Here is a 144,179-nt window from a genome sequence, read left to right as displayed (position 1 = left end):
AATCTGCCAACCAGACACTCAATCAGAATATTACATTATTTGAAATACTTTTTTTCATCATATATTTAACTCTTCAAATTTTTGCTGAGAGAACTTGAGCTCACACCTAAATGATGTTGCTTTCCTTTGTCAGACACACAAGTAAATTCATCTTTGATTAAGAGGAGGAAGAGAGAGAAAGAGGTGATGGCATATGGATTGGTAGTTTATATTGTAATAAACTGAAATGGAATTCAAAATGTTGGTTATATTCAGCATTTTGGGAGGCCAAGGCGGGTGGATCACTTGAGGTCAGGAGTTTGAGACCAGCCTGGCCAGCATGGTGAAGCCTCATCTCTAATAAAAATACCAAAAAATTAGCCAGGCATGGTGGTGCCCACCTGTAATCCCAGCTACTCTGGTGGCTGAGGCACAAGAATCGCTTGAACCCAGGAGGCAGAGGTTGCAATGAGTCAAGATCACGCCACTGCACTCCAGCCTGGGCAACAGAGTGAGGCCTGTCTCAAAAAAAAAAAAAAGTTTGGTTATAAAACCAAAATTAAATGTAAAAAAATTATGTTGTATATATTACCACAATGAAAAGAGAAAGAAATGTTAATCTTTTAAATTGACTTAAAAATGTAAAAATCTATAATGCAAATAAAATTATACAACCACCCTTCACAAAAATTATAATAAAATATAATGTAAAAATTTACCAACTATTTGGATCTAAAACTCAGTAACATAAAAATAGAAATGAGGAGAGGAATGAAATTATGCCAAATCTCTTGCTTAATAAAACAGACTTTGACTTTGTATTTTCTTCTGTCTCTGAAGAGTATAGAAATAACGGTTAAATACTATTTGTGGAAACTTAAAGGTAATCATTAGCAGAATTTAAAACAGGATATATCCCTTTTCGATCACTGAAGATGAATGCAAAACACATAGTACACACACAGAGAACTATCTACAAAAGGCAAAGGAAAAAAGATAAAAACCAGGAAACACAAAACAAAATGACAGAAGCAAGATAAGACATACCAGTTATAATAATTATTATCAATTATAATAATAATTAAAATACATTAAAAGACAAATTCTTTGATTCAGTAACAATAATGTAATATCACAAATGTTAAGGTCAGGCCAGTGTCTATCAGACAGATTCAAAGAATAAAAAAGCAGGGGTACAATACTAATATCAAACAGATTAGAATTTAGGGCAAAATATTAAATGGGCAAAGAATATCGGAGCAAATAAAAGAATACAATTCAAAATGAATTAGCTTCATGAACTTGTAATTTCTAAATAGAAATGCATCAAAACATACAAAAGTTATATATTTGTATCTTGCACTTGCAATAATAAATTTACCAGTTTTCATATGAGCAGGGCAGCAGGAGGTAGAATAGAAGCAAGGAAAGAATCTTTTCTGATTCTCCCTCTATCTCTGACAGATCAAATAAACAAAAAGTAACTATCATAGGTCAGGTTCTCCAGAAACAGACTCTGAGACCGAGATTGTGTTGCATTCAAGAGTACTCTCAGGAATAACACCTGTAATGGAATGGTGGAAACAGGATTGGCACAAGAGGAACTTCAACAAAGGCCTCAGCAGATCCTCCAGGGAGCTCTGGAGCCAATGTGGTGCTTCAAAAAAAATGTCCCGCCCTTTTTTTTTTTTTTTTTTTTTTGAGATGGCGTCTCACTCTATCACCCAGGCTGGAGTGCAGTGATGCGATCTCAGCTCACTGCAACCTCCGCCTCCTGGGTTCAAGCGATTCTCCTGCCTCCGCCTCCGGAGTAGCTGCGATTACAGGCACGTGCCACCACGCCCAGCTAATTTTTGTATTTTTAGTAGAGACGGGGTTTCACCACGTTGGTCAAGCTGGTCTCGAACTCCTGACCTCGTGATCCACCCACCTCGGCCGCCCAAAGTGCTGGGATTACAGGCATGAGCTACCGTGCCCAGCTCAGATTTTTTTTAAGTCCATTGTTATGTCTTTATTTTTATTTTTTGCTTAACATTTTTTTAAAATATACTTTAAGTTCTGGGGTACATGTGCAGAACGTGCAGGCTTGTTACATAGGTATACACATGCCATGGTGGTTTGCTGCACCCATCAACCTGTCATCTACATTAGGTATTTATCCTAATGCTATCCCTCCCCTACTCCCCCACCCCTCCCCCAACAGGCCCCAGTGTATGACGTTCCCCTCCCTGTGTCCATGTGTTCTCATGGTTCAACTCCCACTTATGAGTGAGAACATGCGGTGTTTGGTTTTCTGTTCTTGTGATAGTTTGCTGAGAATGATGGTTCCCAGCTTCATCCATGTCCCTGCAAAGGACATGAACTCATCGTTTTTTATGGCTGCATAGTATTCCATGGTGTAAAAGGGGTTAAATCATCTGTAATAATAAGGAGGAAACCAAGAATGTCTCTGTTTTAAGAGTACCCCATTGCCCAATTTATAAAACTTAGCAATACTGCAGGACTTCCCCCCAAAAAATGCCATAAGAAGAGTATAAACAAACAAACAAAAATGTCCCCATTGAGGCAAGGAGGGCAGACTTTTGTATTCCTGTATCTATCAACCAGTCATTGGATGTAGACTGCCCCCAGGGATGAGGCTTAACACTTCTGATGACAATTTCTGGGGAGAGATTCACCTCTGAGCTGAGTAAGAAGGACTATAATACTACTGTTCTCAACAAGAGAAGCAGGAGGCAGAATAAATGAGGCCCATTGGATCAGAATAAAACATATGGAAGAGAGGTGAACTGAGCATAAATTTCTGATTATTCTGATATGCTTTTTCCAATCCAAGTCAGAAGCATTGAAATCTATCTGAATAATATAAAGGTTGGTTTAAATGATGAGCATCAAGCATTTTACTTTAAAAACAGAACTTACCATCTTATCCAGCATCAGGAAACATTTATAAAATTTGATCAAGTATTTAGGTTATAGAAAATACTTAAGTACCTTAAAGGCATAGTCTCTACAATGTTGTAGTGGAAGCAATAATCATAAAAGTTATAAGAGAATAACTAATCATTAAAAAACTCAAAGTAGACTCCAAAATAATAAAGCTAGAGTCAAAATGACAAATAGAAATGAAGTTACTATTCCTAACAAACAAAAGTTGCTTATAAATTAAACAGGAAATGAATTAACACCTTAATAGAAACAAAAAAACATTAACAGACAATTCAGAAAAATAAAGACTACTCATGATTACTTAATATGTGAAATATGTTTCGCTTCACTTAAAATTTTTTTAATGAAAATAAAACAATATCAAGATACACTTTTCACTTATCAGTTTGGCAAAGGTTAAAATGATTGACAAGCCCATTGCTGCCCAATCCGTCTCCTGCAAGGATGGGGAAAGACGATCTAAATTGGACCATCTTCCTGGAAAGCAGTTTGACATTTGAATAAAAATATCTTACCATTTTACTCAGCAATTCTACTTTAATTTATCCTTTTGTAGCAGCTTTTTTAAAGTTGAAGTATAATTTACGTATAGTAGTGAAAGTTGCCCTTTTTAGGGTACTAGTTTTGACAAATGTACAGTCATGTAACCACCACAATACAAAACAGTTGATTATCCTTCCTTCCAAATTCCTTCATTTTACTGCTTTCTAGTCAAACCATTCCCCCAGTCTTACCACTGCTCTGTTCTCTGTCACTAGACTGTCACCTCTTCCAGATCTGTTCTCTGTCACTAGACTGTCACCTTTTCCAGAATGTCATATAATGGAATCATATAAGATGTAGCCTTTTGAGGCTAGCTTCTTTCACTTAGTATACTACATCTGAAATCCATCCATGTGGTTGTATGTATTCCACCATACAGATGTACCAAAATTTGTTTATACATTACCCAACTGAAGAATATTTCGGTTGTTTCCAGTTTTGACAATTCAATAGCTTTTTTCTTTTATGGATTGTCATATCTAAAAAATCTTTGCCTAACCAAAGATCACAACAATTTCTTCTGTTTTCTCTGAAGAGTTTTACAGTTTCAGGTTTTATATCTATTTAGGTCTACAATCTATTTTGTGTTCTTTCTTTTTTTTTTTTTTTTGGAGATGGAGTCTTGCTCTGTTGCCCAGGCTGGAGTGCAGTGGTGCGATCTCGGCTCACTGCAACCTCCGCCTCCCGGGTTCAAGCGCTTTTCCTGCTTCAGCCTCCTGAGTAGCTGAGACAACAGGCGCAAACCACCATGCCTGGCTAAGTTTTGTATTTTTAGTAGAGACAGGGTTTCACCATGTTGGTCAGGCTGGTCTTGAACTCCTGACCTCGGGATCCACCCGCCTCAGCCTCCCAAAGTGCTGGGATTACAGGCATGAGCCACCATGCCCGGCTCATTTTTTATTTCTTTCATTAGAGTTTTGCAGTTGCAAGCATACAGATCCTACACATAGTTTGTTAGATTTATATTTGAAAATCTCATTTTTGGTTCTATTTCATTTTTTGGTGCTATTTTGATTTCAGTTTCTAATTACTCATTCCTAGTTACAGAAATATAATTATATTTGCATGTTGACCTTATATCCTGTTACCTTGCTAAACTCACTCATTAGTTCTAGTACCTTTTCTGAAGATTTCTTGAAATTTTCTACAAAGTCAATTATGTCATCTGCAAATAAACACAGTTTTATTTCTTCCTTCCCACGCCATAAGTTTTTTATTTCTTGTTCTTGCCTTTTTGCATTAGCCAAGACATCCAGTATGTTAAATATGAGTGGTGAGTGGACTTCCTTGCTGTGTTCCCAACATTAGAGGAAAAGCACTCTGTTTGTTTTTTGTTTTTTTTTCTTTTTTTCTTTTTTGAGATGGAGTCTTGCTTTGTCGGCCCAGGCTGGAGTTCAGTGGTGTGATCTTGGCTCACTGCAACCTCCACCTTCTGGGTTCAAGCAGTTCTGCCTCAGCCTCCAGAGTAGCTGGGATTACGGGCATGCACCACCACACCCGGCTAACTTTTTTGTATTTTTAGTAGAGACGGGGTTTTACCATGTTGGTAAGGCGGGTCTCGAACTCCTGACCTCATGATCCGCCCACCTCAGCCTCCCAAAGTCCTGGGATTACAGGTGTGAGCCATTGTGCCTGGCCAGAAAAACACTCTTTTTCTCTTTTATCATCAAATGTGATGTTACTGACAGGTTTTTTGTAGAGATGCTTTGTCAGGTTGAGGAAGTTCCCTTCTAGTCCTAGTTTTCTGAGAGTTTTTATCATGAATGGCAGTCGAATTTTGTCACATTCTCTTTCCGCATCTATTGGGATGATCATATACTTCTTTCATCTGTTGACAAGGTAAGTTAATTACGTTGATCAATTTTTGAATATTGAACTAGCCTCATTCCTATTCATAGTTTTGTTATTGAAAAGGAAGAATTAAAATTTTCCTTATTCACAGACAATATGATTGTATGGAAAGTTCAAACAAATCTACAAATAAATTATTAGTAAGCGAATTTAGCAAATTTTCTGGATTTGAAGTATTTATATACTATATATATAACAGTGACCATTAGAAAATGAAAATTTAAATATATAACTTATACAATAACTTTTAAAAATTATATTCCTATAAATAAATCAAACAAAAGATTTATAAGAAGACCCTTATAAGGTAAACTATAAAACACTGAGAGACTAAACAAAAGAAGAAACACACCATGTTTATGGATTTGAAAACTCAACATCATAAATAAGGTGATTATTCCAAATTGATCTACAGAATCAATTCAGTCCCAAATAAAATTTCAAAAACTTTTTTAAGGAACTAACAAAGTGATTCTAAAATTTACATGGAAATGTATAGAACCAAGACTAGCCAAGATAATCTTGAAGAAGAACAAAGTAGGAAAACTTAGTCAGGTATCCAAACTTATTGTAAAGTTACAGTAAATAAGACAGTGTGGTACTGGTTCACGGAAAGACAAATAGATTAATGGAATAGAATAGAATTCAGAAAGAGACCCAAGCCTATACAGACATTTGATTTGTGACAAAGTAGGCAAGACAAAGAAAAGAAAGGATGGTATTTCCATGGTTAATTTTTACAAATTTGTGTTCTAGTACTTGTCATGTTGTACTATATACTGGAACAATCTATTTAGGGGAAGAAACTGGATTTTATTCATATTGCATAACACTAGCTGCTAAAACAAGCTCTGGTATATACTAGGTGCTTAATAAGTGTTGATAACCAGCCAGGCGCGGTGGCTGATGTCTGTAATCCCAGCACTTTGGGAGGCCAAGGCGGGTGGATCAACTGAGGTCAGGAGTTCGAGACCAGCCTGGCCAACATGGTGAAACCCCATCTCTACTAAAAATACAAAAATTAGCTGGCTGTGGTGGCATGCACCTGTAATCCTAGCTACTCGGGAGGCTGAGGCATGAGAATTGCTTGAACCCAGGAGGTGGAGGTTGCAGTGAGCAGAGATGGTGCCACTGCACTCCAGCCTGGGCGATAGAGCAAGACTTTGTCTCAAAAAAAAAAAATTGTTGATAGCAAATGGCCAAAGCACTAAGGAAAGATCATGTGAAGTTACATGTTTTAGGAGTCCTATGCTGTTCCACTAATTGGCAACTAGGCAGTGATCAATGGAAATGACAGCAGGAGGATACTGCATCGGTCGGTGCTCTCTGAATCTATTTGACCTGTAACACTACTGCCACTGCCACCGCCACCATCAGAGAGAATACAACTGACTCTTCTCACTTCCACACACAAACTTCAGACCACATAAATGTTCTGTGACTACTTCCACCTTCTAGATTAACCTGATTTTACCTTGTAAGTGAGAAAAGAGGGCATAAGGAATATAATTTTCCCTTCATCTCAGCCCTAGCACAACAGGAACATTCATTTTATAACTTGTCTAGAGACATGTGAAACAGGCTGTTCAAATGCATGGGGAAGTCCCACAATGGAGCCATCTATCTTTTCAGGCAGGAAATTAATACCATAATTCTTCTCTCCATGGTTTATCACCACACACAAAAGCCATCTTTCAACATCAGTATGAGGATTGTGCCTAAGGGGTCTCAAAATGCAGAAAGAGTTGTTCAGGACAAAGCAGAATTAAAAATAACAAATTTCTAAAATAGTATTCAGATATCCTTTATATAAAAAATAAGACTGGGTACAGTAGCTCACATCTATAATCCCAACACTTTGGAGGCCAAGGCAGGAGGATCACTGGAGGCCAGGAGTTCAAGACTAACCTGGGCAACATAGTTAGCTTTCATCTCTACAAAAATAATTTTGTTTTAATGAGCCAGGTGTAGTGGCATGCACCTGTATTCCCAGCTATTCAGGAGGCTGAGACAGGAGGAGTGCTTGAACCCAGGAGTTTGAGACTGTAGGAAGCTATGACTGCACCACTTCACTCCAATAAAGGGCAATAAAGTGAGAACCTGTCTCACAAAAAAAAAAAGAAAAAGAAAGATAAAAATAAAAGAAAAGAAAAGAAAAGAAAGGCAGGCAGGCTGAGCAGAGTTTAAAGGAAACTTTTGAGAAGGTAATGTCACATAATGGGGTTGGGGTGTTTTATATTTTAAAATATAGCATCTTGGCTTGTGATGGTTTGATTTACTTTTTTCTTTTTCTTTTTTTTTTGAGATGGAGTCTTGCTCGTTGCCCAGACTGGAGTGCAGTGGCGCAATCTCAGCTCACTGCAGCCTCGGCCTCCCAGGTTCAAGCGATCCTCTCCTGTCTCAGCCTCCCAAGTAGCTGGGATTACACGTGTGCGCCACCACACCTGGCTAATTTTTGTATTTTTAGTAGAGAAAGGGTTTTGCCATGTTGCCCAGACTGGTTTGGAACTCCTGACCTCAGGTGATCCACCCGCCTCAGCCACCCAAAGTGCTGGGATTACAGGTGTGAGCCACCTCACCTGGCCAACTTACATTATTCAAAACTATTCTGATGGGTTTATCAGGGTATTAAATGCATTTTACACTTATGATGTTTTCAACTAATGGTGAGTTTATTGGGACATAACCCCATCATAAGTCAAGGAGCATTTGTATTAATTTTTTAATTACCAGTTAGTCAGGGTTCTCCAGAGAAACAGAATCAAAAGGGTATATATATATATATATATATATATATATATATATATGAATTGACTCATGTGATTGTGGAGCTGGAAAGTCTCAAATCTGCAGACCAGGCTGGAGACAGAACTCCTTCCTCTGGGGACCTCGCTCTTTTCTCATAATGTCTGTAACTGATTGGACGAGGCCCACGTACATTATGGAGAGTAATATGCTTAGCTCAAAGCCTACTGATTTAAGCGTTAATCAGTTTAAACAATACCTTCACAGCAACACCTAGACTGGTATTAGACTAAACAACTGGGCACCATGGCTTGGTAAAGTTGATACATAAAATTAGCTATTATATCTTTATATCTTTAGTACAGATTCTACGTATTAGAAACATGAAAACATCATGCCACTCCTAATTCCAGCCTTTTCAAATGCTTTAAGATGCCATGCAATCACATGCTAAAATCTGATTCACTGACCAAGAGAAATAAATAACTACTTACTAATACAGCAGCCCTTGAACATGGTTCCATGATTTATTCAGACCTCTTGAAGGATGACAGAAACATTCTAATGGTAAATGAGAACAATATTTGACATTGCCATATTTTCTTATGAACATAAGCATAAACTACAACATTAAATAGTAACATCGGAGGATCATCAGATTGTATTAAAGTTTAACATTTTATAAGACTGACATGCTGCCAACTGTGCCAACAGGATGATTAAAGTTTAACATTTTAGATACCTGTTTTGGGGAAATTATGTCTGAACATCATGATTTTACTTTTATAGCATTATTTCATCATCATATTAGTATTGTGTTTATTTTCATAAGGAACAAGATATAGTTCTCTTTCAATAATCAACATGTAGGTACTTTGACAGATTATAATGATTACATTGGTCATGTTATAGTATAGGTTCTGTCAGGATTGTACAGTAATTGCTTAAATTTTTCTGAGTTCAGAGCTTACTGATATAATTCCATTTGACTTAATAAACAAATCTAATTCATGTAAATGCTGACATTATGATTTATTTGCATTTTACTACTGAATTTTTAGTTTTAATTACAAGAAGCCAATATCACTCATGACTTGAAAATTATTGCCCCTGTTTTAAGTAAAATTTTGTCCAACATTTTTCAGAAAAGCTGGATCAAGGATTGTTACTTTCCCATTTTTAATTTTTGAGAGGTTTCTATATTAACAACTTTTATTTCTGCCAAATATGTCTAGCAAAGAAATCTCTCAACCTCATGAACTTGATCTAAGTGTGAAATTCCTGTTGCTCTCTCAGAAATTTCTGGTTTGGAATTCTGACAAGCAGAGAAATGGAATAAAAAGGATTTCTGCAGTGAAAGACACTTGAATAATGCCTTGAAAATGAAAGCAAACTATCTAACACATAACAAAAACCTATGTAGGAAACATGTATCAAAGGATTTAAAAAGGCATAGTAGTATAGAAACAAAAGAATAGAATACTAATCTTTTAAAAACAAATAACTACAAATGGAATTTATGACACTAGAGCCTGGTATATGACAAGCTTTACAGAATGCAAAAATTAATCACATAGCATAGCATTAAGTGGTGAAAAATGAGTAATATTTGATTCTTCAGTTTTGCCAACCCAATCATTCAGGCCTTGAAAATTAGTATTGAACATGGAGTCCAATTTATCTTAAACTAAAAATGGTCACAAAGATATATGTAGTTAATCTAAGTCAAAGAACCCACTGAACGAAATGGCCATTTACACACTCAACAAAAGCAGGCATATCCAAGAAATAAATTCTATACTACGTTAGTTTGTACTGATCAAAGTGGTTACCAAGAAAGACAGAAAATCTGAAAAGCAAGCAGTCAAGAGCAGTAACTACTGCCTAAAGAGGGAGAATAAGATTACTGACAATGATGGAATGGTTTCAGGAGGAAATGAGAAAATCACATATCAACGAATGGAATTTTCACAAAGGAAAATAGCCACAGTTTACCCAAGCTTTGACACTCAGTAGGCTAGAAATAAATGCATTGCTGACATATGATTCATAGGACATTAGTAACTAAATCACCAAGTAATGACAAAACTCAGAGGACAGGCATTATTGTTAGAGGAGTATAAGGTGGTTGTATGTCCACATGGTTGAGTCATTTAAAATCTGTCTCAACATAAAAGTCAGGGCCATCCAGCTGCCTCAGGGTAGATGTGGTCAACACCCACATCATGATCATTTGAAGTTCCTGACACAAATGTTTTTATTTTTAATAATGGTTGGTTGGTTGTCTCTTGCCATTAGCAACTACATAAACACGGACGTAAACTAGCACTTTGGGGAGCGAACTCTCTGATATACCAGTGCTCCCACCCTTCAGCACTTGAAGGAGCCTAAGGATATGTCAATGTAACTGCTCAGTGACTGGCGATTATAAGGAGTCTAACTCTGGTTTTAGACATTTGACTGCTATCTGCTTTTGAGCCTCACCCTCCCTCTGCCACTCTGCCCCATAACTGGGTAAGCTGATAGGAAAGTCTGGGGGCTCCCTCCTTTGGCACTGGGGGAAGATTCCAACCATGCAAACCACTGCCTGCATAAAGGAATCCTCTCTCCAGCCCCAGCCACAACCCCAATAAAAGCCCTAGCCAGGCTTCTCCTTTCCTGCCCTCTCAAGCCATTTGAGACTCACTTGGGATGCCTACTCTGCTCTCTCCGGAGACCACAATTATGTACATAATTAACCTTTTCACACTCTTGGTGTGTGTGTGTGCATGTGTGTGTGTGTGTGTGTCATCATCAGTCTCAACATCTGAAACAAATTTTGAAAGGGTGTCCATTGTGTTTCTCAGAGTGGCTACAATAGTAATTAACATATTGCTTAGCCAGGACTCTTTCCCTTTATACAGAAAAATCTAGCCCGACTTGTTAGTGGCTTACAGATTATAAAGTTGGTATAGATTTGACTAAGGCTGGAAATAAAAGGTTTGCTCAACTTAATAACAATAACAAGAGAATCACAGGTTCTACCTCTCATTTACTAATGAAACACTTGAGGAAATTGTGTAAACCTCTGTGTAGACACACCAATGTCATCAAACTGGGCTCTAGGTTCTACCTAGTTTCTGCGATGTTCATAAGATTCCAGACCTGCCAAAAGGTGACTTCAGATTACCCTTCTACCATTCACATGGGAAGTCATTCTACCATTATCATCCTCATAACAAGACAGATCTTCCACATGTAAAAGATTTTTTTAAATCATTGGAACAATAAAGACATTTAAATATTTTTATAATATTTGATCAGGAAAAGAATGAAAAACCAAAAGCCACAAAGGAAACTACAACAGATTTAGTTGCATAAAAATTTTAAGGTCCATGTATTAAAAGACATTGAATCAAAATTAAAAAACAAACACCAAACTGGGGGAAATATCTGTAATGTATACACAAAACAAAGAGTTAATATTTTTACCGTATAAAAACTCTTACAAAGCAACACAGAAAAGATGAACACCACAGCAGAAAAAAGATACGAACAGACAATTCACAGAAAAAATCCAAATGACTATTAAGTATATTAAATGATGCTCAGTCCCATGAATGATTACAGAAATGCAAACTGAAACAATAAAATACCATGTTTCCACTGGTATGGGTATGGTCTTAGATGAAAAAGAAGGCTAAAGTTCATTGCTAGCAAGTGTGTGGGGGAAAAGGTGACCCTTATATACAGCTGGTGAGAGCATAAATGGTGCTACTTTTCTTTTCTTTTGAGATGAAGTCTCGCTCTGTTGCCCAGGCTGGAGTGCAGTGGTGCCATCTCGGCTCACTGCAAGCTCCGCGTCCCGGGTTCACGCCATTCTCCTGCCTCAGCCTCCTGAGTAGCTGGGACTACAGGCTCCCGCCACCACGCCCAGCTTATTTTTTGTATCTTTTTTAGTAGAGACGGGGTTTCACCGTATTAGACAGGATGGTCTCGATCTCCTGACCTCATGATCCGCCCGCCTCAGCCTCCCAAAGTGCTGGGATTACAGGTGTGAGCCACCGCACCCAGCCAAATGGTGCTACTTTTCTAAAGGGTAGTGTGTATCAAAATGAAAGTTCTATCAATTCCACTTCTAAGAAAATCATTGTTCAGGTGTACAAAGCTGTATATACACTGACGTCCATGGGACCGTTGTTCACAACATCTGAAAATTGTAGCAACAGGAACAACAGTCAATAAGGACCTGGTGAAGTAAACCATGCTAGAATTATACGATGGAATTTCATGCAGCTGAGAACATGAAAAATGCCATCAATATAGGAGTACATAAACAGAGAAGACTACAGTATGTAGTATCACCCCATGTATGTAAAAAAGGGAAATGTATGAAGGAGTCTAAAAGACTACATACCACATTTTTAAATGGCTGCCTCCGGCAGTTGTGTCTTGGGAAACAGGGCAAGGGCAGGAATGACTAAATGCCCTGGAATCACTTGCACAGGTGTCCCCCTATAAGACTCTGATCTGGAAAGCCAGACGGAGTGATGGAGACTGCAGGTGAAAGCGGCCTCTCCTCTGACCCCAGCTGGCTTCTGCTTGAAGGGAAAGGAAGAGAACTAAGGGGAGAGATGTTATCCAATTACAGGAGTCCCTATAAATAAGGTACCATAAGCACAATGAGGGTGGGTGGCTTAATGGGAGGCTTAGAATACATTTCATTTAGCGCCACTCAGCTAGTTATTCCTGGTGGTAATGCCCTCAAGAAAAGGGAGCTAAGAGGGTCTGTTATAACACTGGGGTAGAGTGGGGAGGAGGGAGTGTTGCAAAGTGCTGAGGAACTCTGTAAACCCCCAAGCCTGGCATAATGAGTTGTGCTCTGACATCGGCAAAGGGGTGATAAGGAGGACTACTCACTTTATCAGGGAGAGAGGGAAATGACATCAAGAAAAGAGCAATAACTTGCCTTTTGTGAGTCATCCAAGAGTGTTGGGACAGAGTACCTTCAGAGTCACACTCCACGAGCAGTCAATTGGAAGACAGGCCCAGGGCTTTAGCAAACAGGAAACACCACAGTGTAGTGAAGGCAACCTGGTGCAACCCTCAGCAGGTGCAGAAATGTTCCTATCTGTAAGCCCAGCTCCAGCTTTTTGGAATCTGGTGCTGAGCCATGTGCATGGTACAAAGTGGGAAGGAGCTTCAGTCTGTGAAGAGTGCCAGGGCAGAGATGAAAGTTTCCAAAGCCGAAGAAAGCCGCCGAATGGTACTTTGAGAATGACAGCTACTGGTGAATAGAACAGATGAGATCAGGGTTCTCAGGATGGATCAAGGTGAAAAACTTCCCCTCTCATTCCTCTCCCCCCAACAGCCATGGCTATGCCCAGGAGTGACTAATTCAGAATTCCAGATCCTGGAGGTAAAGGGAGGAGCACAGTTTTTAGTGGTTGGTGCTCTATCTCTACTCCCGACACCACCACTGCCAATAGAGACAAAATCTACCTACAACTAAGTATGGACTTGGAAAGAAAGAGTATCTTAGATTTAAATCATCTGGTGGACTACAGCTCTTGTCAAAGGAACCAAGGAAGTCTTGCTTTGGATGTAGGCAAGGAAAAAGTCAGGGTACCCCCAATCTTGATGCGCAATTCAAACTCAGGGCAGGCAAGATGAAGTTAGACAAAAACAAAGACACTTTTACTAGGAGGTCAGAGAAAGAACCATCTCTGCTTTCTCAGTAATGTTTTATTCTTGAATATTTTAAATATTCAAACGGATTTTCTGGAAGCCAGAAAGTAATTATAGGACCAGAGACAACCCATGACAAGGATGGCATAAATGGTTTCATTGTGACATCTGAAATATTTTCACATGACAGGCTTAAACATGTTAACATTTTCATTTCATTATACTGGCAACATAATTAGTTTCAGGATATAAGTACTGAAGGTGTTGATCCAAATGTAATCTCTGTATTTTAGCTCTGAGATATAAATGTCAATGAGTTACAGTTGACTGAGGCATTTAAAAAAGTCAAAAATATAGGGAGAAATAGCTTTGCTTTGTACTTTTTTGGCATGTCACAGCTCAAGTAAGTGGTGAAATAGTGATGACAGTAAGTGTGAGGTCTTAACCACACTAATCAATTTAAAACTTGTGAGGTTTATAGATATACCCATCAATGAAATAAAAGAGAGAGTTCAGAAATTTTTGGTGTACACATATGTCAACTGATTTTCAGCAAAGACAGAAAGGCAGTTCAACAAATGGCGCCCAAATAATTGGACATTCATTTGCAAAAGAAGGAAGGAGAGAAAGAAAAGAAACTAGGTCAACACTTCTTCACACTTTTCACAAAAATCAACTCAAAATGGGTCACAGACCTAAGAATAAAATCTAAAACTTTAAAACACTTAGAAAAAGAGTGAATTTGAGGGGTTAATGAAAATATTCTTTATTTTGACTATGGTGGTGGTTACATGACCCTATGCAGTTCAACATTTATTGAACTGAATATTTTTCAAAGGTGAATTTTAATGTATACAAATTATATATTAATTTAAAATTTTTCAATGGCCAGGTACAATGGCTCACACCTGTAATCCCAACACTTTGGGAGGCCAAGGTGGGTGGATCACTTGAGGTTAGGAGCTCGAGACCAGCCTGGCCAACATGGTGAAACTCCATCTCTACTAAAAATACAAAAATTAGATGGGTGTGGTGGCACACGCCTGTAATCCCAGCTACTTGGGAGGCAGGAGAATTGCTTGAACCTAGGAGGCAGAAGTTGCAGCAAGCCGAGATCATGCCACTGCACTACAGCCTAGGCAACAGAGTGAGACTCCATCTCAAAAATAAAAAAAATAAAATAAAATATTTCAAAATTGTAACTGTTAAAAAAAGGGATCCATTTATATAAAACCAATCAACTCTGCCACTAGCCATCAAATGTGACCTGGGCAAAACTTAAGTTTCAGGGCTCAGTTCTTTAATTAATATACTGAAGTTAATATAAGTAGTATCTGGAACATAGAAATATATTCACAAATGTATCTTGGATTGATTAGAATAAGGAAAACACTGAATTATACACAATTTAGAAAATATGAATTACATAAAATTCAGAAATATTATTACCTCAAAATGCTATTTCTTAGCCCTTGAAAACAACTTTTAAAAGAGTTGGTGGCCGGGTGCAGTGGCTCACGCCTGTAATCCCAGCACTTTGGGAGGCTGAGGCAGGCGGCTCACTTGAGGTCAGGAGTTCAAGACCAGCCTGGCCAACATGGTGAAACCCGTCTCTACTAAAAATACAAAAATTAGCCAGTGTGGTGATGGGCACCTGTAATCCCAGCTACTCAGGAGGCTGAGGCAGGAGAATCGCTTGAACCCAGGGGACAGAGGTTGCAGTGAGACAAGATCGTGCCACTGCACTCCAGCCTGGCCAATAAGAGCAAAACTCCATCTCAAAAAAAAAAAAAAAAAAAAAAAAAAAAGAGTTGGTGTTTTTTTTTTTAACCTTTGGGAACATAAATATTTCTTCAAAATAAAACAGTAAGATGTAAAACAACCAATCAAGGTTTTTCCCTCTTTCATCATTAACAATAAAGCTTCTAGTGCAAAAAGCAATACAAAGTTGCCATACCATGCCCAAGCTCTCTATTTTCAAAAAGCTTGCTACACACAGCAGTTTCCCAGCAATGTAGATAAATTCTAGGACACCTTAGGCCTATCTCTTCCCTGCACGAAACCTCCTGCAGAAGGAGAAAGTTGGCTTCTTGGGAAGCTGTGTACAGGCGTATTCTCTCTCCTTGCCTGATAGGCACACCTGTGAGCAATGTCCCTCTAGCCCTGCTACGCAGAAATGTATGCTTGGTGGCTGAGGTCTCTGAGGTCTTGTTGGGAGCGTAGCTATGGGCTAGGCTGGTCGCATGTGTATAATCTGCTGTGGAGAAGCTCCAAGCCTAACCTCACCTGCAAACCTGAAATGCAGCTCAGGACACCACATCAGCTTCCTCAAAGGCCATCACCATTATAAATGGGTAAGTGGATTTAAACTATATTTAGACAAAAATTTGGACGAGAAGTAGCCTTTTTCTCCTTTGGGAAATTTAAAAGACACCTTGCAATCTGAAGAGACAGATGAATCCAGAGAGTTACAGCCATCACCTGCTGATATGGAACAGAAGTGCTAGAGTCTTAATCTGAAAGGAACACTTAATTGGTGAGTGATGAATTGCTGGAGGTTAAAGGTGGACTAGTGTGACAGTGAGAAACTCTTGGAGAATGCAGCCTCGCCAAGGGAGTGTGGCGGGGGCGTGACATACTTTCATGGGTTTTACCTCCAGGAACCCCACCAGGTTCTTGCAGTAAAAAGTCAGGAAAGAGCCCCTCTAAGGCTCTGTCAGGGGAATGGAAAAGTGACCATTGTGAAATACACCCAGAGCATTCCCCTACAAATGCCCACTCTCAAGGGAGAAGCACTTTACCAGAGACTTGCCCCATCTGGGGGAAGAACAATTCTCCAACTCCAATCCCAGCTAGACTTCCCGACTCGCCAAAGGGTGCAGGAGGCAAGAAACACTTATGAAGATCACAGCCAGGAACACAGACCCATGAAAAGACTGAGATTTCATCATTAGAATGAGAATTCCATATTCATAAACATGACTTATAAGCAAGATCATTTAATTCTATAATCATAAAATTAGAGAACTTTTAATCTTAACCATAAATTTAAGATTTCTATATTGTCATAAGATTACAGAACTCCCCCACATGTTACCACTAGACCAACAGGGCACCAGTATGATGGCAGTCCAGTGGATTATAACTGAAAGAGCTGTACGATTCAGACTACATTTAAGAAAGGAGATCCAAAACAACAGGCAAGCACACTACAGAAATCTGAAGCCTCTGGCACCTACAGCTATAGAAAACATGAAATACAGCCCAACTCCTAGCTAGATTAACATAAAAACCTCCCTTTAAGGCCTATTTACCTCAGTTCCTATTACTAGATACATAGTATTTGTCTTTCAACAAGAAAATTACAAAGCATGTTAAAGACAAGAAAAGGCTGGGTGCGGTGGCTCACACCTATAATCTCGGCACTTTGGGAGGCCAAGATGGGTGGATCACCTGAGGTCAGGAGTTTGAGACCAGCCTCTCCAATATGGTGAAACCCTGTCTCTACTAAAAAATACAAAAAATTAGCCGGGCGTGGTGGCAGGCATCTGTAATCTCAGCTACTCGGGAGGCTGAGGCAGGAGAGTCACTTGAACCCGGGAGGTGGAGGTTGCAGTGAGCCGAAATTGTGCCATCGCACTCCAGCCTGGACAACAAGAGTGAAACTCCATCTCAAAAAAAAAAAAAAAAAAAAAAAAAAGGCAAGAAAAAGTCTAGTCTGAAGAGGCAAAGCAAATATAAGAACAAGATTTAGATATGGCACAGATTTGGGGACTATCAGACAGGGAATTTTAAATAATTATGATTACATTAAGGGCTTTAATGGGAAACAACAGACAACATACAAAACATATGGGTAATGAAAGCGGAAAGTTGGAAACTAAGAAAGAATCAAAAGAAAATGCTATAAATCAAAACCACTCAGTGGGTTTGAAGAGATATTAATAGAAACTTCCCAAACTGAAATACAAGGAGAAAAAATAATGAAAAAACAAACAAACAAAAGAAAAACACAGAGCATCCAAGAACTGTGGGACAAATTCAAAAGGCATAATATACACCAAGGGAACGTTAGCGGGAGAGAACCAAGCAGAAGGTAATAATGACCATTTCAAAATTAATGATAGGCCAGGCACAGTGGCTCATGCCTGTAATCCCAGCACTATGGAAAGCTGAAGCAGGCAGATCACCTGAGGTCAGGAGTTCGAGACCAGCCTGGACAACATGGTGAAACCCTGTCTCTAGAAAAATAAAAAAATTAGCCAGGCATGGTGGTGGGCACCTGTAATCCCAGCTACTCAGGAGGCTGAGGCAGGAGAATCGCTTTAACCCAGGAGGCAGTGGTTGCAGTGAACTGAGATCATGCCACTGCACTCCAGCCTGGGCAATAGAATGAGACTTTGTCTAAAAAAAAAAAAAAATTAACGATAGACACCAAACTAAAGATTCAGTAAGCTCAGAGAACACCAGCAGGATAAATATTTAAAAATGACACGTAGGCATATCATATTCAAACTGCAGAAAACCAAAGACAGAGAAAATCTTAAAAGAAACAGTGGGGAGGCGAGACACCTCACTATAGAGGAACAAGTACAAAAATTATAGTGAACTGTTTATCAGAAACCATGAAAACAAGAAGAGATTAGAGTCAAATAGTTAAATGATCAACACCGTGGTAAGTGCTATGAGGAAGAGATAACATTATCTATAGCCAAAGAGTTAACTAACTGGGAAAAGGAGGTTAACATGTAAAAAATAGATAATTTAACAATCACAGCCATGTTTAAAAAGTGAAAATGCCTCCCTTTAATCCCATCTATTCCTATTCCCTAGGGGTAGCTCCTTGTAACTGTTTGGTGTAATTCCTTCCAAATAATTTTCTAAGATGATAAAATTATAAAAGTATATATTTAAGATATACAATGCTTTCTTCCCTCCTCCTCCAAAATGGGATCACATTGCATAATTTTACAACTTACCTTTTTTTTGTCAACAAAATATCAGAGATATTTTTATGGCTGTGGATGCACCTGAATCCAGCCTGCCCTCACTGTTTTCAGTGACTACATAGCTTTTTCCTATTGATGAAAATTTAAATTATTGATAATACTACAAATTACCTACTACTACAAATTAACTACTATCTGGACAGTTTTTATGTATATCTTTGTCCAAGTATTTTTTCAGGATACTTTCCTAGAAATGGATTTGATAGATCAAAGGGAAGTATATTTAATATTTTTAGACCAAAAAAGCTATATCACTTTAGGCTCTTAACAACCTTGTGACCTTGTGATCCTATATTCTCCAACTCTGAATATAATGTACATCTTTCTGGAGAAAAAGAATGGCTTCTCATGGCTATTTTATGTGCCAGTACCTAATTCCACTAGGGAACAAGCATCTTTTCAGGTGGTTATTAGCCATTTGTGTTATTATTATTTTTTGTAAATTGTCCATTCTCTATTGGCTTGAAGACACTTTTTTAAAAATGTTAAGAGATGGAGGTCTCACTATGTTGCCCAGGCTGGTCTTGAACCCCGTGGCTAAAGCAGTCCCCTCACCTCAGCCTCCTGACTAGCTGTGACTATAGGCATGTGCCATTACATCCAGTTTTTGAATTCACTTTTATAGTAGAAATATTAATCCTTCGTATATATGTTGCACACATTTTCCCCAGTCATGTATCTTTTAATCTTGCTTATGACATATTTTGCTTCACAGAAATTTTGAATTTCTATAAAATCAAATCTGTAATGTTTTCCAGTAACAAGCCCATACCCTTCATTCTACATGTGTGGAAACTGTCAAGTCTCATGCCCAATCATATATTCCAAGCTAGTACTAGAGCTGGCATCAGGATCCAGGTCTTTCCACATAATGTCTTCCAACAATGATGAAACAACAACAAAAAAGATAAATGAAATCATTTAATAGGAACTCTTAAGTTGGAGTAGGACATCAGTGGAGAGGGAGAGCAGAAGGGCTGGCCTAGCTGGGAGAGTCTTTATGGAAGAGAGAAAAATTTAAACTGAACCTTGATATATGGATAGTATGTGGATTGTTGGGAAGAGGACATGAAAAAGGCAGAGAGGCAGAGTGTGCTGGCATATCTATGGGGTAAAGAGAAGAACAGCCTGACTAGATCACAAGATGTAACCTGGAAGTAGGATGACTAGGAAATAGGTATCCACAGACAGAGATTACTAGAACCATAAGAATACTGAATTTTCTGCATATAAAGCAGGGGAATGAAATCCCTCCGTAAAATATTGGCTATTCACTTCCCTTAACCCATGAGATTGCTATGATGGTAAAGTCTCCAGAATGTCGAAGAGAAGTGGCAAAGCCAATCGCACTCATCCTCTCCCTGCTGGATATTCAGAAAAAGTAGAGAGAGGGAAGGATAGTAGCAGCAACCAGTCTGAAATTTACCAATCAAAAGCTTGAGATCTATTGCTAATCAGGATATGAAGGGCTCAGTTTTGAAATCAGTCATTATAAGGAGCAAAAATAGGAAGCGGAATCAATATAGGAATCAAAGAATGAGCATGAAGCAGGCCCAGATACTAAAGAAGTTTTCCAGAAAGCAAAGATGATCCTCAAAGGAATAAATCTTTCTACAGGTCCAGATCCACTGATAAACTGTTACTTCTCAGCTATCTCCTTTGACATATTGGTAGCCAACCCTGGAGCCCACTGCTACCAGCACTGGTGACCCCACCCATCCCAGCGGTGAGGCTGCCTCATGTCTGTGTGCAATCCACAGGGGCCCAAGAACTGGCCCACCTGGGGCCTGCCACCTGGGACCAGCCTTCCTGGGACCCACTGATTCCACATCAGCAAATCTGCCCCCTCTAGCAGAGGGGATGCTGCCCACCCACATGTGCCCCTCAGGGGCCCAAAACCCAGCCTATTTAATGTCCTTGTCCTCAGCAAACAAACAATCACAGCTTCCACAAACAATCACAGCCTAAGCCACTGAGAAACTTGTGGATATTGCTGACGTTGATTACAGCTGAAGAAATCATATGGAGACTACACTACTGCACTCAACCAGAACCAAAGCCAGAGTATCATATCCAACCAACACTATAGCTACATCTACAGAAAAAGGTCTTTCCCTGTGAAAGCTACTCCATAAAATTGGAAGAAGTGACTGCACATACATCAACACAGGGACAAAAGAAACATGATAAAGCAAAACACGACATTACCAAAGGAACACAATAATTTTCCAAAACACACCCCAAAGAAAAGGAAATATATGAAATACCTTTTAAAAATTCAAAATAATGCCTGGCCAAGATGGTGAAACCCCATCTGTACTAAAAATACAAAAATTAGCTGGGCATAGTGGCAGGCTCCTGTAATCCCAGCTACTCGGGAGGCTGAGGCAGGAGAATCACTTGAACCCAGACGGCAGAGGTTACAGTGAGCCAAGATCATGCCACTGTACTCCAGCCTGGGCAATAGAGCGAGACTCTATCTCAAAAAAAAAATTCAAAATAATAATCTTAAGGAAACTCAGGAAGATAGAAGAGAACACAGACAATACAAGGAAAGCAGGAAGATGATTCATGATCTAAGCGAGAAATTCAGCAGAGATAGAAATCATTAAACAAAAAAACAAATCTTAGAACTGAAAAATTCAATGAATGAAATAAAAGTACAATTGAGAGCTTCAACAACAGACTAGATCAAACAGAAGAAAGAAAAACAACCAAAAACAAAACAGAAGAGAATGAGGAGGACGTGAGGGTGATCTGGCAGTGACATCTGTCACCCCACTAATCGCCAGGGCTGATTTGGCTAATCTGTCTGGCTAAGCAGGTGTCCTCTTCCTCCATCACAACTCCATGTGTGTCCCTCCCTTCGTGCTTGGTTGAAGAGGATGAACTTCCCCAACAGAGGAGGACCATTCTTTAGCCAAGGGTATACAAGTAGCTGCGCTCCCCTACTAGAACCTCCAAACAAGCTCTCAAGGATGAAGAAAGCCTATGTAACACATGGGACACCATTAAGTAAACAAATAATCCAGAAAAAGAAGAGATAGGAAAGAGCATAGAAAACCTATTTAATGAAAGAGGCCAGGTGCAGTGGCTCACACCTGTAATCTTAGCAATTTGGGAGGCTGAGGCAGGAGGATCGCATGAGCCCAGGAGTTCAAGACAAGCCTGAGCAACATAAGGAGACCACATGATATGGTTTGGCTCTGTGTCCACACCCAAATCTCATGTTGAATTGTGATCCCAAGTGTTGGAGATGGAGCCTGTTGGGATGTGATTGGATCATGGGGGATGGATTTCCCCCTTGCTGTTCTTATGATAGTGAGTTCTCACAAGATCTGGTTGCTTAAAAGTGTGTAGCACTTCCCCCTTCACTCTCTCTCTCTTCTGCTCCACCATGTGAAGATTATGCCTGCTTCCCCTTCACCTTGCAACAAGATTGTAAGTTTCCTGAGGCCTCCCCAGCCATGCCTCCTCTACAGCCTGTGGAACTGTGAGTCAATTAAACCTTTCTTCTCCATAAATTACCCAGCCTCAGATATGTCTTTATAGCAGTGTGAGAATGAATTAATACAGAAAATTGGTACCAGAGAAGTGGGGCATTGCTATAAAGATACTTGAAAATGTGGAAGCAACTTTGGAACTGGATTATGAGCAGAGATTGGAACAGTTTGGTGGGATCAGAAGAAGAAAGGAAGATGGGGGAAGGTCTGGAACTTCCTAGAGACTTGTTGAATGGCTGTGACCAATATGCCGATAGTGATATGGACAGTGAAGTCCAGGCTGAGGTGGTCTCAGATGGAGATGAGGAACTTATTGGGAACTGGAGTAAAGGTCACTTTTGCTATGCTTTAGCAAACAGACTGGTGGCATTGTGCCCCTGCTCTAGAGATCTGTGGAACTTTGAACTTGAGAGAGATTATTTAGGGTATCTGGCAGAAGAAATTTCTAAGCAACAAAGCATTCAAGATGTGGCCTGGCTGCTTCTAAAAGCCTGCACTCATTTGCATAAACAAAGAAATAACCTGAAACTAGAAGTTATATTTAAAAAGGAAGCACAGCATAGAAGTTTGGAAAATTTGCAGTCTCACCATGCAGTAGAAATGAAAAAACCATTTTCTGGGGAGGAATTCAAGGCTGCAGAAATTTGCCTAAATAAAGAAGAGCCAAGGCAATGGGAAAAATGCCTCCAGGGCATTTCAAAGACCTTCACAGCAGCCCCTCCCATCACAGGCCTGGAGGTCTAGAAGGGAAAAATAGTTTTGTGGGCCAGGCCCAGGGCCCTGCTGCTCTGTGCAGCCTTAAGACATGGCACCCTGTGTCCCAGCCACTGTAGCTCCAGCCATGGCTAAAAGGGACCACAGTACAGCTCAGGCCATGCCTTCAGAGGGTGCACACCCCAAGCCTTGGTGGCTTCCACGTGGTGTTGGGCCTGCAGCTGAGCAGAAGACAAGAGCTGAGGTATGGGAGACTATGCCCAGATTTCAGAGGATGTATGGAAATGCCTGGATGTCCAGGCAGAAATCAGCTGCAGAGGTGGACCCCTCAAGGAGAACCTCTACTAGAGGAATGCAGAGGGGAAATGTGGGGTTGGAGCCTCCATACAGAGTCCCCACTGGGACACTCCCTAGTGGAGCTGTGAGAAGAGGTTCACCATCTTCCAAAGCCCAGAATGGCAGATCCACTGACAGCTTGCACCATGTGCATGGAAAAGCCACATGCACTCAGCACCAGCCTGTGAAAGCAGCTGTGGGGGCTATACCCTGCAGAGCAATAGGGGCAGAGGTGCCTAAGGCCTTAGGAACCTAACCCTTGCATCAGTGTGCCCTAGATGTGAGACATGGAGTCAAAGGAGATTATTTTGGAGCTTTAGGATTTAATGACTACTCTGCTGGGTTTCAGACTTGGATGGGGCCTGTAACCCTTTCGTTTTGGCCAATTTCTCCCTTTTGGAATGGAAGAATTTACCCAATACCTGTACCCCCACTGTATCTTGGAACTAACTAATTTGTTTTTTATTTTATAGGCTCATAGGCAGATGGGACTTGCTTTGTCTCAGGTAAGACTTTGGACTTGGACTTTTGAGTTAATGCTAAAATGAGCTGAGACTTTGGGGGACCGTTGGAAAGGCACAATTGTGTTTTGAAATGTGAGAAGGACATTTGAGGTTTGGGAGGAGCCAGGGGGAAATGAGAGGTTTGGGAGGGGCCAGGGGCAGAATGATAGGGTTTGGCTCCGTGTTCCCACCCAAATCTCATGTTGAATTGCTTTGGAAGTGGGGTCAAGCATTGGAGGTGGGGCCTGGTGGGAGGTGACTGGATCATGGGGATGAATTTCCCCCTTGCTGTTCTCATGATAGTGAGTGAGTTCTCATAGATCTGGTTTATTTAAAAGTGTGTAGCACTTCCCCCTTCACTCTCTGTCACTCCTGCTCTGCCATGTAAAGATTGTGCCTGCCTCCCCTTCACCTTCTGCCATGATTGTAAGTTTCCTGAGGCCTCCTCAAACATGCTGTCTGTACAACCTGTGGAACTGTGAGTCAATTAAACCTCTTTTCTTCATAAATTATCCGGTCTCAGGTATGTTTTTATACCAGTGTGAGAATGGACTAATATACCCCTACTCCATTAAAAATATTTTAAAAATTAGCCAGGCATGGTGGCCTACATCTGTAGTCCCAGCTACTCCGAAGGTTGAAGCAGGAGGATCACTTGAGCCTGGGAGCTCAAGGCTTTAGTGAGTTGTAAACACACACTGTACTTCAGCAACAGAGAGGGAGAGAGAGAAGAAAAGAGAAAGGGAAAGGAAAAGAAGGGAAAGGGATAGGAGAAGAGTGGAAGGAAGGGGAGAGGAAAGGAAGAAAGAGTAGGGGAAGGGGAGGAGAGGGGAAGGGAAGGGGAGGTGAGGGAAGGGGAGGGGAGAGAGGGGGAGGGGAGAGAGGGGGAGGGGGAGGGGGAAGGGGAAAGGAATGGGGAGGGGGAGGAAAGAAAAGGAAAGAGAAAAGAAAACCTATTTAATAAAAGAATACCTAAAAACTTCCCAAATATTAGAAGCGATATAGACATCCAGATACAAAAAACTAAAATATCTCCAAATAGGGTCAGCCCCCAAAAATCCTCTTTGAAGCACATTATAATTAAAACTGTCAAAAGTCTAAGTTGGGGTTCAGGTGTAGTGACTCATGTCTGTGATCCCAGTGCTTTGGGAGACTGAGGCAGGAGGATCACTTGAGGCCAGGAGTTCAAGGATAGCCTAGACAACATAGTGACATCCTGTCTCTACAAAAAATAAAAATAAAAATTAGGCCAGATGTGGTGGCTAATGCCTCTAATCCCAGCACTTTGGGAGGCCAAGGGATTACTTGAGGCCAGGTTTGAAACCAGCCTGCCGAACATAGTGAAACCCCGTCTCTACTAAAAAAATACAAAAAAGTAGCTGAGAGTGGTGGTGCATGCCTGTAATCCCAGCTACTTGGGAGGTTGAGGAACGAGAATTGCTTGAACCCAGAAGGCAGAGGTTGCAGTGCACTGACATCATGCCACTGCACTCCAGCCTGAGCAACAGAGTGAGAGACTTTGTCGAGGAAGGAAGGGAGGGAGGGAGGGAGGGAGGGAAGAAAATTAACCAGGGTGTGTTGGCATGTGCCTATAGTCCTCACTACTCAAGAGGCTGAGGTGGAATGGTCCCTTGAGCCCAGGAGTTCAAAGCTGCAGTGAGCTATGATTATGCCACTGCACTCTAGTCTGTGAGACAGAATGAGACCCTGTCTCTAAAAAGTAAAAAATGAAAGTCAAGACAAAGAAAGAGAATTCTAAAAACAGTAAGAGAAAAGCACCAAGTCACATATAAGGGAATCTCCATCAGACCAACAGCAGATTTCTCAGCAGAAATCTCACAGGCCAGGAGAGAATGAGATAATCTATTCAATGTGCTGAAAGAAAAAAACCTGCTAGTCAAGAATACTACATCCAGCAAAGATATCCTTCATAAATGAAGGAAAAATAAAGTATTTTCCAGACAAGCAAAAACAGGGAATTCATCATCACTATACTGGCCCTACAAGAACTAATTAAGTGGGTCTTACATCTAGAAGTGAAAGGAAGATATCTACCGTCATGAAAACACACAAAAGTATAACAGTCACTGGTAGTACAGATACACAAATGAGAAAGAGAAAGGAATCAAATGTTATCACTACAGAAAGCCACCAAACTGCAAAGATAAACTGCAAAGGTAAACAATAAGATGGCTCATGTCTGTAAACTCAGCACTTTGGGAGGCCAGTGCAGGAGAATCACTTGAGCCCAGGAGTTGGAGATCAGCCTTGGTAACATAGTGAGACCTCATTTCCACACATACACATACACACGCACACACACACACACACACACAAATTAGCTGGGTGTGGTGGCATGTGTCTATGGTCCTAGCTACTCAGGAGGCTGTGGTAGGAGGATTGTTTGAGCCCAGGAGGTTGAGGCTGCAATGAGCCATGACTGTGTCACCGCACTCCAGCCTGGGCAATAGAGCAAGGCCCTGTCTCCAAAACAGTAATAATAATAAATAGCAATCAGAGAAGAAGAAAGGAACAAAGGATATTCAAAATGACAAGAGTAAGTCCTCATCTATCAATAACAACCATTTAAATCCCCCAATTAAAAGATACAGACTGACTGAAAGAATAAAAAATAAGACCCAACTATATGCTGCCTACAAGTAACTCACTTGACCTGTAAAAACGCAGAAAGACAAAGTGAAAGAAATAAAAAAGATATTCCATGCAAATAGAAACCAAAAGCATGCAGGAATAGCTTTATTTATATAAGACAAAATAGATTCTAAGTCAAACGTAAAAAGAGGCAAGACAATTATATAATGATAAAGAGATGAATTCAGCAAGAGGATATAACAATTTTAATATGTATGCACCCAATACCAGAGCACCCAGATATATAAAGCAAATATTATTGAGTTAAAGTGAGAGGCCCAAAAACAATGAAGTTAGGGGACTTCAGTGTCCCACTTTAAGCACTGGACAAATAATCTAGACAGAAAATCAACAAAGAAACACTGGATTTAAACTACCCTATGGAGTCAATGGACCTAACAAGCATTTACCAAAAATTTCATCTAGTAGCTGCAGAATATATATTCTTTTTTTTTGTAATTTTTTTATTATACTTTGAGTGCTGGGATACATGTGCAGAACATGCAGTTTTGTTACATAGGTATACATGTGCCATGGTAGTTTTCTGCGCCCATCAACCCGTCATCTACATTAGATATTTCTCTGAATCATATCCCTTCTCTTACTGCCACCCCCCAACAGTCCCTGGTGTGTGATGTTCCCCTCCCTGTGTCCATGTGTTCTCATTGTTCAACTCCCACTTATGAGTGAGAATATGCAGTGTTTTGTTTTCTGTTCCTGTGTTAGTTTGTTGAGAATGATGGTTTCCAGCTTCATCCATGTCCCTGCAAAGCACATGAACTCATTCTTTTTTATGGCTGCATAGTATTCCACGGTGTATATGTGCCACATTTTCTTTTTTGTTCCCATCCAATTTTTTTTTATTGTGGTAAAATATACATAACATAAAATTGACATTTAATCATTTTAAGTATACAGTTCTGTGGCATTAACTACATTCACATTGCTGGGTAACCATCACCACCATCCATCTCCAGAACTTTTTCATCTTTTTATTTCATTTTTTATTATTATACTTTAAGTTCTAGGGTACATGTGCACAACGTGCAGGTTTGTTACATATGTATACATGTGCCATGTTGGTTTGCTGCACCCATTAGCTCGTCATTTACATTAGGTATTTCTCCTAATTGCTATCCCTCCCCCACCCTCCCACCCCACGACAGGTCCTGGTGTGTGATGTTCCCCGTCCTGTGTCCAAGTGTTCTCATTGTTCAATTCCCACCTATGAGTGAGAACATGTGGTGTTTGGTTTTCTGTCCTTGCGATAGTTTGCTCAGAATGATGGTTTCCAGCTTCATCCATGTCCCTACAAAGGACATGAACTCATCGTTTTTTATGGCTGCACAGTATTCCATGGTGTATATGTGCCACATTTTCTTAATCCAGTCTATCATTGATGGACATTTGGGTTGGTAGATGTGTGGTGTTATTTCTAAGGCCTCTGTTCTGTTCCATTGGTCTATATATCTGTTTTGGTACCAGTACCATGCTGCTTTGGTTACTGTATCCTTGTAGTAGAGTTTGAAGTCAGGTATCATGATGCCTCCAGCTTTGTTCTTTTTGCTTAGGATTGCCTTGGCTATATGGGTTCTTTTCTGGTTCCATATGAAATTTAAAGTAGTTTTTTCTAATTCTGCAAAGAAAGTCAATTGCAGCTTAATGGCAATAGCATTAAATCTAAAAATTACTTTGGGTAGTATGGTCATTTTCACGATATTGATTCTTCCTATCCATGAGCATGGAATGTTTTTCCATTTGTTTGTGTCCTCTCTTATTTCCTTGAGCAGTGGTTTGTAGTTCTCCTTGAAGAGGTCCTTCACATCCCTTGTAAGTTGCATTCCTAGGTATTTTATTCTCTTTGTAGCAATTGTGAATGGGAGTTCACTCATGATTTGGCTATTACTGCTGTATAAGAATGCTTGTGATTTTTGCACATTGATTTTGTATCCTGTGACTTTGCTGAAGTTGCTTATCAGCTTTAGGAGTTTTGGGGCTGAGATGATGGGGTTTTCTAAATATACAGTCATGTCATCTGCAAACAGAGACAATTTGACTTCCTCTTTTCCTATCTGAATACCCTTTATTTCTTTCTCTTGCCTGACTGCCTTGGCCGGAACTTCCAATACTATGTTGAATAGGAGTGGTGAGAAAGGGCATCCTTGTCTTGTGTGGGTTTTCAAAGGGAATGTATCCAAGTTTTTCCCATTCAGTACGATATTGGCTGTGGGTTTGTCATAAATAGCTCTTATTATTTTGAGATACGTCCCATCAATACCTAGTTTATTGAGTATTTTTAGCATGAAGGGGTGTTGAATTTTATCAAAGGGCTTTTCTGCATCTATTGAGATAATCATGTGGTTTTTGTCATTGGTTTTGTTTATGTGATGGATTACGTTTATTGATTTGCATATGTTGAACCAGCCTTGCATCCCAGGGATGAAGCTGACTTGATCGTGGTGGATAAGCTTTTTGATGTGCTGCTGGATTTGGTTTGCCAGTATTTTATTGAGGATTTTTGCATCAGTGTTCATCATGGGATATTGGCCTGAAATTTTCTTTTTTTGTTGTGTCTCTGCCAGGTTTTGGTATCAGGATAATGCTGGCCTCATAAAATGAGTTAGGGAGGAGTCCTTTTGTTTTTCTATTGTTTGGAATAGTTTCAGAAGGAATGGTACCAGCTTCTCCTTGTACCTCTGGTAGAATTCGGCTGTTAATCTCTCTAGCCCTGGGCTTTTTTGGGTTGGTATGCTATTAATTACTGCCTCAATTTCAGAACTTGTTATTGGTCTATTCAGGGATTTGACTTTTTCCTGGTTTAGTCTTGGGAGAGTATATATGTCCAGGAACTTATTTCTTCTAGATTTTCTAATTTATTTGTGTAGAGGTGTTTATAGTATTCTCCGATGGTAGTTTGTATTTCTGTGGGATCAGTGGTGATATCCCTTTATCATTTCTTATTGTGTCTATTTGATTCTTCTTTCTTTTCTTCTTTATTAGTCTGGCTAGCAGTCTATTTTGTGAATCTTTTCAAAAAACCAGCTCCTGGATTGATTTTTCTAAGGGTTTTTTGTGTCTTTATCTCCTTCAGTTCTGCTCTGAACTTAGTTATTTCTTGTCTTCTGCTAGCTTTTGAATTTGTTTCCTCTTGCTTCTCTAGTTCTTTTAATTGTGATGTTAGGGTGTCAATTTTAGATCTTCCCCACTTTCTCCTGTGGGCATTTAGTGCTATAAATTTCCCCCTAAACACTGCTTTAGCTGTGTCCCAGAGATTCTGGTACATTGTGTCTTTGTTCTCATTGGTTTCAAAGAACTTATTTATTTCTGCCTTAATTTTGTTATTTACCCAGTAGTTATTCAGGAGCAGGTTGTTCAGTTTCCGTGTAGCTGTGTGGTATTGAGTGAGTTTCTTAATCCTGAGTTCTGATTTGATTGCAGTGTGGTCTGAGAGACTGTTTGTTATGATTTCTGTTCTTTTGCATATGCTGTGGAGTGTTTTACTTCCAATTATGTGGTCAATTTTAGAATAAGTGCTATGTGGTGCTGAGAATAATGTATATTCTGTTGATTCGGTGTGGAGAGTTCTGTAGATGTCTATTAGGTCCACTTGGTCCACAGCTGAGTTCAAGTCCTGAATAACCTTGTTAATTTTCTGTCTCATTGATCTGTCTAATATTGACAGTTGGGTGTAAAGTCTCCCACTATTATTGTGTGGGAGTTTAAGTCTCTTTGCAGGTCTCTAAGAACTTGCTTTATGAATCTGGGTGCTTCTGTATTGGGTGTATATATTTTTAGGATAGTCAGCTCTTCTTGTTGCATTGGTCCTTTTACCATTATGTAATGCCCTTCTTTGTCTTTTTTGATCTTTGTTGGTTTAAAGCCTGTTTTATCAGAGACTAGGATTGCAACCCTGCCTTTTTTTTTTTTTTTTTTTTTTTGCTTTCCATTTGTTTGGTAAATATTCCTCCATCCCTTTATTTTGAGCCTATGTGTGTCTTTGCATGTGAGATGGATCTCCTGAATACAGCACACCGATGGGTCTTAACTCTATCCAATTTGCCAGTCTGTGTCTTTTAACTGGGGCATTTAGTCCATTTACATTTAAGGTTAATATTGTTGTTTGTGAATTTGATCCTGTCATTATGATGCTAGCTGGTTATTTTGCACATTCATTGATGCAGTTTCTTCAAAGTGTCGATGGTCTTTACATTTTGGTATGCCTTTGCAGTGGCTGGTACCAGTTTTTCCTTTCCACATTTAGTGCTTCCTTCAGGAGTTCTTGTAAGGCAGGTCTGGTGGTGACAAAATCCCTCAGCATTTGCTTGTCTGTAAAGGATTTTATTCCTCCTTTGCTTACAAAGCTTAGTTTGGCTGGATATGAAATTGCGGGTGGAAAATTCTTTTCTTTAAGAATGTTGAATACTGGTCCTCACTCTCTTCTGGCTTGTAGGGTTTCTGTTAGCCTGATGGGTTTCCCTTTGTGTGTAACCTGACCTTTCTCTCCGGCAGCCCTTACCATCTTTTCCTTCATTTCAACCTTGGTGAATCTGATGATTATGTATCTTGGGGTTGCTCTTCTTGAGGAGTATCTTTGTGGTGTTCTCTGTATTTCCTGAATTTGAATGTTGGCCTGTCTTGCTAGGTTAGGGAAGTTCTCCTGGGTAATATCCTGAAGTGTGTTTTCCAACTTGGTTCCATTCTCCCTGTCACTTTCAGGTACACCAATTCAACGTAGGTTTGGTCTTTTCACATAGTCCCATATTTCTTGGAGGTTTTGTTCATTCCTCTTCATTCTTTTTTCTCTAATCTTGTCTTCACACTTGATTTCATTAAGTTGATCTTCAATCTCTGATATCCTTTCTTCCACTTGATCAATTTGGCTATTGATACTTGCGTATACTTCATGAAGTTCTCTTGCTGTGTTTTTCAGCTCCATCAGGTCATTTATGTTCTTCTCTAAACTGGCTATTATAGTTAGCAGTTCCTGTAACCTTTTATCAAGGTTCTTAGCTTCCTTGCATTGGGTTAGAACATGCTCCTTTAGCTCAGAGGAGTTTATTACCCATCTTCTGATGCCTACTTCTGTCAATTTGTCAAACTTATTCTCTGTCCAGTTTTGTTCCCTTGCTGGCAAGGAGTTGTGAACCTTTGGAGGAGAAGCAGCATTCTGGTTTTTGGAATCTTCAGCATTTTTGCACTAGTTTTTCCTCATCTTCATGGATTTACCTACCTTTGATCTTTGATGTTGGTGACCTTCCGATGGGGTTTTTTCGTGGGCATCCTTTTTGTTGTTGTTGATGTTACTGCTTTCTGTTTGTTAGTTTTCCTTCTAACAGTCAGGCCCCTCTTCTGCAGGTCTGCTGGAGTTTGCTGGAGGTCCACTCCAGACCCTGTTTGCCTCTGTATCACCAGCGGAGGCTGCAGAACAGCAAAGATTGCTGACAGCTCCTTCCTCTGGAAGCTTCGTCCCAGAAGGGTGCCCGCCAGATGCCAGCCGAAGCTCTCCTGTATGAGGTGTCTGTCGACCCCTGCTGGGAGGTGTCTTCCAGTCAGGAGGCATGGGGATCAGGGACCCACTTAAGGAGGCAGTCTGTCCCTTAGCAGAGCTTGAGCGCTGTGCTGGGAGATGCTGCTCTCTTCAGAGCCAGCAGGCAGGAACGTTTAAGTCTGCTGAAGCTGCACACATAGCCACCCCTTCCCCCAGGTGCTCTGTCCCAGGGAGAGGGGGGTTTTATCTATATGCCCCTGACTGGGGCTGCTGTCTTTCTTTCAGAGATGCCCTGCCCAGACAGGAGGAATCTAGAGAGGCAGTCTGGCTACAGCAGCTTTGCTGGGCTGTGGTGGGTTCCACCCAGTTCAAACTTCCTGATGGCTTTGTTTACACTGTGAAGGGAAAACCACCACTCAAGCCTCAGTAGTGGCAGACGCCCTTCCCCCCACCAAGCTTGAGTGTCCCAGGAAGACTTCAGACTGCTGTGCTGGCAGCGAGAATTTCAAGCCAGTGGATCTTAGCTTGCTGGGCTCTGTGTGGGTGGGATCCACTGAGCAAGACCACTTGGCTCCCTAGCTTCAGCCCCCTTTCCAGGGGAGTAAATGGTTCTGTCTCACTAGCATTCCAGGTGCCACTGTAAATGAAAAAAAAAAAAAAACCTGCAGCTAGCTTGGTGTCTGCCCAAATGGTGCCCAGTTTTGTGCTTGAAACCCAGGGCCCTGGTGGTGTAGGAACCTGAGGGAATCTTCTGGTCTGCGGGTTGTGAAGACACCAGGGGAAAAGTGTAGTATCTGGGCTGGATGGCACTGTCCCTCATAGCACAGTCCCTCACAGCTTCCCTTGGCTAGGGGAGGGAGTTCCCTGACCCCTTGTGCTTCCTAGGTGAGGTGACACCCCACCCTGCTTCCGCTCGCCCTCTGTGGGCTGCACCCACTGTCTAACCAGTCCCAATGAGATGAGCAGCTACCTCCATTGGAAATGCAGAAATCACCTGCCTTCTGCATTGGTCTTGCTGGGAGCTGCAGACGGGAGCTTTTCCTATTTGGCCATCTTGCCAGCCACAGAATACACATTCTTCCTATCAGCACATGGAACATCCTCCAGGATAGACCACATATTAGGCCACAAAAAAACAAGTCTCAACAAACTTTCAAAAACTGAAATCATCTCAAATATCTTCTCAGACCACAATGGAATAAAACTAGAAATCAATAGCAAGGAGAACTTTAGAAACTTTACACAGAAATTAATATTCTCTTGAATGGCCAATGAGTCTGTGACGAAACTAAGAAGGAAATCAAAAAATTTCTTGAAGCAAATGAAAACAGAAACACAACATACCAAAACCTATGGGATACAGCAAAAGCAGTGCTAAGAGAAAAGTTTATAGCAATAAACATCTACATCAAAAAAGTAGAAATATTCCAAATAAACAACCTAATGATGTACCTTAAGAAGGTAGAAAAGCAAGGGAAAACCAAAGCCAAAATTAATGAAAACAAAAACGTAATAAAGATCAAGCAGCAGCCTGGGCAACATAGTAAGAACTCATCTCTACAAAATTTCAAAATAAGAATAAATTAACCAGGCATAGTGGCACATATCTGTGGTCCTATGATCCCAAGCTACTCAGGAGGCTAAGGTGGCAGGATCACTTGCGTCTAGGAGGTCAAGTCTACACTGAGCCATGATTGTGCCACTGCATTGCAGCCCAGGTGACAGAACAAGACCCTGCCTAAAAAAAAAGGAGGGAGGACAAAAAAGATCAATGAAACAAAAGATAAAATCTATAAACCATTAGCTAGACCATGAAAAAAAGAGACACAACCCAAATAAAGAAAATCAGAAGCAAAAAAAAGATACATTACAACTGATACCACAGAAACAGAAAGATCATTAAAGACTATTAATAAACAACTATACTCCAAAAACTGTAAAACCTAGAGGGAACAGATAAATTCATGTATACATATAACCTACCAAGAAATAGAAAGCCTAAACAGACTAACAAAGACAAACCCACCGCCAGACGGCTTTACTGTTGAATTCTGCCAAATGTGCAAAGAAGAACTAAAACCAATTGTCTGAAACTATTCCAAAAAATGAAGAGCAGGGAATTCTTCCTAATTCATTTTATAATGCCAGCATTACCCTGATACCAAAGTGAGACAAGGATACAACCAAAAAAGAAAACTACAGGCCAATATCCCTAATGAACATAGTTGTAAAAGTACTCAACAAAATACTAGCAAACCAAATCCAAAAGCACATCAAAAAGATAGTACACCATAGTCAAGTAGGATTTATCTCAGGGATGGAAGGATGGCTCAATATATGCAAATCAATAAATGTGATACCTCTCACCAATAGAGTGGAAGACAAAACCTTATGATCAATAGATGCACAAAAAATATTTGGTAAATTTTAACATCCCTTCATGATAAAAGAAAACTCTCAACAAATTATGTGTAGAAGGAACATACCTACACAATAAAAATCATATATGACAAACCCACAGCTAACATCAGACTGAACATGGAAAAGCTGAAAACTCTTCCTGTAAGAACTGGAACAATACAAGGATGCCCACTTTCATCACTCTTATTCAATGCAGTACTGAACATCCTAGCCAAAGCAATTAGGCAAGAGAAAGATACAAAGGGCATCCAAATTGGAAAAGAGGAAGTCAAATTGGCCCTTTGCAGAGAACATGACCTTATAGATAGAAAAACCTAAAGACTCCACAGAAAAACTCTTAGAACTAGTAAATGAATTCAGTAAAGTTGCAAGATACAAAATCAACATATAAAAATCAGTAGATTTTCTACACACCAATAATGAATTATCTGAAAAAAAATCAAGAAAGCAATCCCATTTACAATTGCTACCAAAAAATACTTGAGAAGAAATTTAATCAAAGAGGTGAAAGATGTCCAAGATGAAAACTACAAAATACTAATGGAAGAATTTAAGGAGGACACAAAACATGGAAAGACCTCCCATGCCCACAGACTGGAAAAATTAATATTGTTAAAATGATCATACTACCCCAAGCAATCTACAGATTCAACACAATCTCTATCAAAATATCAATGATATTCTTCACAGAAATTTTTTAATCCTAAAATATGTGTGAAACCACAAAAGACAAGTAGCCAAATCACTTTTGAGCAAAAAGTACAAAGCTAGAGGCATTACACTACCTAACTTTAAAATACATTACAAAGCTATAGTAACCAAAACAGCATGGTATTGGTATAAAAACAAACATATAGACCAATGGGACGTAAAAGAGAAACCAGAAATAAATCCATATGTTTACAGTCAACTGATTTTCAACAAAGGCATCAAGAATATAAATTGAGGAAAGGACACCCTCTTCACTAAATGGTGCTGGGAAAACTGGATATCCATATGCAGAGGAATAAAACTGGACTTTTATCTCTTACCATATACAAAAATCAACCTAAAATGAATTAAAAACTTAAATGTAAGACCCAAGTATAAAACTGCTAGAAGAAAACATAGGGAAAATCCTCAGGATACTGGTCTAGGCAAAGATTTTATGGGTAAGCACAGGCAACAAAAAACAGAAACAGGCAAATGGTACTACCTCAAACTAAAAAGCTTCTGCACAGCAAAGGAAACAACAAAGTGAGGAGACAATCTGTAGAATGGGAGAAAACATTTGCAAACTATACATATGAAACAGGACTAATATCCAGAATATATAAGGAACTCAATAGCAAAAAAACTAATAATCCAAATGAAAAGTTGGAAAAACAGATAAATACCACAGGTCCTCACTCATATAGGAGCTAAAAAGTTGTGCTCATAAAAGTAGAGAGAATTGTTGTTATTAGAGGCTAAGAAAGGCAGGGGTAGGAAGATAATGGTTAACAGATACAAAATTACAGCTAGATAGGAGGAATAAGTCCTAGTGCTCTGTAGCAATGTAGGATGAATACGGTCAACAATAATTTATGGTACATTGAAAAAGGTAGAAGATTTTGAATGCTCTCAACACAAAGAAATGATAATTTTTGAAGTGACAAATATGTTAATTATCCTGATTTGGTCATTGTACATTGTATTTGATCATTGCATGTGTATTGAAATATCACTTTATCTCATAAATAGGTCCAATTATGAGGTGTTAACTAAAAAGGAAAAGAAAAAAAGATATACTTTTGGGACATACTAAAGAAGAAAGGAATAAAATAAATAATAAAGCAAATATTTTCTAAAATTGCTACAATGGGTGACTTCATCTATTACTTAAACCTATTTAATCTAACTTCACATTTTTACAGATGAGAAAACTTAGATTCAGAAAGGTTAAGTAAAATTTGCCACCAAATTTTACAGTTTGGTAGAATGTGATTCAACTGAAGTCCATCTATTTCTTTTTTTTTTTTTTTTTTTTGAGATAGAGTCTCACTCTGTCACCCAGGCTGGAGTGCAACCTCTGCCTCCCAGGTTCAAGTGATTCTCCTGCCTCAGCCTCCCAAGTAGCTGGGACTACAGGCAAGTGCCACCACACCCCGGTTAATTTTTGCATTTTTAGTAGAGATGGGCTTTCACCATGTTGGCCAGGCTGGTCTCGAACTCCCGGCCTTAGGTGATCTGCTCACCTCGGCCTCCCCAAGTGCTGGAATCAAAGCCATGAGCCACCATGCCCAGCCTGAAGTCCATCTAATACTAAAGCATAATTGCTTTTTACTAAACCATGATCCTCTCAAGGAAAAGTAACAAGGTTGAAAGTAAAAATATGTTAAGAGTGTAGGCTAAAATTTTCAGCTGGAATACTTCTATAATAGTGGCATTTCTGGGTGTTATTTTCAGGGGACTTTCCCCTTACAGTTGATATATTTCTTGGTTAATTTTCTTTTCTTTTTGTTTAAATGAGCAATAGTATTTTTTTGTAAGTAGAAGAGTATTAAAGAAATATTAAAGTACTTAGTAAAACTGAATTTAGACTGGTTAAAAACCTTTTAAATTATTATCTAGTGTTGGTGAGAGATGTAGGGAGAAAAGTCATAACACTGTTAACGTAAACTAATGTGTAAACTAATAGTCTTTTTGGAAGGCACTTTGGCAACCTCTACCCTAATGTGTAATAAATTTATCCTCTGACTGGCTGGACGAAGTGGCTCACACCTGTAATCCCAGCACTTTGGGAAGCTGAGGTGGGAGGATGGCTTGAGATCAGGAGCTCAAGACCAGCCTGGTCAACAAAGCAAGACCCCCATCTCTACAAAAACTAAAAATATTAGCAGAGCATGGTGGCATGCACCTGTAGTATTGGCTACTCTGGAGGCTGAGTGGGGAAGATTCCTGGATCCCAAGGGTCCAAGGTTACAGTGAGCTATGATTGAGCCACTGCCTTCCAACCTGGGCAACAGAGCAAGACCCTGTCTCTAAATAAACACACAAAAAAACTTACCTTCTGATCCAATTTTAGTTCTAGAAATCTGTCCTGAAGAAATTTCTGTACCAGTACACAAAGATCTGTATGTTCACTGCAACACTGTTTATAATAGGAAGAAAAGAACTAAAGAACAAAAGAATGAAGAGAGAAAGAAAAAGAAAGAACAAACCTCAACTCCTTAATGGGGAACTGGTTAAATAACTTACAGTAAAACCATATTATGGAATATAAATAATCATTAGAAAGAATGTTGAAGATCAGCTGGGCACAGTGGCTCACACTTGCAATCCCAGCACTTTGGGAGGCTGAGGTGGGAGGATCACTTGAGTCCAGGAGTTCGAGACTACCCTGGGCAACATAGGGAGACACTGTCTCTACAACAACAAAAATTTCTGTATTAGCCAGGTATGGTGGTGCACACCCACGTAGTCCCAGCTACTTGGGAAGCTAAGGTGGGAGGATCACTTGAGCCCAGGAGGTGGAGGCTGCTGAGTTGAGATCACATCAATGCACTCAGAGTGAGTAGACCTGGGCAACAGAACAAGAGACACTATCTCACAAAAAAACAAAGAATTATGAAGATGTGCACTGCTGTGAAAACATGTATTTGTACTGACGAGAAACATATGTATAGGTACTGATGTGGAAACTGATACAAAATATAGTTAAAGAAAGGAAATCACAGAATATATATGTAATAACATATTAAAAAGTGTAAATATGTTATAGATACATAAATAAAACTAGCCATAGGATATATGTGGGTGTGTATACACACAGATATACAGACATATATAGAAAGATCTAGAAAAACAAAAAAATACCCTAATAGTGATTGCTTCTAGAAACAGGTGTGGGATTGGATATATGCATAAGTAACTTTCTCTTTTACTCTTGCAGAGGTTGACCCACATTTTCTGTAAAGGGCCAGCAGTTAAATATTTTAGGCTTGTGGGCTATACAGTCTCTTGCAATTACTCAACTATGCTGCCGTAGCAAGAAAGCAGTCATAGACAAAGGAGTGCAAGTGTGTTCAATAAAACTTTATTTATGAACACTGATATTTGAATTTCATAGGATTTTCACACATCATGAAATATTATTAATCATCTAATTTTTTTCAACCATTAAAAAATGTAAAGACCACTCTTAACTCCTGGGCTGTACAAAAACAGGTGCTGGACCAGATTTGGCCTACAGGTCATAGTTTCCTGATCCCTGCTCTAGAACAATGCTGCTCAATACAATAGCCATGAGCAGCACACTGCTACTGAGCACTTGAATTGTGACTAGTCCAAATTGAGATGTGCAGTAGGTGTAAAATTACAAAGGCTTAGTACAAGAAAAACCTCCTTAATGATTTTACATTGAGTATATAGCATATAAAAATAATAGCCTTTTGGAAATACTGGGTTAAATACAATTTTTATTTTTATTTTTAAATTAGAGATGGGGGGTCTCACTATGTTGACCAGGCTGTTCTCAAACTCCTGGCCTCAAACAATCCTCCCATATCAGCCTCCCAAAGAGCTGGGATTACAGGCATGAGCCACTGCGCCCAGCCTAAATATATTTCTATTTAATACCACCTATTTCTCTTCATTATGTGTAACATAGCTACCAGAAAATTTTAAACTATACTTGTGGCTCACATTGTATTTCTACTGGATAGCATTGCTCTATATACTTCCACATATTATTTGATTTGTTTTACAACAAGCTTTTATCACCTCAGTAATTTTAATAATATTGAGTTAATAATAATCAATGCCAGTGTTCTACAAATATTTGTCACTATACCTGAGAAACTATATTATTCAATTATCTAAGAAAATTATTTCAAGCCAGGCATGGTGGCTTATGCCTATAATCCCAACACTTTGGGAGGCCAAGGTGATGAACTGCTTGAGCTCAGGAGTATGACCAGCCTGGGCAACATGGCAAAACTCCGTCTCTACGAAATATACAAAAATTAGCAGGGCGTGGTGGTGCCTGCCTGTAGTCTCAGATACTCAGAAGCTGAGGTGGGAGGATTGCTTGAGCCTGGGAGGCACAGGTTGCAGAAAGCCATGATCATGCCGCTGCATTCCAGCCTGGACAACACAGCGAGACCTTGTCTCAAAGAAAAGAAAAAAGCAAAAATGAAAATTACTTCATTACTGTAGTACCTAGAGGAAAGAAACACCTTCTATTACTGCTCCATTAACTCTACTCTAACCACTTGAAACTTCCAAACCTTCTGCTGCCCTTATAAAGAAAATGTATACAAAACAAATATCCAATTAAAATAGTCATCAAAATCATCTGGCAATGTAAGAATAGTCTCATTAACAACGGCTACTCAAAAATACCACAAATCAGGCCGGGCACTGTGGCTCATGCCTGTAATCCCAGCACTCTGGGAGGCTGAGGTGGGCGGATCACTTGCGGTCAGGAGTTTAGACTGGCCTGGCCAACATGGTGAAACCCCATCTCTATTAAAAATAAAAAGATTAGCAGGACGTGCTGGCGGGTCCCTGTAATCCCAGCTACCTGGGAGGCTGAGGCAGGAGAATCGTTTGAACCCAGGAGGTGAGGGTTGCAAGTGAGCCAAGATCACACCACTGCACTCCAGCCTGGACAACACAGCAAGACTCCGTCTAAAAAAAAATTGCATAAATCATCATCTATTAACCTTGTAGAGATGCAGGAGAGCAGCCATAAATAACTTTAAGATTTCTTTTTCACCCCTATTTAGAAGATCTTTACGTTTGAACTGTCAATGTTGATGACACTTAAGTTCTCTTCTATTGTACCTATTAAATGAGATAAACACATAAAGCTCATGAAAGTAACTAGTATGTTAGTAAGACAAATAAATATTAGTAATGTTTACAATTTTTGCCTTATCCCCACCTTACAAATGGGATGTGTTCTGAAAAGTTCATTAGTAAGTCAGCTATTTAGAATTTGACATGCATTTTCTTTTAGACATATATATATATACACACACATATATATACACACATATATATATACACATATATATATACAGGATATATTCACATGGATATAAACATATAATTTCAAATAGTACATAAAAGTACATAAAGTAATACATATTATGTATACATGTCTTAGTCCACTTGCTATATAGGAATACCTTAGTCTGTTGCTATAAAGGAATACCTGAGGCTGGGCAACTTATAAAGAAAAGAGGTTTATTTAGCTCACAGTTCTGTAGACTGTACCAGAAGCATCTGCTTCTGGTGAGGGCTTCAGAGTGCCTCAATTTACGACGGAAGGTGAAGGAGGGCAGGCATCACATGGCAAGAGGAAGCAAGAGAGAGAGGAGGGTGGTGCCAGATTCTTTTAAACAATCAGATCTTGCAAGAACTAAAGGAAGCAGTCACTCACTACCAGAAGGAAGGCACCACGCCCTTCATGAGGGATGCCTCCCCATGATCCAAGTATCTCCCACCAGGCCCCACTCCAACACTGGGGATCAAATTTCTGCATGAGATTTGGAGGGGTCAAGCATCCAAACTACATCAATATATAATTTTAAAATACTGCTCAACGTCAGGATATAAATGCCAGGAATAAGTTTATTCTAATATCAGAGGGGCTCCTTCCCCAATTTTCTAAAGCACTAAGACAATCTTAAGCATATAGTAATCACTAAATAAATTCTTAGTTAATATTAATTGTATGTGTTCATTCTAGATCTTTTTGCTCTGGAGGATTTTTTTAGTATGAAAAGGAGAAAACATAGGTAGAATATAATATAATATTCTCTTATATTTAGAGTGCTTTGTGGGAAAGAACTAGAGTTACAGTTCAGCATCAAAGAACTGATCTAGGACTGTTACCTGCAAATTATGGTGACCTATTTAGCCTCAGTATCAGAACTTTCTAATAACTAGGATATCAAACGATGTTGTGGTTTCAATGAAGTTTTTTTTTTTTGTTTTTGTTTTTGTTTTGTTTTTGAAACGGAGTATCACTCAGTTGCCCAGGCTGGAGTGCAGTGGCGCGATCTCGGCTCACTGCAAGCTCCGCCTCCCGGGTTCACGCCATTCTCCTGCCTCAGCCTCCCAAGTAGCTGGGACTACAGGCGCCCGCCACCACACCTGGCTAATTTTTTGTATTTTTAGTAGAGACGGGATTTCACCGTGTTAGCCAGGATGGTCTCGATCTCCTGACCTCGTGATCCACCCGCCTCGGCCTCCCAAAGTGCTGGGATTATAGGCATGATCTATGAAGTCATTTTTTTAAAGTATGAAGCATTCCTGAATCAGAAGGCTACAAACCTGAACCATATTTTGTTCCTAAGCCTTAGAGTCCTTAATTGAGATGATTCGATGTTGAGGTCTCAGACTCTTTAGGAATGGCCACTACAACAAGCCAATATTTAAAAATAATTCCATCTGCTATAGAACTATTAAGATGTTTATATTCAGTGCTCCCTCCATGAAGCCCCGTGACAAATTTTTTTTTAGAGCTGAGTATTAGGAAATGCCTCTTTCCTTGAGAAATGTTGTGTGTATGTCTGTGTGTATTGGGAGGGTGTTCTTCCTAAATGCAAGGAAAATATAACTGACTTTTTCAATTGACCACGAGGAAGCTTAGAGCCAAATGTGAGGCTCAACTATAGGAATTCAGTAGGCTTTATAGCCTGTTTAGTTGATGTTTTTTCAACTTATATCTTAATTTCCTACTCTTTTATAAGATCCTTATTTATGAGGTCTTGAGTTTTACTAAATGTTTAAAGCGCACAAATATATTTATTCATAAACTGCCTCGGATTTTTTATGAATCAAGGCAGAGGAAGAATAAATGTTTATGTTTTTCTTTTTTGCCTTACATATGTCCTCTTGAGTCTCTAAGTAAAAATATCTATGTGAGAGAGATACATCTTGCTTGAACATATGGAAACGGGACAATCCATATACAGGAAGCTAAGGACAATTCGTGATTAGACTTTCTTGGGCATGAAACGTGTTTGATCTTCATAAGTGTGTTTACCTGTATCATTTATTACCTATAAAGTTAAATACAATCACATGTGCATATTAAATATACAGAACATTCTCCATTTTTCCTTTAACATGGGTACAGAAGCCCTGATTTGTTCATACAATATCCATGACCAAATAATCTTTCTGCCACATAAATTTTTTTTCATGAGCAGCGCACTTAAACAACAATTGTACCTACTAAACCTGGGTTTTATGTAAAGATTATTTCAGAGGGCACTGGAAACCCCAGGTTTCTCTTCGATCCTCCAGTTCTTTAGAAAGCAATTTCTAACCCACCAGTTCTACCACCCTTTTAATCTCCATAAATTGTTGGTAAGAGCTGCATCAAGGCATTCTGCCATCAATTATGTTCACAACAGTAGCTCAATCATATATGCACTATCACTGATTATCCTAAAGAAATACTGCACTTAAGAGAACCAACTCTAAATCATCATACATCTCATTCCAGCAGATGTAGCTAAGAAATAAAAACAAAAAATAATTATATATATGCCTCAATATTTATAGAAAAATAAAATTTCATATAATACTTTCCATTCAGATCTTTCAGAGTATTCTGTTTATATGTTTGTAATGGTAAACATATAAAGAATGTATTGAAACAATGGCCTTGCAAATTATTCTATTATCCAAATCCTAGAACAATAACTTATGCAAAACATTTAACCTTAATATATCCTTTACAGTTCAAGATTTAGTCCTTCATTAAAAAGTGAACTTTAAAAAATATAAATTTGATTTAAATTTTTTTGAATATGTTATTTTAAAAAATCTTTCACTCATTGAAGTTTGCCATTTTTTAGGGTTGAGTTAGTTTTTTAAAAATTTATCTTGGATACATAGTATATGCTTTTTGTTTTTGAAGAGGTAATCTACTCCAAATATTCTATTTTCCTTCTGTTAGATAATTATACATTTTAAAAGACATACTACATGCCAATGATAAGCTGCTTTCATTTAAGCTGGTTCCGATTTTCTCAAGCAATTCTCATTTATCTGGCTTGGTATTTCAGGCCAAATTCCAATGGCTGTGGTTTGTGACATTTTTGTGTAATTTCCATGATTTCTAAAAGTACAAACACCAGTTTGAATCACCTTTTCAGTATTACACCTACGTAATTCCCTACACAGTGACAAGATCAAATTGCCTTTTACATTTAGTACTTCACTTTTAAAAACTTTATAATAAACCCTAGATTTACTAGAGTCAGATCCCACAATTTATTTCACAAACTGGATATTCTGGGGCAATAATCAGTAATTTTCAAGTCCATCTGACACGTCTGTTGTGGTTTGAGACTCTCATTTTATTAGGTTTTTTGGGTTTTGGTTTTCTTGAGAAAATCTTATAAGGCAACTTTATTAGTCAGGTTTTCCTTGTGGCACTTACTGTCTGAATAAAGTAGATTAATGAAATTGTTTCATATTAAGCTTTTTAATGCAAATTATTAAGCAATAAATTGCTTAAAATCTACCAAAATTTGCATTGATTTATGAGGTAAACATTAGCCTATTGCTTCCTTTTAAGAACAATTCTCAACCTACAATTCAGACAGATACATGTGAATACAAGTATCTGTCAACTATTCCCTCAACATTAGTAGTACACAGAAGAACAAAAGGGGACAAAATTGAGCAAATTATTCTCTAATTACTATATTGTCATAGCTGTTCCTTCTAAAATGTACACAGTAAAACTTTTTATTAACAAATCCAACAACCTAATAATCAATTTACCAAAACATCAAAAATTGGAGTTCTCCTTCAAGTAAGTGATGGTGGCAACAGCCCAATTACTCAGCCGAGATGTTAAAAACTGATACCTTCCTTGATAATTACAAAGTAATTTGTAAATGCAAGATGACACATCTTTAATGAGACTTGTAGGAGAAAAAGAGTTTACATTAAAGCCACTAAATCTCAGATTCGAAAAATGTGACAGTATGTGAGAAGTTATAAAGTAAGTATTTTTAAAAGCTTTGTGTATTTACTCTAATTAGGTTGTGTTGGAAACATAGTGGAACACTTAGAAAAACTAACTCCTCACACAAAATACCCAACAGAAATATAGTTTTGTTTAAAATTCAGAGGATTCTTTTTCCTATAAAACAGCCATTTAATGACACTCCAAAACATCTAAAAAATGTTGTTCAATGGAAATACCACTATGTTCCAAAATATTTTAAACTTTCTATATACACAAAATATACAATAAACTTGTAATTCAGAAATAAAAAATTATATTTCAATATTGCCATTGTTTTTCCCATACATGTATTATTACTCTAAAAAATGATTTTTAACATAGAAAAATTTGAATTTGTGGCTCAAGCTCCTAATCCTAGGGTGAGAGAATTGGGACACACCGGATAATTTCCCTATTTTTACTCCCCTGTTATAGCCCAGTGTTATTCTCTACTCTGACTGTAAAAACTAGTGTTACAGCTTGACCCTAGAAGGGGAGGTTTCTTGTTTGTTTTTTTCCTTAGGGGGATGGGAGGAGGAATCATTTCATTGGACCATATTATAATAATTTTGACAACAAAATGTCATCACCTACTATTCATTCTCACACTGTACTAATAATTGTGTTAGCTTAAAATGTGTTTATTGATCCCAATTATCATTGGTCAGAAAACAATTTTCAGTCTAAAATATCTGAATCTCAGGAAAAGGATCACAAGATTTTTTTGAGTAAACTGCCAGGAGTTTGTATTTTGTGAAGAAAATATGAAAGGATTACTGTGTCACATAGAAATAACAAAGCCTTATAAATGCAAGTGTAAAATTACTGTAAGACATTTAAAATAATTGAAATGAACACTATTGGAAAAAGGCTTATAAAGGGACTAAAAAGAAATGAGAACCAGATCTCAGAAACTGATGAATTTAGCAAAAAAAGGTAAAATAATTCAAATAAACTTTGTGTTTCATCTCCATGGCAGTTTTATTTTCCTCTTTATAACCTCAAATTTTGCTGCAAAATACTAGTATCCTTAAGATGTTTCTTCATTCCTTCCCAACTGCAAAGACAATATTTTAAGGCTACTTCCACAACATAAAACTCATTAATCAAATTATTTCACAACTAGTTTAAACTAATTGCAAATGTAGCAAGTGTCTCAGTTCTAAAAGGCACTTACGTTTTTGGGTATCAAGCAGAAAGTTATATTTTCAAACAGTCTTGATGAGGAAATACAAGACCCACTGAAAACCTATTCACCACCTAGAGAAACAATATTTCCCTCTAAGTACTGGCTGGACCCCCACTTCAAAGTGGGTATGTCAGAAGTTTCTCAACTCCTCTCAGGTCCCTTTCGCTGAGCTTCTGTCTGCCAAGAGCAAATCCAAACTGCAGAAGGCACTTTCCTTAGAATTTTTTTGCTAAATATTTTTGGCACTAAGGCTATCTAACACATCAGAGATTTTCAACAAATACCACATTTTTGCCAGAAAGCCAGGAGTGTTTTGTCTAGAGAAATCTTGTCTTTTTGTCTAGAAAAAATTTCTGTATCTGCCACAGCCTATCTTAGTCTGTTTTCAATGTTGTAATGTGTGAAACTATAAAAACCTAAACTATGAAAAAGGCAAGGTACCAAATCACATAGAGCATGCTATCTTTTGTGTGTAAAATGGTAGTATGCTTCTAGATGGACAGGCCATTCCAAAAGAAACAGGTAACACCAAATTCCTCTGAGGCGAAGAACTAGGAGGCTTGAAGGATAGGAGAGAGAGAACCAATTCTTTTCACTGTATTCCCTTAGGCAGTATTTGCATTTTATTTTATTTTTTAATTTTATTATTTTGCTGGGTGCCAGCATTGTTTTTTAAGTAAAACAATGAGAAAACACTCCTGAGAAATACATTTCCTGTGAAATGCAGTTTAGTCAATAATATTTGAGAATCTACTAAGTATAAATTTCCACACATAATTTAGGTACACGATAATCTGATGAAATGAATACAAAGCTTCAATGGAATATCAATTGGGTTATATTGTGTCTATATATAAATGTACATATACATCCTTCAGACTATATCAATTTTCAGAATCATCCACACACATCCAAATAGCGTTTCCGGCATGAAGATATGTAATTTCCAGAATGAGGTACAAACAATTGACAGGAAGAAATGTCAAAGATTGTAGATTTTTCTTTCCCAGAACTGTTTACCTACAGTGATGGAATACTATTTGGCTTATCAAGTTCCTAAGCAGTCAGAAAGTGACTCTCTGCAGAGAACCTTCAGATGTGATAAAGTGCTTTTAATTTAAAGATGGAAGCATTCCAGATGTATATGCACTTAAAACAGGACCCAATGCAGTTGAAAAACAAAATAAGCAAAAATTGTAGTACAACCACTTGATGTTAACTGCTATGTCAAAGTTCTACGAAGAAAATTACATGAGATGAAATTTATAGCCTGAAAACAGAGTAATAATCATCTGGAAAAAATTAAAATTGTAAACACTTTTCAATTTGGACAACTAATCAATATGGAGATTATGATAATGGGTTTCATATTTGAAATACGTTTGAACTTGAAAAGTAAAATATAATGGGCCACAAATAACTTTTATATTCACAGATGTCATAACGCAACTATTTTTTACTTACCCTGTTGTCTCTGAGAAACGTTTGAAATGACTTTCTATTATTTTATTTAAGCTAATACATACAAGTAAACAATACAATTTAAACTAAACCGGAAACGTAAAATTCAAACTGTAGTTTTCAGAAGGATCCCAGCAAGTGTTTAAATACATACATAAGTGCTTCTTTGTGTATCATTAGTTTGTTTTTTTTAAGTAGGTAATTCCAGTGCAGGTGAGGATGAAGACCTAGCCGATGTGTTTCAAGTTCATAAAAGACCTGTAAAAGTAGCATCGTGTTAAAACTGTAGCAATATTAATCTTGCTAAGTCAATACTGATGTTTGTAAACAATTCCTGTAACCTTGCATTTTATTTTTAAAGTATATTAAAACATTACTCTTAACATTCGTCTGTCACTTCCTTCCCATAGGTGACCTATGGCTTTTTCCCCCCTAGAAAGGGCAGATTCTTTGCAAAACTATACTGAGTTGAACAAAACAATTATTAAAATCCTAAGAACAAAACCATGGAGAACATTTCCACCAAAGGGCTAAAACCAAACAGAAAAAGGAATATGTAACACTGTTCTTGCCTTCAAGACATGTACTGTCAGGTTAAACTTAAATCGATTCCACACACCCTTTTCTGGAAAAAAAAAAAAACAAAATATTGCTTAAGAAAGCACTCTCCTTGTTTTTCTTTCTCCTGCTCCAGTTTCCAGGAAAACTTAAAAGTGTTATCTTTGTTTTCTCGTTATCATTATTATTGCTGCAAGATTGTTTTCAAAATTTAATCAATATGCTTTGCACACTGCTTTTGTCTTATGCTTTGTCTTGTTCAGTATTTAGTAGAGAGTTCATAATGTCTAAGTATTCGGGTAAAACTGCAAGTCAAAGGATGACAAAGTTTAAAAAATCTGTTTATCTATGGTTTTGTATTTTTCCAAAGAAACTACAATTTTCACCTGATTTCTGCATCCATTTTCATATCGCTTGAACAGGTTATATTTTTCCAACAACAACAAAAAGACCCATTGCGAACAACTAGAAATATTTGGAAGTTTTGATATTTTGTCTTTCTCTTCTTTTTGATCACGGTAGTGATGAGAGAATAAACTTAAGTCAGAGATATTTACTGAGAGAAAGAGAGTAAGAACACACACAAAGGGAAAGAAAGCAGAAAAAACAACTTTACAAGTGCAAACTCAGTAGGAAACATTTTAGGAAATAAAAATGTTTCCCCTCTTTCCCTTGTTCAATCTCCATCCCCACAGAGGAAAAACAGAATACTTACAAGTTAGCATCTGCGTATTTATCAGTGTATGTGTGTTTTCTCTCTTCTCTGGGCTTGGATACTTTGAGCTAATTTGGAAGTGCCCGTTTGGTTGCCCACAAAATGATGCTTACGGGTCTAAAAACGCATAAATTAGGGAGCCCTACAATGGCAAAGGACGGTCATTGTACCTCCTCTCTTTATGCGCTCTTACGGTGGGACCCAAGAGCCTTTTTTTTTTTTTTTTAACACTTTAGGTGATGGAGCGAATGAGGGGCTGATAACTGGAGAGGACGAAGCGAGCCCCCGCAACACCCTCCCCCCAAACTTAGCAGCACGTTCCCCACTCCGCTATTATACCGGACTTTGGTGCGAAGTCACTTTAGAAAACTGGGGTCTGGACGGGGCCAGGCGCGGAGTCCATGTCTAGCCTCGACGCCAGCCTCCGAGTTTCTATTTCTGGTGCTCGAGGGCTGGGGTAACGGCCGCGGATGGAGGAGCGAAGGATGGGAAAAGCAAAGATGGGAAAAGCAACGGGGAGTGATCTTTCCAAGAAACACCCAACTGCCCCTTTTACCTTTTTTGCCTCCATTATGGGGCGGGGGTTGGGGGGGCGAGAGAAAAAGATGTCAATGACCATTGTTTGCTCGTTTGGGATGTTGCTCCGCCCCCCGAGTCTGTCGTAAACCTGGCGCCGGACTAAAATAAACCCCAGATCCCGCAGCCCGGGGGGCTCGCCGAGCCGCCGACTCCATCACAGGCTCAGCTGCCGCGGCCGAGGTGGCGGCGACGAGCGGCCGCCGCGTCCTGCCGGCGCGCGCCCCAGGCCCCCCTACCTGGCCGCCCGCCGAGCCATGTCGTTGAGCCCAAAGCACACGACGCCCTTCTCCGTGTCCGACATCCTGAGCCCCATCGAGGAGACCTACAAGAAGTTCAGCGGCGCCATGGACGGCGCGCCACCCGGCCTGGGGGCGCCCCTGGGGGCCGCGGCCGCCTACCGCGCGCCGCCACCTGGGCCCTCCTCGCAGGCGGCGACCGTGGCGGGCATGCAGCCTTCTCACGCCATGGCGGGTCACAACGCGGCGGCCGCGGCGGCGGCGGCGGCAGCTGCGGCGGCGGCGGCCGCCACCTACCACATGCCGCCCGGCGTCTCGCAGTTCCCGCACGGCGCCATGGGCGGCTACTGCAACGGCGGCCTGGGCAACATGGGCGAGCTGCCCGCCTACACGGACGGCATGCGGGGCGGCGCGGCCACCGGCTGGTACGGCGCCAACCCGGACCCACGCTACTCGTCAAGTGAGAGGGGCCAGGAGCGCGGGGCTGCGGGCGGCTCAGGCGTTTCCCGCCACAGCCGAGGGGCGCGGGGGCGCGGGACGGGGTGCGCGCGGCTTAGGCGGTCCTGGGGCCGAGCGGGCGCGCGGGGCGTCCTGGGACGCGGCCCGGGACGCGCGGGGTTTCTGGGGACCCTGGGCGCGCGGGAGGTCCTGGGACCTGACCGGGAACGCGCGCGGCGTCCTGGGACCCGTTGAGGGCGCGTGGTGCCCTGGGACCCGCCGAGGGCGCGCGGGGCGTGCTGGGGCCGGAGGCCGCGGCGGTCAGGGGGTCTTGGGATTCAGCGAGGGCCCGGCGGCGTCGCGGCCGCGGCGTGAAGAGAGCGGCGGCTGGACCGGCTCCCGGCGGGCCTGGAGCTCACTCGCCTTCCCCCTTGGGCCTCTTCCCCAGTCTCCAGGTTCATGGGGCCGTCGGCGGGCGTGAATGTGGCCGGCATGGGGTCGCTGACCGGCATCGCGGACGCCGCCAAGTCGCTGGGCCCGCTGCACGCGGCGGCGGCGGCAGCCGCTCCGCGAAGGAAGCGCCGCGTGCTCTTCTCGCAGGCGCAGGTCTACGAGCTGGAGCGGCGCTTCAAGCAGCAGAAGTACCTGTCGGCGCCCGAGCGCGAGCACCTGGCCAGCATGATCCACCTGACGCCCACGCAGGTCAAGATCTGGTTCCAGAACCACCGGTACAAGATGAAACGGCAGGCCAAGGACAAGGCGGCGCAGCAGCTGCAGCAGGAGGGCGGCCTGGGCCCGCCGCCGCCTCCGCCGCCGTCCCCGCGCCGCGTGGCGGTGCCTGTGCTGGTCAAGGACGGCAAGCCGTGCCAGAACGGCGCCAGCACGCCCACCCCCGGCCAGGCCGGTCCGCAGCCGCCGGCCCCGACGCCAGCACCTGAGCTGGAGGAGCTGTCGCCCAGCCCACCCGCGCTGCACGGCCCGGGGGGCGGCCTGGCGGCCCTGGACGCGGCCGCCGGGGAGTACAGCGGCGGCGTCCTGGGCGCCAACCTGCTCTATGGCAGGACGTGGTGACAGCGAGGGCGACCCGGGGCTAGGTCCTGGTGCAGCCGAAGGGTCTGCAAGAAACTGCTAGAACGGATGGGGGAGGCATGCGAAAACCGACTCGCGCGTGTAAACTGCGTTTCAAAACGAACCGGTCTCAGAGAGGAGCAGGCTGTGAACCTCTTGCTGGGGGCGGGGGACAGCGACAGCCCGGAAACCGAGTAGTGTAACATTATGCCACGAGGCTTTGAGGTGGTGATTTTCTCCTCCTAGAAGTTCTTAAATGACGCGAAAAGGTGGAGAAGTTCACACGGCATTCTTAACTACAGCTCTCAAAGTTGGAAACTTTGTTGGCGTTTGTAACTATAAAAATCAACCCAGCTTTAACAATGAGTCCTTTTTGAAGTGGAATTTATCTTGGGAGATTAATTTTCGAAGGGCCCCCTAAGTGCAATTTCATTAATGTTTGATTGAAAGTAAATTGAATTGTAGCTCAAGGTGGATCATACACATAGCAACATTATTGCAGAGGAATTATTGCCATTTAGGTAATAGAGCAATGGAATCAAAATAAAATACTGATTATATGGATTGATGGAGCTTTTTAAATTTAATGCTGATTTCAAAATGTTTTGATGATTATTTGGCAAGTGAGTGTTTGTATGTTACCCTAAAAGAGGATTTTCCCCCCTAAGATGCAGCTCACCATAAGAAAAAAAGGTTGTATACTATTTGTATATGAAATCTGGTCTCCCAACATCAACTGAGAAAATAAATAACCCTATCCTTCTGTAAACATGGTATTTACTCTCTTTGAGGTATTTTCTTGTCTGAATTTGAATACCTTGATAAAGTACTAGAACAAACAAGTAAAATTTCTAAAATTGACATCAATTAATCTATATTCAAAGCATGACAAGAAGAAAGGTGATTTATTGAATTGTAATCAAGATATAAGGAATAAGTAACTACAACATAATTTTTCCACCATATTTAGAACTTAGGAGTTGCGCTGGTTTTGTTGGTGTTTTATTGTACAAATAATGTATTTACTCTTTAATATGCCGATTTATATTTCCTATGTTTCAAATGGATATTTAAATATAACTTAAAAGAAACAAGTTCTTTTTTCTAAAAGTCAAGTGGTCATTTCTTTTTCATTAAGTTTATACATGGCTTGGTGTGTTTTTAAAATACTAGTTGTCATGATGTGACAACACAGCTCAGTTTACTCATAAATGACTGGTAGTGGACGAAAAATACTAAAAGCTGAAGATTTGTGCTTATAAATAATTAATGAAAATTAAAGAAATAACATGGATAAAGCATGATTTGCAAATGATCAAAACAAATAGTTACCGGAGACCCTAAACCTCTTCTACATTTGAGATTTTAGAATTACAGCTTGGGGCTGAAACATTGTGTTTCACTTCATTGTTAGAACATTTTTCTGAATGTGCAACATGAATTCATAAGAAGGTGTTTTAGAAGTTAAACTTGCACTTTTTCTAGACTCTTGTATAGTAATTTTTTAAAACTCCAGTTTCTTTCACAGAGGGAAAAAAAAAAACACTAAAGAAGCAAGGGAATCACCCTTTATCAAGGGGCCGTAAAAGAATTTTTAGAAAATGAGATCTAATTTTTAAAACATTTTATGTAAGAACAAATAATCTGAGCAGACAAAGTTGTAAGAAAACGCTACAGTACACCCACAGGAAATTCTCTCAACTTGGGTTTTTTTTGGCATATTAATGGAATGACTTTAGAAATGTTAACTAAGCTAGCAAATCTATTATTGATGTGCCAAATTTCAAAATGTTTGTTTATATTAGTTTGATTTCCTCACAATAGTACCATAATTGTGAAATTTTACTTGTAGAAAACGTTCTAAAAGCCCACATGGTTGGCAGTGTTTTTTGTTACAGTCCAATACCTACAAAAACAATAATAGCTTATAGTCCAAGGGCTCCGGGTAACATATTTAAAGAAAATGAGTCTTCATGAACAGTTTATTTCTGGAACAAAAATCCTTTAGACTAAAGAAGTGCACTTCTTTAAGAAATATGTCACATTAAGAAGAAACAACTTTTATATACAATATTTTCTGAAAGTGTATTTTGTGTGGGCATATCTTATTCCTTTCAGTATTCCTTTAAAGAGTAAAAAACTCCAAGCCAGAAATAATTGCTGCAAAGGGCTTAACATTCTATACCCAGAGACTGACTGACTGTATGTGTGCATATCCTGAAATTAGGGAAAGGTTTGATTTTTGAAGCTTAAAATAGAAATGTTTTTACCATAGAATCCCACCTTCTGATTAATGCAAAACGAGCTGTTTTCTTCTTTTTGCAATTAGTGCTTTGCAGATCTTTTATAAAAATACAAATGGCCAGACTAGGTGAAACTCATTAACTGAAGAGGAGGATAAGTGTCTCCACAACTGAGAGGGAGGACTGGCGCAGGGTCTGAGTGGAACAAAGGCCCCTCAAAGTTTGGCAGAGGCCACAGCAAACCTGTTTCAAAAATGCTTACTCAGCAGATGTGACCTTTTCCTAAATGTTTTTGGGTTTTACAACAATCTAACTTACCTTTTCCAATTGAGGCACGGAAACCAAAAGCCAGAGTCAAAGTTGCAGAGAGGAACGGAGGGATTGCAGGTACTTTTCTGTAATCTGTGTTGGGATATATTGAAGTGCTGTGTGTGCGAGTGTGTGCAGTTTTGAAGGACACAAGAAGGGTGTTTTGTATATGGAAGGATGGGGGTGTAACCCAGTTGTCTTCTATTTAAGTCTTTGCCTAGAACTAAAACCTAATGGTCAGAACAAGTAGTCAGACTTCTATCAACACAGATGTTGTGTTCAATCTCCATTCGGCTAGCGACTGTTTACTTTCAATTTAAAGCAAATCAGAGACTCAATCCTGTTCACTAAATGCAAGCATCTTCCATAGACTTGCTTTGTTAACTCCATTGAATACTGATGATTTTAAAAGACTTTTTAGAATAAATTTGTGAGCCATAATTATATAAAGACCTATCAATTGGATTTTTAGATGTGAATTTGTGCTGAAGAGAAAATAATGCATTATGTGATGGCAACACAAATTGCAGACACAGTTCAAAGCATGGATAATACTCCCTCACTGCTTACCATAACACTAATGTGTGGATGAAACCCTGTATGTTAATTGAGTACAGTTTTTTGAAACACTATTACTTATTATCCTGCAACCCAGTGAGACAGAGAACGATGATACATTTTTAAAAATATAAATACCCTTTCACTACTAGTGAGATTTGGTGAACATCTGGGGAAGTTTCAAAGAAGATGCCTAGACTGGGGAACTGCATTCACATCCCATCAGGAATTTGCGCTCTCCAGTAAGTATTGAGATAACTTTGTGATTTCAGGATCACTTTTGTTTTTATTATTTTTAACTTTAGAGGTAATGGAAGTTTCTGGGAGAGGTGGGTTTGGTTTGGTTTTTGCTTTAGAATGTTTACTTGCAATTCAATGAAATGCCTTTCGTTTTTCGAAATTCCATGTAACCTTCAGTAATTGTTTAGGTGACTTCTAAAAAAGTTTAACTAGGAACTAGGAACATTGCCTAAATTTAAGTTGTGCAAACTATTTTGCAGTAGTGAACAGCTGTATTCCTATTTCATACACATCAATTCAAGCCTGTTCTCTTTTGGCCCTCATTCCATAAATAAGGCGTGGAGAAACAAGCCACAGGAGGATTCTGCTTTACTGAGTGGAGGGGACATCCATCGAGAATGGGCCGTTTGCTAGTTCATTCGTTTGGTGACTTTTTCCTGATGGGAAATAGCAGAGCAGTGGATCACTAGGAATAGAGTCTGGCGAGATCGCAGCTCCAGGATCCTTTCGGGGTGGGCAGGAGGCGTCAGTCAGTGGGACGGAGCCAGATCGAGAAATTGGGGACTCTAAGTTGACTCTTCAGGGAATGTCTAGATTTTAGATTTCTAAGCATAGCAAAATTCGGTTACTTTCACACTTGGAACTTAAAACGGCAGCCTCGGAAGGAAGACCATTTCTGGTATTCTACAGCTCTGCTGCTTGCAGGGAGTTGAGATGCAGCGGCAGGTTGAGAAGCTGCGGCGCCGCGGACGAGGAAGGAGGGTGAGCCCGAGGGTAGAGGAAGGGGCTTTCCGCGCCCATCCTGTGCGTGCGGCCGGCTCGCGGGGCTCCCGGGAGGGCCAGCCGCGGGGTCTGCGGGCTGGGCCGGGCGACTAGCGAGCCGCAGGGGAGACCCAGGCGCCGGGCGCGTGCCCCACGTGCACCGAGGGCCCGGCGCTTCCCGACCCCGCTGGGAGAAAGTTGAGCCAAGCACCTAGGACCTGAGCTCTGAGTAGCACGCGGGGCCCGGGCGCCGCCACCATCCCGCCCCCGGCTGCGAGGTCACGGCGCCCGGGCCCTTCAGTTCGGTCCAGGCGCGCCCAGCAAAGGAGTGCAGGGACCCCGGCCTCACCCGGCCCGTTCCTGGCATCCCACGTCATCGTACGAAAATTAACCTATCGCTCATTACACCCAATTTGCCTTTGTAACGCTAAATGGCAATCTAATACCAGTTTGTAGACGGCTTTGTACATTAACATACATTACCCCATTTGATCTTTAAAGGGAAGACAACTGCTCATTACGGGCCCTTAGCCCCAGAGTAGTCAGGCTGTTTCCAGGTTCTAAGATTTTTGTTTAACAGGGGACCCTGAAAAAATGTGCCGTTTAAAGAGAATATAATTGCGTACAAGTAACTACTTAAAATTGGCCCAACGAATTTATTTTTACATCAGAATTTGGAGGAGATATTTACAGCTTTAAACATTAAAGCTCTGAAAAGCATTTTGCTGATTGAAATGGGCAGGGCATTTTCCTGGAAGATTCAAACGCGGAACCAAGTTGGAAAGAGATGAAGACTAAGGATGGAGAGGAAGAAGCAAGGGTGAGGTCACGGAGCAGGGCCTGAAGCCGGCTCAGCGAGGGAACACCTGCCAGTTCTGCAGAGGAAATCTGCCGTCATCAGTTTCTCCATCAGGCCTTTTGCTCAGATGTCTTCCAAACAGTGCTTTAAACATTCAGTCAAAAACTGAGTTAGTCTCAGGACAGCTTAAAACTAAGCCAAAACTAAAGGTCTGAGAATATAAAGAGTGGAATTGTGGGTTTTGACTATGAACTATGAACAGTAAAACATTTATAAGCTCCTTTGGAATATGCAATGCTTTACTGAGATGGCTGTCTACATTTTTAATATTTGGGAGATAAACTTACAGAGAAATTTAATAGAAGGCATTATCACTTGAATGTTGAGCGAAGGCAATTATGTAAGGGTTGGGTTGGTAATTCCTGATGGAGAGACTCTTTGTCTCAACAATAAAGGATCCTGCTCTGGTCACCCATCATTAGCAATGAACTCAATAGCTACAAAATACCTTCCTATTCAAGGTTGAGGTGAGATTTTTTTTTTCCCACAGACTAAGTTTAACAAGCGTGCTTCAGTTGAATATTAAAGCAAAAATATCCTAAGTCAGGAGGTCAAAGAGAAGCTTTACCTCACAATCTTGGGCTAGGAGGGAAAAACTGAAACAAAGCAATAGTCTCTGTATGTGTGTCTAAATATGTTTTGGCAATCAAATGAAAATGCATATGTAAGTGCTGTATGTGAACTCCAAACACACATTTAAGCAATTTATGGTGTACTTAGTAGCAAGGAAAAACATGAGTACAAATTGCAATCTAATGACATACAAAAATATGCTAAGGAGCATAGACTATTTGGCCATTAATTAAAATTGTCAACTTGAAGATTTAAAACAAGTCCTTAAAACTGGAGAAGTCTACATTAAATTTGTAAAAATGTAATTTATCTCACAAAGATTTTTGAGTTAGCCAGATCAGTCACTGACATAATACAACAAAGTTAAAGCTTTTGTTATGTCTTGCTGACCCTATCTTTTAAAATCTACTTCTTCATTGACTTCTTTGTCCTTTGGTTTGGACATCTGATTATAGAAATAGTTTTCTGCAAAAGTTAATTTTAAAAAACCACACTTGGTCAAGATTTTCAAAGTTGAAATACTGCAAAATAACAAGAACACAAAACAGAGTTTTAAAAGTTTAACTTTATTTTTTTTACTAAAGTTCAGAAATTTCTGTAAGACAAGTACATTAATGAAATGTTTCCAAAGAAATACTGAACAATATATACTCTAGTTTGCTGAGGTTCCAGCTCAAGAGTTCAAACCTAATTCTTGTGCAATAAAAATCAGCATGGATCTTAGATGATCTAGAATACACTGTGTTTTGAAATCCACAGCTGGTTTCATTTTTAACCATTATGAAAAACCAGTACTCCTATTCCATCAAATGTGTTTTATAAGCAATAATAAATTCAGATCCACTGTATTATGCAACATACATCTTTGGAAAGCAACATAAACAGTGAGATCAGATCAGTAGAAATATACACAGTTAAAAGAAATACACAAAGTACTGTAGTTTTATTAAAAACTACTACTTGAGAAAGAAATCTTTCCACAAATAGCATAAAACTGTAGAATGATGAAAGGATTTGGGAAAGCTTTACAAAAGCTTAATTCCAATTGTATCTTCCTGAGGGTGGTGGCAAAGGGTATTTCCTTCCTTCTCTGGGATATCCCTGAAAATAAACAAAAGAAAGAGTTTATTTTCTGGACCGATACTCCTGCAAGTCAGTTAACTTTAAACCTCTATGGAAAAACACATCATAAGGAAACTGAGTATGTGTTAAAGGTACAGCACATGGAAAGGCCCCATAAAAGGTGCTTTGATCCAGAGCTTTAATACAGACTTGTTGCAAAGTTGGAGGCTAGCACAAATGCTATTACTGAAAAATAAACCAAAAAACCTTAACAATCACAAATGCACACAAATAACTAAAGTGTTCTGTGTAAACAACATGTACAGACAGTGGTTCTCAATTTTCTCACTGTCCTAGCAGTAGTAATTCAAGTTACTTTTTGGTAAGATACCCACATCAATTTAGACTTATTACACAAGGAAAGTAACTTTGCTTTAACCAAGGCAAGAGCTTGCTAAGTCAGTTAAGGCCAAATGAGCAATTGATTTTAGGGATTTTTTATTTAGCAACAAATAGTAGGGCTTTAAATGATATATTAAGGTTATTACACAATCCATTAGCCGTGACCTTTATAACATATCCTAGTATGTTTGCAAATAACATTTCTGTATAACAAAAGATAAACCTGACACCTCTTCATTATAAGTCCTTTTCTAGGCCTCTAGGGTTTTGAAATGGAACCCCCTCCCACCTCATTTTGCCACCCAGAGAGCACTTCAGTACTTTAAACATGAACATGTGCAGACTCAAGGCCAGAATGCAGGCTAAGGCCTTGTTTGGTCATATAAAACTTTACTAAAAATACAATGAAGTAATGATTCTATGTTTTTAACAACAAACTTCTGCAATTTAATAGTGCTTCAACAATTGTGATTTAATAAAAAGTATCTCCCTGGCAAAGAGACTGAGAAAGAAGAAATGTTATTTTCAAAAAGTCCTAAAAGAATAATAAATTTACCAATTGGTTTATATCTTCTAAGTAAATAAGAATTTTACCTCCTGTAACAGCAGAGAGTTCCTTTAAAAGGAAGATCTCCAAAGGAGAGAGGAAAATGGATGAACTGGGGTCACCAGTCTAGGCAGCCAGCTACCAGTTCTCCTGCTCAACCGTGTGGGGTTTTCAGGGTTTCAGTTCCTGACTTGGAAAATGAGGTGACTAGACTACACATTCTCCAAGGTTTCTTCCAGTTACAAATATGTCCTCACTTCAAAAATGCTCATCACTGAAACGGTCTAGTGCCATCTAACCATAGTAACATAAAGAGCTTTAGTTCACTGATACGATTTTTAGAGGTCCTGGGCTGAAAGAATTCAAAGCAAAATTCGATAAACTGATTTAAATAAACTGTAACAAAATACTCTCAGAAGAAATTAACTATTTGCAATTAAGGTGATTATCTTCTTGTAAGGTGGAGATACTTGTAAGAATACATCAAAAAACATACAAAATATGTTCCTTAGCTGTGAGAAGAGAGGTCTTACTAATTAATATGTGAAGCACTGCAAAAGGCCTGGAGGCAACACCAGGTAAGCAATTTAAAAACCACTTCACATCACTGCAGGTGCCAAACTCCATACACATTACTCTGAATCATAGCATTCTAATCTTGTTCTCTAGTAAGGATTCCATTAAGAGCATGTAAATACTGGCCAGGGTGTCAAATTGCTGGAGGAAATTATGTCAAATAGACCTCAGTCTTAAATGCTGCTAAAACTGGATGCTGTAAAGAGAAGGACATGAAGCTTACATATACTAAATTTGTCTAGGAATTATGATAGTCATTCAGTGATACAGCTGCTTACATTGAAAAGAAAAATATGTGGAAGATTATCAAGCAGAAATTTCTTTTATGAGGAGGGATATCAGATGAATCAAGGCAGGAGACTTCTAAAATGACAACATTTTAAAATGACTTCTAAAAGACAACAGCTGAAAAAGCAGACTTACTTTCCAGCTTCCAGAAAATCATCACCCATTAAGAGGGATCTAGGTTCTATTGAAGAACAATATCCTTAAAGGAAAAACAATGTGTTTTGGTGACTGACTATATTTGGACTAATTATCACTGACTGCTATGATTTAAAGGGCTTTTGGGTTAGAAATTCTTTGGCATCTTCAAGGTATATAACCTATTTAGTGAAGCAGGTACTCAACCCATATACATTTTTAATGACAGACCCAAGTTCAGCCAAGCTACTCCAAGCTACTCTATCAGTGTCTTCTCCAGAAATGTTGGTAAGAAAATACGGAGTCCTGTGAGGCTTGTTGAAATATAAAGTGAGCAGTACACTTTTCATCCCACAACCATTTACCTGTCTCCCTCCACGATCATCTCGTCTGGGTGGATACCCACCAGGCCCAGCTAGCATCTGGTACTGGTTTGGCTGGAAGGCTGCATTCTGGGTTTGCAGCATCCGGTTCCATGGGAGCAGAGGTTCAGCCCCAACGCCTCTGTAGGAAAGTACCAGTTTTACATCAGAAGCCACACCTATTATACAGCACAAAGCCTAAAATCGGCAGGTATCATCTCGAAATTTTAGTACAATCCAATTTACCTGGATTTATCATATGGGATACAGAGTATCAGAATGGCCTTTGTGTCCCTTATATCCAGTATAATCTAACATGTTTCATGAAGCATCAGCATTTATTACAATGGATGTTTAAACTCAACTGAGAAGTTCTGACTTTTAAAAGTTATTTTGTTCATTTTCAATTGGGAAGTTTCCTTTTTAGTCACTTAAAGATGTAGACCCAAGATCACCAAGATGGCTACATTTAAGATGCTATCCAAAGAGTAAACATGTACAAGACAGGAGAAATGAGGCTTTATTTTCAAAAATGTCCAGACTCGTTCTTGGATCCATTCTTTCTACTTAATTGCAGGTTGCAAATGAATTCTTACTGCTGAGTATTTTGAATCCAGGGTAGGAGACTTGGCTGTTTTTTCCCATCCATTATTCTGTTCAATATGTCAGAAGGTCTGATTGGGAGGAAACCTTTTCAAGTTCTATTGATGCAGCTTTCAATTGACCACGGTGACCTAGCAACATGAGCACTAATTGGCATGGGCTGACTGGCATTTGGTGTACAGTTTACATGGGAACACAGATTCAACGGCTATTATAACCCAGTTTGCTGTCGCAGATTACTAGTCGAAAGAAATGTTTTAATTGTCTTCAAGTGACTATTTTAACTTTGCAGATGCAAAGCAACAGGTATAATGTACTAAATCATAACTTAATTAAAAACTGTCACACAAACAATGTAGCAAGGATATACCTTCTAAAGGCAATCACCATTTAAGACTTTACTTTCTCCTTAAGGCACTTTCCATAACTTCTATTTTATGGAAGGCACTACAAAGAATAAACAGAGGCAAATGCTCCAGTATATTTGAACATCAGAAGCTTTGGGGCCACTGACCATGTTAGGAGGAATTCAATAAAACTTTAAATTCACTGAAGTGCTGACTAGCTGGTAATCAGTTATAACCATATCAGCATAAGAATTTCACTTCCGAGGTCTTAGGGGAAAAAAGCCCGGCGCTGGGCTCATTGGGTAAAGCATTCTTCTCACAGCTATTCAAGCCTGAATCCATCCTCTCTACCCCCACTCTCCTCCCTTCACTTGGAGCTTGCCTTCTTTTTATTAAAACAACACCAGAGATAATTATTTTTGTGTGATGGTTTGAAGAGATGTACTGCTCTCTAAAGAACTCTAGAAAGGCTAAAGTTTTTCTTTACAGTTGGTAGCTGAAACCAGAGCTCTAATAACAATGTGTTATAAGTAATTCAGAATACAATTAAAAATAAGTTTTTATCTCAGAAAGAAAATGCATATGGCTAGGGCTTTTAATTATTTTTCAGGATAATTACTAGCACAAATATATTTTAGCAAGAATGTCTCCATCTGTTTTAGCAAGAAGAGCTCCGTGTGCAGAGATAGGAATGGTCTCTTCCAGTCTCTGCAGGAGTGAAGGGCTAAACTAAGGTTTGTGCTGTAACCAAAGTCTCATCAAAACTGGGCCAATTAATGCAAAACCCACGGGCTAAAAATACAATTCACATCTTAACTGTGATCAGTTTTTCTTTTGAGTCTTACAATAATAAAATTCAATTGAGTTTTAGAAAGATCTGCTGGCATAAATAATATACATTATAAATGCAATTCAAAACTATTTTATGTTCCAAAAACAGGTTAAGAACAAAGCCACAGTTTAAAAACGCAAAGTTCTTTTTGTTTGAATTGATTACTTATAATGTTTTTGACAAATATAATTTTTATGAAAAAAATCAGTAATTAAAATTAAACAGAAGAACAAAGCAAGGATGTCATGTACTACCTTCTTCTGACTTTTATGACAGAAAGGCCTTTATTTTCAACAAGTTTATCATATGTCTAGACTAATTATATACTTTGCAAATACTTACAAAACTAAAAATTTGCCTAGGAAATTATGTTTTAAAATCTGGGATAGAAGCACAGAAATTGACATATCCTAAATTCTAAAAATTAGCAATTAGGCCAGGCACAGTAACTCAGCCTGTAATCCCGGCACTCCAGGAGGCCGAGGCAGGCAGATCACTTCAGCCCAGGAGTTTGAGACCAGCCTAGGCAACATGGGAAAACCCCATCTCTACTAAAAATACAAAAATCAGCCAGGCATGGTGGTGTGGGAGCCTGTAGTCCCAGCTACTTGGAAGGCTGAAGCATCAGAATCACTTGAACCTGGATGGCAGAAGCTGCACTGAGCCAAGATCATGACATTACACTCCAGCCTGGGTGACAGAGTGAGACCTTGTCTCAATCAATAAATCAATAAAAGAAGTTAATAAATAAGGCAACTTATTTGAGCCATTTGGCATCGTAGATAGGAACAATTTTTTTAAGTTTCCAAATTATTTTGGAAAGTTACTGGAGATGTGAACTACTACCAATTTGAATATTTTAAATGTATGCATATGGTAAAATCGGAGTTTTATTTAAAAGATTTTTCATGATTGAGCTTAACACTCATAGGTAAAAAACTAAATGGCTGCCTTGCAAATGACTGAAAATGAGGCCTCCATTGACAAGAAGAACCCAAACAATGTGGCAAAACTCAAGTGACAAAGGGAACTCCAATGCTGGGTATCTATTAACTCTAGGCTGTGTCTGTGTTGGGAGGATGTTCCTGTTGTATTTTTAAATCTACTGGATATATGGATTATACATACCATCTTAAAGTAGGAAATTATTCAAGAAATGCAATGTAATAAAAAAAGACACTCAAAATTCTCTTAATAGGATTCTCAACAAACAGTAGTGTCGTGGAAACATACTGAACTAAGAACTGGTAAAACCTGGTTCTGGAACAAAATGGTCTCTTTCTTAAATGTCTGTGATGTAAGACTTTTATGATAGAACTCTATTATGCTCACATTTACCTTTTGCTTTCAGGCTTAATTTTAAGTATCTGACTAAAACTAAACCAAAAAACATTCCCACAAAACTTGTCACTAACCTGCTGGGTTCACAAAGTCAGAATAATACTAGTACTTGGCTAGGGTAGAATAAGAACAAAACCTGATGGACAGCAGGGTAAGGGAAGGGACAATGATGATGATCTTAGGAAAACTTTTAATGTGAACAGAGGGGAGGAAAGCTGTTGGGGCCTTAGAAGTGGAAACAGATCCTTTACTTCCTTTGAAGTCCCTACGTCTTTATATTACGCTCAGAGTAAATATTCTGGTAAGTTTTGTTCCAGTGAAAAGTTTCTTGGTAAAGAATGGCACAAAAGAGTGACCTTAGGTAAGCTGCTGAACTTCTCTGTGCCTCACTTTCTTCATTTGCAAAAATGTAAACATAACAGCATCTATTTCAATGCATTGCTAGGAGGAATAAATGAAATCATTCTTATTAAAGGATGTTAACACAGTGTTAACACTTTGTAAGCAGACAAACATTCGCCATTATTATTAGTATGGAAAGTGAGCAATAAGATAGGGAAACCAAGTATATAATTTAGGAAAAATTTACCCCTTACTTACTTAATTTCTGCTTAAAATTTGTGGTACTGAGGAAAATGAAACAGCACATACTGTGTGCTTTCAGAACATATACTAAAATCAAAACATTAATACACACATTGCTAGTCGTATTACATTTAATGAGACTTGCACTAAGTTGACACTATTAGTAAACATCGAATAACATGATTCCTTTTATCCTCTTGAAGATAACAATGAAATAAAGTTCTGGAGTCTCTAAAGAGTTATAAAGTTTTCTTAAAAGGGAAGCTGCATTTAGAATCCCATTTATAAAAACACTATTCATTTCAGATGTGAACAGATTAGAGACTGTTAACATGGCAGAGGAGAAGAGAATAAAACAGATTAAAACTGGGAAGGCAAAAAAGAAAGCCTTATTATGATGGGGCTTAATTTGTTTTTGCATTTACTGATGTTGGCAAAACCATCATGAAATGATACATCTTAAAGCTGGCCTTTAAAAATTATTCTACAGATGTTAATTATTCATAACGTGCCTAGTTGTCTTGTCGTACAGAGTCCATCTGACTTAGGAGCACACAACTTATCAATGAAGGAATATATGTTAAACATCCCTTGTTATTAAACCATGTCACATTCTTCCTAGTCCATGGTACTTATTAGACTGCAGATCCCATAATCCTCTTCTGAGTCCCTTCTGCGTTTAATTCAGTTCAGTCTTAAGTAGTTAAAGAAACTGTTTTCAGTGGCAACTAATAACTACTGACCTACAGTGACACTGCCCTACAATAGGCTTGTCAGCCCTGAAAAAGTTGTACCAAAGAAGCTGATTAGGACTTCAAGAGGTTTGTAGCAAGAATCAATGGTTGGTCTGTACTAACGCTGCATTGCCCGCACAGAAATGATAAAAGTGGAACACCATTAGTTATGCCTCATTAAGCTGCACAACCCTTCTAAAAAGAAATTTGTTTAGCCTGACCAAAACCTAATACAGTTTTAAGCTGTGTTGCATTTTTCAGGGCATCTCAAAAGCATCAATAAAATAAAGGCCAAGAACCAAGAAAAGTAAGAAAGTATATTAAACATGAGTCTTTTAATTCAAAGTATTAGCTATATATTTTCCTAAAGGATAGGCACAAGGGAAATTGTTTTTGGTGGGAAAAAGTACATTTCAAACCACAGAGGTTTTAGCTTCCATAAAACCCATAAACCCCAAATGTTGGTGTCAGAAAGTATTTAAAAGTCATGTCTACTTTAATATTACCTGTCAAACCTTTGCTGCTGGAAAAGCGGAGGAGGACCTCGCCAGGAATCCTGGGGCCTCATATCTGAAAAAGAAACAGGAAAGGTTAAGAAGATTTTTAAAAGTGACCAATATTCAACTACCCAATATTTTATAATTAAAAGTTCTTGAAAAAAATCTGAGAAAGACTGTAAACCAAATAAACTAGTATCATAATAACACACACCACAAATGTAAAAAGGTAAGTAACTAACAAGGTCAGCAAATTTTTTATTATTTTTCCTTTGATAACAAAATAGGTTTAGTAACCCCTGGTCACTAAACTCACATAATCCTGTGTGTGTGTGTGTATGTGTGTGTAAGTAAAGATACATACATTACACACAGTTTTTACATTTATATTTTAAATGCTGTGGAAAAGGAAAGGTTTAGTTCTTTTCCATAAATAGAATTAATACAAACTGAATGAATAGTATCTACAACAGAAATCCTGAAATTTTCCTTCTGAAGGCATAAATTGCTTTCATTAACATTAAGCAGAGCACACACAATCTCTCCAACACAAACCAAGAAAATACATTAATGAAGGGACCACCCACTTCTCCATCTTTTCTGATAGTTTTCTTGTAACGCAAAGCTGAAATAGCAACATCATCTAACTAGAAGAAACAATTAAATGGCTCCTGCTCTTCTACATAAACTGACGGATATAGGATGAAAGAAACATCTGGGCCTGTCTATATCAGCGAACCACAGCTTGCAGTCACTTCACCTTCAGCGGGGTCTGCTGTGACCTAATTAAAACTGCTGGTTCCAGAAGTTGTCTAATGAGTTCACCATGTGAGGACAGTAACCTCCTCTAGACTCCCGAGACCAGGGACAACAACGCTTACCATAATGTATTCAGGCTCACATTTTAATAGAAACACAAACTAGAAAAATGCTTTTCAAAATTACTTAAAGAAAAGAAGAGTTGAAAGCTTATCTCTGGTTAGAAACCAAAAATATATATGGTTTTTACTTAAGAAAGAGAGAGAAAGAAAAAAGTAGAATCATGCTTTAAAAGCCCCATGACAAAGAACACGGAATCAATAAAATATCTAGCTGCTCACAATGATTCTAGCTCATAACTGGCAGCCTCAGCCCTGGCTTCCTTCCCATCTCGACATGCTGAGAAGGCCAGACTGAAGAAAGTTTTCTTTATGTGGACAAACTACCTGAAGGAGGGCAGCCATCTGCAGCTGCCACAGCCCACTCCCACCTCAGTCCATGGCCAACTGGAAAAGTTTCTGCAGCCATACCCATGGGTGCCAAACCCACCTCTCAGAAAGGTGCAGGAAGCCCTTCACCAGCTGTCACTTCCAGGCAGATTCCCATTGTGAATTAAAAGGTGGTATCTTTAGTCAATTGGAATTAAGTTCCTTTTTTATTTCTTAAGAACCAAACTACTAGCAGTCAAACCGAGTAACAATGTGGAGGATGCTGACTACTACACACTCCACAGAAAACAGAGGAAGACAGTTCCCCGCCCTACGCCCAGAGTAAGTTCTGAGTCATTACTACAGACTATACACTATCAGAAAATCAATTTTCTGAAGAGATAAAAGTAAGAAGTTCTTACAATAATAGCAATCATTTCATTTGTATGGTTTATTTCTATGGGAAAACTTAAGATACATTTACATATGAATTTCAATGAGTTACCATTTGTGAGAAAGTAATCTACTGAAAGTAAAATCAATGTTTGAGCCACTTTTTCAGCTCATGTACAAAATTAGTTTAGTGAGAATCAGTTAAAATGTTCCCAGAAGTATTTCATTTTAGTGCCCTTATATATACAAAATTTGCAAATGTAACAGAAGTCAAAAGAAATACAGCAAATATTCATCCGGACCCCTCTACTTCACATCCCCTGGAATCACTGCGGTTACCCTGGAAACACACCCCTTTTTACCATTAGGACTTAATTCCATATTGTGCTTGCCTGGTGTCTTTTTATGTATGGTATAATCGCAGGATACACATTCTCCATGGTACTTACGAAAGCTTCCACAGTGGCTCCCTAATAAATTTAAAATCGAATGAAGACAATACAAAGATACAGCTACATTAAGAGAAACCTTCAGAAACAATCTAATGTTTTAAGAAAAATAAAGATGGGAAAAAAACTTGTATATTTTGTCCTAGAAACTGTGCTAATGGAGATGAAGCCATCACCACCCATAATATATATTCATTAGACTCAAACATGTTATTCTTAGATTAAGCACAGCAGTATTTCTAAGTAGAACTGGAATGTAAAGTTTACTAAGTGTAAATGCTTTTTTTGGAGGAGGAAATAATTGTCTAACCTATACACCTAGAAATGTCTTAAAAAACAGCAAACATTTCTAATATATCACTTCTAGTGTGCCAGGTGCCTCTCTATTTTCCATTTTCTATCTCTCACCTCCAGGACAATTTTCTTTTTCCATATAAACTCAGCACATACAAAAATTACAGTTTTTTGTTAAAACCTAAGCAAATTTTCCAAAACTTTCAATAAACTCTGATGCAACTGTTAAAACACTCCTTGTTTTCAATCCAAAAAGAAAAAAAGGCTCAAAGAAATATTTCAAGGCTATTTTTAACCAAATTTCTTCATATGGCTCTCAGTAACATATATAACCTGGAAGTATTCATAAAGCAGAAGTATTTCCTGGCTGATCTGTAATGAAGTAGATGGTAAAACAAACTTATTATCATTCATTTGTATGGCTCTAACAGAAGACCCATTTGAGAGGAAGAAAAAAAATTCTGAGACAGTGAATTGCACTTCAGAAGGTACAGGCGAGAGTGGAAAATTTTTTCCTTTGGTCTTTAAAAACTTACCCCTTTTCTAGAGCTCTAAGGCCACGTAAACCAAGCTTCGCCAATAGCTTCTCAAGTGACAATTTACCTAATCAGCATGGCAATCACAGAAAAGATTCCATGTTTACTGATAGCACTAGTCAAAAATCACTTTTCAACGTGGCTAATTGACAAGTTTACAGACTAAAATGAAGAGAAGTCACATTTAAGGTTCTCTGGGCTACAGAAACCAAATGCTTTATTCAGACTGAGTACTCAGGGCTACACTCGATTCCAACAAGTTATCAGTACTCAGACAATTACTCATCAGCCAAAACTGACACATCAAAGACAAATCAAACACCAACAATAAGAAATACCTACAGCAGACACTTGACAGTTGTCAGTTTGACCAAATGGCCCTTCTTGAGTGCAATTTCATACTACACGAAGAAAATGATTATGATACTAAAAATATTTTAGACTGAATAAATGGCTTAGAACTCAATCTTACTAAAACAAGCTATTTGACTAAATTTTAAAGTTCAAAATTCTATAAAAGGAAAGATGATCTTTTATCACTTAATACTTTCACAGTACTTATTATGTACAACGTACTATTTTAAGTGCTTAGCTACTTAAATTCATTTAGTCTGGTTATTTTGTCAGGTAAATATTCTTATCCTCTGTACTATTTTCAAAATGAGGAAACTGGGGCAATGACCAAACCTGTCAGAGGTCACAGAGTGAGGCCAGGGGCTATGTCCCCGTAACCACTCTCTACTACACTGTGCAATCTCAAAGTTTCACATTCATTTATGCTGTCGGTTGAGATGGCACTTCATGTTAATTAATTTCAGAAGACGCAGAGGAGAACCACCCATGATTTTGTGCTTCTTAATCAGGAGGCTCAGAAACTTACAGTTTCAACAAGACTGGATGGGGGGTTTAACAACTACTCTCAACATCTTAAAGGTTTACAACCGACATTATTACTCATATCCAATTAGGATAGGAAAGAAAAATAACACACATTTTAGTTGTAAGCATCTAGGCAAATACAGGATTTATAGGAAGAAAATAAGAAAACATCTTGGCTAAAACACTGGAATCTCTGCTCTTTTTAAAAGGATAATACTACCCCTCAAAATCTGGCACTTAAAATGTAAAGAGAAGGGATCAGATAAAAATCAGTATCAGCGGTTCCTGAAGCACAAACCAAAACCCAACATCACTCCAAAGAGATCAGCCGGTCTGTCGAGGGACGGAAAGAGCGGAGAGGTGCTCTCGAAGCCGTGACAGCCTGGGTGAAATGAACCAGGTCCCCTTCCTGGTCAAGCCTATCTGCCTAGGGACAAAAAAGTACCTCTCTGCCCTCATAGCCAGAGGAAGCAACAGAGAGATGTGGCACTTAGATTCACTCTACAATCCCGTCCATCCAAGTCCAAATCATCTTAAGGATGCTTTTCCTTGCCCTCTATCCTCTCTTCCTTTTGTGTTTTTCTCCTCTTATAGCAAGATGTGGATGAATGGATGGAAGATTGATACATAGGTGAAGACTGGTTCTACACAAATATTGAATCTAGAAGTAACGAGATCACAAAATAAATATGTCAGAAGTCTTAATGACAGTAAACTAAAAGAAAAAAAAAAAAAACACAGGCCGGACGTGGTGGCTCACGCCTGTAATCCCAACACTTTGGGAGGCTGAGGCAGGCAGATCACTTGAGGCCAGGAGATTTGAGACCAGCCTGGCCAATATGGCAAAACCCTGACTCTACTAAAAATACAAAAAGTAGCTGGGCATGGTGGTGCATACTTGTAATCCCAGCTACCTGGGAGGCTAAGGCAGGAGAATCGCTTGAACCTGGAAGGCAGAGGTGTAGCGAGCTGAGATTGTGCCACTGCACTCCAGCCTGGGTGGCAAAGCAAGACTGACCAAAAAAAAAAAAAAAGAAAAAGAAAAAACCGACAAATCATATGTTGGACTATGTTTAAAGAATATTAGGAAAATATCAGATTTCCTTTCTTCATTGTCTGCAGCATTTGCCTGAACTTATCATACTTTAATGACCATTCTAGATGAAGCTAATTATTTATCCAATACATTTCTTACAAAAGTATCAGGGAATGATTTGTGAAATGACATGGTTGCCTTCTAGGAAGTCCAAACTCTTAACCCAAGCTTTCCAAGGTTTTTTTTATAACCAAGAGCAATCGAAATCCATCAATCTATTCAACTCTTTTTTGAGCTTTTATGTTTCTAGTTTATATGCAGACAATCCCCAAATTTCTCTCCAACTACGTCCTCTCTCTCTTGAGCAAGAACCTGACTTCTATGACTACCTAGCACAGATGCCTCTAAAGTCTTTCAGGTACTTTGACCCCCACAAACTCACTCATCACATTCTTTCATATTCCTTCACCCTCCTGGGTTTCCAAACTCTGTGAAAGGCCTCAGTAAGCACCCAGGCATCACAGTGAACACACAGGACTCTTCATTCCCTTCTCCCTCTCCTCCTCACTCTTCATATTCAATTATCCAGACTTTCAGCCTTCCCTTCCTCCCACCTTCCGGACTTTGGATCCATTCTGCCAGTGTAGTTCAGACCCTTATCATCTCTCCTTAACCCACAGAGTTGTGGTTCTAGAATGGAGATGTATCTGCTTAATTCTTCTAGAGTTTTTAAAACCTTATAAACAAACAGACTAGTGCCCAAATTAAATCAGCAAGGGACAAGAACAGCCAACTTACAAAAGAAAAACTGGTCAGTAAAAATATGACCAAAGCAGAAATTGAAAAATCATATCTTAAAACAAAGACACATTATTCCTTACCAAATTAGCAAGAACTTTATTTATTTTATGTTAAAGAGACAGGGTCTTGCTGTTACCCAGGCTGGAGGGCAGTGGCGCTATCATAGCTCACTGCAGCCTCAAACTCCCGGGCTCAAGCAATCCTCTCACCACAGCCTCCTGAGTAGCTGAGACTACAGGCACATACCACCACGCCTGGTTAAATCTGTGCTTGGATTACAGGTGTGAGCCACTGCACCCGGCCAAGAACTTTTAAAAAATAACACCTGGTGGCTGGGGGCAGTGGCTCACGCCTGTAATCCCAGCACTTTGGGAGGCCGAGGCGGACGGATCACGAGGTCAGGAGATCGAGACCATCCTGGCTAACGCGGTGAAACCCCGTCTCTACTAAAAACACAAAAAATTAGCCGAGTGTAGTGGCGGGCGCCTGTAGTCCCAGCTACTCAGGAGGCTGAGGCAGGAGAATGGCATGAACCCGGGAGGCGGAGCTTGCAGTGAGCCGAGATTGCGCCACTGCACTCCAGCCTGGGCGACAGAGAGAGACTCCGTCTCAAAAAAATAAATAAATAAATAAATAAATAAATAAAAAATAAAAAATAACACCTGGTATTGGTGGGAGTGGGATATTAGACATTCTCATATGCTATTGTAGGAAGTACAAATTGGTATACTCTTATTTAGAGGTTAATGTGGTGATACTGACCAAAAGTCTAGAAATTCACCATACCTTCTGATCCAGCAATACCATTTCTAGAAATTTAGCCTGCAGTTAAGAAATAAATATATTTTTAAAAGATTATTGGAAAAGCCCTATAAATTAAAAAAAAATTAAGCAATATACTTCTAAATAATCCATGGGTACATAATAAAAAATAAAAATCAGAAAATACCATGAACTAAATGATAATAAATATGTGAGACCAAACTTTGTGGGATAAGGCTAAAGTGATTAGAGAGAAATCTGTAACACTGAAGTGCATATATTGGAAAAGACCAAAAATAAATGACCTAAGTCTCCATCTCAAAAACTTGGAAAAAGAATGCCAATTTAATCCCCCCAAAAAGTAGAAGAGAATAATGAAGACAAAAGCAGAAATCAATAGAAAACAAATGTACATGGAGGGAAAGGAACAAATATCTATATATCAACAAAGCCAAAGGTTAGTTCAATGGGGGGAAAAAAAACCAATAAAATTAAATAGGTTCTCAAAAAAAAAAATTAAATAGATTCTAGCAACACTAATCAAAAAAAGAAGAGTGACTATATATTACCAGTATCAGCACTTAATTTTGAAGTCTTACAGTCATTAAAAATCTTATGAAAAATTTCTGGCAATAAATTTGAAATTTTAGAATGGGCACATTCCCACCAAAAAAAAAAAAAAAGAACTTACCAAAACCAACATAAGAATTACTGAAAAATCTGAAAAGCCAGAACTAAAAAATTTGAATCTATAATTGAAAACCTTTTCATAAAGGAATCTCTAAGCCCAACTGGCTTGGCCACTGAATTCTTCTAAAAATTAAGAAATGACGACAATCTTACGATAACCCATACAGAGAACAAAAATGTAGAAAATATTTTCTAACTTGTTTTATAAGGCCAGAAAAACCCTACCCCAGAACGTCCAAAAAAGGGAAATAAAACTAATCTCTCTCATAATACATAGATTTTAAAAATCCCACCATACACTGACACATAGAATGTAGTGACATATAAAAAGATGATATATTCCAGAAATTAGGTTTACTCCAGAAATGCCATGTTGGTTTAATATTTCAAAATCAATCAGTGTAATTTACCATATTAACAGAACAAAGAAAAAACAACAAACAAAACCCCCAGGTTTTAGAGAAAAAAGCATCTGATAAAATTCAATACCCACTAGAAACAAAGAATAGAAGAACTTCCTCAGTGTGATAAAGGTTATCTACACAGAAAAAAACTGCAGCAAACCTCATATTTAATGATGAAACAGTAAAAGTCTCCCCCTTAAAACTGATTGGGAATGAAATATCTACCATCATCACTTCTATTAATTACGAGAGGTCCTAGCTTGTGCAATAAAGCAAAACAAAAAACAAACAAACAAAAAAGGCATTAAGATTAGAAAATAAATAAATAAAATGGTCACTACTTGGAGATGACATAATTGTGTACACAAAAAGATTTCAAAGAACATATAAACTATTAGAAGAAATGAATCTAGTAAGGATGTCAGATACAAATATCAAAAAAATCAACTTTATTTCTACATATAAACAAGCAATTAGAAAGTGATGTTTAAGATACTGTTACTTAAAACATCAAAACACATCAATTATATAGTATTAATTCTTTTTGTCCTGAATTTTTTATTGTGATGATTTCAAACTTAAAAGTTACAAGATGAGTACAAAGAATTCCCACATCCCCTTCACCCACATTCCCTAAATGCTGGCATAAACCTCTGTTCATCATATGACAGCAATAATAAAGCGAAAAGGCAAATTGCCAAGTGGAAAAAGATATTTCCAATATAAAACTACTCTCATAACCAGAATATAAGAAGGCCTACAAAACAAAAAGATAGACAACCAAATTTTAAAAAACCACACAAACCTTGAACACTACATCACACAAACAAAAATATCCAAATGGTCAATAAACATTTTAAAAAATGTTCCACTTAGTCACCAGGAAGATGCTAACTAAAAGCTCGGTGAGATATTCACTCCCTGCTTAGTCAAATAGCTAAAAGTGCAAAGACTGACAACACCAAGGGTTGGCAACAACATGAAGCAACCAGAACTCTCCTACACTGCTGGAGGAGTGTAAATTCATACAAACTGAATGTAATTTGGGAAATGTGTCTGGCACTTTCATTCACTAAAGCTGAACATACACACAATCCTACAGTCTTGCAATTCCATTCCTATGGAGTACATACCCATCATGAGTGTTTACATATGTGCATTGAAGGACACACAGGTTTCACAGCAGTCCAATCCAGCAACCTCAAACCAGAAACCAACCCAAATGCTACTGGATAGGTAAATAAATGGTGATATAGTCCTATGATTTAACACTATAAGCAATGAAAACTGATGAACTGCTGGGCGCGGTGGCTCGTGCCTGTAATCGCGGCGCTTTGTGAGAACGAGGCGGGCAGATCACGAGGTCAGGAGTTGGAGACCAGCCTGGCCAACATGGTGAAACCCCATCTCTACTAAAAATACAAAAATTAGCCGGGTGTGGTGGCACATGCCTGTAATCCCAGCTACACAGGAGGCTGAGGCAGAACTGCTTGAACCTAAAAGGTGGAGGTTGTAGTGAGCCAAGATTGTGCCACTGCACTCCAGCCTGGGCAACAGAGCAAGACCCCATCTCAGGGAGACCAAAAAAAAGAAAAAGAAAATGGATGAACTACTGCTACAAGCAATATAAATCTCAGAAACAAAGACTGAAAAAAAGGCAAGCTTTTAAAAGGGTAGTCATGTAATAGCTTTTTAAACTATTAGGTAATGTTAAAAAACAAAAAGGTAATGTATGATACTATGATACTGCAGTCAGGATAGCGGTTCCCTTTAATGGGCAGGGGGTAGTGCCTGGAAAGGACACAATGGGGGGCTTCTGAGGACTGACACGTTTCTACTGAATCTGAATGGTGAATACATGAATATATCCATTTCATAAAAACTACACTGTACGGTTCGATTTGGCACTTTACATATGTTACATTTCAATAAAAAAGTATATGTAAAAATACACGTACAATAATCTAATTTTCAAAACTTGCACACATGAAATAATAAAAAGAAACACTGCTTATTTCGGGACTGTGGAATTATGGGTGTTTTTTATGTTTTATTGCTACATGCCACATTTTATTCAATTAACATGTACTGTAGTTAAAAATGCATTTTAAAAATATATTTAAAAATCACTAAAAATATGTTAAAAATTAGCTCTCCTCCCCTCATAATCTGTTCCAAGTATGCTCCCAGTCTAATTTTGTACCAGTTATGCTATGCTTAACACCACCCAACTACTTGCCATGTACTTCAAAGCTCATAATTTTCTCTCAGCCTAGAGTAGCCCAAATTCCCCACTTGTTGGCTCAATTTAAATATCACATGATTGCCAATTTTTTGTCCATAAACTTTTTCACTCCTCCCATTCCTGTGCCCTTTGAAAAGATGTTAAATGTCATTAGAGTCCCAGCACTAATCCTCAGTTGAGTCAATGTTTACAAGTCACGAGGCAGAGGGTACTTGTTTCTTGCTCTAAATCAATCCCTACTTTACAAAACATATCTCCCAATTTTTTCATGACGTAACTGAAATAAAGATATTCTAACTGGAATAGATTCTAATTAAAGTCTGTAAGTATTTTGTACTTTGTAAGTACACATTAAATCTAATAACAGCCACAACAATGGCAAATAAGGAGTTATTTAACCAAAGTAATATTAATAAAAGTAGAGAGGGGACTCCACTATTTGAAATAAAATACACAGATGCAAACAAGAGTTGTCTATTTCCAAAGAAGGCAGACGAAGAACTATAGAACTGTAGGCCCCTAAGGGCATGAAATTCTCTCCTTTGGTGTAAAGCTAATAAATAAAAGAACCTTCTGGCTTCTTTCCCGTATTATTGGAACATGATCCTTCTACTAGAAGCAAAAGGCCATGGTATCCATGTAAATGGTAAAAAGTCACAAGAAAAAAGAAACTGATAAGGAATGTGTCAATAACAGCTGGCTTTAAAAATATGTTGGATATGCTTTCACCATTTATTAGGAAAATCTTAGGGCAAAGATAGCTCCTTCAAAATGATTAGACTCTCCTGTTGTACATGGTATGACTTGATACTGAATACATGGAAATACCTAGAAATGTTATTTGCTAAATCTTACGGGAAGCAGCTGTTAACCACTGCACCAAGCAGATTCCCACAGGACCACTGACTCTGTACCTCTGTGCCCCTTCTGTGCTTCACTGAACAGAAGTCCATAGTTTGCATGATAGAGCCTCACAAAGCTCCACTCAATGTCATTAAGTCATACAGCAAAGCTACACTGCCAGAGAGAGGAACAGAGACAGAGAGTGAATACACTAAAAACAGAGGGCCCTGGAAGAGTAAGACCTATAGAACCAATTTCTTCTTGGGTACTACATCCAGAAAATCTGGACTTCTGGTGTGTAACTTAACTAGCATTACAACAGTGCTAGGTGCATAGTACAAATATTTCCCATCAATTATCCATTTTAACCTGGCACGTTCTTTCACAAGTACAGCTTCGGTTTAAAAACAGCTCTGAGGGGTATCTATAACAAAGCATCACTCTGTTTTTTGGAAATCAAATTTTTATGAAATATTTCAAACATTTAGAAAAAAATGTTTTAATGATATGACACTCAGATTTAACAAACGTGAGCATCTTGCCACACTGTTTCTTCTCCCCCATGCTGCCCTTGTGGCAACCAGACAACCAGGAATGGAGAAACAAAGCCTTCATGAAGACATTCATTTTGAGAAACAAACACTGGCACATGACTTACACTTCTTTGATAAATGGGCATAGCAATGGAGCTCAAAAATAACATTAAATGGGGACACGATTTAAAATTAATGTAAAATCTATGAAGTCTAACATTCAACTATCTTTTCCCTTTCCCACTGCAATCCAAATGCCATGTTAATTATTTTTGTGGTCAACATTTCTGACCTGTCCATAAAACAGATTATGAGGGGTTAAGGAAAGACTAAGGTCTTCCAGAAATATAGGGTTAAAGGTATAGTCTACCTAAAGCAGTCCCTGGCTATATTGTAGGTAGCATTGAGATACAATTTGAATCAAGAAAGGGACACCTTTGTCTTTCAGGCAACTAAGTGATGACGATCCATATCTATCATATCTGATTTAATTATACTTGTATTAATTAAATAAATTGCAATCATTTCCACATACTTTTTTTTGCCTGTGTTAACTGAGAAACAGATTTTAAGTGAAGATTAAGGAAGAAATCCAAATTACCTTATTCATTTATAGTCATATATTCATATATATATGAATATATGACTATATATTCATATATAGTCAAGATGAAAAACAGACCCAGAATAATCAAAGTTATCCTGAGCAAAAAGAACAAAGCTGGAATAATCACATTACGTGACTTCAAATTATACTACAGAGCAATAGTAACCACAACAGTATTGTACCGGCATCAAAACAGATAACAGACCAATGGAATACAACAGAGAACCCAGAAATAAATCCATACATCTACAGTGAACTCATTTTCAACAAAGGAACCAAGAACATACACTGAGGAAAGGACAGTCTCTTCAATAAATGGTGCTGGGAAAACTGGATATCCATATGCAGAAGAATAAAACCATAAATTTATCTCTCATCATATAAAAAATCAAATAAAAATAGTTTAAAGACTTAAATCTATGAAACTGCTACAACAAAACTTTGGGGAAAATCTTTAGGATATTGGTTTGGGCAAACATTTCTTGAGCAATACCCCACAAGCACAGGCAACCAAAGCAAAAATGAACAAATGTAATCACATCAAGTTAAAAAGCTTCTGCACAGCAAAGGAAACAATCAGCAAAGTGAAGAGACAACCCATGGAATGAGAGAAAATATCTGCAAACTATCCATTTGACAAGAGTTTAATAACCAGAATATGTAAGGAGCTCAAACAACTCTATAGGAAAAAAACCTAATAATCTGATTTTAAAGTGGGCAAAATATCTGAATAGACATTTCTCAAAAGACACACAAATGGCAAACAGGTATATAAAAAGTTGCTCAACATCACTGATGATCAGAGAAATGAAAATCAGAACTACAATGAGGTATCATCTTGCCCCAGTTAAAATGGCTTTTATCCAAAAGACAGGCAATAACAAATGCCAGTGAGGATATGGAGAAAAGGGAACTCTCATGGACCACTGGTGGGAATGTAAATTAGTATAGAGCTACCATATGATCCAGCAATCCCTAATGCTAGGTATATACCCCAAAAAAGGGAAATCAGTACATCAAGGAGACATCTGCACTCCCACATTTACTGCAGCACTATTCACAGTAGCCAAGATTTGGAAGCAACCTAAGTGTGCATCAACAGATGAATGGATAAATAAAATGTGGTACATATATACAATGGAGTACTGTTCAGCCACAAAAAAGAATGAGATCTTGTCACCTGTAACAACGTGGATGGAAACGGAGGTCGTTATGTTACATGAAACAAGTCAGGCACAAAAAGACAAACTTTGCATGTTCTCACTATTTGTGGGAGCTACAAATTAAAACAACTGAACTTGTGGAGACAGAAAGTAGAAGGATGGTTACCAGAGGCTGGGAAGGGTAGTAGGGGAAGGGTTGGGGAGGGGAGGATGGTTAATGGCTATGAAAAAATAGTTAGAAACAATGAATAAGATCTAGTATTTGATAGCACAGCAGGATGACCATAGTCAATAATTTAATTGTACATTTCAAAATAATTAAGAATATAATTGGATTATTTCTAACACAAAGGATAAATGCTAGAGGTGATGGATACCCCATCTACCCTGATGTGATTATTACTCATTGTATGCCTGTGTCAAAATATCTCATGTTCCCCATAAATATATACAGCTACAATGTACCCACAAAAATAAAGATAAAAAATGTATGAAAGATTTTGCATAAGGTATTCTCTTACAACTCTTCTAACTTACATGTTTTTAAAGTTCACTGTCTGCACTGATACAACAAATCTTTTTCAGCAACGAAGATTAGAAACCAACATTTGCTGTGATATTTAATTCATAATGTAAAATAACCGATTTGTAAAAGCTTACTTGACATAAGTTTTGGAATCTGGGCTTGTCCTCTCAAAAGCGGCCTGTATAAGTTTCCCTGGTAAGTCGCAGGTGGTGGTGCAGCATTGCTGTAAATGCCAGTTCCTGAGCCTCTTGGCATAACATGGCTATAAAAGGACCCAACACAAGAAAAAAAAATTGTATAGTGATATACCCATCATAACACAGCTGACACAAATAAAACAAATGCTCATAGCCACATCTTCACTAACAGATCTGATTAAGATAATACAAACAAAAAGGTGGTTTATAATTAAAGCTCAAAACTACATAATGGTAATAGTGATAGCAAATGTTCATCTGCCACACCAAGACTCTTAATTGATAACCATTTAAATATTTACAACTTACATCATACGAAAAATAATTTGCATATTTTTCTTTTTTTGCATTATGTTTCAGTTTTGTCCTTAAGGATCCATGTTCTTGCTATCACTGTATACATGACTACTCTACATCTTGCTATTTTTAATTTACTATATCAAATACTTGCCTGTATCTTTTCTTCATCTTTGTAATTCCAACACATAAACCTATAGAATACTTTACTATGTTGATGTCTTACACTTTACTAAACCATTTCTCTCATTTTGTACTAGTAGTATAGATTACAATACAATATAAATATTTGGGCATATAATTATGCTCATCTAAAATTATTTCCTCCTCACAAATCCAAGAGGTAGGAATTTGGGCCAAAGGTTAAGAGTATCTTCTGAACTCACTGCTCTATTCAGAGGAATACTATGTTGCTTTCCAAAACAGTTGAAATAATGCAAAAAGTTAAGACTATTTTAAATCTGCATTTCTTTTTCTGCTACTAAGAATGAAGATTTTTCCAAAACAACGACAATAACAACTAATGTTTACATAGTGTTTAGGAACTACCCTAAGCGCTTGACAGACATTAGGCTCACTTAATTCTTATAACTTCATAATTTTAAGAATATGTAGGTATAATTACTGTCTCCACTTCAGACATAAGGAAATGGAGGCACAGAGTGATTCGGTCAAGTTCACAAATATATTAAGTGGTTAAAAAAAAAAAAAAAAAGGTATCTGAATCCAGACATTTAAGATCTAAAGCCCATGCTCTTAATCACTCTGCCACACTATCCCTCTTAATATTTGCTGTATAAATTACATGTTGATGGTGACCTTCTGCCTAAATAATTTTTTGAATCTTAAGGTTTCCCCACTAACTGGAAACATCTATTTATAAGTTATCATTATTAATGCATGAATCCTAACTCATTAACATTATGGCAAGCCTGTTGCTCTTTCTATACCAGCTTTACCTGTTATTGTTTACAAGTCCCCTCACTCTATAGTATCTTCTACAGCTAGGAAAAAGACAATTCAGTTAACTAATAAGGGCAAAGGATAAAAACTGGAAATTCATAGGAGAGGAAATACAAATTACTAATAAACATATTAAAAGATAATTTCAGTAGGCAGGGAAATGCCAATTCAAGCAACTATGAGATACCACTGTTCAAGCACTGGGCAAACAAAAATTTAAGAGACTGGAGGCTTCTATACCAATGTATTGGTTAACACTTGAAAAAGAGTCTCCATCATACATTAATTAATTCAGCTAAAACTTTCTTGCGGGTAAAGAGGAGGTTTTATTCCCTTGAAGTAACAGTCAGAAAAACAGTAAAACGTCTTAGAGAAAGTAATAGAATTCTCATGCAACACATATAGCAATACATAAATGGAGATGTGAATTTTTAAAAATGAAGAAAAGCAGAGCAGTATCAAAGTTATTAAAATACTTACAAAACAGTTGTATTTTATGGTCTGTTAGATATTTGTGGTGTACAATAATGTGTTGTCCAAAATGCCTGTTTAGGTTTTAAAGATGGAGCTCCACTCTTTGCTTGGTTTTAAGTATGTAAGCAATGTTATGAGAGGACATAGTAGTAGTGGTGGTCGGCCATGGTGGTGAGACAAAAATATATGTGTGAAACAAACTCAGTATTTTCTTTTTTTCCCTTTTTTTTTTTTTGGTTGAGACGGAAGTCTCCCTCTGTCGCCCAGGCTGGAGTGCAGTGACGCAATCTCAGCTCACTGCAAGCTCCGCCTCCCAGGTTCACGCCATTCCCCTGCCTCAGCCTCCCGACTAGCTGGGTCTACAGGCGCCAGGCGCCTGCCACCATGCCCAGCTAACTTTTTGTATTTTGTTTAGTAGAGACGGGGTTTCACTGTGTTAGCCAGGATGGTCTTGATCTCCTGATCTCATGATCTGCCTGCCTCAGCCTCCCAAAGTGCTGGGATTACAGGAGCGAGCCACCGTGCCCGGTCCAAACCCAGTATTTTCATAAAGTTTATATATATAATATATTTATATAATATAAATATTTATATTATATATATTTATATTATATATATAATATAAATATTTATATTATATATATTTATATTATATATATAATATAAATATTTATATTATATATATTTATATTATATATATAATATAAATATTTATATTATATATATTTATATAATATATAATATATGTTATATATAAACTTTATATATATTTAAAAATATATATAAAGTTTATATATATAATATATATTATGTATATATTATATATATAAACTTTATGAAAATACTGGGTTTGGGCCGGGCACGGTGGCTCGCTCCTGTAATTATATATATATATATATATTAAAAAATTTATAATTATATATATTATATTATATATATAATATATATAATTATATATTATATATAAATTTATAGTTTAATATATATTATATATGTAATTATATATATTATATATAATATATAAAATATATAATTATATATATTATATATATGGCAAATTTTATATATGGCATAAATACTGACTTGTTTTATGGGATGATTCAGAAAAAGCAAAATATACAAGGGCTAGAAACTGACAACTCACCCCAAAGTCCTGAAGGCTGCCTGATCCAGGTGCACAGGCCTCCGGTCACGGTTAAAGCCAAGCTGAGGCTTCCACTGCCGTCCATTGCTGGATTTTTCCCAGTCACTAGGTTTCAGTACTGCTGCTGGCTTTCTGACCATTTAAAAAGACAACACTTAGTAATAGGGATGAAAACCATTTGTACAAAATAAATCTAGGTAATTTACTGTTGTTACCTTGCTCCTGGAAGCATTACAGCTTTAAAAATGTAATCTTCAGCAAACTGTGGGTCTTTAAAATTAATACTGGAAAAGAACAAGAAACAATTCAATGATCTGATTATATCAGCCTGTCTTATCATGTAGACTGAGGTATTTTTCATGTTTAAGTCCTCTCCAAAAATTATTTTAGTTAATAAATGGGTTTGACAAATGGCTAAATGTCTTCCTCACCAAACTGTCTCTAATTCCTGGTACATATAACCTTCATGTAACTTTCTCTGAGGGAAAAGTTATGTTCTAGCTGACTATTGGTGATGACAGAGAAGTAACAGACATTGCCCCAACTCAAATTTCAAAATGATATTGTAGACAGGTCGAAGAGGTTTACAACAACAAAAAATAAAAATAAAATAACCTTTAATTTTGTTCAGTCCGTTGCAAAAACCCCAAAGCATCTTGAGGCAGATTAGCTCTTATTTTAATAAAGAAAAGATGGATATACCAATAGAAATATTTGCAAAATCAAAAAATGCACACAAATAGCTAAGAAATCTATGGTGCGGGGGGGATGGACTTAACAAAAAAAATTAAACTTCACAGTTGGACCCTTGTACCCTTCTCTCTTAATGTGTTATTTTTAAGTAATAAAATAATTTTCACCATTTGAAAACTATACAAATATGCTTTTTTTTTTTTTTTTTTGAGACAGGTCTCACCCTGTTGCCCAGGCTGGAGTGCAGTAGCACACTCACAGCTCATTGCAGTCTCAACCTCCCAGGCTCAGAGATCCTCTCACCTCAGCCTCTCTCATAGCTGAGACTACAGGCACACAACACTATGCCCGGCTAATTTTTGTATTTTTTGTAGAGATGGGGTTTCCCCACATGGCCCAGGATGGTCTTGAACTCCTGGACTCATAAGACCCACCCACCTCAGCTTCCCAAAGTGATGGGATTACAGACATGAGCCACCGTGCCTGGACAATATAACTATTTTTAAAAGCTATACACTCAGGCTTTGAGTATAAGCTGGGTCGAACTTCTTTTCTGGTAGTGATGGCCGTGGTAGTGGTATGTATGTGTGTTTATCTATCCCAAAGGTTGGTAAGTACCTAAGTCTGTCTTCTGACATAGCAATGCTTCTTCCAGGACTCTGGTTATACACCAGATTTATACTTAAGGATACTTATAACACTATTATTCATAATGTTTCAAAGACTGTAAAACCCAAGTGTATGAATAACAGTGGACTGGTTAAAAAAACTAGTCCTTCCTAAAAAGGAAGAACTCAGATAATATTTTTAAAAATTTAGTAATAGAAGGTCGGGCGCAGTGGCTCACAAGGTCAGGAGATCGAGACCAACCTGGCTAACACAGTGAAACCCCATCTCTACTAAAAATACAAAAAATTAGCTGGGCGTGGTGGCGGGCGCCTGTAGTCCCAGCTACTCGGGAGGCTGAGGCAGGAGAATGGTGTGAACCTGAGAGGCAGAGGTCGCAGTGAGCCAAGACCACACCACTGCACTCCAGCCTGGGCGACAGAGTGAGACTCCGTCTCAAAAAAAAAAATTTAGTAACAGAATACTTAATGACCTTAATGACATGGGAAACATATATACAACAGACTAGACATATTCATCAATCGATTATCAGTGATTTTTCTCTATAAGTTAGTAACTTGTTTCCTTTAATATATTTTTCAAAATTCCTCCAATGATTACACTTACAGTCAGTTAAAAAGGTTTTTAAAAAAAGTTTTATTGACCTGGTTGACATTTTTAGATAGCAGTTTTCTTTCTGAATACTGCCACTTTAACTAGAGTCTATCTGCTTTACAGAAATTTTCATTTTAAGTACACAAAAATGGATTCACTTACAATAAATATACCATGAGCTCAACGGCTGAACAATACTTATTACTCAACTAGTTCTTCTTACAACTCACTCTTCACTGGTAACTGTCTTTAGCTCAGATTTTCTGTACTGGCAAGATGGCATGGGGCAGGGCAAGGTAGGACAGGCAGTGATAAAGGTTTAAGAGGATGACAGAGAAAATGGTAGTTAAGTATTTGTGCTCATTAGGGCTTTGCAGATAAAAAGTCAAGTAACAAAGCAAGACTTGCAAATAAAGTGTTTTGAAGCAGGTATCTGTGTTTCAGCAGGGTGTTTTTAGCCCTTTGCCAAACTATTAGAATACCTATTGCATGCACGGTTCATGGTGGGAGGGAGGTCATGCACACCGCCAGGCATCAAGCCTGCCTCCCCTTCTAATAAGGGAAATAAGGAAGAAAGTGGAAAATGCAACAACAGGCACAGAAAAGATGCTGAGTCAAAGCATGTGTGTGTATACGCCTTCCATATAAACATCTTTGTCAGTGTGGGCTAAAGGTATGTGTGTACTGGGGGGAGGGAATTATTTCACCTGAGGACCAAGGAAAACATCATCCAAGAGGCTGCGGTTTAAGATGAGACAGGATTGGTTACAGGGTGGCAGAGGAAACAAATGGAACAAAGATATGGAAAGGGTCCCAGTACCAAGGAACAGTACAGTTTTACTGGAGCAGCCCTTCTCAATGGGGATGTGGGAGGGAATTAAGCCCTACAAAAAATGATGAGTGAGTACATTCTCAATTCTCCCAAGGAAAAAACATAGCTAGTATCATTCTAGAGATACAGGACACAAACTGCTACCTACAATCTGATACACACAAGAGATGCTTTAAGATCTCAAGGCAGAATTCTCCCATGGAACTCCAGTTGAGAAGGGCTAAATTAGAGTAAAAACGCATTTGAGCAGAAGTGGGGCAGGAAGAAAGGTAACAGAAGTGGGTTATGGTCATGGAGGGTTTGTGTTGAGTATAATGTGATGCCTTTGCAAGTAGTCAATGAGGACGTGAAAGTGATCGAAGATAATTTCAGAAAGAACAACCCAGCAGCAGTGTGCAAGAGAGCAGAGGGACACCCATAAAGAGGTCACCAACAGAGCCTAAGCAACAGTCTTCGACACACATCTTGGATGGGAACGTTGGGAAAGTAAATGAAATGGTAAGGCTGGAACTAGAATGGAGATCGAGCTCAGATGAAGATCTCCAAGTCATGCACAGAAAGACCTGAAACTAAGAAAATGAAGGAAATAGCCAAGGTAATAAGCTCCCAGGGAGAAGAGAAAATCCCAGGGTCACAGAGATAATCACTTCTGCAGGAGAATGGTTATAACAAGAGATTTAATAAGACAGCTGAAACTAAGGTTTGAGAAAACAAATCCATTTGTTTTCCAATTATTCCTTAATAAAATTGTTTTTAAAATTCCATTATTCATGTTCATGCTCTGAAAGGGAAAAACTTTCCAAGTCAATAGGACAGTCTCCAAGATCATCCCTACTTCCCCTCAGAACCACATTCAACAAAAGGATCTACACACTTAATACAATACAAACCATTAGGAGATGGAAAAGGAGTATCTAAAAATAAGTTTGGAAGTTTCCATTCAAAGACGAGGACACTATTTATGATACCAAAGTATTAATATCATTTTTCCTTGGATCTTTGAGAACAATTTGAAGACACACTCTCTCCTAAAATGGATTAAGCTTCCAAGGGTTGAAAGATTCTTAGTATCTTAATTTGTTCCCAAAAATGTATACTAAGATCTACTATGTTTTTAGAAATGTATTTTTCCAATGTGATAACAGCCATGACTCAGATTCAAACAAACTTCCTAAAAGTCAAACACACAGACTAAGCAGGAACCCATTAGGCAAAGACTCAAAAAGGTAACTTTTTATATGGATCCAAACTTTTGAAGGTCTTTTATTTTTTTCATGTCTATGTCATTTAAATTCCATCATCAGAAGCAAAAGGGTTACTTGTGGAAGGCTTATCTAGGGAAGTAGTAAGTAACACTGAGGTAAAGAGAGAAGCACCCTCACGCAAGCTCTGAGAAGCAGAGGAAGGAAATGAGTTAATACAGCCTATGGACTCAACAGTCTGACCAGCTGAGGTAAGAGACTTGTGTTTAGATTCGTATTGCTTCATCTAATTCTGTAAACTGAAGTATTTTTAAACAACAGTATTTTCATCTACTTTTTCCAAATGCAGGTGAAACACTGTTGACTCATCAAGCTTTTATGTACCAGACCAGCTTTCCCCCAAGTAGCATAACAGATCCTTTCCTTGATAGGTAACCTCACTATTTTAAATGCTTGATTGTCTTCATAAACACATCAAGGGCAAAGTAAATAAAAATTTAAAACCTAAGCATGGTTGAAAATAAGGAAACTGAACAGTGCTTTTATTTATACCACAAGTAGCACTTTCAGCACTGCTGGTAAGAAGAAAATATTGTAGCAAAGTCTCAAAAGAAAAGGAATGGAATATAGAACACCTTTTTCTGATTCGCTTTAAGAATTATCCTTAGAAATGCTATTTTAAGTATTACTGTTAGAGAGTGTTAACATAATTCAGAAAGAAAGCAGAAAACTCCAAATATCAAGTTTCATTTTTACACAACCTTTCCCTGATACATTCCATAATTAATGCTAAATTGGCATACAAAGGCAAACTGTTCTTGCAGGAAAATCTCATGATTCATATACTTGACATTTTAAAACACTTAAAGAGTTTATAGGATTGTGACATTCTATCAGAAGAGGTTAACCAATTAAGCATCGAAAGTGAAACCCTCCCAACTGTTTTCCACCATCAAATCCACTGCTGACTGCATGTATTCCACTTCCTTCAGGCTTTGGATCTCGAGTTATCTGCTTGCCAAGCATAAGCCTTGCAAATGCTGCAGAAATAGTTACTTTAAAAATCCATCTCCATACACATTCACATTAAAACAAAAAATCTCCTTGAAGGAATAAAACATTCTATATCTTGTCTGATTCATCCAAAAGTGAATACAAAAAGTCTAAGAAACACTCCTCTGAAGAAAAAAGTTTACGCTCTTCAAAGACTTTGGCAAACACTGGTTGCAACACTATGAACAACTGAGCTTTTTACATATGGGTTTAGAACTCTGCTAGGTGCTATGAGAAAAAAAAAACAACCTAACAACACTACTGCTGGAAACAACATATATAAAAACTGTATAAATTATGCTTTAGAAGAAAAGCAAAGCAATAAACGGCAGGCTATGGGGCAGGTGGAGAAAAGAAAGGAAGAGCACTCCAAACAACAGGAGGAAGAGGCGGAGGTCAAAGGGTATTGAAGGGATCAGCCTGGGCAGGAAGGAAGCATCCTGACGACCTGGGGGTTCAAGCACAGAGCCAGGGCCCTGCCAAGGTGCATCAGGCCTTGAAAAAGTAAAAGCACACATATGCACTTACCCTCCAGATGACAGACTGGGAGGAAAACTCACATGCAGAAGCTAATATGTTGAATAATTTGTGGAATTAGAAATGGGAAAAAAATATGATCTCCTAGGTTAGAGTTGACTATATTCTCTAAGGGTCTGTCTACGAATTTAAGGGACTTCAACAGCTTGTATAACATACTTTCTGAGCACTACAGATAAGAATGAATACAATGGGAAGAACTTACCTAAACTCAACTTGAGGAAACGATTTCTCAAATATCAAATGGGATACTAGATGTATTTAAATAAGGAAGAGGAAAAAAATGCCAGGAGTCAAAAGAGAAATAACTGGCAAATGACTGGTGAGTATATTCTGAGATTTTTTTAAATCTGAAAATTGTAAGTTAAAGTTATAAAGCAAATTTAACACTGGAATGTACAACAAGCCCTAAAACAAACATGCAAAAACCTGCTGTAAAAACTGGATCTCAGCCTCAATGTTGCCGCCCTTCAGAGAAAACACTGAAAATTACTTTTACTTAAGGGAAAAGTTAACTTTGGTCTCCCACAAATCTTCAGCAAATTAACCTAATTTAGTTGATTTTATTATAAAGTTATTTTCAATATACACCTGAATATGCATTTAGATCTGGGATTTGTTTTATACATTTTTTTTTTTGAGATGGAGTCTTGCTCTGTTGCCCAAGTGGTGTGATCTTGGCTCACTGAGGCCTCGGCCTCCTGGGTTCAAGCGGTTCTCTCACCTCAGCCTCCTGAGTAGCTGGGACTATAGGCATGCACCACCATGCCCAGCTAATTTTTTGCAGTTTTAGTAGAGATAGGGTTTCACCATGTTGGCCAGGCTAGTCTTGAACTCCTGATCTCAGATGATCCACCCACCACCCTGGCCTCCCAAAGTGCTGGGATTACAGGTGTGAGCCACCGCGCCCAGCCTGTTTTATAAATTTAATAATCTTGTGAACATAGTATGTACTAAATACCAAAGGCCCCTTTAGGCTCAGAAACAACCAACCAACAACATCATCATCCAAACAAAAATTCCAAAATGTTTCCATTAATTCTGTAACTCTCCTCTGGGCAAGCCTCTCTATCCTAATTAGAAAGTTAAGTAGAATTAACTATTTCTAGAGGGTTAGGCAGGAAGGCCCTTGAATATATGCAGAAAAATTGAGAAGCACAAGCAAACATGTGACAATCCAAAGAGAGAACCGTGGAATTAATTGGCCTGAAGCGCCAATGCTTTAATGAAAGCCAGAGACCCCAAGGGTTAATACACAGTGTTCACACTGAATCTGTCAGAGCCAGATTGTTTGTGATGGGTTTAGGAGCGTGGCTTTCAATTCTGTACTCCACCCTTAACAAAAGAGCACAAAGACAAAGAGCCAGGACAAATTAGGTGTAAAGATAAACAAAAAATTATACGTAAAGATAAACGTAAGCAACTCATCCAGAAAGATTTTCCGAATTCACAGTAGTTTTCTTTAAATAAAAGCCTTTCTAGAATGGCAATCATTTACTACCTGAATCCATTTAAGATAGGAAATAAACATGTTTATATTTCACAAAGGGAAATCTAAAAAAAAAATCTAAAATATTTCCTGAGGGGGAGAGAAACAAAAATGGATGGAAAAGGAGGATTCAGGATTAGCAGGCTTTTATCAAATTCTTGAATACCTGAGATGTGTTTGCTTTAGTCTTACCTAAAGATTGGAGAAAATGACAACTAAATTGTCATCAAGATTTGTCATTATAAAATACAAATGAGTAGTCAATTTGTTGGATTTTAGTCCAAATGGTCATATTACATTTTATATTATTTTTACTCAATAGAAAATGCTGTCAGCACCAAAGAACTGAGATATAAATTAGTTTTCCAGAGAGAAGAAAGCCCTTTAAGTTTATAATTGCTAATAAAAATTTTCACAAATATATTCTGTTCTATGTCATCTTAACTAAAACATACTACAGAATATTTTTGTGTTCAAACTCTGCAGGGCCATGATTATAAACATAAGTAAAATAGTCTGCTGTAATACAGGGAAGCTGTGTGAACCTCTGGGGTGTAGAGTTCTGTTTGTTCCTATATAACAAACTGCTAGATACTCCTACTCTTTACCTCCCACTTGCCTAATCCAGGAAGAATTACAGGTTGTCATGGGAAACCAGAAAACAGATAAGCAAGCATGTTAAATCAGTAACCTTAACAATATACATAATTTAGAGTTAAGAGGCTCTGCTCTAAGGTCTGCAACACAGGGACTCTCCAATCTCGAAGCATTGGTGGATTAACAGCTGCCATTTCCTTGTGAATCAAAGGTCTTTTAAAATGGATTTGCAAGTTCAGAGCTGTGTTCTGGGTGAATGCCATGAATTTTGGAAAACTTACCTGACTACAGTGTTCTGTGTCAGATCCCTTAACATAGGAACAGGAGAACATACTATTCTAGAAGGAAACAAGAGAAGAAACATCTCTCTGTAAACTGTAACCTTTTAGGTAAGTGGAAATAAGATGTTGCTATGTTTGTTAGTCTTTAGAAAAGATAAATCATTAGAATGCACTAACAAAAACAATAAAAACCATTTATATCTTTAAAAAAAGAGTAAGTACCACATACATGAAATGGTTAACTATTAACCATAAGGCATTCAATCTCATTAGTACTCAAAGAACTGCAACTATAAACCACAAGATGTCAATGAGCATCCACCAGACTGACAGAAATTAAAGCTGTGACAAGGGTTTGCCAAAACGTAGAGCAACAAGATCTCTCACAAACTGCCACTGGGATTACAACACAGTGTAACCACCTTGACAAACCACCTAGAAATATTACCTAGGAAAAAAAATGAAGATACACATACTCTATGGCCAGCAGTTCCATTCCTGGAAATGTACCCTTGACATGTGGTTCACAAACTCTGGTCTCAGAACCCTTTTACATTCTTAAATCTCAAAGGGCTTTTGTTTATAGTGGTTATATTTATGAACATTTACCCATTAAAAATTATGACTAAGAAATTTTTAAAATACTAAAAGATAACCCTACATGTTAACATAAATAACATTCTTATAAAAAGCTATTTTTTTACAAAGCAAAACAATGTCATTGTTGTATACTTTCAAAAATCTCATTAATATCTGGTTAGAATCTATTTAATAGCTACTCTCCTCTGCTTCTATCTCTTGAGAGGCCTCTGGAAAACTCCACTGTGCACTCAAGAGAGAAAGTGTAAGAAAAGCAAGTAACACCGTAACATCTTAGCATCATTATGAAAAGAGTTTTAACCTTCAGAATATCCTGAAAGGGACTCCCAGAGCTCCCTGCACAAGGTGACACAGCTACTTTGAAGAGCTAGGCTTTGAACCCAAGCATTTTTCAGTCAGCAAGGTTTTGTCTTATTTTAAATACAATTTTCTCACTATTATTAGAAAATAAACATTTAGACAACAAGGAAAAAAATCCTAACTAAACTTCCTTCCAGTCACCTCAATTATATACAAAATGAAACTTACTGATCTGGAAGAATGGCTTCTTCATCCAAAGAAAACTTTCCTTGAATCCCATGACATAGTTCAGGGGGTACATCCACTGGCTGTGGAAAAATGCATTCCTGATCTCATATGCAAAGAATGGAAAACTGGGACTCAAGCAGATTCTTGAGTGTTCATAGCAGCATCATTCATAAGAGCCAAAAGGCAGAAACAAACCCAAATATTTACCAATAGATAAGTGGATAAAAAAGTACACATAGAGTATTATTCAGCCATAAAAAGGTATGAAATTCTGATACATTATTTAACATTATTTAAAAGGTACAGAAATTCTATTTGGGAAGATGAAAAAGTTCTGAAAAAGTGCTGATGGTTATACAACACTGTAAATATACTTAATGCCACAGAATAACCACTTAAAAATGGTTACAATGGTAAATTTTATGTTATGCATATTTTACCAAAATTTTAAAAGTGCATTTCTAATTAACCAAATTGCGTAACATACCTCTGTGGAACCTGTCTGGTACAGCTCTAAAATGAAGTCATGGAGTGGGTGATGTTTCCCCACAAATAAGACATCACCTCCAAGGCTGTTTCTTCTGGCTAGGGAGAAAGAAAAGAATAAGACCTACACATAAAAAAATTGTACCTGCAAGACCAATTTTTATGAGCATAAAACAAGGGAAAGCATCTAAGTGTTAAGAACTTAATTATAAAATTTATGAAAAATAATTTTAAAGTGATAGGTTAGACAAGAGTAAGTTCTAGTATTTGATAGTACTGTGGAGAAGTTAGTAATTTATTACATATTTCAAAATAAAAGAAAGAAACTGTAATGTTCCCAACACAAAGAAAAGATAAATGTGAGGTGATGGATATCCCAATTACCCTATTTTGATCACATATTGTATATAGGTATCAAAATATCAGATGGACCCAAAATATATGTGTAACTATTACATATCAATTTTAAAAATTTTTTTTAATTATAGTGATAGATCCAAATGTGTGATGTGCCTCTATGGGGAAAAAAATATTTTAACAAAAAAGTTTCAAAAAGATCAATAGTTATCAGGAAAAAAAACCCACTGAAATACGTATGAATATACTGCAAGATAAAGGGCAATATTTTCTTATTTATAATAAACTCATTTTCTTAGTATAAGAAATACATAATCATTCCCTAAGGAAACATAAACAGTGTCATTTGATGAAAAGATTGTTCTAAAAGACAATCTTTTTGATACAGAAATTGTTTCTAGAGGCTTATTATAATGGTATTAAATTTTTCAATAGAGCCCAGCTTTGCAATTTCCGAATATGAATACTTTTTACTGTCAGTATTAATTACAAATTGCCTCCTTTTATGTCATATTTCAAGTTAGCACTCTAAGAGCATATGCTTTTGTTTCACCCTAACCTTTTAAACAAAGTAGTTATTACTGGGGAGAAAGGAGGAGTAGGGAAGAAGGCAGATGGAGAAAATGAATAATATCTTCCCAACAGGCAAAAGATACTTTCGTGTGTGCATGTCATATAAGAATCAAAATGTCAAAGGATATTGTTGAAGTATTGCTTTTTTAAAAATTTTACAAATACTTGTAAGTTAAAACATTTTATTTAACTACTACTCAACTTACAGATAATGAATTAAGAAGCAAAGTCAACGTCTGTAATAAGAAAATAAAATCAATGATTTATACCCCCTTTATGGGAAATCTGACAAACGGGAGAAGGAAGGTCTAATTTTATACAGAAATATAAAGTGTACATTACACAGATCAATATTAACTAAGAAGTATAATTCTTACTCTCTTCTGGAGTGAGGTCTGGGTATACCTCTTCTAGGGCAGCTCGTAGCCTTCGCTCATCCACGAATGGCAAGAGAGCAACACCTGGGAAAACAAGTGCAAATGAACCACCCCTGCTACCAGGATCACCCAAATTCCAACTTATCATTGCTCGAAATGAACGTTTCTAGTAGAGTTTCCTTGCTGATACAAAAACATTTTGGAACTGAACTCTTATTGTCTCATTAAGCCAAAACTCAGATGCTAATATTTCCCCTGTAGTTGCAGAAGAAAAAATTCTACGTATTTTCCATTCTTAAAATGGCTTATATGGAAAATCATGTTTTCTGAATCTTAACTCCATGGTGATAAAAATTTTAAATAAATGAACAAATGGCTACCTGGATACCAGTAATATGTTCTCACTGTAGTTACTAAGATGCCCCCAAGCAAGCCAGTTACTCTCCCTAGGGCTTGAGTGTGTCCTTTCTTCTTTCTAGTACTTGGTTTCATCTTTTGTAAAATGAGAGCATTTCAACTAAAATACTCAATTCTGTTCAACCAAAATGCATAGATCTCCTCCTGCTCTAAAATTCCATAGTATTCTTTTTACATTTTAAAGCCTACTAATTAATTTATATACAAAAAAATTTTAAAGACTTGCTTAAATAACTTAGGGGGCAGGGGACAGAACAGAGGCTATTCATTTGAGACTTAAAATGATCCTCTGGAGTATGCTGAAATTAAGGGCACTTATTTGGACCCAGAAGCATAATTTTCAAAGAAGCACATCACTAATACAATGCTATAAGAAAAATATACGAAGTTATTGAAGTGTATATATTTTCTGCTCTACACAGTCTAAGTAGTATTTTGGCTAAACAAAAATTTTACAATACATAGCAAAGACAAATGCTAAATAGTGTTAAATAATTCTGAAATTACTGCTACTCAAAACCACTGTTATTTGTGATTATTCCCTTTAAAATTATGAGAAATGAAAAGGTTTCCAAGTCTTAATTATTTAGCTTAATTAATTATTCCAAAGTTAGGAATCATGTTCAATTTCACTACCTAGTAACAGTTTGTTTTTTTTTTTTTTTAAAGATAGGGTCTCACTGTCACCCAAGCTGGAGTGCAGTGGCACGATCATTGCTCACTGCAGCCTCAAACTTGCCGGCTCAAGCAATCCTCCCACTTCAGCCTCCTGAGTAGCTGGGACTACAGGCACATGCCACCACCACACCCAGCTAATTTTTTAAATTTTTTGTAGAGATGAGGTCTCCTTGTGTTACGCAGGCTGGTCTCAAATTCCTTGTTTCAAGCAATCCTTCCAACTTGGCCTCCCAAAGTCCTGAGATTACAAGCATGAGCCACTGCACCTGATCTTTTTTTTTCTTTTTAAGTTAAAAAGAAACTAAGTTCTAGTATGAATTTTGAATGGCCTAAAAGAGTGATTTCAAGGCTCTTAATACCTAACATGTGAGTCAGGCTATTTCAATTACTGGTAAACACATGAAAAAAACCCAGGAAATTGCTAAAACATTATTTAGTCATACACTTAAGAGAACTATATCAAGGGGAAACTACAGCATCATCTAGCTTGTTTTCTACCCACTACATTTAAGAGATATATATATATATCCTACCCACTACATTTATTTATATTTATATATATAATATATATATAATATTATATATTAAATATTATATATTAAATATTATACATATATAAAATAAGACTTTTCTACAATATCAATTCCAGAAGCTAAATCCAATCAGTTAACAATGTGAAGTGCTACTCAACAGCAAGAAAATTACTAAGCAATAAATTAGCCCTACTGGCCAGCATAGAAAGGAATGCCTTACATCCAGATATGACAGAGCTACAGTGAGCTGATAGTAAACATGAGAATAGCAGCTACTGTTTTCTGAACACTTCTTATGTTACATGCATTATCTCACTGAATTCTTTCAATACCCAGAGGGAGCCCAAGTACTGGTAATAACTTAGGTATTACACAGTCACTTCAAATGTGAGCTCTAGTATCAGACTTTCTGAGTTCAGGTCTTAACTCTGCCACTGTGTGACTTGATGGAATTACTTAAATTCTCTATTCATATATAAAATATACAGCAATCAAAACTACTATGCTATATATCTATATAGTACTAAGCAAATTGACCAAAACGATACTGCTTTTAAATTACGTGTGTTGGGCCGGGTGCGGTGGCTCGCGCCTATAATCCCAGCACTTTGGGAGGCTGAGGTGGGCGGATCACCTGAGGTTAGGAGTTCGAGACCAGCCTGGCCAACATGGTAAAATCCCACCTCTACAAAAAATACAAAAAAATTAGGCAGGTGTGGTGGCACACACCTGTAATCCCAGCTACTCAGGAGGCTGAGGCAGGAGAAATTGCTTGGACCTGTGAGACGGAGGTTACAGTGAGCCGAGATCGCGTCACTGCACTCCAGCCTGGGCAACAGAGTGAGACTCTGTCTTTAAAAAAAAAAAATTACATATAATGTTGATAAGCACACGTTTAAAAATGTTGACATATCCAGATATATTTTATCTTCTATTAAGATGTACTCAACCCAGGTAAGAGCTTAACTAAGTATTATCATTACTTTCACTAAGTAAGTTTTAAAAACATGTATGAGGAAGAAACTGTATTTCCCAACAGTACTAAATTTCACCTCAAGAAAAGTGTGTTCTCGCTACTAAGCTAAGTAAAAATATTTATATAAAACATCGTATAAAATACAAAAATATTTGAGGTCAAAATTTAAACCCATCCTAAAATTCATGTGAAATCTCAAGGGACCTTGAATATGAATAAAGTTGGAAGACACAATTTCTGACTTCAAAACTCACTACAAAGCGACAGTAATTACAACAGTATAGCATTGGCATAAGGAAAAACACATAGCTCAATGGACTAGAATAGAGAGCCCAGAATATTTTCAACAAGAGTGCCAACTTATTCAATGGGGGGAAGAATGGTCTTTTCAACAAGTGGTGCTGGGAAAATTTGATATGCACATGCAAAAGAATGAAGTTGGACCATTACTTTACACCATATACAAAAATTAATTCAAAATGGATCAGATTTAAATGTAAGAACTAAAACTGTGTAACTTTTAGAAGCAGACATAGGAAGAAAGATTCATGATGTCGGATTTGGTAAAGATTTCTTGGATATGACACCAAAAGCACAGGAAACAACAAAAAAGATAAACTTGATTTCATCAAAATTAAAAACTTGTGTGCATCAAAGGACATCATCACAGGGTGAAAAGATAATCCACAGAATAAGAGAAAATACATGCAAATCATATATCCAATAAAAGATTAATGTCTAGAATATATAAAAAACTTCTATAATGCAACAACAAAATCAACCCAATTCAAAATTGAGCAAAGGATTTGAACAGACATTTCTCCAAAGATTTAGAAATGGCCAAAAAGGACATGAAACGATGTTCAGTATCACTAATCATTAGGAAAATGCAAATCGCCACCACAATGAAATACCATTCATACCCATTAGCATGGTTATTACTAATAAAAACAAAATAACAAATGTTGGAGAGGATGTGAAGAAATCTGAACTCTTGTACATTATCTCACTTTTCCCCTAGAGTTAAGTTATATTGAAAATATCCTGTCAGTGAAAGAAATAATGTATACCACAATGACAGAGTTGACAAGTCACCTGCATGTTTATATATTTAATTATCTACTTAATAAACCCAGACGATTTAATAATTTACTTAACAAACACAAAAATATATTTGCTTCTTAATTAATTTACTTAGTATTTTTACATCCCTCACTGTCCCACGCATCTTCTCTCTCTGCTTTAATCAAGACATCCTCCACAAAGCACCTTGAAAAACCCGAATCTCCAATCTATTTAACATGTAATAATACATGATCATGAAGCACACAACGCTTACATAACCCCAATGGGTGCATTTCCATGATCATTCCACTGAAGCGATATGATATTTCTGCTACTAAATAAATCAAGTCAACTCCAAAGCCTCCTGATTTTTCAATTTGTAAATTGTATTATTTATTCCCCCTTTGTCTCAAGATTCTCTGCAAGTCATTTTATTGGCCATTCCAACCACAGAGAACAATAAGTAAAAAATGAAAATATGATTTTACCAAATGTGTTTATTACCCTAGGAAAATGTATGGTGGAAGAAAAGGTTAAATAATTTGCTGCAGGATGACTTTAGTGTGAAACAACAGCTGGTTTACTGTGTAAGAGATATTTCTTTTTTTTTTTTTTTTTTTTTTGAGACGGAGTCTTGCTCTGTCGCCCAGGCTGGAGTGCAGTGGTGCTATCTCGGCTCGCTGCAAGCTCTGCCTCCCGGGTTCACGCCATTCTCCTGCTTCTGCCTCTCCCGAGTAGCTGGGACTACAGGTGCCTGCCACCACACCAGGCTAATTTTTTGTATTTCTAGTAGAGACGGGGTTTCACTGTGTTAGCCAGGATGGTCTCGATCTCCTGACCTCGTGATCCGCCCGCCTTGGCCTCCCAAAGTGCTGGGATTACAGGCGCGAGCCACTGCGCCCGGCTGAGATATTTCTTTATTGTATTTTACATTCAATCATCATTACATATTGGTTGAGTGGTAAACACACCTTAAAGTTAGTACAAATTTTATATAGCCATTCCTACAAAATCTGTTAATGGAATGAAAAACTAGTAGGAAAAGTAATGATCAACATCAAGTATTTAAACTACATAAAAGTTTCTAGCATATTTTTCAAAAGTTTCCATGGAGTATACATAAATCTCCACATGGATACTACTGTGTTTCTGTATTTCTCAGCAACCTCAAAAGGTGTTAATGAGCTACTGACTGAATGTAACAAGCCCCATTAATTAATCACAAAGGAAACAAAAGATGTAATTATCAACCTATTTCAACCCAATTTACTGCTTCTAAGAATGTTATAATTAAATTTACTATTAATCATTGCTAATCCCAGGTTGGATGGAGAAATATCAACATTTCACATATAATTCTCAAAATATTTACCTTTTAAAATATTTATTTATTTATGAGACAGGGCCTCACTCTGTCTTCCAGGCTGGAATGCAGTGGTGCAATCATGGCTCCCTGTAACCCAGACCTCCCAGACTCAAGCAATCCTCCCACCTCAGCCTCCTAAGTAGATGGGACTACAGGTGCAAGCCACCACGCCAGGCTAATTTTTGTATTTTTTGTAGAAATGAGATTTCACCATGTTGCCCAGGCTAAAATATTTATCTTTTACAGAATTATTTCATTTCAAAAATTATGTTTGTTCACAGTTTTACCAGAAAAGAACGTCTAAATTTTACCTTGCCATGCATATTTCTTCCCATTCAAATCAATAGCAAAATCTTCAGGATAGAAGTCAATTATACTAGAATCCTATATTAGGGAGAAAAGTAAAGAATCAAAACAGAAGTCACACATCTCTATTATAAAGAATTTGATATGGCTTTCATTCAAGTTATAAGGTCTGATGAGAAAATTAAGTGCATTCCTTTTAAAAAATGTTAACAGACATTAGGTCATTAATCCCAAGTATAGTAAAACAAAATGAACAATGTTATTTTAAAAGATGAAAAAGCGTTACTGTAGAAGAATTTTAGAATTGACAACTATGGGCTTCAGGCAGGCAGAAAGTAAAGGGTTTACATACTCTAACATTTCCTACTTCCCGGCTGGGTCTCACTCTTTCTAGCTAGCATACAAAACAAGTTCACAGGTGATTTTGGGTAAGGCAGTTTCCTCATCTCTGGTGGCTACCAAATATGGCTGGAACAAATAAAATTAAAGACTTACAGGTAGCCAGAGAACAAAAATTTTTCCCCGGCCAGGCATGGTGGCTCACGCCTGTAATCCCAGCACTTTGGGAGGCCGAGGTGGGCAGATCACGAGGTCAGGAGATCGAGACCATCCTGGCTAACGAGGTGAAACCCCATCTCTACTAAAAATACAAAAAATTAGCTGGGCGTGGTGGCGAGCACCTGTAGTCCCAGCTACTCAGGAGGCTGAGGCAGGAGAATGGCGTGAACCCGGGAGGCAGAGCTTGTAGTGAGCCAATGGTGCCACTGCAATCCAGCCTGGGCAACCGTGCAAGACTCCGTCTTACAAACAAACAAACAAACAAATCAAAAACTAAACAAAAAAATTTCTCCCCAAAACAAACTGATTTACTGTGCAGGGCCAAAGAAAGCAGGAAATATCAGCTGCAAAAGCAATTGTAACTGATATTAATAAAATGTGACAAAAATCCTGTCACCCACACACTCAAAATACTGAGACTCACAGGATCACTCATGAGCTTCCGCCATGATGGAGGTAGAAAATTACCACTTGCAGCTGGAAATACCCCCATAAGTTGTTCTAGTGGTTTAAACTGAAAAAAGAAAAAACATTAAAGATCCAAGATTATTATCTAATCCAGAATTCTATAAACTTTATGACTTTAAGTAATTAAGCTTACCGGTTTCGTACCCTTCTCAAAATCAGATGGCATGTCTGCAATGCCTTCAAAGTCTGAAGCAAATGGTGCATAATGAAATGGATAATACCACTTCCAGGAAGCACAGCCCTAGAATCATTAAAAAGTAACAACAAAATCAAAAACCTATGTTAATGATGAACACAATTAAAAAAACAAAAATTAGACTGTTAACCTATAATATTCTATTTATAAAACACATGACTTCTGGCATATATTCCAAATACTGATCTTTTCCATGACTCCTAAAAATTCTTTAAGTTTGAAGTTCCTAATTCATATCAATGGCTCTTTGACTTTAAAAATGCTACAAAGCATCTTTGAAAAATCAGTAGTTACTGCCAAACTTCATATTCACAAACACAATTTGGTAAGATTTTTATCCTTAAAATACATTTGGTGACATTTCTTTCCATCTCTAGAGCTGTCATCATCAAGTAAAACCAAAAGCAGTCACAACAGACATTTACTGAGCATGTAAGGTGGTTAGAGACATTATTGGAACAGCACTTGAAAGTAAAACAGCCATGAGTTTCATTTTAAAATTCACCATTATATTTTCACCTGACAAGTTTCTTTTGACTATAAAAACATGTGAGTAAACACAGCAAAAAGAAAACAAAAGCAAGTTATACTCATAGGAAAGAGATATCTAAGATGTGTTAAGACAGTGTCTAGTGAGTTTAAATCTTGACAGTAGGAGTAAAACGCAAACAGAGTACTTAACGGTCAATACTCAGTGCACTGTGTTACTTTCTACTTGTCAACAAACTTCATCTATTCCCAGGTCACACCAAATTTAACTTGGTTTGCTCTCTAAGCACGAAACCAGATATTAACTATCAGTGTTACAGTCCTCAATATGTCTACCTAATCTCTCACCAATCTGACATTTCAATTATCAAAAGGTAGGATACAGGTTATTCCAATTAGAATGTGCTTCATGTATCATCACTATATTATGAAAAGCGTAGCATTCAAATTCCTTTAGAATTCTTATTTGTATTTTCCAGGGTTTGTCCTCTGTTCAGTCATTCAGTGACTGTCAATTCATTACTCAGTTATTTTTAAACTCCAATTTAAAAAGCACTAACCTTTCGTCATCTTAAAGACAAAGTGCAGTCAACCACATTACTTGATCTTGAAAATACTTTTAACAAAAATTAGCTTTGTTTCTATATTAATACCTAAGAAACTTCCATGTCTTCAGAAACAAATATTTACAAATACGGACTTCTGAATAGGGAGCTTTAAAAAATGAGCCTGGGTTTGTTTTCAAGATCCAGCTCAATAATACTATTATTACAGAAATTACTGGGCTGGACGCAGTGGTTCATGCCTGTAATCCCACTACTTTAGGAGGCCAAGGCAGGCGGATCACGAGGTCAGGAGTTTGAGACCAGCCTGACCAACATGGTGAAACCCCGTCTCTACTAAAAATACAAAAATTAGCCGGGTGTGGTGGTGCGCTCTGTAATCCCAGCTACTCAGGAGGCTGAGGCAGGAGAATCGCTTGAACCTGGGAGGCAGAGGTCGCAGTGAGTTGAGATCACGCCATTGCCCTCCCGCCCAGGTGACAGAGCAAGACTCCGTCTCAAAAACAAAAAACAAACAAAAAAAAAAGAAATTACTATTTTTCTTAAATGATTAACTACAAATTCAGAGGAAAATATTCTTTTTGTACCTGGTAATAATATCTAAGAACCCAGCAAAGTCCTTCAACGTACGACTGCACAACTTTCCGACGGAATTTCTCATCAGCTGCATCCACATCAAATTTGTTCTTGTAGTACCGCTGCTTCCAGCCAGCTTCCCATAACCTAAAACCAGGCACAGCTCATTTATGCTGAATTAACACACCTTCAGTAACAGGCTGTCTACTAATTTATACCCCAAATCAATTTATATTTAATACCCAGGGGAAATGTGAAAGAGTTAAACAGTCATGCTAACACAGATTCATTTAACTATTTCTAAAAAGTCTAATTTCATAGGATTTATTATCAACTTAAAGACAGTTAAACACACCCCAATCACTGATTCTGGTAAGACCATTATAAAACCACATTTTCAAAAATGTTATTGAAAAAGATACAGAACACGTTTGCTCAAATTTTAATACTACTTTATATGTTTCTTTGTACAATTCTAAAGCTACATTTTAAGATTCAAATATTGAAGATATTTTAAATAGTTCAAGTTCCTTAGTTTGTTAAAATATATTTAAACCATACAAAGAAAGTCAACTAAATTACTTAAGACTCACACAGGTAACTTTTTTAAATGTAAAAAATAGTTTATAAAAGAATAATCTAGACATTAGGCAGAAATTATGTGTATACCTACTCTCTCTATCCTTGCTTGGGCCTTATCCCTCTTTCAGCTAAGAGTTGTTGATGGCTTAAGGAAAGGAGATAGAGATATATATAGAGAGACATACACATTCTATATCTCTATATATCTATGTACACATACACACACACAAACATATGTATGTTATGGTAAAATCTAGAAGCAGGTCAATGAATCCACTAAATTATCATTCATCACTGAAAATACAATGTGACCAACCACATTTTCATCCAATGTATTATTTTTTTTAAGAATCCATTTCTTATTCTCTAAGATTTAACATTTAAGGAACATAAAGAAGCCAAATAACACTTTTAAAAACATCAGAACAGATCAAGAACATCAAGATGATTCTCCATTTAGGCCTCTTTTCCATGTGCCAGATTTCACATATTAATTGCAGTCATGTTTCAGAATATACCGTATCAATTTTAATCTACCCCTCCCACAACACAAACGATTCACAGAATAACAATTAGAAATATCCCCCATTCATAAGGTGGATTATCACTATTTTACAGAAAATGTTAATGAAAAAATGCTAAAAGCCCCAAGCATTTCTTGGTAGAGGCATTTCCTCTAGGATTAAACAATAATTTCCTCTAGGATTAAACAATTTCCTCTAGGATTAAACAATAAAATACTAAACAAATCAAGTTACCTACTAAACTAGTATTGATCATGATGGCTACATAGTAAACAAAACCAAAGACATGCTGTAAGAGGAAAACCCAAAGTACAGAAAGTAGAGGATAGAAACTAAAGATAAACAGAGTAAATGTTCAATCACAAGTAGACATGGATCTGAAATCAAAGGATGTTAGAAAAATGTGCAGAACCACACGTGACCCTTGCAAAGTTTCTAATCATAAACACAAATCACACACTTTCCATGTCCTGTAAAAGAAGCATGAGCTGTAGGTGACTACTGTCTTGTTTACCTTTGAAATAGATCGTTTTCCTAAATTCTTAATGAGCTACAATTATTGAGATTGTTGGCCTTTTGCACTTGGAGCCCACGGTTCAAATCTGGATTTAATTACATGAGAGGTTGTTAATCTTATTATATAATGATCTCAAACTTCAGGATGAATTAAAGAATCAGCTTCCTATTTTAAATTTGAAGTATACAGTTAAAGGGAAACTCCTCTGTCATGAAATATAATTGCGCATATGCAAGTCTGTGGTTTTTAAAAAACATACATATTGATCTCTTAACAGAATGATTTCTGCATATTTCATTTTGAGGAAGAACTCTTTCAATAGAGAAGATTAAGGCAAACTATATTAAGTGTCTAAGTATAACTGAACTTTCTAGGTTAAGCAGCTTGAAAATTTAATCAGTCTCCAAACAGCAACATTCAGATCACATAGTCAGAGCTAAACACCTAGATATGATATCTAGCCGATCTTGTGCCTGGTCTCAGAGGGAAAAGTGGATTGGAGGACGAAAGCCTGCACGCATACTAATCTAGACACTTAGGTTTAACAGCTACAGCTTACACATCTCACTGGAATTTACTGACTATTCTAACCCTCCACATTAATTACTGATGGATAAAAAGATCACAGGCAAGCATCTGAAGGCACTGCTGCTCTAAGCTAAATAGCATTAATTAGACTGCATCTATTTCAGCAATTTGCTAACAAAGTGCTACCAAAAAATGGCTTCACCTGACATTATCCTCTGGCTCAGGTTCACTGTCACTGTCTTCTGCTTTTCGCTTAATTCCTCCTAATGGAGACGGGGAGCCATCAGATGTGAAACTCGTATTAGGAGATATCGAAGGACTCTGCAGACAATGATGACATTACAGAAGAAGGATTTCATTATTCATTTTACATAAGAAGGTACATCCAACCACCACTACTTACCATGTTTCACAGTAACATTTTTAAAGCTACCACATAGAGATGGTAAACATATTTAGAAGGTACAGAGACTGATCTTGCTCCATTTCACTTCCCCTCAAAAGAAGTAATGTAATACTCAAACTTTCTATGCTTAAACTGAAAACAATTAACATTATTAGGGCAAAAAAAAAGTTTCTGAAGAAAAAAGTTTTAATTTTATAGATTTTTAAAAATTATAGTACTTGAATTTTATTTTCCTTTGGTGGTTCACGATCATTTGTGACAATCAGTTGTAACAATTCCTGTTAGGAATTCACAATCATTTGCCACCTACCAAATGGCAAAGCTATAAAGGGAAAAAATTATGTGATATATAAAATGCATTACATATATAGCATATAATATATAATAATATAGATGTAATAATATATAAATAGTCAATGCTGGTGAGAATGCAGCTAAATGGTTAAGTCTTCAACCTAGTACAACCACTCTGAAAAGCAAGTTTAATAAGACTGTGTTAGATAACTTAAATTACTTTATATGTTCAGTTTTAAAAATCAATCAACAAATAAAAATCTATTAGTCATCTTAGAAAAATGCAGATTTTATTAGTATTTCAAAGACTTAGCTGTCACTTTAAATTCAGTATTATCTTCCCTTTGTACCTAACTCAATTAACATAATAGGTTAATTTTAATTAACATATTTTAATATAACCCTAACATATTTTAATATTTAAAAATTAAAAGAAAATGTTCTGCAACTTTAGTTATTCAAGCTAAAGGACCACATCACCAAAAACATAAGGGGCAGAAACATTTCCACAGTCAAGTTTTTCTTCTGTTACTCACAGTATATTAGCTATTTCAAGTAAATTGAATTTTTTTTAAACTGAGAGCACAAAAGGCCATTTGAATGATACAATAATTAGAGTATCCACAGCATAAACACAGTTCATACCACAGGTCAAGAAAAGTTAAAATAATACAAAATCATATTTCACATAGAACTTAGAGCACATCTCTTTTAAAAACATAATGTCAATGTTATTAATGAAAAGGTACAGACAATATTGTCAAAAAAAACCCCAATAAAAATAAATACAGGAAGGCACTGTTGTACTTGGAAAACAAGGCAGGTATTGTTGTATTTTAGTCATACAGATCTGAGTCTGAAATACCAAATTCAACCTTTACTGGCTGTGTGGCCTTGAACAATTTATTACTTAACCTCTGTGAGCCTCATCTTAAAATGGGGATGATAACGTTCTGTTTCCTTACAAGTTATTGCAAGGATTAAATGCATCAATACATGTGAAAGATTACTGGCATGCTGCCTACCTGGTACATGGTAGTTAACCATTCAGTAAGTAATCACTATTGTTTTTTCAACCCTACACTAATCCATTTGGATTAAATTATGAGAGCGACATTCCCATTAACTGTCTACAGAGAAGTTGTGTAAAAAGCAAACTTTAACAAAATTAATTACTAACAAGATATAAACTCTATCTTTAGAAAACAAATAATAATATACTTTCTAGAAAAAAATGCTGTTCACCATTTAATGCTAAATCTCCGCTGCTCTGTCTCTACCAACAAAAATATTCCCTTGTGAACATACCAGATTCATATTAAATTCAAATTTCTTCTTAAGCTGTTTTTTTCATCAAATTAGATATAATGAAACCACACTGAAGAACGCTAAATATAAAACCACATATACAAGGAAATGGAAGCTATTTAATAAAACACTAAGAATGTTAATCATCAGTAGACAAGTATTAGAGACTACAACCCAACAGCTCAGAAAAATAAAACACGAGAAATCTGTAACTTTAATGGCTCCCTTTAAATAAACTGGTAATTTGACTTCAAAATTTCCTTAGATTTAGAACATTCTAGGTGAAAATCCCACTCTGCAAAGATTCGAATTCCATACCTCCTCTATATAGAAATAATTGTGGCAAGGGAAGTTAATTAAGACAGAATCAAAGAAGCAACCTCATCACCAGTCTCCCCATTACTACTCCTATGGCAGATGTTATCGATCTACAGTCTGGTCCTGTGGCCTCATACTACCGGGCCTGAAGATAATACTGGAATGCTTCCTGAAGCAACCACAGCTGGCAAAGTTTAAACCTGCCTGCCTCCCAAGATTTAAAAAAAAAAGTACTCTACCATCGACAGGGCATATAACACCACCAGTCACTCTCAGTTCTGCTCTGCGGGGATGGTAGTCACTAAAATCTTGAATGATGGGCATCAGCTATTTCTGTTCCATATGGGCATCAATAGGATAACTAACAGAATAACAGAAATTAAATATCCAAGCTTATTCGATTTCCTTGGATATATCACAGCAAAAGTGTATGTTCCTTCCTCTACTGTTAGATCAGGGTCTGTTCCCTCAGCCCTGCTGCTGTCCCACTGGGTATTCTGAGAGCTCATGGTCTATTTCCACTACAATAGGAAGGTGGTGGACAAAGTACAGCCTTGCAGGATAGGTTGATTTGCTTCTGGAGTTTGGATTACCAAGTTCAAACATGGAAGAATACCACAAGGCAAATAAATGCATGCAGTTGCTGAGTTCACAAACAGGGAGTAACCAGTAAGGGCTACCTTAAGATATTTATTTAGATCTATTCCATGCTGAATTGGAGAGCCAGAGTTTACACCTAAGGAATACTATTTTGCAAAATGCTCACAACTGACCACTGAAGGAAAGGGGAAATAAGGGAATAAAACCCATCCTCCTCCTCTTGCCTCAGCTTTGAGACATATGGATGTCCCTTGACAAGCTTCTAGAACCATTCACCACCCTATTCTTTGGAGAAGGGAGAAGCAGTGTGTGGTTCATCTGCATTACAAAAACACTGCAGCCACTTAGCTTATTTTTGAGACGGTCTCACGCTGTCACCCAAACTGGAATCAGCTGTCTCTTTATATTCGCATGTATCAACAATCCTACGTGCTCTTCTTTCACATCATTTGGATATTTTCATATTGATAAAGATGGACTTAACAGAACTAAACATTTCTCAAGGCAAAGCAATTAAGAAAAACTATAAAACAAAACTCCAGGCTGTGATAAATTTCATACACACACCACCCCTGCAAGAGGTATGTGATATTCACCACTCTTAAATGTCACATAAAAGTAAGCCACTTACAGAGTTATTCTGCATCCTCATTTCATAGGCTGCTTGTCTCGGATTACTGGCTACTTGAGAACCTGGTGAATTTCTTGAACCCAAGGCATGAGGAGTTAATATTCCACTAGGAGTGAAAGCTGGTTGATCTCTCTAACATAAATGGAAATGAATGTAGAAATTAAAATTAAATCACAACACAGTTAGATGACAGAAAGAAAAGAAGGGCAATGGAATAAAGTCCAAACTGTAAGCACTTTACAAAACTCACTAAAAAACCAAATGATCTTCGTTAATATTACAAGGTTGTCTACACTTTGATTTGATGGTAACTTATACCTTCTAAACAATAGCCTATAATACTTAATAACTCAGTCCTAAAGTACATATAATACATTGTACTGAAACAGAGAAAATCTTTCAAGTCTCATTATGCTAACCCACTGCTTTTTATAATTACAGAAAACATTCGAGACACAATTTCAGGCTAATAAAAACAAAATAATTCAGGTTTAAAAAAAGTTGAGTTTGAGTTATACTTAGGAAATACAACTTTTTAAATTTATTTATTTATTTTTGAGACAGAGTCTCACTCTGTTGTGCAGGCTAGGGTGCAGTGGTGCAATCTCCACTCACTGCAACCTCTGCTTCCTGAATTCAAGCGATCCTCTCACCTCAGCCTCCCGAGTAGCTGGGATTACAGGCACACGTCACCACACCCGGCTAATTTTTGTGGAAATACAACTTTTATTTACCCCTTGCCTTGCTAGAATTTAACTCTTTATTTCCAATTAATTAGATATGATTATAGCTAACATAGGTGATAGTCTTGGCTGACTAAGATACTGACAAAAATAATAATATATAAGTAGAAACCAAATATGCCCCTCCCAATCTAAATGATTTTGAACCCACTGCAACAATAAATAACTCTACTTTTCTCCCTTCTTGTTTCCTGAAATTGCTTAATTCTAACAAAACGTAGTAAAAGGCAGTCCCTAAATTCCACAAGCTTGAAAATCTAGTAGGGAAGATAAGAAAACAAGAACTAAAGAAGTTAAATGACTATAAAGCATTATGCAATTAAGTAAGAAAACATGTATCAGACGTAGGAAGCACCAGAGTTAAAAGAAAGGATTGCTCAACCTGTACTATGAGCATAACCAAGAAGGGAGGCCTTGTAGAAAAGGTATGATGTCAGTGAGCTGCAAAGTCAAAAATCCATTCAGAGGTTACAAATGAAGGCAACACTCTTAATCAGCAGGGATATGGCGTATTTAGAAGACAACAGGGGATATGCTGGACGGCTGGAATTCAACTGGATGACAGTGTGCTCTGAACACCAAACTAAGACAGAATTGGATTCTGAGGGGATTAAGGAGTCAGTGGTGCTTTTAGAGCAGAGAAACAAGTTTAGAGTGTTGTGTTCTAGAAAGATTAATCTGACAAAGAGGTAGAAATAAGAGTATAGTAACTTTCAAGGGGATACAAAATATTGACCATTTTTACTTAAAAAACAATACTTGATAGCTGTAAACCATTCAAATAGCTAACTGCCACCCACCTCTCACCTCCCAAGTGTATCCCTTCAGACATCAGAGCCTAGAGGACCTTCTTTAAATCGACACCAGTGTTCTTTCTACAGGTAAAAAGGTAACTGGGTGGACACTTACGTCCCTGACCAAGTCCTACTGGACAAGGAATAAAGCTACTGTAATGAACATCTTCCTCATAAATTGTAAAATTACGCTATTGCCAATCTCATGAAATTAATTAAAACTCACCTTCATTCTCTTTCTTTTTTCTTTCTGTCGTCTTCTAAAACTGTCCTAAAAGTATAAAATCCACATATTCTGTCAAATAATTACACAAAAATGTCAGAGTTAAGCATTACCAGGAATGATTTGGGAGACAACTTAAGTTTTAAAGGACGACCCCAGAAATCTAGGTACATGATTAAACCAGGCAATGAGACTATATGTTCAAAATGCTGCTTATCAGAACTTAACAATGGAAGACTGAATTTAGATACAATTTAATTGATCTTGGTAATTCTGTTCAGAAAGCTTTTGAATCATTTTAGGAAAATGCAAAGCCATTACAAAGACTCTTGGTTTTATCCTGGAGCAAACAGGCTGTCAATATGGAGAAGATACAAGTAAGTTAAAAAATAAAATAAAATAAAATAAACAACTCAACAATTCTTAAGGTTTAGTTGAAGGTAGTTAATAACTAAGGTATCCATTTTTTTAAAAATCAGCAAGACAATTTAATTAGACTCTGTTATCTAAAAAGGGCTCTTACTCTATAGCATGCATGGCACAATGGAGAAAAGAGAGAAGTGGGACTCTACACAAACATTATCCCTCACCCTGGCCAGATTCCAAAAATATCAATCCGATGGAAAAAAAGGAAGGAAATTGAGATGTATGCACGGCTTACTACTCTGGGCCAATTTAATTCACAGGAGAGGGTCCAGCCCACGTTGATTCTTTCCCCCTACTCATTTCCAAATTGTAGCCATGGTTTCAACTAGACAGAATTTTGTGTTCATCTTGTTCCCTACTAACTCTGGGCCATTCGCAGGCCTCCCATAACCATGCCCAAGTTTCCCTGAGTATCGAGGAACTGAAATGACAGCTAGGGTGGCCATAGCTACTGTTGTAGCCTAAAACAGGGGCCAGTGGATCCTATACTGATGGTCATCCTAGTAGGTACACTTCCAAAGTCAGGCCTACCAACTGCAATATAAGGCCTTAAGGAAATTGGAAATTGGTGCTTTCTGCCAGGCAAAAAGCTGATGCCGGATATATAAGTCTCCTGCTCTAAAGTGGAGCCCAGGTGATCAACTACCCTAAAACCTCCTCTGATGTAGAAACCACTGATTTATTTAATCAAGCTTCTGTCCCATCTTCAATGAAACGTCTCTTGTGTAGGTCACCAATGACCTGCAGACTATGAAATCCATTAGTCAGATTTCAGTCCTTATCTGACCAGGATTCTTTCCTCCTTGGATCAGTCTTCACTTGGCTTCCAGGAGGCTACACTCACCTGATCTCCTTCCCTCTTGCTATGTGTCTTTGTTCCTCAACTCCCCAGCCTCTTAACCCATTTATGCTGGAGGTTGCAAGTATTTTGTGAGAAAAATCAAACCTTGGTGATGACCTTTAGCAGTAGGATATAAATAACTCCCACAAGCTTATCGTTCCAATAATGGAACACTGGGCACAAATGGGTTAATGTTGGTGCTCCCCTGGGCCCAGTACTTGGATCTCTCCACTTCTCTCCTCCCATGGGAGTCATCACCTGGTCTCATGGCTTTGAACACCATCTACATGCTGATGACTCCCCAACCAGAGCCTCTCCATACTTAGCATCTCCATTTGGCTATCTCAAACTTCACATGTCTGAAATAGAATCCCCAACCCACCTTTGCACCTCCCAGTCTTTCCATGAGGGTTGCTCAAAACATCTTTCAGTCTTGTGTCACCTTTCCTTCTCTTACACTCTATATTTAATCCATTTGCCAATCCCACTGGTTCTACCTTCAAAACATGTTCAGAATCCAACTGCCTCTGATGATCTCCACTGCTACCATCCAGGCTCCCTTGGATTACTGTAAAAAAGGCTCCTCACTGGCCTGGGGCTCACTGCTTTGACCTTTCCCTCCACACAGTACTTCCAACATGGCAGCTAGAGTGATCCTTTTACAGTATGTGTCAAATCTTGTCACTTTTCTACTCAAAACCTTACACTGATGCACAATGAAAGTTAAGAGTCCTATGATGACCTGTTGGGTCCTACCAGACTGGGCCCTCCGTCTTCTTTCTGAGTTCATCTCCTACTGCTCTTCCTTTGCCTCCTCTGCTCCTTCCACACTGGCTCCTTTGTGTTCTGTGAACATCCTGAGTATGTTCCTGCCCCAGGGCCTTGGCACTGGCGATTCCCTCTGTCTGTAATGTGCTTCCTGAAAACATCTGCACAGTGTGCTCCCTCACATCCTTTACATCTTTAATCAAGGTCAGCTGTCAGTGAGGCCATCTCTCGTCACCTTTTCTAGAACTGTAATGCCCAACCTCTCCCTTCCCAGATGCCTCCTCACCTGCTTTAGTTTTCTTTGTGGCACTTATTCACTAACACTTAATGAGGTTTACTTAGTTACTGTGTTTATCTTCCAGCTCTCCCAAGAGAATGTAAACTCCATGAGGGCAGGGATTTCTGTCTCCTTTTTTGTTTTTTGCTGTATCACTAGCACTCAGAACACGGTCTGGCACATGGTAAATACTTAAATATTTGCTTAATAAATGAACAACATTCCCAAGATAAAAGGTAAACATGAAAGCTCATACAATAAAAAGCAACACATTTCTTGCCTAAATGCTCAACTTCAATAACAATTTTTTTTCCTTTGGAGACAAGAGTCTTGCTCTGTCGCCCTGGCTGGAGTGCAGTAGCATGATCCCAGCTCACTGCAGCCTCCACCTCTTGGGTTCAAGCAATTCTCCTGCCTCAGCCTCCCAAGCGGCTGGGATTATAGGCGCCCACCACCACGCCCAGCTTAAATTTTTGTATTTTTAGTAGAGATGGGGTTTCACCAAGTTGGCCAGGCTGGTCTCAAGCTCCTAACCTCAGGTGATCTGCCCACCTTAGCCTCCCAAAGTGCTGGGATTAAAGGCATGAGCCACCACGCTTAGCCAATAACAAATATTAATGTATTCCTTTTCTATCATTTGTTCTGCTGGTCTGTTAAATGCCTATCTCTAAGGGTGGTAGTCACGCACAAACAGAAGACCACCTGGGTGGACCTTATGGATCTCTCCCTTTTTTGTGCTATGAACTCCTTTAGAAATCTGTCAAATGCCAGGGACATACTTCCCAGAAAAATACATATATCCGGAAACTTTCCTATTGCATTTTTGAGGGTTTCCCCTGGTGTCCAATCATGCTGAAGGACATGGCATGACTTCAGGAACAAAGATCCAAAGCTTTAAAATGCCCTCTCCTGCCAGGTCAGCTGAAAAATCGTATTAATTAAATCTGTAACACTATGGTGTCTACCAAATCCCATACTTCCTCCTCTAATGCCAACTCAAGGTGCAGAGTCTGCTAAAGAGACAGTAGAAGGCTACTGTAACTCGAGGTTTTTAAACCAAGTGGTACAAAGTATGTAGCAGCAGATCAAGGGATGCCACCATAATTGTTGAAAAAGTAGTTAAAAATGTTCCAATTGACATCTGATCTTCCAGACAAAGCTAGTTCTGTAATTTGAATTCTACATGCAAAAAATTCTTGACATCACATAAAAACATTACCAAGTACTGAAGGCTTTTGGAAAGAATGCTTACAGTCAACTCACTATGTTACATAAAATGACACCCAAAGTTCTAATAATAAGAGATCACTAGCTACAGTATACAAAGTTGATGAAAACAGAAAATAAGATTCAATGACACATTTTAATGTGCTGGGAGATCATGAAGCAATGTAGCAGTAATATATGTTGTTATCTGCTTAAAATAGCCACATGACTTTTATAAAATCAGTTTCTGAAAGGATTTCCTTGCTGTTTCTAAGAAGCTATTACCTGCTTATTTTGCCCACTGCTGGCCTCCCTTGCTACACCCTGCAATCACCCTCCAATCACTCTGCCTCCAGGCTGCTGCCCCTCCACTCCTATCAGCTCACCAGTGGATCCCAAACCCTGTCCACGGACGAAGTGCCTGTCCATCTCACTGTGACCCCTTGAGCATGGCTTCCCATCTCTTCAGGAATTTCCTTCTACCTCTCTATAACTGGCTCCTCTTTCTCTTTAAATGTCCGTGGTTCCCTAGGCTTCTATTAAAGGTACTTTTACTCCACACAAGCTCCCAGGGTCACACTCATAGTACACTCATAGTTTCAAGTACCTTCCATTAGTTAATGGTTCTCAAATCTCTTCAAAAGACTTCTGCCCTGAGCTTTATACACATTCAACTGCTTAATGGACTTTTCTCCTCTCAGGTGTCCTATAGCCCCCTCACATTAAACATCTCCAAAATGAAACTCAGTTTTTACTTTGTCCCCACCCCAACCCATTCCACCCCTAGTGCTTGCTATCTTAGTAAATGGCACCAGCAAATTCCTAACTGCCCAAGCCAGAACCTGGACTTTTCATGTAAACGCTCATCCATAATATGCAATCAATTTTCAAATGCTTTGCTATTTTATTTCCTTCTTGTGTTTCAATTTCTTAAGAGATTCAGCTCTCCACAGATCCTACATTCTCCCAACCCTCTGCCCTGGATGATATAATCCAACCCACACTCCCCACATTGTCAATTCTTCTTAACCTGTCTTCCTGCCTTCAAAACATGACAGCCACTAGTTCAATCCCAATAGTCTTCCAGCCTTGGTACCCGCATTTCAAATCCTATTGATTAGAAATGTGTTTGGATTTATATTCAGATTATGAAGACAGAAAAAACATTACAATGCAACTCAAACAGGGTACAATACATAGTTCCACAGAGCAAGCAGCACAACCTTTATAAAATAAAGCACTGACCACTCATGATTACATTAGTGTTGACACACCATAATGATATAAAAACACACTCAAAGAGATTAAAAGTAATCACAGGATCATCATAGCCTATTAGAGACAGGAGCAATTTTAGCTACTGCAATAGAAACACTTTACCTCATCATCCTTTCTCTTTTTAAAAATGCTATCCTCAACTTCACCAACTGCTAACATGATCATCTGTACTCTTTGCAGATTGACATAACCACTTTCTGTAAGGTAACCCTGTAAGTGATAAAATATATGTAAAATGATCTTCTTATAAAAGCAAATACTTCTGTTTTGAAACATTCAAGAATGAACTTACCCCAGTTTTGTGTACCACATTTTTGTATATGTTAACCAAACGGTCAATTGCATTTTCCCTGTCAGCAAGAGACAAACATTATGCATTAGGACCAGTAGGCACAGTAAAGTCAAGAAACCTAAAACAGTCGTTTGAAAAGCTACACAAATGCACATACCTAATCTCTAACGACGGCAAATGAGGGAGGAAGTCATTTCCCACAAAGAAGCACATGAAAACCCAGTCATCAATGCTCCTCTCAACATCAAATGTGAATGGTAGGCTGGCCATTGTGAGTTCTCTTTCCAAATACTACAACCAAAAAGGAATGCTGCCATTACAGCTATCAAAGGCACTCTGCTTTAGAGTGCTGATTTCAATGATTATTGCTACATACCTCACGAAGAACATTAAGCCGAAGGAAGATAAACTCTCCTTCTGCACAAGGAAGACTATCGGCAAGTTCATCATGCTGCAAGAACAGGAATGAAGATGAAACAAGTCTACTCTACGTCCAGTAATTTTTTCCAACCAAGCAAATTTTAAGGCTTTTTCTAACGCACGATCCATTTTAATATCACAAGTATTTAATTTTTAAAAGCTCACCAATGCATTTTAAAATAAAAATTACCCATAAAATCAACCACGTCTAGACCAGGGGTCAGCAAACATTTTCTGCAAAGGGCCAGACAGTAAATTATTTTGGCTACTGGGGGACATATATGACTTCTGTTTAATAGTCTTTCATGTTTTATTTTGTTTTTAACAACACTTTAAAAATGTAAAAAACATAGCTCACAGGCCAAACCTGGAGGACTGAAGTTTGCCAACTGATGACCTATACCCAACCAACGATTACCCCTTCCTTGTGAACAGATGTGCATAGATACATGTATACTGTCTTTATTGTATTACATATCTGAAATAATACACTATATTTATCTCTTTTTTCACTTAACGATGTCTTTGAAAGAGGCACCATATTCTTTTTCCCCCCTCATAAAGTATATGACTCAAGAGGCACCATATTATTGAAACAGAAGCCCCTTTAAAGGGGACTGGACATAACCAAGTGAACCTAAAATACATAAAAAGTGGGAGTAACTTAAAAGTCTTAAGAAGTTGTAGTTCCTTTTAAGAAGAGTATTTCAAACAAATAACTTCCACAAACAAATTACAAGCTATGGGCATTATTATCTATGGGAACTAAGCCTCATGTAGATATAGGCAATATCAGAAAAAGTGCTAAGTAGAAAGGATGAGTGTGTGCATGTTTTTGAATGCAGGTTTATTTTAAAGTACTTTAAAAGATACGTCTCTGTCAAGACTGTCTCAAAAGAAAAAAAAAAGAAAAAAGATACATCTCTGTGAAGGGTAACGGTAACAGAACAAGCACATAAAGAACTAATCAACCACAATCTTCTCTTCATCCATTTTAAAAACAAGGTAACTCAAATATTTAATGCTATTTAATTGTATACTTTAAAATGGTTGAAATGATATTTTATGTCATATACATTTTACCACAATAGATTTTTTTTTTTTAATGAGGCAACTACCATCTCAAAGTTCTTACCTTTCCCTTCTTTTCTCTTGGCAAACCTTCACAATCTTTGACCTCATGTCCAAACTGATTACAAAGACCACATGGTTTGGGCTTGTTTGGTTTGAATTCTTCTCTAATAATGGTAAAGTTTGGTTCATGTGTGGCAAGGCCAAGCATAATGAGATCAGCTATCAATCAACAATGAGAAAAACACCGAACAGTGAGTATTCTGAGAGAAGTCTTACCATAAACTACTATGAGATGCCAACACAAAGAAAAGCCCAAATGAGCACCCAAATGAGCAGCAAAGCCCCAAAGCTTGACACTTCCTGGCATTTCCCAGTTAACAGGAAGTCCTCTAGATACGTGGACCTACAACATAGACTGCCACTAAGGATTAAACACTTGGGAAATTCTCCATTTTAAAGGTATGGGGAGTTAAAAGGTTGAAAAATGTAAGAAAGAAGAAAAGAAATTAAAGATCATCGTCCACAGATTAAACAGCAACTCAATACTAGTTCCCTGTCGAACATAAAATAACCAAGGCATTTTGGAATTTCCAGGTAACCATGAATAATCCATTACTGCACACCAACCCATCAACTTGCTATGGTTTAATCCAAAAGAAGCAAATCCCAAAGAAGAAACTTACCATCTGCTCCACATAAACAATGATGAGTATTTGGGTCATGGTTAGGCTGGGCTAAACAAGAGAGAAACATGTATTTATATTAATATATTATATACCACAAGAATATCACTTCATACCAAGTATTTTCTATGCAATGGCTTTTTAAAAATAGAACATATAATCAAATATTGGTAAGTAAACTTTACCTCTTTGCCTTCTAATGTAATCCATGATTTTATGTTCTCCTTCACCAGGAGCACTAGCATCAGATAAAATAACCTACAAAAAAATTGTTAACACTTTCAGATTATCCCCAATTTTCTATAGGCACAAAAATCAAAAGAACTATATGTCTCAAGAAAAACTGAGATAAGTGTTACAGGAAAATTTTCTGAATAAGGGTGTCTGTGTGTCTGTGTGTGTGTGTGTGTGTGTGTGTGTGTGTGAGAAAAACACCAAAACTACTTCACTGAAAATTTTCTGAATAAAGAAGGGGTGTGTGTGTGTGTGTGTAACACCAAAACTACTTCACTGAAAATTTTCTGAATAAAGTAGGGGTGTGTGTGTGTGAGAGACACCAAAACCACTTCATTGATTAACTTACTACATGGAATGGAAAGGAATGAAATGTCTGGGTCAGACCTAGCCATCAGAAAAACTGATCATTCACAAGCTCCTATTTTCACTACTATGCAAGGATATAGTGCTGAACCATATATGCCCCAAGAATAATCAATAACACATATCTATAAAATATAATTTACCATTTCTCATTAATAGGGAAGCCAGCTTATGAACCTAAAATTACAAACAAGTTCATTTACATATTATTTAAATATTTGGGAACACAGCCATTTAAGACAGCCCCACAACTTACTAATTTTGCTGTATTTTGATATGTAATAATGGAAATTTCCATTTAAAAATTACTTTCCTATATATATATTTTAAATTATGAATCCCATTTTATAGCTTCATAGTGATGGTAAGAGGACAAAATTGGCTTTAAGAGAAAATTCAGCTATCTAAAACCTAACCATGCAAGGATACCCCATCTCCAAAAACCCTGGAAGCTTTTCTTTCTTCCAACAGTCAACTAGCATTTTATGGGGCAGGGCAGAAGGATAAATAATGTCAGTCATATCAAAGTACAGCCTCGAATGATCACCCTAATCTTTCTGAAGTATCAAAATGTGAAACTTACTGTCAAATTTTTCCACCCAGGGTCATTATTTAAACGATCAGCTATGTAATAGCGAAGGCATTTAGCAAGATTGTCCATGAATTCAGTTCCCTAAAATGATAGAAAGAAATAAATTAACCTATCATTTAAGAGTTAGCAATAGCTAGCAAAGTATGAGACTACTTACTGGTGTAATACAGTTGCTGTCAAATCTTTCTTTTATTTCTTCTGGAGGAAGAAAGCCACCTAGAGAAAAGAGGCAACGTTTTGTTCTCCCCATAAAAAGTGAGATAAATTACTCAACATTAAGCCAGAACAACAAAAACAAAAAGTTCAAATACAAAAGAAAGTGAAGTCTCGTCATCCGAGGAAAAATGTTCCCTCACTGGGAAGAAAATAAGATTCCATCTCTCAAATTTAAATTATTATTATTATTATTATTTGAGACAGAGTCTCATTCTGTCACCCAGGCTGGAGTGCAGTGGTGCAATCTCGGCTCACTGCAACCTCCGCCTTCCGGGGTTCAAGCGATTCTCCTGTCTCAGCCTCCTGAGAAGCTGGGATTACAGGCGCCTGCCACCACGCCTGGCTAATTTTTGTATTTTTAGTAGAGACGCGGTTTCATTGTGTTGGCCAGGCTGGTCTTGAACTCCTGACCTCCAGTCATCTGCCATCCTCGGCCTCCCAAAATGCTGGGATTACAGGGGTGAGCCATCGCGCTCAGCCTTTTAAATTATGTTTTAATAAGACTGTAAAACAATATATGGTACACAAAAGATATTATATTGTTACATAAAAATTATGAAGTTCTTCACTCTGTAAGAGAATACACACACACACACACACACACACACACACACACACACACACACCAGTTAGAGGCCATATTTTTGATAACAGTTCCTAAAATAAAGGTGCCTAAGAAAAATGAAATTTAAAATGCCGAGTTCATCACAGCTTTACAGGATAAGAAATACAATTATCAGGTAGAGGAATATAAAAATCCTATTTTTTCCTCTCTATCACTATTAGCTGCTTCTCAAGAAACAAATATATTTCATCACATCTTCAAAAAAAAGACATTCTTAAAATCAGAAACATTGTTATAAATACAAACAGGTTTTAGAGTCTTAATTACAAGTTGCAGCTAAAGGAACTATATACTTGTACACTTCCAGCAAAATTAAAGTAATATAAAATTTATTGTAATTGCAGGCCTGAGCTGGCTATACTATGGCATCCTTTTTCAACTGCAGAGTGCAATTATCCGGAGCCAAGACACTGTGGCTTTTCTGGTCTATTATACCCCCTTAAGTAGCAGAACACCAAACAAACCTGCTACAACCATACCCTACCTCACACACAGGTGTGGTAGGAGAGAACCAGACCCAACTGGCATCAACACTCCCTGATCTTCCTTTTCTCTGAGGCTTAGTCAGTTCCTACCCATGTAGCCACCAGGAATTTTAAGGCTTTGGGGAACTGCAAAAATGAAGACATCCCACCCTAACCCCTCCAAACTTGAAGGAACCGTAAGTACTGTGCCTGCTCCATCAACCTATATTGAAAGTATGCAAATGACTTGGCAACAGCCTGTAAATGTGGATCGAATCACCTCCGGCTTCCTCAGATAGACCTCTGAGTTTCAAAAAGCAAGCAAACCAAAGCTGATTTGAGGAAAATGTTTACAGCACTATAGCTTTCTGACAGCCGCCACAGAGAAAAGTAGTAAAAAATACTTACTATATTTCTATTCTACAGAGACATAAAAGTTTGTTAAAGAGCTGCACTGGCCCTGAGAGGAGTTGACAATCTGCAATCTCCACCAGAATTCCCTATTCCCAAGGCTCCCTCTTACTGGAGAGTTTGAAAATAAACAAGCCTATTAAGCCTATTCGTAGATTTCATGAACTACTTTTCCTCAACAGTGAACACTGGATATTCTGGGATCCTTATTAAATTAAAAGCTTGCCTATTTGTAAGAAAAAGTTGCCACCACCCCCTCATTCTGCATACATCTTATTAAAAAATCCAACTTCAAGATGCATATTCTTTACCTTTTGCCAATATTTCTTCCCTGACTCGCTGCTTCTCGACTGCTGCTTCCATTCCTTCTTTTGATGCCCTGAACCTCCTTGAACGCTGCTGGTTCATTTTAGCACGTGGTGCCTGAAAATGTATTTCATATTCCATAACACTCATCAAAATATTCACAAATAAATCTGTACATTATTTTGAATCAGTTGTTCTTATAAAAGTAGTACATTAAAATGGAAGAAAGGTAAGTAATGTGTCTAATAATCCTTTCATGACAGATACCAGATGCTGAGAACTTAAATTTGGACCGAGAACCCAAAAGCTGAGCTCAATCAGGTGAATGAGTGCCATGTCAAATGGACAAACATCCTATGAAGCCCTAGCACTTATACTTCAAGTCCTCCCAGTCTAACACCAGTTCCCCTCGGTTAGGGTGCTTGATTCAGGGCACCCAAGAAAGAAAGCTCACTTTACTCAAAAGACCCAGCCAACATCTGATGAGCAGTTACTACTGAACTAAGATCAGGAAGACCTTCTCTATGTCCACACCTAAAAGGAAGAATGGTGTCCAAATGGGATCCACAATGTCTCATAAAAGCAACAGAAAACTATTTCTTTATGTGAAGAATCTCGGTGCACTTCTATTTCCCACAATAAGGTTTATAATTTTTCTGTCTTTTCAATAAGGCATAGCAGTTAGAAAGAAATAATGCCTTAACCAGAAGTACTTTTAAATCACTCTAACCAAATGCAATTTCAGTGGAAAAGCCCAAATAAAGTGAACTAGATTGTAAGATTTTGGAAGTTACTGAACTGAGTTTTGGGGTGGGAAGAAACTGTGAAATATCCTGTTTACATCTAAATGTAAGTTATTTAATATTCTCTTTAAACAATTCCCTTTTCTGTAGAATGAGACAATCTAATGAAGCCCTCTCAAGTACAAAGTTCTATATCTACATTTATATATAAACAAAAAAAGTGTGTATAAACATGTACACACACATGCATATAAATGTGTACATATTTTATACTTGATGTAGCAGAAAGAACACACTGGAGTAAAGCTAAAGATTTCTTCAAAAAAATTAGCTGAATATAAACTGAAATGTGCTCTAAACAAGACATATTCCTTTTCTTTTTACTCTTTACTCCATTCTAACTGCAACTTAGCAAGTTATCAGGTAGCTAAGGTTTTTCACTGAGTAAGACGAATCTCACAGAAAAGTTAATCTTCTTGGATTCAAAGTTCTCTGAATTTCCAAAATCATCCCATTAGCCGCTAGGATGCACTAAAATTAAAAGAATCTACTTGCACATAGCTAAATAAATTTAGAGTTATATCTTACCTTACCCCCCTAATAGAGTTTGCTGGTCATTTATAAAAGGAGCTACTTGGTATTATTATCATAGGTCAGTAACTTACTCCTCTCAAATCATTTTCATGACTACTCATTGCCTATAGGATACAATCGAAACTCCAGATGGTAAGGCTTTCTCAAGCTTTTGCTATACTTCCCTTCTCAATTCAAACCACCTGTAGTTGCCAAAACATGTCAGTGTGGTCAAAGGCATGGAAAGTGTGTTTACCTGCCACATATGAGAAATCTGGAAGGTCCTCCCTCCCCAAACCCTGTCCCATCCATCTCCCACCACCACCCACCAATCTCCCAATTATTCTTCATTGTTAAAGAAATGGAACAAAAGTCACCTCTTCTCTATATCCTAACTTCCTCAGTAGCACTGACTTCCTCTTCCCTCAACACCCTGCATGTATTATTTAGTGCTTATAATGCCTATAAATAATTAAGCTCACCCATTTATCTATGCCTCCTTCCCTTTGACGGTAAGCCAAAAGTTCAAAAGCAAGGGCAGTCGCCAACATCCCCAGTATTTCACAGTACTGAGCACAAAATAAGCACAAAACACACACACAAAAAAACATCTGAATGAATGACTAAAGGATGAGGCTTTCTTTCTCAAGTTCATCACTGCCAACATTTTTCATTATTTAGCTGACTTTCATTCTAGACACTGGTAACACAGCAAAAAAAACCAAAATGGAGGCTTCTAATTATTTTAGCACTTACCACTCCATCTATTGCCATGTAGAGAAGTCTTCTTGGTCTTACAATACTGAAAAGTCTGTCAATGTACTCAAAAATTGCAACCATCATTTCATCTTCATTTTTTGGTGCTGGTCTATAATGACAACCAAACAATGTAATATAATATAGTGTTTCCTCTGTGATTTGCTATATCAGTGACAAAAATGGGTTACGTACTTGTCTTCAGGATGAGTACAGGGATGGATGATTCCATTCATATCCAAATACAGATTATCAAACTCCACATCATTTGGATTAGGTTTACTGGCATCAACTGGAATCTTTACACCATTGCATTCTTTTGGCTATGAGGAAGTGATAATTAATAGTAGTTTGATTGTTCAAGTCTAAAAATGACAGATCCTAGGCTCAATATGAACTTGTGTTTCATTTCTGAACTGGAAATAAAACACTTCAAGTAACCTTTAAATTATAATAAGTTATTTTATTCCTTAAAGCAAACTGAAGCAGATATTTTATCTGTAGAAAGTGGATGGCTTCTAACACAAGTTATTTTTGACAATGTAGATGTTTAGAAAATTCACAAATCATTCAGGTTGTTCAAGTGAGAAATCATGGGAGTCATCTTAAAATTCATTTCCCTCACCACTCACATCAGTAAGTCCTGTCAAAGTAACGTAAAAAATGCTTACCTACTTCATCTCCTTTCATTCCCACCACCATGAACAACAAGTTGTTACCATCTCTAACCTAAAAGAGCACAACAACCTTCATCTAGTCTACCCCACCTCTAGACTCTCTGGTCTCCAGCTCACTTTCTGCATTGTCAGAGTTCTCTTTCTAAAACATAAAAGCGTACGTCCTTAATCTTACCTAATTTTTCTAATGATTCTCACAGCAGGTGTTTACCAATGAGCCTGGAACCTTCCTAGTCTCCTATCCTGCCATACTATTGTTGAGGCCCACTCACTCTCTTCTAAGTTCCTGGAAAATGCCTTTTGATCTCTCAATGCCGTCACATGATGCTTCTTTCAGAACACCTTCTTCCTCCCTTGTCAACACCCACTTCCTGAAAAATTACTAATTTCCAGGGTCTACACTCAAATCAAATGTCACTCACTTTATAACACCTTGTACATATCTCCCAAGAAATTGTTCCTTCTGAATTTCCTCATAATTTTGCTTATTCACTTGTAGCACTTCCACTGTTTTACAGTTAGTCAATCTACCCCAGCTACATTGAGTTCCTCAAAAGGTAAGGACTTACTCACTGCCAGAGATACTCAATTATGTTTTTGTAAATGTTACTTCCTTTGTTTTTCTCTTCCAGAGCCTCAGCAAGAGATTAAGACTATGAGATCTAATTTTTACTATTAACAATAAAAGTCACTTTAAAAAATAACAGTTCCTCAAGCACATATAAAGCATCACTTGTAACAGCAAAAACTGTAAGCAATTTAAAAGCCCATCATGTACATACTACATCATGGATGAAGCTCAAAAACATTACGTTAAGTGAAAGAAGCCAGTCATAAAGTACCAAGTACTATACAATCCCATTTATATGAAAAGTCTAAAATAGAGATGTTTGCAAATATAAATAGTAGATTAATGGTTGCTCCAGGTGAGGGTGGAGACAGGGGAGAGAGATGGGTAGCAACTGCTAATTACTTTTGAGAATGAAGACCCTCTAAAATCAGATAATAGTGATGATTGCACAGCTCTGTAAATGTACTAAAAACCACTGAATCATACACTTTCAGAGGTCAATTTCATGATACACAAATTATATCTCAATAAAGCTGTTAGAAATAGAAATTTAAAATCAGGTATGGTGGTATGTGCGGGTAGTCTCAGCTACTTCGGAAGCTGAGGTGAGAGGATTGCTTGAGGCCAGGAGTTCAAGGCTGCCGTGAGCTATGATCACACCACTGTATGCCAGCCTGGGCGACAGAGTAAGATCTCATCTCTTAAACAAGTAAACAGATCAACTTAGAGGAAAGGAAACAAGCCCATCAGGAAAAGAATAAACTCATATAACATCCATATACTTGTGAGATGCAAGTGAGATTGGAAGAGCTAGAGCTAGATGGTCACAAGCATACTAAGCCAAAAAAAAAAAAAAGAACATATACAGTATACCACTTACAGAAAGTTATGAATAAATAAAACAGCATTCAATATTGCTCAGGGACGAATACATATGCAATGAAAGCATGGTGAAAAGCAAAGGAATGATAAACACCAACTTCAGGATATTGGCTGTCTTTGAGAAGGAATCACGGGAATGCAACTGGGCTTCAAGTTGCACTTAGAATTGGAGGGAAAGAATAACAAAAGGGATTTAAGGCAGAACAGAGAAGAAGCTACTAGACAATCTTCTGTACATACATGCTGTGAATCAAGAAAAAAAGGCTTGATCAGGAACAGTGAGTGGAATAAGTGGTAAAGAAAAAAGCAGGTCAATTCTTGGGGGGGGGGGGTGGAGTCTATAGAAAAAGATAATTTGATGACCCCAAAATTAAAACAAACTCTATGATGGCAAGAGGCTCTCTGCCTCTTCATCTAACCTCTATACCCCAAAGTCCACATCCACCTTCATCCTGTCCAACGGCCCACCACACTCAGGAAAATCAAAACTCATTCTTTGTGCCTCCCAGGAAAACAATCAGTAAATATTTCAGACCTGCTGGCCATATGATCTCAGCTGCAACAACTAATATCTGCCTTTGAAGAGTGAAAGCAACCATAAACAACACAACATGAATGGACATGGCTGTATTCCAATAAAACCTGACTCACAAAAACAGGACGTCACTAGCAGGCTAATCCCTGCCCTAGTGCCTAGCACAAGAAAAGGCACAGCTCTTCATATGGAGTGGAGCTACATGAGAATTTCTACTTCTACCACCTAGGAAAAAAAATAAAGTACGGAGTAGGTGGGTCCTAATTTTGAGAAAAGAGCTCCAGGTATTCCCAGTAAGAAAACTGAATATATTTTCCCCTCAAGAGTACTGTAGACATGTCCAACACACTTATTATGTAACTTTAGAATTCCTTTCATCAAGAGAAGACTCTGATGCTCAACAAAGAACTGACTCCTCAAGAACCTTGTCCAATGCTATACCAACACGTTTCCTGTTCAGTTAAAGAGAGATCCTTAATCAAAGGGCAGCTAAAAGGAGAACCACTCTGAACCCTAAAACCAATGTATTTCAAGTAATGACTTTTAATTATTTTTTGGATTCCCCAGATGACAGACTGAACACACACTGCAGTCTTCCCTTTCTACCCCAAGACCACATGAAAGACCAAACAAACAAACAAATCTACTGTATAACTACGGCAGAAAACCAGAATTTCTGTGGCTGAGAAATGATGAGGGATACCTAAAATATGGGCAACCAATAGCCCTAACTGAAGATGGAGTGCAGTACCTCCAACATGTGAGAAGAGATATGCTGCCAAAGGTGGGCTAACACAAGAGGGCTCTAGGCCCAGAGAGGAGGCTCAAGGGACAGCTTCTGGATGATTCATCAGCGCCAGTCACAGCAACAGCCAGATGGGTCAACTCCTGCCCTCTCCTCTCCCTTCACCCACCCAGGTCCCATGTGAACCAGGCAACTTGAGACAGAAGCTCCCAGAGAATGTGAAGGCTTAGGTTAGAAAGGCAGTGCAGCGCCCTGGCTGAGTAACAATGCCTAGGAAGGAACAGAGAGCACCCCTACCAGAAGGCTGGCAGTCAAGGTAGCTCTGCCTAGTAGGAAGCCTGCTCCTTCGTGACTTCATGGATAAAGCAGGGGATATATTTATTCCAAATAGGCAGTTGGGATATCATTATATTTGTGCGTGAAAATGCCAAGAAATCAAGATAAAGAAGGTATTTAAAGAAGTAAAGATAATACAAATATACAAATAATGTTTGTATAAATATACATTACACAGGTTTTGAAGTAAATCCCTAAAATGAATTTCATGCCAACCCACTGTTCCAGTCAACCTTATGAGGAGAAACCACCACCAATAGCTCAGTAGATGCATTGTTTTTGTTTAAACCTACAAAGGATTTAACAGGAACATTAGAAAAACCATGAATCATGTCTGAGGTTCCAGGGCAACAGGAGTATCCCACTGATGGAAGTCATATGCCAAACCATACAACTCAGTTTCAGATTTCCCTTAAAGAAGCTTGGAACTATGAAAAGAAATTCAAACCATGGGTGATATTTTAGAGAGAAATGGCCAAAGGGCTAATGAAAAATTGAAATTACAGTATTTTGGCTTAAAAATTCAACCTATAATAAGACATTTTAACACTTATGGGTGATTAGTATTTTTTCAAGTTGTACGTGTGTTAGATCTTCATTTTTATACGACGTTAGTGAATGAGGACTAATAATTACCACTAGCATTTACGGAGCACTTAATGTGATAAGCACTGTTACAAGGGCTTTTACTCATGGATTATTCCATTCTATCCTCACAACAACCTTGTGAGGTCTGGAGTATCCCACTTACAATTAAGAACACAAATGCTTAGAGAGGTTAAGTGGCTTTTCCAAAGTCACACTACTACAGATTCAGGAACTAGGATTTAAAACCATGACTCAGAGATGGTACCTTAACCAGTATGTTAGACTAATTAATTGTAATTTCACTAGATTCAAAGTGATGTGTGCCAAGGTCTATATCAAGTACTACAGAGGATACAAAATAGGCAAGGTGTGTGACATTGATCATCATTTGCTAAATAAAGTCTTATCAGAAGATTTTATTCTAACATGACAGCATGAAGAGCTTCAACGACCTGCTCCCCAGTGAAACTGGTAAATATTACTTTAAAAACAAAAACATTTAAAGCCTTTGGAAATGATCCTGAGGGCAAACAGCAAGCAAATCAAGAAAACCTGTAAAAATTTTAGAACAAAATTCATTTGCAAAAGTGCACAGTAAAGTTTAAAAAACAAACCAAAAAAAGCTGTTCTCAAGAACAGTGAAAGTAGAGTGAGGCCCAGTGGCTCATGCCTATAATCAGCATTTTGGGAGGCTGAAGCGGGAGAATCACTTGCACCCAGGAGTTCAAGGCCAGCCTGGGGAACATAAGAGTCCTGGAGCCCCATCAAGAATCAGGAAGGTACAGTGGCATGTACCTGTAGTCCCAGCTACCTAGGAGATTAAGGCAGAGGTCTGCATGAGCCCAGGAGTTGGAAACTACAGTGAGCTGATTGTGCCACTACTGCACTATAGCCTAGGTGACAAAATGAGACCCTACACACACACACACACACACACACACACACACACACACACACACAGCCAGGCACAGTGGCTCATAACTATAATCTGAGCAATTTGGGACACCGAGACAGAGCACTTGAGCCCAGGAGTTCGGGATCAGCCTAGGCAATATGGTGAAACCTCATCTCTACAAAAAATTAGCCAGGTGTGATAGCATACCTGTAATCCCAGCTTACTCAGGAGGCTGAGGTGGGAGAATCACCTCAGCCCAGGAAGTTGAGGATGCAGTGGGCCAAGATTGCACTACTGCACTCCAGCCTGGGCAACAGAGTGAGACCCTGTCTCAAATACAAAGAAACAAACCAAAACAGTGCAAGCTATGGTGAAGAGCAATTGGGAGGAGACTAATAGATCTAATGAAGATACAGGCCTGGACTACAGGCTAGTTTGCAGAAGAAAACTCGGGATTAAGATGGCTGGGAGGAGCCCTCCTGGTGTTAGCACAAATACCAAACACTGACGTCAGAAACTAATTCCTGGAAAGATCTACAATTTAGGAGTTCGAGATCAGCCTGGCCAACATGGTGAAACCCCGTCTCTACTAAAAATACAAAAAATTAGCCAGGTGTGGTGGTGCATGCCTGTAGCCCCAGCTACTCGGGAGGCTGAGGCAGGAGAATTGCTTGAACCCGGGAGATGGAGGTTACAGTGAGCCAAGATCACGCCACTGCACTCCAACCTGGGTGACAGCAAGACTCCATCTCAAAAATAAATAAATAAGGCCGGGCATGGTGGCTCACGCCTGTAATCCCAGCACTTTGGGAGGCCAAGTCAGGCCAATCACGATGTCAGGAGATCGAGACCATCCTGGCTAACATGCTGAAACCCTGTCTCTACTAAAAATACAAAAAATTAGCCGGATGTGGTGGCAGGCGCCTGTAGTGCCAGCTACTCAGGAGGCTGAGGCAGGAGAATGGCGTGAACCCGGGAGGTGGGGCTTGCAGTAAGCCGAGATCATGCCACTGCACTCCAGCCTGGGTGACACAGCAAGACTCCGTCTCAAAATAAATAAATAAATAAATAAATAAATAAATGAGGCCAATAGGTAGTGGGATAACATAAAAAGCAGTAAAGAAGTGGAAACAAACAAACAACAACAAAAAACCCTGTCAACCAAGAATTCTCAGTCCAGGAAAGCTATGGTGCAAAATTGGGGTGACATAAAGACTCAGATCAATAAAAAGCTGAGAGAATTATTGCTAACAGACCACACTGTCAAAAACTACTAAAGGAAGTTCTTCAAGCTATAAAGTTACAAAAAGTTTACTAAAGTTACTAAAGCAAGTGACTCTAGATGGTAATTCAAGTCCACGCAAACAATAAGCACAAGTATATTTTCCCTCCTTTCTTCTAATTGAATTAAAAAGCAATTGTATAAATATTACATAGTATAATGTTGAACTTATAAGGTAGAATGTAATATATGTGTAATATATTTGCCCTAATAGCAAAAAGGGGTGGATGGAAACAAAGTTGCAGTGGGCTAAGGAAATGGCTACAGACGGTAAAGTAACTCTTAAAAAAATGTATTGTTGGATTATGTCAATATATGTAATATATATAACAATAATATACAAAGGGGGGATGGGAACTGAACTATATAGCAGTAAAGTTCAATAAATTTTAGCATGTATTACTGAAACTAAGCAAGTATAAATCTGAATTTGATTCTGGCAAGATACATAGGGTAAGCTCTAGAACAATGACTTTGAAAAAAATATATAGTGGAAAAAATTACTAATGAATTTAGAATCCTTCTAGTAACTGGCCACTGAATAAGAAAAGAAAAAAATTTGAATGCTATATTAGAAAATATCCTCTCATTGCAAAAGAAAGCACAAAGGAGAAATAGAGAAAAATGACATGAGACATACAAAAAACAAAAAGTAAAATGTAACTCTATCAATAATTACATTAAAATGTGAATGGATCAAACAATCCAACAAAAAGGTAGCTTGTCAAAGTGGATTTTAAAAACATGATCTAACTATGCGTTATCTACAGGAGATACACTTGAGATTCAAAGACCCAAAAGAGTAAAAGTAAATGGATGAGAAAAGATAATCATGCAGACAGCAACCACAAGAAAACTGGAGTGGCTATACTGATATCAGATAAAACAGACTAAAACAAATAAAAAAACGTTACTGGAGGTAAAGAGGGTCATTTTATAATGATAAAAAGTAAATCCATCAAGAAAAAGATATAACAATTAAAAATACAGGTGCACCTAATAACAGCACCAAAATACACAAAACAAGACATATGGCAATTCAACAATGATAGCTGGAGACTTCAATACTGCCCCTTCAATAATAGAACAAAACAGAAGATCAACATGAAAACAGATAACTTGAACAACACTATCAACAGAGACCTAACAGATGTTTCTAGCACATTACACTTAACAACAGAATATACATTCTCAGGTGTACACGAAATATGCTCTCAAAAAAAGTAAAAGCATAGAAATAATAAAAGTATATACTCTGACCACAATGAAATAAAATTAGAAACCATTAAGAGAAAAAAAAATTGGCAAATTCACAAATATGTGGAAATTAAACAACACAGTCCAAAATAACCAAGGGATCTAGGAAGAAATCAAATGGGAAACCAGAAACTACTTTGGGATCAATACAAATGAAGACACAATATACAAAATGTTATGGAATACATATAAAGCAGTGTTCAGATGGAAATTTATAGTTGCAAATGCTTAGATTAAGAAATATCTCTTCAGAAGTATTTGGCTCTGAAAAAGTTAATTTAAAAAAAAATCTCAAATCAATTACCTAACTTTCCACCTTAAGATACCAAAAGAGAGTAAACTAAACCTAAAGCAAGCAGAAAGAATAAAAGATGAGAGCAGAAATTAATGAAACGAAAATTTAAAAATAGAGAAAAATCAATGAAACCGACAAAGCTAGTTGTTTAAAAAGGTCAACAAAAAATGACAAACCTTCAGCTAGTCTGATGAAAGAAAAAAGAGGGAAGACTCAAGTTACTAGAATCAGAGACGAGAGACAGGACATTACTGTTAACCTTATAAAAACAAAAAGGATTATAAAGAAATACCATGAATTGTCATACACCAACAAATTAGATAACTTAGATGAAATGGACAAATTACTAGAAAGACACAAACTACCAAAAATGATTCAAGAAAGACATAAACTGCATAAACCTGTAACAAGTTAAAGAGATTAAATCAGTAATCTGCAAACTACTCAAAAGAAAAGTCAAGCGTAAATGGCTTCACTGCTGAATTACATCAGACATTCAAAAGAAGAATTTGTACGAATTCTTCATGAACTCTTCCCAACAATTCCGAACACATTTTATTGGGCCAATATGACCAATACCAAGACCACACAAAAACATAAAAGAAAAAACTGCAGACCAGCATCTCTTATGAGCATGGATGCAAAAATCCTCAACAAAATACAGTCAGCCCTCCGTATCTGTCAATTCTACATCTATGGAATAGATCAATCATGGATCAAAAATATTCAGGAAAAAAATGGACAGTTGCGTTGGTACTCAACATGTGCAGACCTTTTCTTGTCATTATTCCCTAAATGGTACAGTATAACAACTATTCACACAGCATTTACATTGTACCAGGTATTTAAGTAACCCAGAGACTATTTAAAATATACGAGAAGATGTGCATAGATTATATGCAAATATTACACCATTATATATCAGAGATTTGAGCCTCCGTTGATTTCGGCATCCACAGGAGGTCCTGGAACCAATCCCTCACAGATACTGCAAGACGACTGGACTAGCAAACAGAAGCCAACAATATATTAAAATATTATACACCATGACCAAGTAGGATTTATCCTAGAAATGCAAAGTTAGTTGAACATCCAAAAACCAATCAATTAAACACATCATATTAACAGATTGCAAAGCAAAATGACACGATCATCTTCATACAGAAAAAGCATTCGAAAAATCCAACACTTTCATGATTAAAATAAATACTCAACTAGAAATAGAAGGGAAATTCTCAACATGAAGGGCATCTGCAAAAACAAAAACAAACAAACAAAAAAATAACCTAACAGTTAACATCATACTTGGTGGTCAAAGCCTAAATGCTTTCCCTCTAAAATCAGGAATAAGACAAAGATGCCTGCTCTTGCCACTTCTATTCTGGAGGTTCCAGCCAGGGCAATTAGGCAGGAAAAGGAAAAGGTATTGATATGAGAAAAAAAAGAAATTAAACTATATTTGCACATGACATGATTTTGTATATAGAAAATCCTAAGGGATCCACTAGAAAATTATTACGATATATGACTTCAGCAAGGTTATAGGATACAAAATCAATATATAAAAATCAATTACATTTCTATACACTTGCAATGAGTATTCCAAAAATAAAGTTAAAACATTCTCACAATAGTATCAAAAAACTAGGGCTAAATCTAACAAAGAAATGCGAAATTTATATTTTGAAAACTACAAAACACTGTTGACAGAAATCAAAATAGTTCTAAACAAATAACATCCCATATTTATGGAACACAAGGCTCAACATTAAGATGACAATACTCCCCAAACTGATTGACAAATTCAATGTGATCTGTAATCAACAGTAATCAAGACAGTGTGGTACTGGGACAAGGATAAACATTTAGATCAATGGAATGGAATTGAGTCCAGAAATAAATGCACATAGCTATTATTAGCTGATTTTTGATAAGGTGTCAAGATCATTTAATCGGGAAAAGAACAGTCTTCAACAAATGGTGTAGGACAACTAGATAGCCAATGCAAGAAAGTGAAGCTGGACTATTACTTCACACCTTAACTCAACCCAAACAACTCAAAATGGATCATGAACCTACATTTAAGAGCTAAAGCTATAAAACTCTTCCGAAAAACAGGTATAAATATTTGTGACCTTGAATTTGGCAATGGAATTCTTAGATATGCCATCAAAAGCACAAACAATAAAAGAAAAAAGCAGATGAACTGCACTTCAACATCAAAATTTTAAACTTTTTTGTTTGTTTGTTTTTTGAGACTGAGTTTTGCTCTTGTTGCCCAGGCTGGAGTGCAATGGCACAATCTTGGCTCACTGCAACCTCCGCCTCCTGGGTTCAAGCCATTCTCCTGCCCCAGCCTCCTGAGTAGCTGGGATTACAGGCGCCCACCACCACACCCGGCTAATTTTCTGTATTTTCAGTAGAGACAGGGTTTCACCATGTTGGCCAGGCTGGTCTCAAACTCCTGTCCTCAAGTGACCTGCCCACCTCAGCCTCCCAAAGTGCTGCGATTACAAGCGTGAGTCACCACAACCGGACAAAATTTTAAACTTTTATTCTTCAAAGGACACCATCAAGAAAGTGGAAAGACAATCCACAGAATGTGGGAAAATATTTGCAAATCATTTATCTTATAAGGGACTTATATTCAGAATACATTCTTTAAAACTCTTACACTTCAATAGGACAACCCAATTTTAAAAGGGCAAAGAGGCCGGGTATGATGGCTCACGCCTGTAATCCCAACACTTTGGGAGGCTGAGGGAGGTGGATCATCTGAGCTCAGGAGTTCGAGACCAGCCTGGGCAATATGGCAAAACCCTGTCTCAACCCAAAATACAAAAAGTTAGCCAGGCATGGTGGTGCCTGCCTGTAGTCCCAGCTACTCAGGAGGCTGAGGTGGGAGGATAACGTGACCCTGGGAGATGGAGGTTGCAGTGAGCTGAGATTGTGCCACTGCCCTCCAGCCCGGGTAACAAGAGTGAAACCCTGTCTCAAAAAAAAGGGGGAAGAGGAGACAAAGAACCTAAACAGACATTTCTCCAAAAGATACAAAGATGGCCAGTAAGCACATGAAAAGATGCTCAACACGACTAGTCATCAGAAAATGCAAATCAAAACCACAGGAGATACCACGTCACACACCCACTAGAATGGCTAAAGCCAAGTCAGATAACAAGTGTTGGCAAGTGTGGCATAGTTCTTTGGCTGGCCTTGGACTAACTCAGTTCCTTTTCTTGCTCATAGTTCTCAAAAGTGACTGTAGAATGTGATGGTAATGCAATATCCTGAAATAGGGAAGAACTGCCTGAAAATGTCCAGCCTTGCTCCTGTCCCTCCCAGGAATTTAACATCTTGAGTGAGGGCGCAACTGCCCGGGACAAGGTGGGCTTTGTTCCTTTCACCCCTGGAAGCAGGACGTTTTTTAAAGTATTAGCTCAGTGTGTCACATAAACTCTGAGGTGTATAACCCAGAGTGGGCTGCCTTTCAGGGTTCCTCTCCCACCATGCCAGTGTGGCCCCTGCAGTCAAGACTCTATCTGCCCCGGGCATGTTTCCTGAGCCATGGGGGACCCATTCAGAATGAATCCTAGGCTTCTGTTGTCCTTTACTGTCTATTTGTAAATAATAAACCCTCTTCATGTAACATTGTACATGGATGTCCTTGTCTCCTCAGACTCAGACAAGTTGGTAAGCAACACACAGTAAACCTGCTTCACAGCAAAAATGTGGAAAAATTGGAACCCTCATATACTACTGGTGGGAATATAAAATAGTGCAATCACTTGGGGCTAGGAGTTCAAGACCAGTAGGCAACACAGAGAAACCCCATCTCTTAAAAAAAAAAAAAGTTAGCCAAGCATAGTGGCACATGCCTATAGTCCTAGCTATTCAGGAGACTGAGGCAGGAGAATCACTTGAACCCAGGAGTTCAAGGCTGCAGTGAGCTATGATCATGCCATTGTACTCCAGCCTGGGCAACAGAGCGAGAACCTGGGAAAGTGGCTGGCAGTTCTTCAAATGATTAAACCATATAATCCAGCAACTCTACGCCTAGGTATACACCCAAGAAAAACGAAAACATATCCACATAGAAACATAACATGAATGTTTAAAACAGCATTATTCATAATAGCCAAAACATAGAAACTGTTCAAATGTTTATCAACAGACAAATGGATGAACAAAATGTAGTATATCCATACAATGGCACAGTATTTGGCCATAAGCAAATAATAAAGTACTGCGACATGCTACAACATGGGTGAACTTTGAAAACATAATATTAAGTGAAAGCAGCCAGCCAGAAACGACCATATTCTATAGATTCCTCTCATGTGAAAGTCCAGACTAGGAAAAATCTATATAGACATAAAGTAGATTAGTGGTTGCTTAAGGCTGGGAGAAAAGGTGACAGCAGTTAGAGGGACAACAGCTAAAGGGTACAAGTTTCTTTTCAAGGTGATTAAAATGTTCTAAAATTGACTGTGGTGATGGATGCACACATTTGTGAAAATACTAAAAATCACTGAGTTGTACACTTTAAATGGGTGAATTTTATTGTATGCAAATCATATCTCAACAAAGCTGTTTAAAGAATGTGGTAACCAGCTCCAAAGAAATAATCATATTAGAGAAAATAGAATGTAGGGTCAAGGATAAATGTCCACCTTATGATTTTTCTCCCTTCCCTCAGAGTGATGCCTATCACAAAAGTAGTACTCAATGAAATGGAAGAGAGAAAAGAGGCAGTGGAGGAAACCTGGATTTCATTACACGAAAACAGTAAGACCACACTGTACACTACAACACAGTATTACCAAGAGTTAGACTCAAAAACATCTCTGCCTTTACTTGGACACATAAACTACTAAAAATTAATTTACCAAATAAAATTCTGAAATCAGATTTTCCAAATAGTTGCCATTTAGCAAATGCTTCTGTAACAGGATTGTAACTGGTATTAATACATCTAATCCACACAACCACCCTCTGTGATACATACATAGCCAATCTTCATTATTCACGAATCCCATATTTGCAAATATGTCTACTCACTGAAATTTATTTTTAACCCCAAAATAAATAATCATGGTACTTTCGCAGTCATTTGTGGACATGCACAGAGCAGCGAAAAATTGAGTCACCCAACATACACATTCCCAGCTGGCAACAAATGAGGACACGCAGCCTTCTGCTTTCAGCCCTTGCACAGAGATGACCAGAGGGAGAAACTGTAGGGAGCAGCACAGTGTAGCGTAGTCTGTTAACTTACACCAAATTTGGCCTGAGGATGGCTCCTTACTGATTCTTCACTTGAAGAACTGCAATATTACTTACATAAAGTCCACTAAGGAAAAGCCTAACTTAGGAGCATACTTTTGTAACAAAAAGCAGAGTCTCCGCCAATCGCAGCAGTCGAGCTTCAGTCAATCACAGGTTGCCAACTTATCTGGCCATGTTTAAATAAGCCAAAAGATTAAGCTGTTTCTGTACCTCACTTCTGTTTTCAAGAGCTCCCCAAACCTCTTCTGGTTCTGAGGGCCACTCAACTGGCAAACTGTTCATTGCTCAATTGAACTGTGTTATTTAATTTATCTAGGGCCCAGGCATGGTGGCTCACGCCTCTAATCCCAGCACTTTGGGAGGCTGAGGCAGGCGGATCGCCTGAGGTCAGGAGTTCAAGACCAGCTTAGCCAACGTGGTGAAACCTCTACTAAAAATACAAAAATTAGCCAGGCGTCATGGTGCACACTGGTTGTCCCAGTTATTTGGGAGGCTGAGGAAGAATGGCTTGAACCCAGGAGGCAGAGGTTGCAGTGAGCAGAGACTGCACGCACCACTGCACTCCAGCCTGGGCAACAGAGCAAGACTCTGTCTTCAAAAAAAAAAAAAAAAAAATCTTGGGGTTTGGTTTTAACAAGAAGCTCCGGCTCTCTAGAGTTTAGGCATTTAAGTCATTTTCCGATGGTCAGAAAGCCAATAAATGGAGGACTGCATAAGCCAAGCAGTTAAAGTATATGAAGTGAAGAAGCTGATGACTGAATCAGTAAAGAGTTCTTAATAAGTGAGCAAAGGGAATAAAATGAAATCATAAAAACACAACCTAAGGCCGGGCACGGTGGCTCACACCTGTAATTCCAGGAAGTCAGGAGATAGAGACCATCCTGGCTAACAAGGTGAAACCCTGTCTCTACTAAAAAAAAATAAATAAATACAAAAAATTAGCTGGGCATGGTGGCAGGCGCCTGTAGTCCCAGCTACTCGGGAGGCTGAGGCAGGAGAATGGCGTGAGCCTGGGAGGCAGAGCTTGCAGTGAGCTGAGATCGCGCCACTGCACTCCAGCCTGGGCAACACAGTGAAACTCCTCTCAAAAAGACAAAAAAAACCACAACCTAAAAGAAGGCATAAGACTTAAGAAACTGAAACAATGAACAGATGAGACAGAAAACAAATAGTAAGATGACAGATTTTTTTTTTTTTTGAGACGGAGTCTCGCTCTGTCGCCCAGGCTGGAGTGCAGTGGAACAATCTCAGCTCACTACAATCTCAGTATCCCGGGATCAAGTGATTTTGTGCCTCAGCCTCCTGAGTAGCTGGGTTTATAGGTGTTGTACCACTATGCTCAGCTAATTTTTTTTTGTTACTTTTTTAGTAGAGACGAGGTTTCACCATGTTGTCCAGGCTGCTCTCGAACTCCTGGCCTCAAATGATCCATCTTCCTTGGCCTCCCAAAGTGCTGGGATTGCAGGCGTGAGCCAACATGCCTGGCCATCAATAATCATTTTAAATATAAATGTTCTAAATGGCCCAATTACAAAGCAGACTAGAAAAACAGTTTGGTGGTTCCTCAAAATGCTAAACACAGAATTACATGATCCAATGATTCCACTCACAGGTACATACTCAAAAGAATTGAAAGCAGGGACTAAAAAAGATACTTGTACACCAATGTGCACAGCAGTGTTATTCATAATAGACTAAAGGTAGAACCAGCCAAAGTGTCCAGAGTGTGACATATACTCCCATATACAATGGCAGTATCATTCAGCTTTAAAAAGGAATGAAATTCTGAGACATGCAACAACATGGACAAACCTTGAAAACACTATGTTAAGAGAAATAAGCCAGACACAAAAGGAAAAATATTATGATTTCATTTACATAAGGTAACTAGAATAGGCAAATTTATAAAGATAGAAAGTGGGCAGGGGGACAAGGAGTTACTGTTTAACAGGTAGCGTTTCTGTTTGGGATGATAAAATTGTTCTGGAAATAGACATTGGTGACAGTTGCACAACAATTTGAACATACTTGGTTCCATTGAATTGTACACTTTAAAACAGTCAAAATGGTAATTTTATGTATGTTTTATCCCAATAAAAAGAGGGGGCAGAGATTCTCAAACTGTATAAAAAAGCCAGACCCGGACAGGCGCGGTGGCTCACGCCTGTAATCCCAGCACTTTGGGAGGCGGAGGCGGGCGGATCACGAGGTCAGGAGATCAAGACCATCCTGGCTAACACAGTGAATGAAACCCCATCTCTACTTAAAAAAAACAAAAAAATTTGCCGGGCGTGGTGGCGGGCGCCTGTAGTCCCAGCTACTCGGAAGGCTGAGACAGGAGAATGGCATGAAACCGGGTGGCGGAGCTTGCAGTGAGCCGAGATCGCGCCACTACACTCCAGCCTGGGCGACACAGCGAGACTCCATCTCAAAAAAAATAAAAAATAAAAAATAAAAATAAAAAAAAGCCAGACCCAATTGTTATGTTACCTACAAAAACGTCCACTTTAAACATAAAGATGCAAACAGGCTAAAATAAAAGGATAGAAAAAAACACACCATGCTGACACAGAATAACTGGCTGTATTAATGACAAATAAAATAGATTTCTGAGCAAATATTAACCAAGAATAATGAAGGTCATTTCATAATAAGTGTATTATCCACCAAAAAACTAGAACAATGTTAAGCATTTATGCACCTAATAAAAGAGCTTCAAAATACACAACCAAAAACCAATAGAACTGAAAGGAGAAACAGAAAAATCCAAAAGTTATAGTCAAAATTTCACAGCAGCAGAAAATGTATCCTTTTCACATACACATAAAACATTTATAGAGACCATATTCTGAACCAGTCTGATAAACTTCAACAGACCTCAAATTAAATATGATCTCTGATAAGGAAATTAAATTAAAAATCACGAACAGGAAAAAATACCTGGAAAATCTCCCATATGTGTGAAAATTAAGTAACACTCTTAAATAACCAGCGGGCCAAAGGGAGTTTTAGAACATATTTTTAAGTGGATGAAAATGAAAATACAACATGTTAATATTTGTGGCACACTGTTTAAACAATATCTAGAAGGCAATTTATGGCACTCAAGATCTATATCAGAGAGGAAGAAATGTCTCAAAACAATGACCTCAGCTTCTACCTTAATAAACAAGGAAGAGAAAAAACAAGTTGAACCCAAAGTAAGCATAACAAATACATATAAGAGCAGAATCAAAGAAATAGAAAACAGAAAAACAATAAAGAAAATCAATGAAACCAAAAGCTAGTTATCTGAGAACAGTGTAGCCAGACTGATAATGGGACAAAACAAAGAAAGTAGAATTACAAGTATCAGGAATGAAAGAGGTAACATCACTACAGATTCTAACAATATTAAAAGGATAATAACAAGTTAACAGGAAGAAAAAAGAAAACAAAAGAGAAGTAAAAACAGGAGTGAAAACATTTTAATAACAAAAAAAAAAGGATAGTAAGAAAATACTATGAACAACTTTATGTCAGCCAATTCAACTACTTAGATCAGGGGTGTCCAATCTTTTGGCTTCCCTGGGCCACTTTGGAAGAAGAATTGTCTTGGGCCACTAATACTAACGACAGCTGATGAGCTGGAAAAAAAAGAAAAGGTCTGTGCATAAATCTCATGATGTTTTAAGAAAGTTTACGAATTTGTGCTGGGCTGCATTCAAAGCATCCTGGGTCGCATGCAGCTTGCAGGCCACAGGTTGGACAAGCTTGACTTAGATGAAATGGGCAAAATCTGTGAAAGATACAAACTAAAAAAGCTCATCCAAAAAATAAATAAATAAATAAATAGGTAACCTCAATAGTTCTAGATCTACTAAAGAAACTTAATTTGCAGCTTAAAGCCTTCCCACAAAACTCCAAGTCCCGATGGCCTCACTGGTAAATTCTATCAAACATTTTAGGAAGAAACAATACTAACTCTACACAAACTCTTCCAAAAAACTGAAGGAACTCAATTTGAGGTCAACATTATTCTGACATCTAAACTACACATTACAAGAATGCTACAAATATCTTTTGTGAACAGAGACGTAAAAATTCTCAAGAAAACTTTAGCAAACTGAATTCAACATATATAAAAATAATACAACATGATCAAGTGGGGTTTATCCAAGGAATGCAAGGTGGCTTTAGCATTTAAAGACCGATAATTCACCATATGACTAGACCAAAAAATGGAAACCACAGAATGAAGTAAAACTATAAAACTTCTCTAAGAAAACACAGGAGACCTTGGCTTTGACAAAGGATTCCTTAAATACAAAAAGCAGAAATATAAAGGGAAAAAATTAATCAGACTTCATTAAAATTTTTAAATGTTTGCTCCCAAGACACTGTTAAGAAGTAAAAAGACAAGCCACAGATCAAAAGAAAATATTTGCAAAAGATATATCAAACTAAGGATTTCTATCTAGAATATGTAACAAACTCTACATTTAAGTAAGACAACCGAAGATAAAAATGGGCAAAAGATCTGAACAGATGCCTCACCCTGCCTGTGATGATATACAGAAAGCAAATAAGCATCTGAAGGAAATGCAAGTTAAAACCACAATAAGGTAACAGTACACTGGACTACCTAAAACTAAAAGGGCTAACTATATCAAGTGTTGGTGAGGAAGTTGAGCAACTGGAACCCTGATATGCTGCTGATGCCAATGTAAAATGGCACAACCAGTTTGAAAAAAAAAGTCTGGCAGGTTTTTCTTTTTAAGTAATCACACACCTAATATACAATCCAACCATTTCACTCCTAATGTTTTTCCCCCAAACAAATGCAAGCATACGTCCCTACAAAGACTTGTACAGAGATGTTCATAGGTTTCTTTTTCAGAAAGCCAAAAACTGGAAACAATCCCAATGTTCATCGATCATCTGAATAAATAAATAAAATGTGGTGTATCTACACACAGAATACTATCCAAAAATTAAAAGATGAGGCAGGCAGATACTTGAGGTCAGGAGTTCAAGACCAGCCTGGCCAACATGGTGAAACTCCATCTCTACTAAAAATACAAAAATTAGCCGGGTGTGGTGGCATGTGCCTGTAATCCCAGCTGCTCGGGAGGCTGAGGCAGGAGAATTGCTTGAACCCAGAAGGTGGAGGTTGCAGTGAGCCGAGATCGCACCACTGCACTCCAGCCTGGGCGACAGAGCGAGACTCCATCTCAAAAAAAAAGAAAAACAAAAAAGAAATAAACTACTGACACATACAACAACAGAAGAATTTCAAAGTAAGTATACTGAATGAAAGTGAGGCAAAAAATGAGTATATACTATATAATCTCATTTATAAAAAATTATAGAAAATGAAAACTTATCATACGGTCAGAAAGCAAACCAGTCAGTGGTTGGCAAAAGACAGGTGGCAGGGAGGGATAGTAGAAAGGAACTACAAAAGGGCAGAAGGAATGTTTGAGAGGTCACGTTCACTGTCTTGGTTGTGCTGGTTTCACAGATGTATGCACTGTATTAAATTATATGCTTTAAGCCCAGGAGTTTGAGGCTGCAGTGAGCCATGATTGCACACTACATTCCAGCCTGGTGACAGAGCAAGACCTCATCTCTAAAAAAGTTAAAAGAAAATTGTACACTTTAATTACCTGCAGTTTATTCTATGTCAGGTATACCTCAACAAAGCTGCAAAAACACCAAAGGTTGGGGGAGGTTTCAAGGAAGCCAGAGAATGAGAGAGAAAATAAAAATAAAAATACATGAGTCTAAGAGGACCAGTATCCTGAGTCTGGAAAGAGAAGAAAAAAAGGTCAAGAAATCATCAAACAGCATTCCCTAAAACCGAAGAACATAAGACTCCAGACTCAAAGAGTGAGCCACGTACTGATCAAAATGAATCTGAATTTAAAATAACATCTATACCTGGGTACCTAATAATGAAAGTTTACACTATCAAGAAAAAGATCTTTTTAAAATCTAGGAAGGAAAACTGATCACAAAAGAATGAAAGCATATGAGCATAAAAATTAAGTCCTTCTGGTTTCCACACTAGCTCTGACATTTATCAGCTGAGTAACCTTGGGTATGATACTCGACCCTGCTGTGTTTCCATTTTCTCATCTGTAATAATAATAAACATAACAATAATCATTATTTTTCTGAGATGGAGTCTCGCTCTGTCACCAGGCTGGAGTGCAGTGGCGGGATCTCGGCTCACTGCAATGTCTGCCTCCCGGGTTCAAGTGATTCTCCTGCCTCAGCCTCCCAAGTAGCTGGGACTACAGGCGCGCCACCATGCGCAGCTAATTTTTGTATTTTTAGTAGAGATGGGGTTTCACCATGTTAGCCAGGATGGTCTGGATCTCTTGACCTCGTGATCCACCCACCTCAGCCTCCCAAAGTGCTGGGATTACAGGCGTGAGCCACCGCACCCGGCCAATAAACATAGTAATTATTATAACATAATAACAATATTGGTTGTCTTCAAATAACGTGCTTCTATTATTTGTATGTAATAAAAATAATTACAACAGTAGGAGTCATGTGGTTGTGAGGATCAAACAAGTTATAATAAAGTTCTTAAAACAATGGTAAATGCTATATAACTGCTGGTTAAATAAATACATCACATTAACACCGAACTTGTCATCAACACTACTAGATGAGAGAGTACAAAAGAACAATTTCTTTCAAAGTTTTGAGGGAACCTAATATTAAAACTGGAATTCCTGGCCAGGTGCGGTGGCTCATGCCTGTAATCTCCCTGCACTTTGGGAGGCAGAGGCTGGTGGATCACCTGAGGTCAGGAGTTCAAGATCAGCTTGGCCAACATGGTGAAACTCCGTCTCTACTAGAACTACAAAAATTAGCCGGGCGTGGTGGCGCGCCTGTAGTCCCAGCTACTCGGGAGGCTGAGGCAGGAGAATGGCTTGAACCCGGGAAGTGGAGGCTGCAGTGAGCCGAGATCACACCACTGCACTCCTGCCTGGGTGACAGAGCTAGACTCCGTCTCAAAGAAGAAAAAAAAAAAAACAACACCTCGAATTCCATGCTTAGCTAATGATCATTCACGTGTATAAGGGTAGAATGGAGCTATTTTGGCTCCTACAATGACTCGGAAATCTCACATCCCACACAGCATTTTTTAAGAATTAAGAATAAGGAGGCCAAGGCAGGCGGATCAGAAGGTCAGGAGATCGAGACCATCCTGGCTAACACGGTGAAACCCCGTCTCTACTAAAAGTACAAAAAAATTAGCCAGGCGTGGTGGCGGGCGCCTGTAGTCCCAGCTACTTGGGAGGCTGAGGCAGGAGAATGGCGTGAACCCGGGAGGCGGAGCTTGCAGTGAGCCGAGATTGATTGCGCCACTGCACTCCAGCCTGGGAGACAGAGCGAGGCTCCGTCTCAAAAAAAAAAAAAGAATTAAGAATAAAAACTAAGAAAACGATTTAAAGGAAGAAAGATGGGCCGGGAGCCGTGGCTCACACCTGTAATCCTAGCACAAGGGAGGCCCAGGGAGGCGGATCACGTGCGGTCAGGACAGAGACCAGCATAGCCAACATGGCAAAACCCCGTCTCTACTAAAAATACAAAAAAAAAAAAAAAAAAGGCCAGGTATGGTGGCTCATGCCTGTAGTCTCAGCACTGTGGAGGCTGAGGCAGGCGCATCACCTGAGGTCAGGAGTTCGAGACCAGCCTGACCAACATGGCAAAACTCCGTCTCTACTAAAAAAAAATCAGCTGGGCGTGGCGGCGCACACCTGTAGTCCTAGCTGCTCTGGACGCTGTGGCAGAAGAATGGCTTGAACCCAGGAGGCCGGAGGTTGCAGTGAGCCGAGATCATGCCACTGTACTCCAGCCTAAGAGACATAGCGAGACTCCGTCTCTAAATAAATAAACAAATGAAGTAAGATGATGATCCAGAAAACAGTACCTCCCACTGAAGAAAGATATGATAGCAATAATAATAATAAAATCCCAGATGCAGCTTTCCAGCAAGCCTACAGAATAGCCAGGTGTGACAGCAACAAAAATAAATAAGACCCCAAGAAGGACTATTCAAGAAGAAAGATGACTCTTGATAAACTACCTGGTAAAACAGAGTCCAGGCGCGGCAAGATGTAAAGTGGAAAAAGAAAGGCAGCCCCAGGGAAAAAGACAAAAGCAGCACAAAAAACAAAATCACAGTACATAACCTGAATCTACACAGTGTCAATAGTCAACTATCCTATCTGATTTTTCAGCATCTTAAATCTGTATAGTCAAAGCCCTGATCATTTAATTTTGGATGCCCACAACGCAAAAGTACAGCTGACAAACTTGAGGTGAAAGGGAAGAAAAGCTAAGATCGACCTTAGAAAGCATTGAGTCAAGGGATACGTTACACAGGCGATGGAATGAAAAAGGCAAATTACTTAGTTATAAAGCTTACCAATAAAAATATATATCTAGTGATTTACTCCATTAAGAGTATAGAGGGAGGGCTGAATAGGTGACTAAATCCTCTCCTATTCCAGCTAGAATTCAACAGATCTAAAAGTGATAAAGTATAAGTATGATACTTAGAACCAAAACAGTTAAAGGTGGAGAAATGGGATGAGAAGGGGTAGAGCAAGAACTGTTGCTTTTTGTTTAACCCACGTGCAAGTAAAGTTCAATAAAGTTCGATTAAAATTTTACAAAGGAAACAAGTATTCAATTTAGCAGTTGCTTTTTGAAAAAAACAAGAAATAGTGGGAATGTCACTAAGACAAGGCTTTTGGTTCCTCCTTGGATAGAAGCCAAGAAAGTTAAAAAAAAAAAAAAAAAGCAGAAATAAGTTCACAGTGACAGGCAAGCACTGCCTTCAAAAACTAAGGAGTGAGGTACGCGTTATGTGCCTCCGAACGTTTCCAATCCAGAAATTCTAATTAAGAGCACAAAATCGAATCCGCATGGAATGACGAAAACAATAAAAACAAAACTCAATAATGGCCAAAAATCTACTTACGTATTAACAACAAAAATTGTACTGCTCAAGTACATCCAGTAATCTTGAAATTTTCAACAAGCACCCACCCCGTTCAGTAGTCAGGGCACACAGAGAAGGGTAACTTCTCAGAATTCTATAGCGCTCATCCTGGACCTGACATACTGCTTTCAGCGTCCAATCTAACCAGAACAACAAATGGTCCTGAACACTAGGAGAAAACCTTTCCGGCACAATTGGTAAACAACGAAAAGGTCGCCGCCAGGGATTCCTTTACAAGGTTGTCAAAGAGCTGGCCTCCGAATCCGTGCATCCATAACCCGCTAGCTCAGCTGACCTGGCATGCATTGCTCAACAACAGCCTCCGAACCTCTTCCGAGACCCAAAATGCGCGGTCTGGAGAGGAAACAAAGCAGTGGGCGGGGCCTTCCGGTGCCGGGAAAAAGCGAGTAGGGGAGGAGCGACCCTCCTGCGAGTTCGGAACCCCATAGGCCCTTGCCCCGCCGAGGGTCCTGAATTCCTCGCCCCCGGGGTGCTGAATCCCACAGCCCGCGTCCCACCGCGTGTGGGGCTGCGACTGCTCGCGAGGCTGGCAGCAGGGCGCGAGCTCCGGCAAGGCTCCCCGGGGGCAGGCGGCGGAGCCCATGGGCCGCGGCCTAGACGTGCCGGGGGCCCGGGCTCGAGTGTGGCGGCCGCCTGGCGCCTCCTCACCTTCTCTTCCACGCAGTTGACTATGATGGACGGGTACTTGCGGCTGAGCCAGCGGAAGAACGCCGGGACTCCCATAGCGGCACACGGCTGGAGGCGGCGGCCGACCGGCTGACGAGCGTAACCAAAGAGACGGGAGCAGCGGCAGAGGGCACCAGCACTTCCTCCCACGTGCGCGCTGGGGATCGGAAGTGACGTCACGGCGCCGCCGCCGGGGAAGCTGGGAAGGAGGCTCCGCTGGATGAGGGAGCGGCGGAAAAGGGCCTTGCCGGGCTGCTTGTGGGAGGCGGAGTCCGGCGGCGGACCGGGTGGCGAAGGCTGCAGCTCGCCCTCAGTGGTCCCAGCCCCGGAGCGCGAGGCCGAGCGCGTCTGAGTCGCGGGGGCTCACGGGCGACTGCTCTGCCGGGGCTCCGCCGGGATCTCCCAGCCCCAGCCCTCCGGCTCCCTGGGCACAGAATCGCTGCGCTCTGCATGCCCGGGAGGAGGTCTCCCTTGCCCGTTTGGTCACCTCTTGTTTGGAAGAAGATGTCTTCTTTTGCCTCTATTCTCACCCGTCTCAATCTAGGGTAGAATCGAAGCATCCAAACTTACTCGTTACTTCCATTTCCTGGTTTCTCCTAGTTTTGTGCTGCAGTACGTACCTGGACTATCAAAAGGAGCATTTTAAAGTATTTTACAGTAATAATGGCTGCTTTGCACCAATAATTTGATTGTTATGCAAATAAATAATTATAATAGTTACCGAATGGAATCTAGCCGGTATTTAGCATCCAATACAACCTTCCAGCCACAATTACGGGTATAAAATAGTTGCTAATATGATTTTCCAGCATTTACTGAGCCTTTACAGTGTACCAAGACATTGACTAAGGGATTGTCCTATGTAATCTTCACTTGAGCCTTGTGAGGGTACTGTTAGCACCCTCGTGTAAATGATAAGAAAGCCAAGTTAGAGAGGAGTTAAGTCACTTATGCACATAGCTTCTGTTTCAGTTCAAGCAAAGGTCATTTTTAATCCGTCCTTGTTCTAACACGATACTTTTATCTTTTGTTTTCTGGTGGTCCCAAACGAATTTTTTTCATATGAAAGGAGAGGTCTGGAAGAGGAGGTATATTTGTCCGTTTGCTCAAGCCTGGGAGTCTCCCTGAATCCCCTCTTGGTTTGACACACATCACACACGATGCTAAATGCTCACCTCATGAGGCCTCTGTGAAAGTATTTCTCCGAGTTAC

The 144,179-nt window shown here is 38.4% G+C and overlaps 2 protein-coding genes and 1 long non-coding RNA gene across 6 annotated transcripts; 1 reads left to right on the top strand and 2 right to left on the bottom strand.

Moving 5' to 3' along the window:
• Window positions 1–46,372: 46,372 nt before the first annotated feature.
• On the bottom strand, window positions 46,373–48,506 carry LOC107969968 (uncharacterized). The gene is made up of 2 exons (XR_001712147.3): window positions 48,287–48,506; window positions 46,373–47,271 (listed from the first exon to the last, which is right to left on the bottom strand). It is a non-coding gene; the product is annotated as an uncharacterized LOC107969968 (long non-coding RNA).
• A 444-nt stretch (window positions 48,507–48,950) lies between these two features.
• NKX2-4 (NK2 homeobox 4) lies at window positions 48,951–51,717 on the top strand. Its single transcript, XM_525278.7, has 2 exons — window positions 48,951–49,561; window positions 49,988–51,717. The coding sequence occupies exons 1-2, from the start codon at window positions 49,120–49,122 to the stop codon at window positions 50,608–50,610; spliced, it is 1,065 nt and encodes a 354-aa protein (XP_525278.3). The 5' UTR covers window positions 48,951–49,119; the 3' UTR covers window positions 50,611–51,717.
• A 4,981-nt stretch (window positions 51,718–56,698) lies between these two features.
• On the bottom strand, window positions 56,699–143,417 carry XRN2 (5'-3' exoribonuclease 2). Of its 4 annotated transcripts, none has more exons than XM_514546.6 (30): window positions 142,950–143,417; window positions 120,117–120,244; window positions 119,922–120,033; window positions 117,855–117,966; window positions 115,985–116,043; window positions 115,819–115,908; window positions 114,821–114,893; window positions 114,636–114,686; window positions 114,014–114,171; window positions 112,835–112,909; window positions 112,616–112,749; window positions 112,459–112,516; window positions 112,269–112,376; window positions 107,374–107,418; window positions 105,611–105,742; window positions 102,256–102,374; window positions 99,914–100,049; window positions 98,212–98,319; window positions 98,035–98,124; window positions 97,058–97,130; window positions 91,712–91,795; window positions 90,406–90,503; window positions 89,919–89,998; window positions 88,791–88,847; window positions 81,101–81,169; window positions 80,886–81,017; window positions 77,945–78,072; window positions 64,472–64,535; window positions 59,527–59,665; window positions 56,699–57,252 (listed from the first exon to the last, which is right to left on the bottom strand). In XM_514546.6, the coding sequence occupies exons 1-30, from the start codon at window positions 143,022–143,024 to the stop codon at window positions 57,187–57,189; spliced, it is 2,853 nt and encodes a 950-aa protein (XP_514546.2). In that variant the 5' UTR covers window positions 143,025–143,417; the 3' UTR covers window positions 56,699–57,186. The 4 variants fall into 4 exon arrangements, with proteins under 4 accessions (XP_514546.2, XP_016793034.1, XP_009435187.1 ...); XM_016937545.2 differs by having other exon boundaries at window positions 142,576–142,950; XM_009436912.4 differs by lacking the exon at window positions 142,950–143,417 and adding an exon at window positions 142,260–142,775.
• Between the last annotated feature and the right edge of the window lie 762 nt (window positions 143,418–144,179).

The sequence above is a fragment of the Pan troglodytes genome, chromosome 21 (assembly GCF_028858775.2).
Source record: "Pan troglodytes isolate AG18354 chromosome 21, NHGRI_mPanTro3-v2.0_pri, whole genome shotgun sequence".
Classification (NCBI taxonomy): Eukaryota; Metazoa; Chordata; class Mammalia; order Primates; family Hominidae; genus Pan; species Pan troglodytes.
This window is presented reverse-complemented; position numbering and strand designations above follow the sequence as displayed.

Coding starts and splice junctions, on each gene's coding strand:
- XRN2 (XM_016937545.2), bottom strand. CDS start 142,884: ATGGGCTCCGCCGCCTGCCCCCGGGGAGCCTTGCCGGAGCTCGCGCCC. Junction 97,131..98,034: donor GGAAGCTCATGAGTGATCCT/GTGAGTCTCAGT, acceptor TCCCTAATATAG/GATTCTAGTATAATTGACTT. Junction 64,536..77,944: donor GATTCCAAAACTTATGTCAA/GTAAGCTTTTAC, acceptor TTTCTTTTTCAG/ATATGAGGCCCCAGGATTCC.
- NKX2-4 (XM_525278.7), top strand. CDS start 49,120: ATGTCGTTGAGCCCAAAGCACACGACGCCCTTCTCCGTGTCCGACATC. Junction 49,562..49,987: donor GGACCCACGCTACTCGTCAA/GTGAGAGGGGCC, acceptor CCTCTTCCCCAG/TCTCCAGGTTCATGGGGCCG.